The sequence below is a fragment of the Salmo salar genome, chromosome 09 (assembly GCF_965601325.2).
Source record: "Salmo salar chromosome 09, fSalSal1, whole genome shotgun sequence".
Taxonomy (NCBI): domain Eukaryota; kingdom Metazoa; phylum Chordata; class Actinopteri; order Salmoniformes; family Salmonidae; genus Salmo; species Salmo salar.
In genome coordinates, this window is record NC_138299.1 from 51,224,153 (window position 1) to 51,368,331 (window position 144,179).

The window sequence follows — 144,179 nt, forward strand, 5'->3', positions numbered from 1 at the left end:
TGATGCGTATCTGTTTATTATGGGGGAAAGCCTGTCAGTCAGTGGCTATTGGATGCTGATTTTCTTTATTATGTGGGAAGGCCTGTCAGTCAGTGGCTATTTGATGCTACTAGGTTTATTACGGGGAAAGGCCTGTCAGTCAGTGGCTATTTGATGCTGATAGGTATATTATGGGGAAGGCATGTCAGTCAGTGGCTATTTGATGCTGATAGGTTTATTATGGGGGAAGGCCTGTCAGTCAGTGGCTATTTGATGCGTATCTGTTTATTATGGGGGAAGGCCTGTCAGTCAGTGGCTATTGGATCATGTTTTTTTTATTATGTGGGAAGGCCTGTCAGTCAGTGGCTATTTGATGCTGATAGGTGTATTATGGGGGAAGTCCTTTCAGTCAGTGGCTATTTGATGCTGATAGGATTATTATGGTGGAAGGCCTGTCAGTCAGTGGCTATTTGATGCTGATAGGTTTATTATGGGGGAAGGCCTGTCAGTCAGTGGCTATTTGATGCGTATCTGTTTATTATGGGGGAAGGCCTGCCAGTCAGTGGCTATTTGATGCTGATAGGTTTATTATGGGGGAAGGCCTGTCAGTCAGTGGTTATTTGATGCGTATCTGTTTATTATGGAGGAAGGACTGTCAGTCAGTGGCTATTTGATGCTGATAGGTTTATTATGGGGGAAGGCCTGTCAGTCAGTGGCTATTTGATGCTACTAGGGTTATTATGGGGAAAGGCCTGTCAGTCAGTGGCTATTTGATGCTGATAGGTATATTATGGGGAAGGCATGTCAGTCAGTGGCTATTTGATGCTGATAGGTTTATTATGGGGGAAGGCCTGTCAGTCAGTGGCTATTTGATGCGTATCTGTTTATTATGGGGGAAGGCCTGTCAGTCACTGGCTATTGGATGATGATTTTTTTATTATATGGGAAGGCCTGTCAGTCAGTGGCTATTTGATGCTGATAGGTGTATTATGGGTGAAGTCCTTTCAGTCAGTGGCTATTTGATGCTGATAGGATTATTATGGGGGAAGGCGTGTCAGTCAGTGGCTATTTGATGCTGATAGGTTTATTATGGGGGAAGGCCTGTCAGTCAGTGTTTATTTGATGCTGACAGGTTTATTATGGGGGAAGGCCTGTCAGTCAGTGGCTATTTGATGCGTATCTGTTTATTATGGGGGAAGGCCTGCCAGTCAGTGGCTATTTGATGCTGATAGGTTTATTATGGGGGAAGGCCTGTCAGTCAGTGGTTATTTGATGCGTATCTGTTTATTATGGAGGAAGGACTGTCAGTCAGTGGCTATTTTATGCTTATCTGTTTATTATGGGGGAAGGCCTGTCAGTCAGTGGCTATTTGATGCTGCTAGGTTTATTATGGGGAAAGGCCTGTCAGTCAGTGGCTATTTGATGCTGATAGGTTTATTATGGGGAAGGCATGTCAGTCAGTGGCTATTTGATGCTGATAGGTTTATTATTGGGGAAGGCCTGTCAGTCAGTGGCTGTTGGATGCAGATTTTTTTATTATGGGGGAAGGCCTGTCAGTCAGTGGCTATTTGATGCTGATAGGTTTATTATGGGGGATGTCCTGTCAGTCAGTGGCTATTTGATGCTGATAGGTTTATTATGGCGGAAGGCCTGTTAGTCAGTGGCTATTTGATGCGTATCTGTTTATTATGGGGGAAGGCCTGTCAGTCAGTGGCTGTTTGATGCTGATATGTTTATTATGGGGGAAGGGCTGACAGTCAAGGGCTATTTGATGCTGATAGGTTTATTATGGGGGAAGGCCTGTCAGTCAGTGGCTATTGGATGCTGATTTTTTATTATGGGGGAAGGCCTGTCAGTCAGTGGCTATTTGATGCTGCTAGATTTATTATGGGGGATGTCCTGTCAGTCAGTGGCTATTTGATGCTGATAGGTTTATTATGGGGGAAGGCCTGTTAGTCAGTGGCTATTTGATGAGTATATGTTTATTATGGGGGAAGGCCTGTCAGTCAGTGGCTGTTTGATGCTGATAGGTTTATTATGGGGGAAGGCCTGTCAGTCAGTGACTATTTGATGCTGATAGGTTTATTATGGGGGAAGGCCTGTCAGTCAGTGGCTATTTGATGCTGATAGGTTTATTATGGGGGATGTCCTGTCAGTCAGTGGCTATTTGATGCTGATAGGTTTATTATGGGGGAAGGCCTGTTAGTCAGTGGCTATTTGATGCTGATAGGATTATTATTGGGAAAGGCCTGTCAGTCAGTGGCTATTTGATGCTGATAGGTATATTATGGGGAAGGCATGTCAGTCAGTGGCTATTTGATGCTGATAGGTTTATTATGGGGGAAGGCCTGTCAGTCAGTGGCTATTTGATGCGTATCCGTTTATTATGGGGGAAGGCCTGTCAGTCAGTGGCTATTGGATGATGATTTTTTTATTATGTGGGAAGGACTGTCAGTCAGTGGCTATTTGATGCTGATAGGTGTATTATGGGTGAAGTCCTTTCAGTCAGTGGCTATTTGATGCTGATAGGATTATTATGGGGGAAGGCCTGTCAGTCAGTGGCTATTTGATGCTGATAGGTTTATTATGGGGGAAGGCCTGTCAGTCAGTGTTTATTTGATGCTGATAGGTTTATTATGGGGGAAGGCCTGTCAGTCAGTGGCTATTTGATGCGTATCTGTTTATTATGGGGGAAGGCCTGCCAGTCAGTGGCTATTTGATGCTGATAGGTTTATTATGGGGGAAGGCCTGTCAGTCAGTGGTTATTTGATGCGTATCTGTTTATTATGGAGGAAGGACTGTCAGTCAGTGGCTATTTTATGCTTATCTGTTTATTATGGGGGAAGGCCTGTCAGTCAGTGGCTATTTGATGCTGCTAGGTTTATTATGGGGAAAGGCCTGTCAGTCAGTGGCTATTTGATGCTGATCGGTTTATTATGGGGAAGGCATGTCAGTCAGTGGCTATTTGATGCTGATAGGTTTATTATTGGGGAAGGCCTGTCAGTCAGTGGCTGTTGGATGAAGATTTTTTTATTATGGGGGAAGGCCTGTCAGTCAGTGGCTATTTGATGCTGATAGGTTTATTATGGGAGAAGGCCTGTCAGTCAGTGGCTATTCTGCGAGGTTGGGGGGGCCTGCAGTCAGTGGTTTTGATGGTGATGGGGGGAAGGCCGTCGTCAGTGGCAGGTGCGTGGGGGGCCGTCGTCAGGGCTTTGATGCTGATAGGTTTCTTATGGGGGAAGGCCTGTCAGTCAATGGCTATTGGTTGCTGATTTTTTATTATGGGGGAAGTCCTGTCAGTCAGTGGCTATTTGATGCTGATAGGTTTATTATGGGGGAAGGCCTGTCAATCAGTGGCTATTTGATGCTGATAGGTGTATTATGGGGGAAGTTCTTTCAGTCAGTGGCTATTTGATGCTGATAGGTTTATTATGGGAGAAGGCCTGTCAGTCAGTGGCTATTTGATGCTGATAGGTTTATTATGGGGGAAGGCCTGTCAGTCAGTGGTTTTTTGATGGTGATAGGTTTATTATGGGGAAGGCCTGTCAGTCAGTGGCTATTGGTTGCTGATTTTTTATTATGGGGGAAGGCCTGTCAGTCAGTGGCTATCTGATGCTGATAGGTTTATTATGGGGGAAGGCCTGTCAGTCAGTGGCTATTTGATGCTGATAGGTGTATTATGGGGGAAGTCCTTTCAATCAGTGGCTATTTGATGCTGATAGGTTTATTATGGGGGAAGGCCTGTCAGTCAGTGGCTATTTGATGCTGATAGGTTTATTATGGGGGAAGGTCTGTCAGTCAGTGGCTATTTGATGCTGATAGGTTTGTTATGGGTGAAGGCCTGTCAGTCAGTGGCTATTTGATGCTGATAGGTTTATTATGGGGGAAGTCCTGTCAGTCAGTGGCTATTTGATGCGTATCTGTTTATTATGGGGGAAGGCCTGTCAGTCAGTGGCTATTTAATGCAATAGGTTTATTATGGGGGAAGGCCTGTTAGTCAGTGGCTATTTGATGCGTACCTTTTTATTATGGTGGAATGCCTGTCACTCAGTGGCTATTGGATGCTGATAGGTTTATTATGGGGGAAGGCCTGTCAGTCAGTGGCTATTTGATGCTGATAGGTTTATTTTTGGGGGAAGGCCTGTCAGTCAGTGGCTATTTGATGCGTATCTGTTTATTATGGGGGAAAGCCTGTCAGTCAGTGGCTATTTGATGCTGATAGGTTTATTATGGGGGAAGGCCTGTTAGTCAGTGGCTATTTGATGCATATCTGTTTATTATGGGGGAAAGCCTGTCAGTCAGTGGCTATTTGATGCTGTTAGGTTTATTATGGGGGAAGGCCTGTCAGTCAGTGGCTATTTGATGCGTATCTGTATATTATGGGGGAAGGCCTGTCAGTCAGTGGCTATTTGATGCTGCTAGGTTTATTATGGGGAAAGGCCTGTCAGTCAGTGGCTATTTGATGCTGATAGGTTTATTATGGGGAAGGCATGTCAGTCAGTGGCTATTTGATGCTGATAGGTTTATTATTGGGGAAGGCCTGCCAGTCAGTGGCTGTTGGATGCAGATTTTTTTATTATGGGGGAAGGCCTGTCAGTCAGTGGCTATTTGATGCTGATAGGTTTATTATGGGGGAAGGCCTGTCAGTCAGTGGCTATTTGATGCTGATAGGTTTATTATGGGGGATGTCCTGTCAGTCAGTGGCTATTTGATGCTGATAGGTTTATTATGGGGGAAGGCCTGTTAGTCAGTGGCTATTTGATGCTGATAGGATTATTATTGGGAAAGGCCTGTCAGTCAGTGGCTATTTGATGCTGATAGGTATATTATGGGGAAGGCATGTCAGTCAGTGGCTATTTGATGCTGATAGGTTTATTATGGGGGAAGGCCTGTCAGTCAGTGACTATTTGATGCTGATAGGTTTATTATGGGGGAAGGTCTGTCAGTCAGTGGCTATTTGATGCGTATCTGTTTATTATGGGGGAAAGCCTGTCAGTCAGTGGCTATTGGATGCTGATTTTCTTTATTATGTGGGAAGGCCTGTCAGTCAGTGGCTATTTGATGCTACTAGGTTTATTACGGGGAAAGGCCTGTCAGTCAGTGGCTATTTGATGCTGATAGGTATATTATGGGGAAGGCATGTCAGTCAGTGGCTATTTGATGCTGATAGGTTTATTATGGGGGAAGGCCTGTCAGTCAGTGGCTATTTGATGCGTATCTGTTTATTATGGGGGAAGGCCTGTCAGTCAGTGGCTATTGGATGATGATTTTTTTATTATGTGGGAAAATCTGTCAGTCAGTGGCTATTTGATGCTGATAGGTGTATTATGGGGGAAGTCCTTTCAGTCAGTGGCTATTTGATGCTGATAGGATTATTATGGGGGAAGGCCTGTCAGTCAGTGGCTATTTGATGCTGATAGGTTTATTATGGGGGAAGGCCTGTCAGTCAGTGGTTATTTGATGCTGATAGGTTTATTATGGGGGAAGGCCTGTCAGTCAGTGGCTATTTGATGCGTATCTGTTTATTATGGGGGAAGGCCTGTCAGTCAGTGGCTATTTGATGCTGATAGGTTTACTATGGGAGAAGGCCTGTCAGTCAGTGGTTATTTGATGCGTATCTGTTTATTATGGAGGAAGGACTGTCAGTCAGTGGCTATTTGATGCTGATAAGTTTATTATGGGGGAAGGCCTGTCAGTCAGTGGCTATTTGATGCTTATCTGTTTATTATGGGGGAAGGCCTGTCAGTCAGTGGCTATTTGATGCGTTTCTGTTTATTATGGGGGAAGGCCTGTCAGTCAGTGGCTATTGGATGCAGATTTTTTATTATTGGGGGATTGCCTGTCAGTCAGTGGCTATTTGATGCTGCTAGGTTTATTATGGGGAAAGGCCTGTCAGTCAGTGGCTATTTGATGCTGATAGGTTTATTATGGGGAAGGCATGTCAGTCAGTGGCTATTTGATGCTGATAGGTTTATTATTGGGGAAGGCCTGCCAGTCAGTGGCTATTTGATGCTGATAGGTTTATTATGGGGGAAGGCCTGTCAGTCAGTGGCTATTTGATGCTGATAGGTTTATTATGGGGGAAGGCCTGTCAGTCAGTGGCTATTTGATGCTGATAGGTTTATTATGGGGGAAGGCCTGTCAGTCAGTGGCTATTTGATGCTGATAGGTGTATTATGGGGGAAGTCCTTTCAGTCAGTGGCTATTTGATTCTGATAGGTTTATTATGGGGGAAGGCCTGTCAGTCAGTGGCTATTTTATGTTGATAGGTTTATTATGGGGGAAGGCCTGTCAGTCAGTGGTTATTTGATGCGTATCTTTTTATTATGGAGGAAGGACTGTTAGTCAGTGGCTATTTGATGCTGATAGGTTTATTATGGGGGAAGGTCTGTCAGTCAGTGGCTATTTGATGCGTATCTGTTTATTATGGGGGAATGCCTGTCAGTCAGTGTCTATTTGATGCGTTTCTGTTTATTATGGGGGAAGGCCTGTCAGTCAGTTGCTATTCGATGCAGATTTTTATTATGGGGGAAAGCCTGTCAGTCAGTGGCTATTTGATGCTGATAGGTTTATTATGGGGGAAGGCCTGTTAGTCAGTGGCTATTTGATGCATATCTGTTTATTATGGGGGAAAGCCTGTCAGTCAGTGGCTATTTGATGCTGTTAGGTTTATTATGGGGGAAGGCCTGTCAGTCAGTGGCTATTTGATGCGTATCTGTATATTATGGGGGAAGGCCTGTCAGTCAGTGGCTATTTGATGCTGCTAGGTTTATTATGGGGAAAGGCCTGTCAGTCAGTGGCTATTTGATGCTGATAGGTTTATTATGGGGAAGGCATGTCAGTCAGTGGCTATTTGATGCTGATAGGTTTATTATTGGGGAAGGCCTGCCAGTCAGTGGCTGTTGGATGCAGATTTTTTTATTATGGGGGAAGGCCTGTCAGTCAGTGGCTATTTGATGCTGATAGGTTTATTATGGGGGAAGGCCTGTCAGTCAGTGGCTATTTGATGCTGATAGGTTTATTATGGGGGATGTCCTGTCAGTCAGTGGCTATTTGATGCTGATAGGTTTATTATGGGGGAAGGCCTGTTAGTCAGTGGCTATTTGATGCTGATAGGATTATTATTGGGAAAGGCCTGTCAGTCAGTGGCTATTTGATGCTGATAGGTATATTATGGGGAAGGCATGTCAGTCAGTGGCTATTTGATGCTGATAGGTTTATTATGGGGGAAGGCCTGTCAGTCAGTGACTATTTGATGCTGATAGGTTTATTATGGGGGAAGGTCTGTCAGTCAGTGGCTATTTGATGCGTATCTGTTTATTATGGGGGAAAGCCTGTCAGTCAGTGGCTATTGGATGCTGATTTTCTTTATTATGTGGGAAGGCCTGTCAGTCAGTGGCTATTTGATGCTACTAGGTTTATTACGGGGAAAGGCCTGTCAGTCAGTGGCTATTTGATGCTGATAGGTATATTATGGGGAAGGCATGTCAGTCAGTGGCTATTTGATGCTGATAGGTTTATTATGGGGGAAGGCCTGTCAGTCAGTGGCTATTTGATGCGTATCTGTTTATTATGGGGGAAGGCCTGTCAGTCAGTGGCTATTGGATGATGATTTTTTTATTATGTGGGAAAATCTGTCAGTCAGTGGCTATTTGATGCTGATAGGTGTATTATGGGGGAAGTCCTTTCAGTCAGTGGCTATTTGATGCTGATAGGATTATTATGGGGGAAGGCCTGTCAGTCAGTGGCTATTTGATGCTGATAGGTTTATTATGGGGGAAGGCCTGTCAGTCAGTGGTTATTTGATGCTGATAGGTTTATTATGGGGGAAGGCCTGTCAGTCAGTGGCTATTTGATGCGTATCTGTTTATTATGGGGGAAGGCCTGTCAGTCAGTGGCTATTTGATGCTGATAGGTTTACTATGGGAGAAGGCCTGTCAGTCAGTGGTTATTTGATGCGTATCTGTTTATTATGGAGGAAGGACTGTCAGTCAGTGGCTATTTGATGCTGATAAGTTTATTATGGGGGAAGGCCTGTCAGTCAGTGGCTATTTGATGCTTATCTGTTTATTATGGGGGAAGGCCTGTCAGTCAGTGGCTATTTGATGCGTTTCTGTTTATTATGGGGGAAGGCCTGTCAGTCAGTGGCTATTGGATGCAGATTTTTTATTATTGGGGGATTGCCTGTCAGTCAGTGGCTATTTGATGCTGCTAGGTTTATTATGGGGAAAGGCCTGTCAGTCAGTGGCTATTTGATGCTGATAGGTTTATTATGGGGAAGGCATGTCAGTCAGTGGCTATTTGATGCTGATAGGTTTATTATTGGGGAAGGCCTGCCAGTCAGTGGCTATTTGATGCTGATAGGTTTATTATGGGGGAAGGCCTGTCAGTCAGTGGCTATTTGATGCTGATAGGTTTATTATGGGGGAAGGCCTGTCAGTCAGTGGCTATTTGATGCTGATAGGTTTATTATGGGGGAAGGCCTGTCAGTCAGTGGCTATTTGATGCTGATAGGTGTATTATGGGGGAAGTCCTTTCAGTCAGTGGCTATTTGATTCTGATAGGTTTATTATGGGGGAAGGCCTGTCAGTCAGTGGCTATTTTATGTTGATAGGTTTATTATGGGGGAAGGCCTGTCAGTCAGTGGTTATTTGATGCGTATCTTTTTATTATGGAGGAAGGACTGTTAGTCAGTGGCTATTTGATGCTGATAGGTTTATTATGGGGGAAGGTCTGTCAGTCAGTGGCTATTTGATGCGTATCTGTTTATTATGGGGGAATGCCTGTCAGTCAGTGTCTATTTGATGCGTTTCTGTTTATTATGGGGGAAGGCCTGTCAGTCAGTTGCTATTCGATGCAGATTTTTATTATGGGGGAAGGCCTGTCAGTCAGTGGCTATTTGATGCTGCTAGGTTTATTATGGGGAAAGGCCTGTCAGTCAGTGGCTATTTGATGCTGATAGGTTTATTATGGGGGAAGGCCTGTCAGGCAGTGGTTATTTGATGCTGATAGGTTTATTATGGGGGAAGGCCTGTCAGTCAGTGGCTATTTGATGCGTATCTGTTTATTATGGGGGAAGGCCTGCCAGTCAGTGGCTATTTGATGCTGATAGGTTTATTATGGGGGAAGGCCTGTCAGTCAGTGGCTATTTGATGCTGCTAGGTTTATTATGGGGAAAGGCCTGTCAGTCAGTGGCTATTTGATGCTGATAGGTTTATTATGGGGGAAGGCCTGTCAGGCAGTGGTTATTTGATGCTGATAGGTTTATTATGGGGGAAGGCCTGTCAGTCAGTGGCTATTTGATGCGTATCTGTTTATTATGGGGGAAGGCCTGCCAGTCAGTGGCTATTTGATGCTGATAGGTTTATTATGGGGGAAGGCCTGTCAGTCAGTGGCTATTTGATGCTGATAGGTTTATTATGGGGGAAGGCCTGTCAGTCAGTGGCTATTTGATGCTGATAGGTTTATTATGGGGGAAGGCCTGTCAGTCAGTGGCTATTTGATGCTGATAGGTGTATTATGGGGGAAGTCCTTTCAGTCAGTGGCTATTTGATTCTGATAGGTTTATTATGGGGGAAGGCCTGTCAGTCAGTGGCTATTTTATGTTGATAGGTTTATTATGGGGGAAGGCCTGTCAGTCAGTGGTTATTTGATGCGTATCTTTTTATTATGGAGGAAGGACTGTCAGTCAGTGGCTATTTGATGCTGATAGGTTTATTATGGGGGAAGGTCTGTCAGTCAGTGGCTATTTGATGCGTATCTGTTTATTATGGGGGAATGCCTGTCAGTCAGTGTCTATTTGATGCGTTTCTGTTTATTATGGGGGAAGGCCTGTCAGTCAGTTGCTATTCGATGCAGATTTTTATTATGGGGGAAGGCCTGTCAGTCAGTGGCTATTTGATGCTGCTAGGTTTATTATGGGGAAAGGCCTGTCAGTCAGTGGCTATTTGATGCTGATAGGTTTATTATGGGGGAAGGACTTTCAGTCAGTGGCTATTTGATGCTGATAGGTGTATTATGGGTGAAGTCCTTTCAGTCAGTGGCTATTTGATGCTGATAGGATTATTATGGGGGAAGGCCTGTCAGTCAGTGGCTATTTGATGCTGATAGGTTTATTATGGGGGAAGGCCTGTCAGGCAGTGGTTATTTGATGCTGATAGGTTTATTATGGGGGAAGGCCTGTCAGTCAGTGGCTATTTGATGCGTATCTGTTTATTATGGGGGAAGGCCTGCCAGTCAGTGGCTATTTGATGCTGATAGGTTTATTATGGGGGAAGGCCTGTCAGTCAGTGGTTATTTGATGCGTATCTGTTTATTATGGAGGAAGAACTGTCAGTCAGTGGCTATTTTATGCTTATCTGTTTATTATGGGGGAAGGCCTGTCAGTCAGTGGCTATTTGATGCTGCTAGGTTTATTATGGGGAAAGGCCTGTCAGTCAGTGGCTATTTGATGCTGATCGGTTTATTATGGGGAAGGCATGTCAGTCAGTGGCTATTTGATGCTGATAGGTTTATTATTGGGGAAGGCCTGTCAGTCAGTGGCTGTTGGATGCAGATTTTTTTATTATGGGGGAAGGCCTGTCAGTCAGTGGCTATTTGATGCTGATAGGTTTATTATGGGAGAAGGTCTGTCAGTCAGTGGCTATTTCATGCTGATAGGTTTATTATGGGGGAAGGCCTGTCAGTCAGTGGTTTTTTGATGGTGATAGGTTTATTATGGGGAAGGCCTGTCAGTCAGTGGCTATTGGTTGCTGATTTTTTATTATGGGGGAAGGCCTGTCAGTCAGTGTCTATTTGATGCTGATAGGTTTCTTATGGGGGAAGGCCTGTCAGTCAATGGCTATTGGTTGCTGATTTTTTATTATGGGGGAAGGCCTGTCAGTCAGTGGCTATTTGATGCTGATAGGTTTATTATGGGGGAAGGCCTGTCAATCAGTGGCTATTTGATGCTGATAGGTGTATTATGGGGGAAGTTCTTTCAGTCAGTGGCTATTTGATGCTGATAGGTTTATTATGGGAGAAGGCCTGTCAGTCAGTGGCTATTTGATGCTGATAGGTTTATTATGGGGGAAGGCCTGTCAGTCAGTGGTTTTTTGATGGTGATAGGTTTATTATGGGGAAGGCCTGTCAGTCAGTGGCTATTGGTTGCTGATTTTTTATTATGGGGGAAGGCCTGTCAGTCAGTGGCTATCTGATGCTGATAGGTTTATTATGGGGGAAGGCCTGTCAGTCAGTGGCTATTTGATGCTGATAGGTGTATTATGGGGGAAGTCCTTTCAGTCAGTGGCTATTTGATGCTGATAGGTTTATTATGGGGGAAGGCCTGTCAGTCAGTGGCTATTTGATGCGTATCTGTTTATTATGGGGGAAGGCCTGTCAGTCAGTGGCTATTTGATGCTGATAGGTTTATTATGGGGGAAGGTCTGTCAGTCAGTGGCTATTTGATGCTGATAGGTTTGTTATGGGTGAAGGCCTGTCAGTCAGTGGCTATTTGATGCTGATAGGTTTATTATGGGGGAAGTCCTGTCAGTCAGTGGCTATTTGATGCGTATCTGTTTATTATGGGGGAAGGCCTGTCAGTCAGTGGCTATTTAATGCAATAGGTTTATTATGGGGGAAGGCCTGTTAGTCAGTGGCTATTTGATGCGTACCTGTTTATTATGGTGGAATGCCTGTCACTCAGTGGCTATTGGATGCTGATAGGTTTATTATGGGGGAAGGCCTGTCAGTCAGTGGCTATTTGATGCTGATAGGTTTATTTTTGGGGGAAGGCCTGTCAGTCAGTGGCTATTTGATGCGTATCTGTTTATTATGGGGGAAAGCCTGTCAGTCAGTGGCTATTTGATGCTGATAGGTTTATTATGGGGGAAGGCCTGTTAGTCAGTGGCTATTTGATGCATATCTGTTTATTATGGGGGAAAGGCCTGTCAGTCAGTGGCTATTTGATGCTGATAGGTTTATTATGGGGGAAGGCCTGTCAGTCAGTGGCTATTTGATGCTGCTAGGTTTATTATGGGGAAAGGCCTGTCAGTCAGTGGCTATTTGATGCTGATAGGTTTATTATGGGGGAAGGCCTGTCAGGCAGTGGTTATTTGATGCTGATAGGTTTATTATGGGGGAAGGCCTGTCAGTCAGTGGCTATTTGATGCGTATCTGTTTATTATGGGGGAAGGCCTGCCAGTCAGTGGCTATTTGATGCTGATAGGTTTATTATGGGGGAAGGCCTGTCAGTCAGTGGCTATTTGATGCTGATAGGTTTATTATGGGGGAAGGCCTGTCAGTCAGTGGCTATTTGATGCTGATAGGTTTATTATGGGGGAAGGCCTGTCAGTCAGTGGCTATTTGATGCTGATAGGTGTATTATGGGGGAAGTCCTTTCAGTCAGTGGCTATTTGATTCTGATAGGTTTATTATGGGGGAAGGCCTGTCAGTCAGTGGCTATTTTATGTTGATAGGTTTATTATGGGGGAAGGCCTGTCAGTCAGTGGTTATTTGATGCGTATCTTTTTATTATGGAGGAAGGACTGTCAGTCAGTGGCTATTTGATGCTGATAGGTTTATTATGGGGGAAGGTCTGTCAGTCAGTGGCTATTTGATGCGTATCTGTTTATTATGGGGGAATGCCTGTCAGTCAGTGTCTATTTGATGCGTTTCTGTTTATTATGGGGGAAGGCCTGTCAGTCAGTTGCTATTCGATGCAGATTTTTATTATGGGGGAAGGCCTGTCAGTCAGTGGCTATTTGATGCTGCTAGGTTTATTATGGGGAAAGGCCTGTCAGTCAGTGGCTATTTGATGCTGATAGGTTTATTATGGGGGAAGGACTTTCAGTCAGTGGCTATTTGATGCTGATAGGTGTATTATGGGTGAAGTCCTTTCAGTCAGTGGCTATTTGATGCTGATAGGATTATTATGGGGGAAGGCCTGTCAGTCAGTGGCTATTTGATGCTGATATGTTTATTATGGGGGAAGGCCTGTCAGGCAGTGGTTATTTGATGCTGATAGGTTTATTATGGGGGAAGGCCTGTCAGTCAGTGGCTATTTGATGCGTATCTGTTTATTATGGGGGAAGGCCTGCCAGTCAGTGGCTATTTGATGCTGATAGGTTTATTATGGGGGAAGGCCTGTCAGTCAGTGGTTATTTGATGCGTATCTGTTTATTATGGAGGAAGAACTGTCAGTCATTGGCTATTTTATGCTTATCTGTTTATTATGGGGGAAGGCCTGTCAGTCAGTGGCTATTTGATGCTGCTAGGTTTATTATGGGGAAAGGCCTGTCAGTCAGTGGCTATTTGATGCTGATCTGTTTATTATGGGGAAGGCATGTCAGTCAGTGGCTATTTGATGCTGATAGGTTTATTATTGGGGAAGGCCTGTCAGTCAGTGGCTGTTGGATGCAGATTTTTTTATTATGGGGGAAGGCCTGTCAGTCAGTGGCTATTTGATGCTGATAGGTTTATTATGGGAGAAGGCCTGTCAGTCAGTGGCTATTTCATGCTGATAGGTTTATTATGGGGGAAGGCCTGTCAGTCAGTGGTTTTTTGATGGTGATAGGTTTATTATGGGGAAGGCCTGTCAGTCAGTGGCTATTGGTTGCTGATTTTTTATTATGGGGGAAGGCCTGTCAGTCAGTGTCTATTTGATGCTGATAGGTTTCTTATGGGGGAAGGCCTGTCAGTCAATGGCTATTGGTTGCTGATTTTTTATTATGGGGGAAGGGCCTGTCAGTCAGTGGCTATTTGATGCTGATAGGTTTATTATGGGGGAAGGCCTGTCAATCAGTGGCTATTTGATGCTGATAGGTGTATTATTGGGGAAGTTCTTTCAGTCAGTGGCTATTTGATGCTGATAGGTTTATTATGGGAGAAGGCCTGTCAATCAGTGGCTATTTGATGCTGATAGGTTTATTATGGGGGAAGGCCTGTCAGTCAGTGGTTTTTTGATGGTGATAGGTTTATTATGGGGAAGGCCTGTCAGTCAGTGGCTATTGGTTGCTGATTTTTTATTATGGGGGAAGGCCTGTCAGTCAGTGGCTATCTGATGCTGATAGGTTTATTATGGGGGAAGGCCTGTCAGTCAGTGGCTATTTGATGCTGATAGGTGTATTATGGGGGAAGTCCTTTCAGTCAGTGGCTATTTGATGCTGATAGGTTTATTATGGGGGAAGGCCTGTCAGTCAGTGGCTATTTGATGCGTATCTGTTTATTATGGGGGAAGGCCTGTCAGTCAGTGGCTATTTGATGCTGATAGGTTTATTATGGGGGAAGGTCTGTCAGTCAGTGGCTATTTGATGCTGATAGGTTTGTTATGGGTGAAGGCCTGTCAGTCAGTGGCTATTTGATGCTGATAGGTTTATTATGGGGGAAGTCCTGTCAGTCAGTGGCTATTTGATGCGTATCTGTTTATTATGGGGGAAGGCCTGTCAGTCAGTGGCTATTTAATGCAATAGGTTTATTATGGGGGAAGGCCTGTTAGTCAGTGGCTATTTGATGCGTACCTGTTTATTATGGTGGAATGCCTGTCACTCAGTGGCTATTGGATACTGATAGGTTTATTATGGGGGAAGGCCTGTCAGTCAGTGGCTATTTGATGCTGATAGGTTTATTTTTGGGGGAAGGCCTGTCAGTCAGTGGCTATTTGATGCGTATCTGTTTATTATGGGGGAAAGCCTGTCAGTCAGTGGCTATTTGATGCTGATAGGTTTATTATGGGGGAAGGCCTGTTAGTCAGTGGCTATTTGATGCATATCTGTTTATTATGGGGGAAAGCCTGTCAGTCAGTGGCTATTTGATGCTGTTAGGTTTATTATGGGGGAAGGCCTGTCAGTCAGTGGCTATTTGATGCGTATCTGTATATTATGGGGGAAGGCCTGTCAGTCAGTGGCTATTTGATGCTGCTAGGTTTATTATGGGGAAAGGCCTGTCAGTCAGTGGCTAATTGATGCTGATAGGTTTATTATGGGGAAGGCATGTCAGTCAGTGGCTATTTGATGCTGATAGGTTTATTATTGGGGAAGGCCTGCCAGTCAGTGGCTGTTGGATGCAGATTTTTTTATTATGGGGGAAGGCCTGTCAGTCAGTGGCTATTTGATGCTGATAGGTTTATTATGGGGGAAGGCCTGTCAGTCAGTGGCTATTTGATGCTGATAGGTTTATTATGGGGGATGTCCTGTCAGTCAGTGGCTATTTGATGCTGATAGGTTTATTATGGGGGAAGGCCTGTTAGTCAGTGGCTATTTGATGCTGATAGGATTATTATTGGGAAAGGCCTGTCAGTCAGTGGCTATTTGATGCTGATAGGTATATTATGGGGAAGGCATGTCAGTCAGTGGCTATTTGATGCTGATAGGTTTATTATGGGGGAAGGCCTGTCAGTCAGAGGCTATTTGATGCGTATCCGTTTATTATGGGGGAAGGCCTGTCAGTCAGTGGCTATTGGATGATGATTTTTTTATTATGTGGGAAGGCCTGTCAGTCAGTGGCTATTTGATGCTGATAGGTGTATTATGGGTGAAGTCCTTTCAGTCAGTGGCTATTTGATGCTGATAGGATTATTATGGGGGAAGGCCTGTCAGTCAGTGGCTATTTGATGCCTATCTGTTTATTATGGGGGAAGGCCTGCCAGTCAGTGGCTATTTGATGCTGATAGGTTTATTATGGGGGAAGGCCTGTCAGTCAGTGGCTATTTGATGCTGCTAGGTTTATTATGGGGAAAGGCCTGTCAGTCAGTGGCTATTTGATGCTGATAGGTTTATTATGGGGAAGGCATGTCAGTCAGTGGCTATTTGATGCTGATAGGTTTATTATTGGGGAAGGCCTGTCAGTCAGTGGCTGTTGGATGCAGATTTTTTTATTATGGGGGAAGGCCTGTCAGTCAGTGGCTATTTGATGCTGATAGGTTTATTATGGGGGATGTCCTGTCAGTCAGTGGCTATTTGATGCTGATAGGTTTATTATGGGGGAAGGCCTGTTAGTCAGTGGCTATTTGATGTGTATCTGTTTATTATGGGGGAAGGCCTGTCAGTCAGTGGCTGTTTGATGCTGATATGTTTATTATGGGGGAAGGGCTGACAGTCAAGGGCTATTTGATGCTGATAGGTTCATTATGGGGGAAGGCCTGTCAGTCAGTGGCTATTGGATGCTGATTTTTTATTATGGGGGATGTCCTGTCAGTCAGTGGCTATTTGATGCTGCTAGATTTATTATGGGGGATGTCCTGTCAGTCAGTGGCTATTTGATGCTGATAGGTTTATTATGGGGGAAGGCCTGTTAGTCAGTGGCTATTTGATGCGTATATGTTTATTATGGGGGAAGGCCTGTCAGTCAGTGGCTGTTTGATGCTGATAGGTTTATTATGGGGGAAGGTCTGTCAGTCAGTGGCTATTTGATGCGTATCTGTTTATTATGGGGGAAAGCCTGTCAGTCAGTGGCTATTGGATGCTGATTTTCTTTATTATGTGGGAAGGCCTGTCAGTCAGTGGCTATTTGATGCTAATAGGTTTATTACGGGGAAAGGCCTGTCAGTCAGTGGCTATTTGATGCTGATAGGTATATTATGGGGAAGGCATGTCAGTCAGTGGCTATTTGATGCTGATAGGTTTATTATGGGGGAAGGCCTGTCAGTCAGTGGCTATTTGATGCGTATCTGTTTATTATGGGGGAAGGCCTGTCAGTCAGTGGCTATTGGATGATGATTTTTTTATTATGTGGGAAGATCTGTCAGTCAGTGGCTATTTGATGCTGATAGGTGTATTATGGGGGAAGTCCTTTCAGTCAGTGGCTATTTGATGCTGATAGGATTATTATGGGGGAAGGCCTGTCAGTCAGTGGCTATTTGATGCTGATAGGTTTATTATGGGGGAAGGCCTGTCAGTCAGTGGTTATTTGATGCTGATAGGTTTATTATGGGGGAAGGCCTGTCAGTCAGTGGCTATTTGATGCGTATCTGTTTATTATGGGGGAAGGCCTGTCAGTCAGTGGCTATTTGATGCTGATAGGTTTACTATGGGAGAAGGCCTGTCAGTCAGTGGTTATTTGATGCGTATCTGTTTATTATGGAGGAAGGACTGTCAGTCAGTGGCTATTTGATGCTGATAAGTTTATTATGGGGGAAGGCCTGTCAGTCAGTGGCTATTTGATGCTTATCTGTTTATTATGGGGGAAGGCCGGTCAGTCAGTGGCTATTTGATGCGTTTCTGTTTATTATGGGGGAAGGCCTGTCAGTCAGTGGCTATTGGATGCAGATTTTTTATTATTTGGGGATTGCCTGTCAGTCAGTGGCTATTTGATGCTGCTAGGTTTATTATGGGGAAAGGCCTGTCAGTCAGTGGCTATTTGATGCTGATAGGTTTATTATGGGGAAGGCATGTCAGTCAGTGGCTATTTGATGCTGATAGGTTTATTATTGGGGAAGGCCTGCCAGTCAGTGGCTATTTGATGCTGATAGGTTTATTATGGGGGAAGGCCTGTCATTCAGTGGCTATTTGATGCTGATAGGTTTATTATGGGGGAAGGCCTGTCAGTCAGTGGCTATTTGATGCTGATAGGTTTATTATGGGGGAAGGCCTGTCAGTCAGTGGCTATTTGATGCTGATAGGTGTATTATGGGGGAAGTCCTTTCAGTCAGTGGCTATTTGATTCTGATAGGTTTATTATGGGGGAAGGCCTGTCAGTCAGTGGCTATTTTATGTTGATAGGTTTATTATGGGGGAAGGCCTGTCAGTCAGTGGTTATTTGATGCGTATCTTTTTATTATGGAGGAAGGACTGTCAGTCAGTGGCTATTTGATGCTGATAGGTTTATTATGGGGGAAGGTCTGTCAGTCAGTGGCTATTTGATGCGTATCTGTTTATTATGGGGGAATGCCTGTCAGTCAGTGTCTATTTGATGCGTTTCTGTTTATTATGGGGGAAGGCCTGTCAGTCAGTTGCTATTCGATGCAGATTTTTATTATGGGGGAAGGCCTGTCAGTCAGTGGCTATTTGATGCTGCTAGGTTTATTATGGGGAAAGGCCTGTCAGTCAGTGGCTATTTGATGCTGATAGGTTTATTATGGGGGAAGGCCTTTCAGTCAGTGGCTATTTGATGCTGATAGGTGTATTATGGGTGAAGTCCTTTCAGTCAGTGGCTATTTGATGCTGATAGGATTATTATGGGGGAAGGCCTGTCAGTCAGTGGCTATTTGATGCTGATAGGTTTATTATGGGGGAAGGCCTGTCAGGCAGTGGTTATTTGATGCTGATAGGTTTATTTTGGGGCAAGGCCTGTCAGTCAGTGGCTATTTGATGCGTATCTGTTTATTATGGGAGAAGGCCTGTCAGGCAGTGGTTATTTGATGCTGATAGGTTTATTATGGGGCAAGGCCTGTCAGTCAGTGGCTATTTGATGCTGATAGGTTTATTATGGGAGAAGGCCTGTCAGTCAGTGGCTATTTCATGCTGATAGGTTTATTATGGGGAAGGCCTGTCAGTCAGTGGTTTTTTGATGGTGATAGGTTTATTATGGGGAAGGCCTGTCAGTCAGTGGCTATTGGTTGCTGATTTTTTATTATGGGGGAAGGCCTGTCAGTCAGTGGCTATTTGATGCTGATAGGTTTCTTATGGGGGAAGGCCTGTCAGTCAATGGCTATTGGTTGCTGATTTTTTATTATGGGGGAAGGCCTGTCAGTCAGTGGCTATTTGATGCTGATAGGTTTATTATGGGGGAAGGCCTGTCAATCAGTGGCTATTTGATGCTGATAGGTGTATTATGGGGGAAGTTCTTTCAGTCAGTGGCTATTTGATGCTGATAGGTTTATTATGGGAGAAGGCCTGTCAGTCAGTGGCTATTTGATGCTGATAGGTTTATTATGGGGGAAGGCCTGTCAGTCAGTGGTTTTTTGATGGTGATAGGTTTATTATGGGGAAGGCCTGTCAGTCAGTGGCTATTGGTTGCTGATTTTTTATTATGGGGGAAGGCCTGTCAGTCAGTGGCTATCTGATGCTGATAGGTTTATTATGGGGGAAGTCCTTTCAGTCAGTGGCTATTTGATGCTGATAGGATTATTATGGGGGAAGGCCTGTCAGTCAGTGGCTATTTGATGCTGATAGGTTTATTATGGGGGAAGGCCTGTCAGGCAGTGGTTATTTGATGCTGATAGGTTTATTATGGGGCAAGGCCTGTCAGTCAGTGGCTATTTGATGCGTATCTGTTTATTATGGGGGAAGGCCTGCCAGTCAGTGGCTATTTGATGCTGATAGGTTTATTATGGGGGAAGGCCTGTCAGTCAGTGGTTATTTGATGCGTATCTGTTTATTATGGAGGAAGAACTGTCAGTCAGTGGCTTTTTTATGCTTATCTGTTTATTATGGGGGAAGGCCTGTCAGTCAGTGGCTATTTGATGCTGCTAGGTTTATTATGGGGAAAGGCCTGTCAGTCAGTGGCTATTTGATGCTGATCGGTTTATTATGGGGAAGGCATGTCAGTCAGTGGCTATTTGATGCTGATAGGTTTATTATTGGGGAAGGCCTGTCAGTCAGTGGCTGTTGGATGCAGATTTTTTTATTATGGGGGAAGGCCTGTCAGTCAGTGGCTATTTGATGCTGATAGGTTTATTATGGGAGAAGGCCTGTCAGTCAGTGGCTATTTCATGCTGATAGGTTTATTATGGGGAAGGCCTGTCAGTCAGTGGTTTTTTGATGGTGATAGGTTTATTATGGGGAAGGCCTGTCAGTCAGTGGCTATTGGTTGCTGATTTTTTATTATGGGGGAAGGCCTGTCAGTCAGTGGCTATTTGATGCTGATAGGTTTCTTATGGGGGAAGGCCTGTCAGTCAATGGCTATTGGTTGCTGATTTTTTATTATGGGGGAAGGCCTGTCAGTCAGTGGCTATTTGATGCTGATAGGTTTATTATGGGGGAAGGCCTGTCAATCAGTGGCTATTTGATGCTGATAGGTGTATTATGGGGGAAGTTCTTTCAGTCAGTGGCTATTTGATGCTGATAGGTTTATTATGGGAGAAGGCCTGTCAGTCAGTGGCTATTTGATGCTGATAGGTTTATTATGGGGGAAGGCCTGTCAGTCAGTGGTTTTTTGATGGTGATAGGTTTATTATGGGGAAGGCCTGTCAGTCAGTGGCTATTGGTTGCTGATTTTTTATTATGGGGGAAGGCCTGTCAGTCAGTGGCTATCTGATGCTGATAGGTTTATTATGGGGGAAGGCCTGTCAGTCAGTGGCTATTTGATGCTGATAGGTGTATTATGGGGGAAGTCCTTTCAGTCAGTGGCTATTTGATGCTGATAGGTTTATTATGGGGGAAGGCCTGTCAGTCAGTGGCTATTTGATGCGTATCTGTTCATTATGGGGGAATTCCTGTCAGTCAGTGGCTATTTGATGCTGATAGGTTTGTTATGGGTGAAGGCCTGTCAGTCAGTGGCTATTTGATGCTGATAGGTTTATTATGGGGGAAGTCCTGTCAGTCAGTGGCTATTTGATGCGAAACTGTTTATTATGGGGGAAGGCCTGTCAGTCAGTGGCTATTTAATGCAATAGGTTTATTATGGGGGAAGGCCTGTTAGTCAGTGTCTATTTGATGCGTACCTGTTTATTATGGTGGAATGCCTGTCACTCAGTGCCTATTGGATGCTGATAGGTTTATTATGGGGGAAGGCCTGTCAGTCAGTGGCTATTTGATGCTGATAGGTTTATTTTTGGGGGAAGGCCTGTCAATCAGTGGCTATTTGATGCGTATCTGTTTATTATGGGGGAAAGCCTGTCAGTCAGTGGCTATTTGATGCTGATAGGTTTATTATGGGGGAAGGCCTGTTAGTCAGTGGCTATTTGATGCATATCTGTTTATTATGGGGGAAAGCCTGTCAGTCAGTGGCTATTTGATGCTGTTAGGTTTATTATGGGGGAAGGCCTGTCAGTCAGTGGCTATTTGATGCGTATCTGTATATTATGGGGGAAGGCCTGTCAGTCAGTGGCTATTGGATGATGATTTTTTTATTATGGGGGAAGGCCTGTCAGTCAGTGGCTATTTGATGCTGCTTGGTTTATTATGGGGAAAGGCCTGTCAGTCAGTGGCTATTTCATGCTGATAGGTTTATTATGGGGGAAGGTCTGTCAGTCAGTGGCTATTTGATGCTGATAGGTGTATTATGGGTGAAGTCCTTTCAGTCAGTGGCTATTTGATGCTGATAGGATTATTATGGGGGAAGGCCTTTCAGTCAGTGGCTATTTGATGCTGATAGGTGTATTATGGGTGAAGTCCTTTCAGTCAGTGGCTATTTGATGCTGATAGGATTATTATGGGGGAAGGCCTGTCAGTCAGTGGCTATTTGATGCTGATAGGTTTATTATGGGGGAAGGCCTGTCAGGCAGTGGTTATTTGATGCTGATAGGTTTATTATGGGGGAAGGCCTGTCAGTCAGTGGCTATTTGATGCTGATAGGTTTATTATGGGGGAAGGCCTGTCAGGCAGTGGTTATTTGATGCTGATAGGTGTATTATGGGGGAAGGCCTGTCAGTCAGTGGCTATTTGATGTTTATCTGTTTATTATGGGGGAAGGCCTGCCAGTCAGTGGCTATTTGATGCTGATAGGTTTATTATGGGGGAAGGCCTGTCAGTCAGTGGTTATTTGATGCGTATCTGTTTATTATGGAGGAAGGACTGTCAGTCAGTGGCTATTTTATGCTTATCTGTTTATTATGGGGGAAGGCCTGTCAGTCAGTGGCTATTTGATGCTGCTAGGTTTATTATGGGGAAAGGCCTGTCAGTCAGTGGCTATTTGATGCTGATCGGTTTATTATGGGGAAGGCATGTCAGTCAGTGGCTATTTGATGCTGATAGGTTTATTATTGGGGAAGGCCTGTCAGTCAGTGGCTGTTGGATGCAGATTTTTTTTTTATGGGGGAAGGCCTGTCAGTCAGTGGCTATTTGATGCTGATAGGTTTATTATGGGAGAAGGCCTGTCAGTCAGTGGCTATTTCATGCTGATAGGTTTATTATGGGGAAGGCCTGTCAGTCAGTGGCTATTGGTTGCTGATTTTTTATTATGGGGGAAGGCCTGTCAGTCAGTGGCTATTTGATGCTGATAGGTTTCTTATGGGGGAAGGCCTGTCAGTCAATGGCTATTGGTTGCTGATTTTTTATTATGGGGGAAGGCCTGTCAGTCAGTGGCTATTTGATGCTGATAGGTTTATTATGGGGGAAGGTCTGTCAGTCAGTGGCTATTTGATGCTGATAGGTTTATTATGGGGGAAGGCCTGTCAGTCAGTGGCTATTTGATGCTGATAGGTTTATTATGGGAGAAGGCCTGTCAGTCAGTGGCTATTTGATGCTGATAGGTTTATTTTGGGGGAAGGCCTGTCAGTCAGTGGCTATTTGATGCGTATCTGTTTATTATGGGGGAAGGCCTGTCAGTCAGTGGCTATTTGATGCTGATAGGTTTATTATGGGGGAAGGCCTGTTAGTCAGTGGCTATTTGATGCGTATCTCTTTATTATGGGGGAAAGCCTGTCAGTCAGTGGCTATTTGATGCTGATAGGTTTATTATGGGGGAAGGCCTGTCAGTCAGTGGCTATTTGATGCATAACTGTATATTATGGGGGAAGGCCTGACAGTCAGTGGCTATCGGATGATGATTTTTTTATTATGGGGGAAGGCCTGTCAGTCAGTGGCTATTTGATGCTGCTTGGTTTATTATGGGGAAAGGCCTGTCAGTCAGTGGCTATTTGATGCTGATAGGTTTATTATGGGGGAAGGCAAGTCAGTCAGTGGCTATTTGATGCGTATCTGTTTATTATGGGGGAAGGCCTGTCAGTCAGTGGCTATTGGATCATGTTTTTTTTATTATGTGGGAAGGCCTGTCAGTCAGTGGCTATTTGATGCTGATAGGTGTATTATGGGGGAGTCCTTTCAGTCAGTGGCTATTTGATGCTGATAGGATTATTATGGGGGAAGGCCTGTCAGTCAGTGGCTATTTGATGCTGATAGGTTTATTATGGGGGAAGGCCTGTCAGTCAGTGGTTATTTGATGCCGATAGGTTTATTATGGGGGAAGGCCTGTCAGTCAGTGGCTATTTGATGCGTATCTGTTTATTATGGGGGAAGGCCTGCCAGTCAGTGGCTATTTGATGCGTATCTGTTTATTATGGGGGAAGGCCTGCCAGTCAGTGGCTATTTGATGCTGATAGGTTTATTATGGGGGAAGGCCTGTCAGTCAGTGGTTATTTGATGCGTATCTGTTTATTATGGAGGAAGGACTGTCAGTCAGTGGCAATTTTATGCTTATCTGTTTATTATGGGGGAAGGCCTGTCAGTCAGTGGCTATTTGATGCTGCTAGGTTTATTATGGGGAAAGGCCTGTCAGTCAGTGGCTATTTGATGCTGATAGGTTTATTATTGGGGAAGGCCTGTCAGTCAGTGGCTGTTGGATGCAGATTTTTTTATTATGGGAGAAGGCCTGTCAGTCAGTGGCTATTTGATGCTGATAGGTTTATTATGGGGGATGTCCTGTCAGTCAGTGGCTATTTGATGCTGATAGGTTTATTATGGGGGAAGGCCTGTTAGTCAGTGGATATTTGATGCGTATCTGTTTATTATGGGGGAAGGCCTGTCAGTCAGTGGCTGTTTGATGCTGATATGTTTATTATGGGGGAAGGGCTGACAGTCAAGGGCTATTTGATGCTGATAGGTTTATTATGGGGGAAGGCCTGTCAGTCAGTGGCTATTTGATGCTGATAGGTTTATTATGGGGGATGTCCTGTCAGTCAGTGGCTATTTGATGCTGATAGGTTTATTATGGGGGAAGGCCTGTTAGTCAGTGGCTATTTGATGCTGATAGGATTATTATTGGGAAAGGCCTGTCAGTCAGTGGCTATTTGATGCTGATAGGTATATTATGGGGAAGGCATGTCAGTCAGTGGCTATTTGATGCTGATAGGTTTATTATGGGGGAAGGCCTGTCAGTCAGTGGCTATTTGATGCGTATCCGTTTATTATGGGGGAAGGCCTGTCAGTCAGTGGCTATTGGATGATGATTTTTTTATTATGTGGGAAGGCCTGTCAGTCAGTGGCTATTTGATGCTGATAGGTGTATTATGGGTGAAGTCCTTTCAGTCAGTGGCTATTTGATGCTGATAGGATTATTATGGGGGAAGGCCTGTCAGTCAGTGGCTATTTGATGCTGATAGGTTTATTATGGGGGAAGGCCTGTCAGTCAGTGGCTATTTGATGCTACTAGGGTTATTATGGGGAAAGGCCTGTCAGTCAGTGGCTATTTGATGCTGATAGGTATATTATGGGGAAGGCATGTCAGTCAGTGGCTATTTGATGCTGATATGTTTATTATGGGGGAAGGCCTGTCAGTCAGTGGCTATTTGATGCGTATCTGTTTATTATGGGGGAAGGCCTGTCAGTCAGTGGCTATTGGATGATGATTTTTTTATTATATGGGAAGGCCTGTCAGTCAGTGGCTATTTGATGCTGATAGGTGTATTATGGGTGAAGTCCTTTCAGTCAGTGGCTATTTGATGCTGATAGGATTATTATGGGGGAAGGCGTGTCAGTCAGTGGCTATTTGATGCTGATAGGTTTATTATGGGGGAAGGCCTGTTAGTCAGTGGATATTTGATGCGTATCTGTTTATTATGGGGGAAGGCCTGTCAGTCAGTGGCTGTTTGATGCTGATATGTTTATTATGGGGGAAGGGCTGACAGTCAAGGGCTATTTGATGCTGATAGGTTTATTATGGGGGAAGGCCTGTCAGTCAGTGGCTATTTGATGCTGATAGGTTTATTATGGGGGATGTCCTGTCAGTCAGTGGCTATTTGATGCTGATAGGTTTATTATGGGGGAAGGCCTGTTAGTCAGTGGCTATTTGATGCTGATAGGATTATTATTGGGAAAGGCCTGTCAGTCAGTGGCTATTTGATGCTGATAGGTATATTATGGGGAAGGCATGTCAGTCAGTGGCTATTTGATGCTGATAGGTTTATTATGGGGGAAGGCCTGTCAGTCAGTGGCTATTTGATGCGTATCCGTTTATTATGGGGGAAGGCCTGTCAGTCAGTGGCTATTGGATGATAATTTTTTTATTATGTGGGAAGGCCTGTCAGTCAGTGGCTATTTGATGCTGATAGGTTTATTATGGGTGAAGTCCTTTCAGTCAGTGGCTATTTGATGCTGATAGGATTATTATGGGGGAAGGCCTGTCAGTCAGTGGCTATTTGATGCTGATAGGTTTATTATGGGGGAAGGCCTGTTAGTCAGTGGCTATTTGATGCGTATATGTTTATTATGGGGGAAGGCCTGTCAGTCAGTGGCTGTTTGATGCTGATAGGTTTATTATGGGGGAAGGTCTGTCAGTCAGTGGCTATTTGATGCGTATCTGTTTATTATGGGGGAAAGCCTGTCAGTCAGTGGCTATTTGATGCTGATAGGTGTATTATGGGTGAAGTCCTTTCAGTCAGTGGCTATTTGATGCTGATAGGATTATTATGGGGGAAGGCCTGTCAGTCAGTGGCTATTTGATGCTGATAGGTTTATTATGGGGGAAGGCCTGTCAGTCAGTGTTTATTTGATGCATTTAGGATTATTATGGGGGAAGGCCTGTCAGTCAGTGGCTATTTGATGCTGATAGGTTTATTATGGGGGAAGGCCTGTCAGTCAGTGGCTATTTGATGCTGATAGGTTTATTATGGGGGAAGGCCTGTCAGTCAGTGGCTATTTGATGCGTATCTGTTTATTATGGGGGAAGGCCTGCCAGTCAGTGGCTATTTGATGCTGATAGGTTTATTATGGGGGAAGGCCTGTCAGTCAGTGGTTATTTGATGCGTATCTGTTTATTATGGAGGAAGGACTGTCAGTCAGTGGCTATTTTATGCTTATCTGTTTATTATGGGGGAAGGCCTGTCAGTCAGTGGCTATTTGATGCTGCTAGGTTTATTATGGGGAAAGGCCTGTCAGTCAGTGGCTATTTGATGCTGATAGGTTTATTATGGGGAAGGCATGTCAGTCAGTGGCTATTTGATGCTGATAGGTTTATTATTGGGGAAGGCCTGTCAGTCAGTGGCTGTTGGATGCAGATTTTTTTATTATGGGGGAAGGCCTGTCAGTCAGTGGCTATTTGATGCTGATAGGTTTATTATGGGGGATGTCCTGTCAGTCAGTGGCTATTTGATGCTGATAGGTTTATTATGGGGGAAGGCCTGTTAGTCAGTGGCTATTTGATGCGTTTCTGTTTATTATGGGGGAAGGCCTGTCAGTCAGTGGCTATTGGATGCTGATTTTTTATTATGGGGGAAGGCCTGTCAGTCAGTGGCTATTTGATGCTGCTAGATTTATTATGGGGGATGTCCTGTCAGTCAGTGGCTATTTGATGCTGATAGGTTTATTATGGGGGAAGGCCTGTTAGTCAGTGGCTATTTGATGCGTATATGTTTATTATGGGGGAAGGCCTGTCAGTCAGTGGCTATTTGATGCGTTTCTGTTTATTATGGGGGAAGGCCTGTCAGTCAGTGGCTATTGGATGCTGATTTTTTATTATGGGGGAAGGCCTGTCAGTCAGTGGCTATTTGATGCTGCTAGATTTATTATGGGGGATGTCCTGTCAGTCAGTGGCTATTTGATGCTGATAGGTTTATTATGGGGGAAGGCCTGTTAGTCAGTGGCTATTTGATGCGTATATGTTTATTATGGGGGAAGGCCTGTCAGTCAGTGGCTGTTTGATGCTGATAGGTTTATTATGGGGGAAGGCCTGTCAGTCAGTGACTATTTTATGCTGATAGGTTTATTATGGGGGAAGGTCTGTCAGTCAGTGGCTATTTGATGCGTATCTGTTTATTATGGGGGAAAGCCTGTCAGTCAGTGGCTATTGGATGCTGATTTTCTTTATTATGTGGGAAGGCCTGTCAGTCAGTGGCTATTTGATGCTACTAGGTTTATTATGGGGAAAGGCCTGTCAGTCAGTGGCTATTTGATGATGATAGGTATATTATGGGGAAGGCATGTCAGTCAGTGGCTATTTGATGCTGATAGGTTTATTATGGGGGAAGGCCTGTCAGTCAGTGGCTATTTGATGCGTATCTGTTTATTATGGGGGAAGGCCTGTCAGTCAGTGGCTATTGGATGATGATTTTTTTATTATTTGGGAAGATCTGTCAGTCAGTGGCTATTTGATGCTGATAGGTGTATTATGGGGGAAGTCCTTTCAGTCAGTGGCTATTTGATGCTGATAGGATTATTATGGGGGAAGGCCTGTCAGTCAGTGGCTATTTGATGCTGATAGGTTTATTATGGGGGAAGTTCTGTCAGTCAGTGGTTATTTGATGCTGATAGGTTTATTATGGGGGAAGGCCTGTCAGTCAGTGGCTATTTGATGCTACTAGGTTTATTATGGGGGAAGGCCTGTCAGTCAGTGGCTATTTGATGCTGATAGGTTTACTATGGGAGAAGGCCTGTCAGTCAGTGGTTATTTGATGCGTATCTGTTTATTATGGAGGAAGGACTGTCAGTCAGTGGCTATTTGATGCTGATACGTTTATTATGGGGGAAGGCCTGTCAGTCAGTGGCTATTTGATGCTTATCTGTTTATTATGGGGGAAGGCCTGTCAGTCAGTGGCTATTTGATGCGTTTCTGTTTATTATGGGGGAAGGCCTGTCAGTCAGTGGCTATTGGATGCTGATTTTTTATTATTGGGGGATTGCCTGTCAGTCAGTGGCTATTTGATGCTGCTAGGTTTATTATGGGGAAAGGCCTGTCAGTCAGTGGCTATTTGATGCTGATAGGTTTATTATGGGGAAGGCATGTCAGTCAGTGGCTATTTGATGCTGATAGGTTTATTATTGGGAAAGGCCTGTCAGTCAGTGGCTGTTGGATGCAGATTTTTTTATTATGGGGGAAGGCCTGTCAGTCAGTGGCTATTTGATGCTGATAGGTTTATTATGGGGGATGTCCTGTCAGTCAGTGGCTCTTTGATGCTGATAGGTGTATTATGGGGGAAGTCCTTTCAGTCAGTGGCTATTTGATGCTGATAGGTTTATTATGGGGGAAGGCCTGTCAGTCAGTGGCTATTTGATGCTGATAGGTTTATTATGGGGGAAGGCCTGTCAGTCAGTGGCTATTGGATGCTGATTTTTTATTATGGGGGAAGGCCTGTCAGTCAGTGGCTATTTGATGCTGCTAGGTTTATTATGGGGAAAGGCCTGTCAGTCAGTGGCTATTTGATGCTGATAGGTTTATTATGGGGAAGGCATGTCAGTCAGTGGCTATTTGATGCTGATAGGTTTCTTATGGGGGAAGGCCTGTCAGTCAGTGGCTGTTGGATGCTGATTTTTGTATTATGGGGGAAGGCCTGTCAGTCCGTGGCTATTTGATGCTGATAGGTTTATTATGGGGGATGTCCTGTCAGTCAGTGGCTATTTGATGCTGATAGGTGTATTATGGGGGAAGTCCTTTCAGTCAGTGGCTATTTGATGCTGATAGGTTTATTATGGGGGAAGGCCTGTCAGTCAGTGGCTATTTGATGCTGATAGGTTTATTATGGGGGAAGGCCTGTCAGTCAGTGGCTATTTGATGCTGATAGGTGTATTATGGGGGAAGTCCTTTCAGTCAGTGGCTATTTGATGCTGATAGGTTTATTATGGGGGAAGGCCTGTCAGTCAGTGGTTATTTGATGCTGATAGGTTTATTATGGGGGAAGGCCTGTCAGTCAGTGGCTATTTGATGCTGATAGGTTTATTATGGGGGAAGGCCTGTCAGTCAGTGGCTATTTGATGAGTTTCTGTTTATTATGGGGGAAGGCCTGTCAGTCAGTGGCTATTTGATGCTGATAGGTTTATTATGGGGGAAGGCCTGTCAGTCAGTGGCTATTTGATGAGTTTCTGTTTATTATGGGGGAAGGCCTGTCAGTCAGTGGCTATTGGATGCTGATTTTTTATTATGGGGGAAGGCCTGTCAGTCAGTGGCTATTTGATGCTGATAGGTTTATTATGGGGGAAGGCCTTTCAGTCAGTGGCTTTTGGATGCTGATTTTTTTATTATTGGGGAAGGCCTGTCAGTCAGTGGCTATTTGATGCTGATAGTTTTATTATGGGGGAAGTCCTGTCAGTCACTGGCTATTTGATGCTGATAGGTGTATTATGGGGGAAGTCCTTTCAGTCAGTGGCTATTTGATGCTGATAGGTTTATTATGGGGGAAGGCCTGTCAGTCAGTGGCTATTTGATGCTGATAGGTTTATTATGGGGGAAGGCCTGTCAGTCAGTGGTTATTTGATGCTGATAGGTTTATTATGGGGGAAGGCCTGTCAGTCAGTTGCTATTTGATGCGTATCTGTTTATTATGGGGGAAGGCCTGTCAGTCAGTGGCTATTTGATGCTGATAGGTTTATTATGGGGGAAGGCCTGTTAGTCAGTGGCTATTTGATGCGTATCTGTTTATTATGGGGGAAGGCCTGTCAATCATTGGCTATTTGATGCTGATAGGTTTATTATGGGGGAAGGCCTATCAGTCAGTGGCTATTTGATGCTGGTAGGTTTATTATGGGGGAAGGCCTGTTAGTCAGTGGCTATTTCATGCGTATCTGTTTATTATGGGGGAAGGCCTGTCAGTCAGTGGCTATTTGATGCTGATAGGTTTATTATGGGGGAAGGCCTGTCAGTCAGTGACTATTTGATGCTGATAGGTTTATTATGGGGGAAGGCCTGTCAGTCAGTGGCTATTTGATGCGTATCTGCTTATTATGGGGGAAGGCCTGTCAGTCAGTGGCTATTTGATGCATATCTTTGTATTATGGGGGAAGGCCTGTCAGTCAGTGGCTATTGGATGCTGATTTTGTTATTATGAGGGAAGGCCTGTCAGTCAGTGGCTATTTGATGCTACTAGGTTTATTATGGGGAAAGGCCTGTCAGTCAGTGGCTATTTGATGCTGATAGGTTTATTATGGGGGAAGGCCTGTCAGTCAGTGGCTATTTGATGCTGATAGGTTTATCTATGGGGGAAGGCCTGTCAGTCAGTGGCTATTGGATGCTGATTTTGTTATTATGAGGGAAGGCCTGTCAGTCACTTGCTATTTGATGCTACTAGGTTTATTATGGGGAAAGGCCTGTCAGTCAGTGGCTATTTGATGCTGATAGGTTTATTATGGGGGAAGGCCTGTCAGTCAGTGGCTATTTGATGCTGATAGGTTTATTATGGGGGAAGGCCTGTCAGTCAGTGGCTATTTGATGCGTATCTGTTTATTATGGGGGAAGGCCTGTCAGTCAGTGGCTATTTGATGCCTATCTGTTTATTATGGGGGAGGCCTGTCAGTCAGTGGCTATTTGATGCTGATAGGTTTATTATGGGGGAAGGCCTGTCAGTAAGTGGCTATTTGATGCTGATAGGTTTATTATGGGGGAAGGCCTGTCAGTCAGTGGCTATTTGATGCTGATAGGTTTATTATGGGGGAAGGCCTGTCAGTCAGTGGCAATTTGATGCTGATAGGTTTATTATGGGGGAAGGCCTGTCAGTCAGTTGCTATTTGATGCTGATAGGTTTATTATGGGGGAAGGCCTGTCAGTCAGTTGCTATTTGATGCGTATCTCTTTATTATGGGGGAAGGCCTGTCAGTCAGTGGCTATTTGATGCTGATAGGTTTATTATGGGGGAAGGCCTGTCAGTCAGTGGCTATTTGATGCTGATAGGTTTATTATGGGGGAATGCCTGTCAGTCAGTGGCTATTTGATGCGTATCTGTTTATTATGGGGGAAGGCCTGTCAGTCAGTGGCTATTTGATGCCTATCTGTTTATTATGGGGGAGGCCTGTCAGTCAGTGGCTATTTGATGCTGATAGGTTTATTATGGGGGAAGGCCTGTCAGTCAGTGGCTATTTGATGCTGATAGGTTTATTATGGGGGAAGGCCTGTCAGTCAGTGGCTATTTGATGCTGATAGGTTTATTATGGGGGAAGGCCTGTCAGTCAGTGGCGATTTGATGCTGATAGGTTTATTATGGGGGAAGGCCTGTCAGTCAGTTGCTATTTGATGCTGATAGGTTTATTATGGGGGAAGGCCTGTCAGTCAGTGGCTATTTGATGCTGATAGGTTTATTATGGGGAAGGCCTGTCAGTCAGTCTTTATTTGATGCGTATCTGTTTATTATGGGGGAAGGCCTGTCAGTCAGTGGCTATTTGATGCTGATAGGTTTATTATGGGGGAAGGCCTGTCAGTCAGTGGCTATCTGATGCTGATAGGTTTATTATGGGGGAAGGCCTGTCAGTCAGTGGCTATTTGATGCTTATCTGTTTTAATTGTGCTGCATGTGTCATTTATTTTCTCAGCAGGCCATTTCTGGAAATTTTACATTTTGAAATATTTCAAATGTCATTGATGCCTTTTAACGAATCATTCATTGTAAATGTATGCAACATGAAATTATTTTAGACAGTCGCTACTGTTTGGACGTAATATATGAGAAATAAGACCGCTAGCTCAGTTATAGGTCTATGAGAATTAGATTTTTTTATTTTTATTTAACCTTTATTTAACTGGGTAAGTCAGATCTTTAGAGGACAAGTATTTCCATTGGCTTCTGTAGTCCTCATACATGCATAATGAAATAGCTCTGCGATGACAGAACATTATCCAAGAGAGCTGGGGATATTTAAAGCAGCGTTTGTAGAACGTCCGCATGATGACAGCAGCACACGAGAGAGAGAGAGAGAACATGCAGCGTTCCCATCTCTTCTTCACCACTGAAGGACGTAGCGGCAGCTGGGCCACATCTCTTCTTCACCACTGAAGGACGTAGCGGCAGCTGGGCCACATTGCTGCCTTCTACTGTTTTCTACCTTTTGTGTTCTGGTCGGCTCTCTCTCTCACTCTTGTTTCGCACCCACCCCAGTCCCACCCCTCCTCTTAGCATCTCAAAAGAGCACTGAGAGAGAATCGATGGCGCAGAGGCCCGCCTTGCTGACAGGACAATAAAACCACAAAAGAAGAAAGGGTGAGTTTTTTTTTTCTAAGTTGAATTGCGGGAATTTTCTCTAATGGCAGAAGGAGACTGTGGACGGTGGAGTCTGTGGCTATATTTACACAGCATCCTTTGTTGTTTTCCGCTGCCCCCCCCCCCCCCCCCCCCCTTCTCTCTCTCACCTCTCGAAAGAAATAAGAATCACCAGCACCAAACCATCCATAGCAACTATCTGTACATTATTTTAGATGTGAGATCTAACTCTCACTCCCAATGTACAGCGTATAGCCTATTCAAAATATAACGACAAAAAAAAAGCACCAGTATATTATTTAAGACATATTTAGACCCACGTTTAAAATTGTGCGGGATGGTTCGAGGTCGGTCGTTTTTAATTCAATACTCGCTGCGGTAACGTTTACCGTTTACCGCAGGCTGGTGTGTGTGTGTGTGTTGAGGTTGTAAACAAAACAAAAAAAAAATATGACAGATCGGTGGAGGAGGTCGGTCTATTTTAAGGGACCTCCCCTGGAAATTGAGTGAGAGGGGTAGGAAATGGAGCAAGTAGCCTAATGTTGTTACAATGTGTTATGGGTTAATTCGCACTCGCTTCTCAAGACAGCTCGCTTAAGGGGAGGGGAGGGGGGGTAGCCATCTCCAAACAGAATACTCTGTTTTCAAATAGGATATTATTTTTCTCACCCACACTTTCAAGCCCATAACATAGGAAAATGGCATATAAACAGAATCATATGAACCATTTCCCACAACATAAAAGATGATGTTGAATGTCATTGATATGGTCTGTTATTGTGTGGTTACAGTTTCTACATGTTATTGATATGGTCTGTTACTGTGTGGTTACAGTTTCTACATGTTATTGATATGGTCTGTTATTGTGTGGTTACAGTTTCTACATGTTATTGATATGGTCTGTTATTGTGTGGTTACTGTTTCTACATGTTATTGATATGGCCTGTTATTGTGTGGTTACTGTTTCTACATGTAATTGATATGGTTTGTTATTATGTGGTTACTGTTTCTACATGTTATTGATATGATCTGTTATTATGTGGTTACTGTTTCTACATGTTATTGATATGGTCTGTTGTTATGTGGTTACTGTTTCTACATGTCATTGATATGGCCTGTTATTATGTGGTTACTGTTTCTACATGTTATTGTTTGGTTACTGTTTCTACATGTTATTGATATGGTCTGTTATTGTGTGGTTACTGTTTCTACATGTTATTGTGTGGTTACTGTTTCTACATGTTATTGATATGGCCTGTTATTATGTGGTTACTGTTTCTACATGTTATTGATATGGTCTGTTATTGTGTGGTTACAGTTTCTACAAGTTATTGATATGGTCTGTTATTGTGTGGTTACAGTTTCTACATGTTATTGATATGGTCTGTTATTGTGTGGTTACTGTTTCTACATGTTATTGATATGGCCTGTTATTGTGTGGTTACTGTTTGTACATGTAATTGATATGGTCTGTTATTATGTGGTTACTGTTTCTACATGTTATTGATATGGTCTGTTATTATGTGGTTACTGTTTCTACATGTTATTGATATGGCCTGTTATTGTGTGGTTACTGTTTCTACATGTTATTGATATGGTCTGTTATTGTGTGGTTACTGTTTCTACATGTTATTGTGTGGTTACTGTTTCTACATGTTATTGATATGGTCTGTTATTGTGTGGTTACTGTTTCTACATGTTATTGATATGGCCTGTTATTATGTGGTTACTGTTTCTACATGTTATTGTGTGGTTACTGTTTCTACATGTTATTGATATGGTCTGTTATTGTGTGGTTACTGTTTCTACATGTTATTGATATGGTCTGTTATTGTGTGGTTACTGTTTCTACATGTTATTGATATGGCCTGTTATTATGTGGTTACTGTTTCTACAGGTAATTGATATGGCCTGTTATTATGTGGTTACTGTTTCTACATGTTATTGATATGGTCTGTTATTATGTGGTTACTGTTTCTACATGTCATTGATATGGTCTGTTATTATGTGGTTACTGTTTCTACATGTTATTGATATGGCCTGTTATTGTGTGGTTACTGTTTCTACATGTTATTGATATGGCCTGTTATTGTGTGGTTACTGTTTGTACATGTTATTGATATGGCCTGTTATTATGTGGTTACTGTTTCTACATGTTATTGATATGGTCTGTTATTATGTGGTTACTGTTTCTACATGTTATTGATATGGCCTGTTATTATGTGTTTACTGTTTCTACATGTCATTGATATTATTGATATTATTGTCATTGATATCATTGATGTTATTGATATGGCCTAATGGACACCAATTCATGTCTGCAATCACCCTACACATCTGTTGTACTGGGCTGTAATGTATCACACATACACACAGCAATGTGTTGGTGCTCCCGAGTCTAAGGCACTGCATCTCAGTGCTCGATGCATCACTACAGACCCTGGTTCGATTCCAGGCTGTATCACAACCGGCCGTAATTGGGCGGCACACAATTGGCCCTGAGTCGTCCGGGTTTGGCCAGGGTAGGTCGTCATTGTAAATAAGAATTTGTTCTTAACTCACTTGCCTAGTTAAATAAAGGTTAAATATTTTTTTTAAAACACCAATGTTTTGGATGCAAATGAGAATCCAAGCTACACACATAATATATTTGGTTGCTGTCATTTCTATAGAATACAGTAACCAAATTAAAGATTCATTACGAGAGAAGTCAGGAGAGGACTAAGCCCGGACTGTTGTGGGTAACAGACATAGGTCTAAAGCAGAAGACTGGTGCTGTAAGACTTTAGTAGTAACTTTAAATGACCTCTCAACGTGGCCATGTTGTGCCCTTAGGACCTGCACTGCCTTAGTCCGCTCCGTTGTGAGATCCAGTGATGCCCCGTCAGACCGAGGACCTGCCCCACAGTCCTGCCTCCTCAACTGGACACCGTTTTGCTGCCAGCCCCTAATCCCCTGGAGCCTCTGGAGCTTCTGAATCCTCAAACCCAAGGCAGAGGTTCCCATGAGGCCCCCCAGGAGAACTCAGCGTGACACCTCTGTATGGGGCCTCCAGCATATAAAGTAGGTCTGAATCCATCCGTGCCCTTCACACCAGAAATATAGTATGTCTCACACTCTGTTAACCTTTTAGGGACAGACGTTCCGCTAGCAGAACGCCGCACCAATATCCAATGGTAGAGCGTGGCGCGAAATACAAATACCTTAAAAATGCTAGAACTTCAATTTCTCAAACATATGACTATTTTACACCATTTTAAAGACAAGACTCTTGTTAATCTAACCACATTGTCCAATTTCAAAAAGGCGCTACAGCGAAAGCAAAACATTAGATTATGTCAGGAGAGTAAAATGCCAAAAATAATCACACAGCCATTTTCAAAGCAAGCATATATGTCACAAAAACCAAAACCACAGCTAAATGCAGCACTAACCTTTGATGATCTTCATCAGATGACACTCCTAGGACATTATGTTATACAATACATGCATGTTTTGTTCAATCAAGTTCATATTTATATCAAAAACCAGCTTTTTACATTAGTATGTAATGTTCAGAACTAGCATACTTCCGGTGAATTTACTAAATTACTCACGATAAACGTTGACAAAAAAACATATTTTAAGAATTATAGATACAGAACTCCTTTATGCAATCGCGGTGTCCGATTTTAAAATAGCTTTTCGGTGTAAGCACATTTTGCAATATTCTGAGTAGATAGCTCGGCCATCACAGGCTAGCTAATTTGACACCCACCAAGTTTGGTGCTCACTAAACTCAGAATTACTATAAGAAAAATTGGATTACCTTTGCTGTTCTTCATCAGAATGCACTCCCAGGACTTCTACTTCAACAACAAATGTTGTTTTGGTTCCAAATAATCCATAGTTATATTGAAATAGCTCCGTTTTGTTCGTGCGTTGAGGTCACTATGCGAAGGGTGACGCGCGAGCGCATTTCGTGACAAAACATTTCAAAATATTCCATTACCGTAATTCGAAAGCATGTCAAACGCTGTTTAATTAAAATCACTTTGTATGTCATTTTTCTTGTAAAATAGCGATAATATTCCAACCGGGCGACGTTGTATTCATTCAAAGGCTGAAAGTAGTCTCGTGAATGCGCATCTCCAGTGTCATTGTTCCCAGGCTGACCAGTAACAAATACTCCTGCTGTTCTTAGCCCAGAGACTGCAGACACCCCATTAGACTTTCTGGCGCCTTCTGAGAGCCAATGGAAGCCTTAGAAAATGTCACGTTACAGCACAGATGCTGTATTTTTGATAGAGATGCTACAGAAGGACAATAAATTGTCAGACAGGCCACTTCCTGTATGGAATCTTCTCAGGTTTTGGCCTGCCATATGAGTTCTGTTATGCTCACAGACACCATTCAAACAGTTTTAGAAACTTTAGAGTGTTTTCTATCCAAATCTACTAATTATATGCATATTCTCGTTTCTGGGCAAGAGTAGTAACCAGTTTAAATCGGGTACATTTTTTATCCGGCCGTGAAAATACTGCCCCCTATCCCAAACAGGTTAAACCACTGAAGGAGGAAGGATATGGGGTGCCCTTCACACCAGAAATATAGTCTCACACTGTCACGGTTGTCGTAGAATGAAGGGACCAAACTGCAGCGTGATTATCGTTCCACATATTTTATTATTAACCTGTGAAACTATGCAATACATACAAAATAACTAAAGAACAAAAACAACACACCGTGACGCAGAGGTGAAGCATACACTAACTCAAAAACAATCTCTCACAAACCCAGGTGGGAAAAACACCTACTTAATTATGATCTCCAATTAGAGACAACGATGACCAGCTGCCTCTAATTGGAGATCATCCCAAACAAAACCCAACATAGAAATACAAAAACTAGAACATAACAACATAGAAAATCTAAACTAGAAAAAAAAACTGTCACGCCCTGACCTATTCTACCATAGAAAATAACAGCTTTCTATGGTCAGGACGTGACACACACTCTGTTAAACCACTGAAGGAGGAAGGATATGGGGTGCCCTTCACACCAGAGATATACAGTACCAGTCAAAAGTTTGGACACACCTACTCATTCCAGGGTTTTTCTTTATTTTATACTATTTTCTACATTGTAGAATAATAGTGAAGACTTCAAAACTATGAAATAACACATATGGGATCATGTAGTAACCAAAAAAGTGTTAAACAAATCAAAATATATTTTATATTTGAGATTCTTCAAATAGCCACCCTTTGCCTTGATAACAGCTTTGCACACTCTTGGCATTCTCTCAACAAGCTTCATGAGGTAGTCACCTGGAATGCATTTCAATTAACAGGTGTGTCTTGTTTAAAGTTAATTTGTGGAATTTCTTTCCTCTTAATGCATTTGAGCCAAACAGTTGTGTTGTGATAAGGTGGGGGGGGGGGGAACTGACAGGCCTGCCAGTCCATCATTACTTTAAGACATGAAGGTCAGTCAATACGAAACATTTCAAGAACTTTGAAAGATTCTTCAAGTGCAGTCGCCAAAACCATCAAGCGCTATGATGAAACTGGCTCTCAAGAGGACCGCCACAGGAAAGGAAGACCCAGAGTTACCTCTGCTGCAGAGGATAAGTTCATTAGAGTTACCAGCCTCAGAAATTTCAGCCCAAATAAATGCTTCACAGAGTTCAAGTAACAGACACATCTCAACATCAACTGTTCAGAGGAGACTGTGTGAATCAGGCCTTCATTGTCGAATTGCTGCAAAGAAACCACTACTAAAGGACACCAATAAGAAGAAGAGTTTTGCTTGGGCCAAGAAACACGAGCAATGGACATTAGACCGGTGAACATTTGTCCTTTGGTCTGGAGTCCAAATTGGAGATTTTTGGTTCCAACCGCTGTGTCTTTGTGAGACGCCGTGTGGGTGAACGGATAATCTCTGCATGTGTATTTCCCACCGTACAGCATGGAGGAGGAGAAGGTGTGATGGTGTTAGGGTGCTTTGCTGGTGACACTGTCTGTGATTTATTTAGAAATCAAGGCACACTTAACTAGCATGGCTACCACAGCATTCTTGAGCATTACGCCATCCCATCTGGTTTGGGCTTAGTGGGACTATCATTTGTTTTTCAACATGACAATGACCCAACACAGCTCCAGGCTGTGTAAGGGCTATTTGACCAAGAAGGAGAGCGATGGAGTGCTGCATCAGATGACCTGGCTTCCACATTCCCCCGACCTCAACCAAATTGAGATGTTTTGGGATGAGTCGGACAGCAGAGTGAAGGAAAAGCAGTCAACAAGTGCTCAGCATATGTGGGAACTCCTTCAAGACTGTTGGAAAAGCATTCCAGGTGAAGCTGGTTGAGAGAATGCCAAGAGCGTGCAAAGCTGTCATCAAGGCAAAGGGTGGCTATTTGAAGGATCTCAAATATAAAATATATTTTGATTTGTTTAACACTTTTTTGGTTGCTACATGATTCCATATGTGTTATTTCATAGTGGTGATGCCTTAACTATTATTCTACAATGTATAAAATAGTACAAATAAAGACAAACCCTTGAATGAGTAGGTGTTCTATAACTTTTGACCGGGAGTATAGATATCCCTAATATGACGACTGCTGTACACAACATAGAAGCTTATCAGGTCCTGATCATCCTACTATGCTTCTTCACCCGAGGTTGACACCCAATTGCTGATCAATCAGTTCTTTATTCTCCAGGCTCTGCTTTGTCATCAAAATGGACAACCTTGCAATGAGTGACATGTATCCATCGTGATTTTCCCTGGACTTTTACTGCTGACCTCGTTATGAGCAAAACTTGATAAGGACCTTCCCATTTTGGCCCTAATGTCTCTGTTACATATTTTTGTTATACTATCACCCACTGTCCTGGTACTACGTCATGTCCCCCACCCCCCCCCCCCCCACCCCCCCCCCCTCGGGAGTTATTACCCACGGCCTCTGTTACTTGTCTGTCTATGATTTCTCCTACTGCATTAGAAAGTTATATTCAATAGTTAAGTATTGTGTCACTCATAAAATGTATGTCTGCTTTTCTCAAATCTAACGTGCCTGGTAGTGACACGGGTCGACCTGTGACGACCTCAAACAGACTCAACCCTGGGGTTTTGTTATGTGTTGCCCGTATACTACATAATACTGTAGGCAATGCATCCGGCCATGCTATCCCTTCTTGATGCATCTTTGAAAGTTTCTCTTTCAAAACTCTATTTGTGCGTTCTACCTGTCCACTCAATTGAGGATGGTAAAGGGCAGTGTAGTTGCCAGTCTATGTTCAGAAGACGAACTACCTCCTGACACACTTTTCCTGTGTAATGCGTGCCTTGTTCGGGAATCTAATTGTTCCGGAAATACCCATCTGGGAATTATTTCTGGAATCAGAATTTTAGCTGTGTGTTGTGCAGTTCCTTTCTTTAGTAGTGTAGGCTTTAACCCATCGTGAGAAACGATCAACAAACGACCAGCACATTTTCATGTCTTTTACATTTGGGCAGCGTGATGTAATCAAGCTGTAAATGTCTGATGGGTCCTGGTGGGGCAGGCGGTACGTCATGTCTGTATTTTCAACCATCCCTTGGTGTTGTTTTCCATACAAATGTTGCAATTCGCCATGACAGTCTCAGCCTCTTTCCGCACACCAGGATTCCACCATTTGCCCACAAAATGATAAACTATCTTGTCCAAACCAATGTGTCTCAAATAGGGGATCTGTTTCACCAAGTAGGGTAGGAGTGCATTTGGCACTACACATCTCCGGTTGTATTTTTACACACCTTCTTGATGGAGTTTGCACCCTGCAGTCATCCATTCCAAACACTTCATATTTTGGTCCACTGTTTATGTCATGCCCTGATCTGTTTCAACTGTCCTTGTGATTGTCTCCACCCCCCTCCAGGTGTCGCTTATTTTCCCCAGTGTATTTATCCCAGTGTTTCCTGTCTCTCTGAGCCAGTTCGTCTTGTATGTTTCCAAGTCAACCAGCGGTTTTCCCCGCTCTCCTGCTTTTTTTGCATTCTCCTTTTTCTAGTCCTCCTGGTTTTGACCCTTGCCTGTTTCTGGACTTTGTACCCGCCTGCCTGACCATTCTGTCTGCCTTGACCACGAGCCTGTCTGCCATTCTGTACCTCCTGGACTCTGATCTGGTTTTAACCTTTTTGCTTGTCCACGATCATTCTCTTGCCTACTCCTTTTGGACTAGTAAACATTGAAAGACTCCAACCATCTGCCTCCTGTGTCTGCATTTGGGTCTCGCCCTGTGCCTTGATAGCTTTACATGTCTATAATGTGTTGTAATGTATCCAAGGTGTATCTCCTAACCAGTTTAGGTGACAAAGGTGTTCTCTTGGCAGCCGCCTTGGCAGCTCTGTCAGCCAGGTCATTACCTTTACTCTCATCTGTAAAGATTTTCCCATGTGCTTTCATTTTCAAAATTGCAACTTGTCCAGGTAACTGGAGAGCATTCAGTAGAGCTCTCACCTCTGGTCCATTCTTCACAGAAGCTCCCAGTGATGTCATGAATCCTCTGTTTTTCCATATTTATTCAAAATCATAGGTAACGCCGAAAGCATACATCGAGTCTGTGTAGATTTGAGCTATTTTTCCTTCAGCCTGTTTACGTGCTTCTGTCAAAGGCACCAGGTCCGCCACCTGTGCGGATGTTCCTGCAGGTAACGTGCCTGTCACTATCACGTTGTCCATTGTAGTAACTACCCAGCCTGCACCCCCCCCCCCCCACCTCCATAATGTACAATGAAATCTATCTTTTGATATTGAATAATGTTTTCTCAGCAACCACTTTCTAAGTATGATTTTCCTACCGAATAATGAGGTGTGCTGCGATGCTGTAGCTACTTCAAAACATCTCAATGTCACCAGGTGCTGAAGATGCATCTAGAACGAGAGAGAGAACTATGTGATGTGACCTTCTCATCCTCCTCCTCCTCCTCCTCTCCTTCAGTTGACATGGAGAATGAAGACGGGACGTGTCTACTTGATGTTTTGTGGTGAGTGCTGCTGACAAGATCTTTCTGCAAAAAAAAAAAAAAAGGTTGCTGATAGAAATGAAATATGATATTAGTTTGATACTCAGAGATAATATGTTTAATCAGCCAGTCCTCTTCGAAGAGCTATATTTAACCCTGTTCTATTTTCCATTCAGTGATCCCCAAGCCTTAAATAACTTCCTTCATGGAACCAATGAGGTAATACTTTCTCTTATTATCCAGGGTTAATTAGAACTGTATCTCAGAGAGACAATGCCAAATGTATTATTGATTTTATAAATAGCTGTAGGTGTTGTTCATGGTACAAAAACGTTGAAAATACAACTATTGTTGTCACAGAGACCCAGAGAAAATAGCAATCAGAATACTAGTTTAGTAGGATCTCTATGGTCATACCTGTCTGTCATCTCACATTTACATTTACATTTTTAGTCATTTAGCAGACGCTCTTATCCAGAGCGACTTACAGCAGTGAAAGCATACATTTCAATTAAATTCATAACATTTCTTTTTTTATTACATTTTTTTCCCATACTGGCCCCCATCTCTATTGTCATAACTGTCTGTCTGTCATCTCTACGGTCATAACTGTCTGTCATCTCTATGGTCATAACTGTCTAACTGTCTGTCATCTCTACAGTCATAACTGTCTGTCATCTCTATGGTCATAACTGTCTAACTGTCTGTCATCTCTATAGTCATAACTGTCTAACTGTCTGTCATCTCTATGGTCATAACTGTCTAACTGTCTGTCATCTCTATGGTCATAACTGTCTGTCATCTCTATGGTCATAACTGTCTATCATCTCTATGGTCATAACTGTCTGTCATCTCTATGGTCATAACTGTCTAACATCTCTATGGTCATAACTGTCTGTCATCTCTATGGTCATAACTGTCTGTCATCTCTATGGTCATAACTGTCTAACTGTCTGTCATCTCTATGGTCATAACTATCTAACTGTCTGTCATCTCTATGGTCATAACTGTCTGTCATCTCTACGGTCATAACTGTCTAACTGTCTGTCATCTCTATGGTCATAACTGTCTAACTGTCTGTCATCTCTATAGTCATAACTGTCTAACTGTCTGTCATCTCTATGGTCATAACTGTCTAACTGTCTGTCATCTCTATGGTCATAACTGTCTGTCATCTCTATGGTCATAACTGTCTAACTGTCTGTCATCTCTATGGTCATAACTGTCTGTCATCTCTATGGTCATAACTGTCTAACTGTCTGTCATCTCTATAGTCATAACTGTCTAACTGTCTGTCATCTCTATGGTCATAACTGTCTAACTGTCTGTCATCTCTATGGTCATAACTGTCTGTCATCTCTATGGTCATAACTGTCTATCATCTCTATGGTCATAACTGGCCCCCATCTCTATTGTCATAACTGTCTGTCTGTCATCTCTACGGTCATAACTGTCTGTCATCTCTATGGTCATAACTGTCTAACTGTCTGTCATCTCTACAGTCATAACTGTCTGTCATCTCTATGGTCATAACTGTCTAACTGTCGGTCATCTCTATAGTCATAACTGTCTAACTGTCTGTCATCTCTATGGTCATAACTGTCTAACTGTCTGTCATCTCTATGGTCATAACTGTCTGTCATCTCTATGGTCATAACTGTCTATCATCTCTATGGTCATAACTGTCTGTCATCTCTATGGTCATAACTGTCTAACATCTCTATGGTCATAACTGTCTGTCATCTCTATGGTCATAACTGTCTAACTGTCCGTCATCTCTATGGTCATAACTGTCTAACTGTCTGTCATCTCTATGGTCATAACTATCTAACTGTCTGTCATCTCTATGGTCATAACTGTCTGTCATCTCTACGGTCATAACTGTCTAACTGTCTGTCATCTCTATGGTCATAACTGTCTAACTGTCTGTCATCTCTATAGTCATAACTGTCTAACTGTCTGTCATCTCTATGGTCATAACTGTCTAACTGTCTGTCATCTCTATGGTCATAACTGTCTGTCATCTCTATGGTCATAACTGTCTAACTGTCTGTCATCTCTATGGTCATAACTGTCTGTCATCTCTACGGTCGTAACTGTCTGTCATCTCTATGGTCATAACTGTCTAACTGTCTGTAATCTCTATGGTCATAACTGTCTAGCTGTCTGTCATCTCTATGGTCATAACTGTTTAACTGTCTGTCATCACTATGGTCATAACTGTCTGTCATCTCTATGGTCATAACTGTCTAACTGTCTGTCATCTCTACAGTCATAACTGTCTGTCATCTCTATGGTCATAACTGTCTAACTGTCTGTCATCTCTATACTCATAACTGTCTAACTGTCTGTCATCTCTATGGTCATAACTGTCTAACTGTCTGTCATCTCCATGGTCATAACTGTCTGTCATCTCTATGGTCATAACTGTCTATCATCTCTATGGTCATACCTGTCTGTCATCTCTATGGTCATAACTGTCTAACTGTCTGTCATCTCTATGGTCATAACTGTCTAACTGTCTGTCATCTCTATGGTCATAACTGTCTAACTGTCTGTCATCTCTATGGTCATAACTGTCTGTCATCTCTATGGTCATAACTGTCTAACTGTCTGTCATCTCTATGGTCATAACTGTCTGTCATCTCTACGGTCGTAACTGTCTGTCATCTCTATGGTCATAACTGTCTAACTGTCTGTAATCTCTATGGTCATAACTGTCTAGCTGTCTGTCATCTCTATGGTCATAACTGTCTAGCTGTCTGTCATCTCTATGGTCATAACTGTTTAACTGTCTGTCATCACTATGGTCATAACTGTCTGTCATCTCTATGGTCATAACTGTCTAACTGTCTGTCATCTCTATTGTTGTCACAGAGAACCAGAGAAAATAGCAATCAGAATACTAGTTTAGTAGGATCTCTATGGTCATACCTGTCTGTCATCTCACATTTACATTTACATTTTTAGTCATTTAGCAGACGCTCTTATCCAGAGCGACTTACAGCAGTGAAAGCATACATTTCAATTAAATTCATAACATTTTTTTTTTTTTATTACATTTTTTTCCCATACTGGCCCCCATCTCTATTGTCATAACTGTCTGTCTGTCATCTCTACGGTCATAACTGTCTGTCATCTCTATGGTCATAACTGTCTAACTGTCTGTCATCTCTACAGTCATAACTGTCTGTCATCTCTATGGTCATAACTGTCTAACTGTCTGTCATCTCTATAGTCATAACTGTCTAACTGTCTGTCATCTCTATGGTCATAACTGTCTAACTGTCTGTCATCTCTATGGTCATAACTGTCTAACTGTCTGTCATCTCTATGGTCATAACTGTCTAACTGTCTGTCATCTCTATGGTCATAACTGTCTAACTGTCTGTCATCTCTATGGTCATAACTGTCTGTCATCTCTATGGTCATAACTGTCTAACTGTCTGTCATCTCTATGGTCATAACTGTCTAACTGTCTGTCATCTCTATAGTCATAACTGTCTAACTGTCTGTCATCTCTATGGTCATAACTGTCTAACTGTCTGTCATCTCTATGGTCATAACTGTCTGTCATCTCTATGGTCATAACTGTCTGTCATCTCTACGGTCGTAACTGTCTGTCATCTCTATGGTCATAACTGTCTAACTGTCTGTAATCTCTATGGTCATAACTGTCTAGCTGTCTGTCATCTCTATGGTCATAACTGTTTAACTGTCTGTCATCACTATGGTCATAACTGTCTGTCATCTCTATGGTCATAACTGTCTGTCTGTCATCTCTACAGTCATAACTGTCTGTCATCTCTATGGTCATAACTGTCTAACTGTCTGTCATCTCTATAGTCATAACTGTCTAACTGTCTGTCATCTCTATGGTCATAACTGTCTAACTGTCTGTCATCTCCATGGTCATAACTGTCTGTCATCTCTATGGTCATAACTGTCTATCATCTCTATGGTCATACCTGTCTGTCATCTCTATGGTCATAACTGTCTAACTGTCTGTCATCTCTATGGTCATAACTGCCTAACTGTCTGTCATCTCTATGGTCATAACTGTCTAACTGTCTGTCATCTCTATGGTCATAACTGTCTGTCATGTCAATGGTCATAACTGTCTAACTGTCTGTCATCTCTACGGTCGTAACTGTCTGTCATCTCTATGGTCATAACTGTCTAACTGTCTGTCATCTCTATGGTCATAACTGTCTAACTGTCTGTCATCAATATAATAGTATTGTAAACCTTGTGAATATTATATTGATTTTATATATCATATTGTGAACTTCTCTCTGTTTCACCGGTATGATCATGGTATTGTCTCTCTGTTTCACCAGTATGATCATGGTATTGTCTCTCTGTTTCACCAGTATGATCATGGTATTGTCTCTCTGTTTCACCGGTATGATCATGGTATTGTCTCTCTGTTTCACCAGTATGATCATGGTATTGTCTCTCTGTTTCACCAGTATGATCATGGTATTGTCTCTCTGTTTCACCGGTAGGATCATGTCTCTCTGTTTCACCAGTATGATCATGGTATTGTCTCTCTGTTTCACCAGTATGATCATGGTATTGTCTCTCTGTTTCACCGGTATGATCATGGTATTGTCTCTCTGTTTCACCAGTATGATCATGGTATTGTCTCTCTGTTTCACCAGTATGATCATGGTATTGTCTCTCTGTTTCACCGGTATGATCATGGTATTGTCTCCTTGTTTCACCAATATGATCATGGTATTGTCTCTCTGTTTCACCAGTATGATCATGGTATTGTCTCTCTGTTTCACCGGTAGGATCATGTCTCTCTGTTTCACCAGTATGATCATGGTATTGTCTCTCTGTTTCACCAGTATGATCATGGTATTGTCTCTCTGTTTCACCGGTATGATCATGGTATTGTCTCTCTGTTTCACCAGTATGATCATGGTATTGTCTCTCTGTTTCACCGGTATGATCATGGTATTGTCTCCTTGTTTCACCAGTATGATCATGGTATTGTCTCTCTGTTTCACCAGTATGATCATGGTATTGTCTCTCTGTTTCACCGGTATGATCATGGTATTGTCTCTCTGTTTCACCGGTATGATCATGTCTCTCTGTTTCACCAGTATGATCATGGTATTGCCTCTCTGTTTCACCGGTATGATCATGGTATTGTCTCTCTGTTTCACCAGCTGCAGAATGATGACCTGCTCATTACCTGTTCCTCTGGAGAGCCTTCCTCCCTCTTCACTGACACCCCGGTGAGTCTCCTTCCCTCTCTCTCCATCTCTCTCTCTCTCTCTCTCCATCTCTCTCTCTCTCCATCTCTCTCTCCCTCCATCTCTCTCTCTCTCTCCCTCCATCTCTCTCTCTCTCTCTCTCTCTCTCTCTCTCTCTCTCCATCTCTCTCTCTCTCCATCTCTCTCTCTCTCTCCATCTCTCTCTCTCTCTCTCCATCTCTCTCTCTCTCTCTCTCTCTTCACTGAGCCCATGGTGAGTCTCCATCCCTCTCTCCCTCCCTTTCTCCATCGCTCTCTCCCTCCCCTTTTCCATCCCTCTCCCCCATCTCTCCCTCCTTCCTCACTGACCCCCTGGTGAGTCTCCCTCCCCCCCTCTTCACTGAACCCCTGGTGAGTCTGCCTCCCTCTCTCCCTCCATCCCTTCCTGTCTCCCTCGCGCTTCACTGACATCCTGCTGAGTCAGCCTCTGTATGCACAGACAAACCCACACCTACAAAAAAATATGCTATCTAGAACATAAAAGGGTCCTTTGGCTGTCCCCATAGGAGAACCCTTTGAAGAAACCTTTTTGGTTCCAACAAGAACCCTTTCGGGCGGCAAGTTGCCTAGTGTTTACCTTACATTTACGTCATTTAGCAGACGCTCTTATCCAGAGCGACTTACAAATTTGTGCATTCACCTTATGATATCCGTTTAAGAGCATTGGCCAGTAAACGAAAGGTAGCGGGTTCGAATCCTCAAGCCGTAGGTGAAAAATCTGTCTGCTAAATGAAATAAACTACTAAAATGTTAACTGTAAATGTTCCAGGTAGAACCCTTTCCACAGAGGGTTCTACATGGAGCCCAAAAGGGTTCTACCTGGAACCCGTTTTTTCGAAGAGTTCAAATCCCATTATTTATCCCTCACACTGTAACTCTAGGATCATTCTGATGTTCTCCTACTCTAGGATCATTCTGATGTTCTCCTACTCTAGGATCATTCTGATGTTCTCCTACTCTAGGATCATTCTGATGTCCTCCTACTCTAGGATCATTCTGATGTTCTCCTACTCTAGGATCATTCTGATGTTCTCCTACTCTAGGAACATTCTGTTCTCCTACTCTAGGATCATTCTGTTCTCCTACTCTAGGACCATTCTGATGTTCTCCTACTCTAGGATCATTCTGATGTTGGCCTACTCTAGGATCATTCAGATGTCCTCCTACTCTAGGATCGTTCTGATGTTCTCCTACTCTAGGATCGTTATGATGTTCTCCTACTCTAGGATCGTTTTGATGTTCTCCTACTCTAGGATTGTTCTGATGTTCTCCTACTTAGGATCGTTCTGTTTTTTTCCTACTCTAGGATCGTTCTGATGTTCTCCTACTCTAGGATCATTCTGATGTTCTCCTACTCTAGGATCATTCTGATGTTCTCCTACTCTAGGATCGTTCTGATGTTCTCCTACTCTAGGATCATTCTGATGTTCTCCTACTCTAGGATCATTCTGATGTTCTCCTACTCTAGGATCATTCTGATTAACTCCTACTCTTTTATCTCCATCCCTTAGAGCCCAATTTCTCTGTTGGCAGATGACATTACCACCTCGCAGGACACACCCCCTGCAGAATGCGTTGACCTGTCCTTCCTGGAAGAGGCTCTACTGGGGGGGTCCCCCGAGGGAGAGGGGGAGAGAAGAGGGGAGGGAGAGGAAGAGCAGGAAGAAGAGGAAGTACCACCCTGTGACATTCTGCAGCAGAGTCTTCAGGAGGCTGACATCACAGAGCACACTATGGCTCAGGAGGCGGGGCTCGTCCAACCAGGGCCTGGGGATGGCCACACCCTGTCTCTCTACACACCTGGCCCCCCACTCCTCCTCCCTCCTGCTGCCGTGCCGTTCCTCTCCAAAACCCTAGCCTTCCCTCACCCCCACCCTGGCCCCCCCAACCTGCAACACAGGGACACCCAGGCTGCGGTGGAGCCTCCCCAACCATCCCTGCTGGCCGTGGGACCAGGCTGCCCCTCCCTGAAGCCTGCTGCTCCCCAGCTGATGGGCCTCCTCCCTGGGAATATCTTCCCCGCACCCCCCCCAGAGACTTCCTTCTCCCTGACCCATGCACAGGCCTCCAACACCTCATTTTCCCTCACCCAGAAGGCAGTTCCTAGCCTGACAGGGCGCCCCCTACTGGCCCCAACCCTTAGAGCGGCTGCAGCTCCCGGGATCTTTCTCCAGAGAGGGCCCCTGCCCATCCAGCCCAAGCTGCCTATCAACATCCAACCCCGACTTATTCAGATAAGCCCTAAGCCTCCTGGCCCTGGTTGTCCTGGTCAGAAACCCTCCCCAGGTCTCACCTTCCTCCCTGGGACGCCCTCGTCAAACATCCTCCTGTCCCCCCCTCCTCCCCAGCCCAAGCCTGCCCAACACCTCACTAAGCCCCATCCCCAGCCTGCCCAACACCTCACTGCCCCCCATCTCACCAAGCCCCAGCCTGTCAGCCTGCAGCTGGTCAACCAGGGAGGAGGCTCCTTCCTGATCCAGCCTCAAGGTCTCTTCCATGGCCAGAATCAGTTCCTCCTGCCCGCCCAATCCCCTGTCACCCTGTCCCAGCTCCCTGGCCAATCCCCTGTCACCCTGTCCCAGCTCCCTGGCCAATCCCCTATCAACCTGTCCCAGCTTCCTGGCCAATCCCCTGTCACCCTGTCCCAGCTCCCTGGCCAATCCCCTGTTAACCTGTCCCAGCTTCCTGGCCAGTCCCCTGTTACCCTGTCCCAGCCTGGCGGTTCCGCGCAGCCCCTGTTCACCTCTGGCCACCAGGGAGCAACAGTCCAGTCTGTCCAGGGTATGACACCCTCCATGGGCCACCACCTGGTAGATGGGTCCCAGATCCTAACGGCCGTGCCCCACCACAGACAGCTCAACTTCAGCCCCCACACAGTCTTCAGCACCACCTCAACAGGCCAGCTCTCCCTCCGCCAGGGAACCCTGCTCTCCGGGCCCCTGCAGCTGCAGTCAGGGTCCCCTACTGTCTTCCAGATGCCAGCCCAGTTGACGGGTGCCTACAATCCCCAGGGGCCCCAGGGACAGGGGGGTCCAGGCCAGCATGCCACCCTGCTCCACAGCCCTGCTCTAGGGAGCCACATCACCCTGATGCAGTGAGTGTGATATAGAGACTATATGAGTATATGAGTGTGATATAGAGAGTCCCAATTGGCTCCCTATTCCACACAGGGCCTAGTGAATGTTTTCACACCCCTTGCACAGTTGGCACATTTTGCTGCCTTAAAATATAATCTAAAAAGGGATTTTTTTTTTTTTTTACTTCTCTAGGGCCAGTGGGACGATTTCGTCGCACCTACGTAACAGCCAGTGGAATCCCGTGGCGCGTTATTCAAATACCTTAGAAATGCTATTACTTCAATTTCTCAAACATATGACTATTTTACACCATTTTAAAGACAAGACTCTCGTTAATCTAACCACACTGTCCGATTTCAAAAAGGCTTTACAACGAAAGCAAAACATTAGATTATGTCAGCAGAGTACCCAGCCAGAAATAATCAGACACCCATTTTTCAAGCTAGCATATAATGTCACATAAACCCAAACCACAGCTAAATGCAGCACTAACCTTTGATGATCTTCATCAGATGACAATCTTAGGACATTATGTTATACAATACATGCATGTTTTGTTCAATCAAGTTCATATTTATATCAAAAACCAGCTTTTTACATTAGCATGTGACGTTCAGAACTAGCATACCCCCCGCAAACTTCCGGTGAATTTACTAAATTACTCACGATAAACGTTCACAAAAAACATAACAATTATTTTAAGAATTATAGATACAGAACTCCTCTATGCACTCGCTATGTCCGATTTTAAAATAGCTTTTCGGTGTAAGCACATTTTGCAATATTCTAAGTAGATAGCCCGGCATCACAGGGCTAGCTATTTAGACACCCACCAAGTTTAGCCCTCACCAAAGTCAGATTTACTATAAGAAAAATGTTATTACCTTTGCTGTTCTTCATCAGAATGCACTCCCAGGACTTCTACTTCAATAACAAATGTTGGTTTGGTTCAAAATAATCCATAGTTATATCCAAATAGCGGCGTTTTGTTCGTGCGTTCAAGACACTATCCGAAAGGGTAAAGAAGGGTGACGCGCCCGACGCGTTTCGTGACAAAAAAATTCTAAATATTCCATTACCGTACTTCGAAGCATGTCAAACGCTGTTTAAAATCAATTTTTGTGCCATTTTTCTCGTAAAAAAAGCGATAATATTCCGACCGGGAATCTGTGTTTTAGTACAAAGAGAGAGAAAATAAAAACATGGGGTCGCCTCGTGCATGCGCCTCAGTCTCATTGTCCTCTGATAGACCACTTACCAAAGGCGCTAATGTTTTTCAGCCAGGGGCTGGAATTACATCATTCAGCTTTTTCCCGGGTTCTGAGAGCCTATGGGAGCCGTAGGAAGTGTCACGTTACAGCAAAGATCCTCAGTTTTCAATAAAGAGAGTCAAGAAGAACAAGAACTTGTCAGACAGGCCACTTCCTGTAAGGAATCTTCTCAGGTTTCTGCCTGCCATATGAGTTCTGTTATACTCACAGACACCATTCAAACAGTTTTAGAAACTTTAGGGTGTTTTCTATCCAAAGCCAATAATTATATGCATATTCTAGGTTCTGGGCAGTAGTAATAACCAGATTAAATTGGGTACGTTTTTTATCCGGCCGTGTAAATACTGCCCCCTAGCCCTAAGAGGTTAAATCCTACTGATCTACACAACTGGTTCCACATTTTTCAAAGTAAAAGAAAAAGTATAGAAATAAATGAATAGAAAATAAAAGATTAAGATATCTTGATTGTGTATGTCTTCACCCCCCCAGAGTTCATACTTGGTGGAAGCACCTTTGGCAGCCATTACAGCTGTGGATCATTTTGAATAGGATTCTACCAACTCTGCACAACTCTTAGGGCAACATATATATTGTTTTTGTCATAATTGCTCAAGCACAGTAAATTCGGTTGGGAATCATTGATGGACAGCAATATTTGAACCTTGTCTCTGTTAAAAAAAAAATCTATTTAAAATCATCCACTATGTTTACAACAAGGCCCTTAAGTAATAATGCAAAACATCATGGCAAAGACATTTTTTTGTCTTAAATGAAAAACCTCCCTTCCCTTTCAGTTAGTCAATTTCGGTACAGCATACTATGGGGATCGTACTCTCGTGACTTCAGTTAAAGGATCTACAATCATGCCTGACAAGGCCAATTAAATCTGTACCTGGCTGGAACCCCCTTTCCTTCCGCAGGCGATAAGAGTCTCGGATTCATTCCTTCAATTTTTCCACTCTTCATCTCGGTGTGAAACAGGAACGATTCACGCTATTAAAATAAACAATTGTAATGCGAGACTGTCTTAATTGCGCCAACTAAACTGTCCCTTAGTGGTAGAGCGTGCTCGCCCCCTAAAATGTTTATTTATTTAACTAGGCAAGTCCCCTACTGGGGAACAGTGGGTAAACTGCCTTGTTCAGGGGCAAAACGACAGATTTTTACCTTGTCAGCTCGGGGATTCAATCTAGCAACCTTTCAGTTACTAGCCCAACGCTCTAACCACTAGGCTACCTGCCTCCCCCCTCTAATCACTAGGCTACATGAGTATCTTTTTATGCATTGGGATATGGTCGCGAACCCGAACCTGGCTTGTTAGCCTTCGTGGTTTCGATTGCGTTAGCCATCTTACTTATTGCTTGTTAATGATTTATTATGTACAGTTGAAGTCGGAAGTTTACATACACCTTAGCCAAATGCATTTTAACTCAATTTTTCACAATTCCTGACATTTAATCCTAGTAAAAATCCCCTGTTTTAGGTCAGTTAGGATCACCGCTTTATTTTAAGACCGTGAAATGTCAGAATAATAGTAGAAAGAATGATTTATTTCAGCTTTTATTTCTTTCATCACATTCCCAGTGGGTCAGAAGTTTACATACACTCAATTAGTATTTGGTAGCATTGCCTTTAAATTGTTTAACTTGGGTCAAACATTTCAGGTAGCCTTCCACAAGCTTCCCACAACAAGTTGGGTTCATTTTGGCCCATTCCTCCTGGCAGAGCTGGTGTAACTGAGTCAGGTTTGTAGGCCTCCTTGCTTGCACAAGCTTTTTCAGTTCTGCCCACAAATGTTCTATAGGATTGAGGTCAGGTTTTGTGATGGCCACTCCAATACCTTGACTTTGTTGTCCTTAAGCCATTTTGCCACAACTTTGGAAGTATGCTTGGGGTCATTGTCCATTTGGAAGACCCATTTGTGACCAAGCTTTAACTTCCTGACTGATGTCTTGAGATGTTGCTTCAATATATCCACATAATTTTCCATCCACATAATTTTCCATCCTCATGATGCCATCTATTTTGTGAGGTGCACCAGTCCCTCCTGCAGCAAAGCACCCCCACAACATGATGCTGAAACCCCCGTGCTTCACTGTTGGGATGGTGTTCTTCGGTTTGCAAGCCTCCCCCTTTTTCCTCCAAACATAACGATGGTCATTATGGTCAAACAGTTCTATTTTTGTTTCATCAGACCAGAGGACATTTCTCCAAAAGGTACAATCTTTGTCCCCATGTGCAGTTGCAAACCGTAGTCTGGCTTTTTTATGGCTGTTTTGGAGCAGTGGCTTCTTCCTTGCTGAGCGGCCTTTCAGCTTATGTCGATATAGGACTCGTTTTACTATGGATATAGATACTTTTGTACCTGTTTCCTCCAGCATCTTTCCAAGGTCTTTTGCTGTTGTTCTGGGATTGATTTGCACTTTTCGCACCAAAATACATTCATCTCTAGGAGACAGAACACATCTCCTTCCTGAGAGGTATGATGGCTGCGTGGTCCCATGGTGTTTATACTTGCGTACTATTGTTTGCACAGATGAACATGTTATGTTTAGGCATTTGGAAATTTCTCCCAAGGATGAACCAGACTTGTGGAGGTCTACAAATGTTTTTCTGAGGTCTTGGCTGATTTATTTTGATTTTTCCATGATGTCAAGCAAAGAGGCACTGAGTTTGAAGGTAGACCTTGAAATACATCCACAGGTACACCTCCAATTGACATCAATTAGCCTATCAGAAGCTTACATTTACATTTTTGTAATTTAGCAGACACTCTTATCCAGAGCGACTTACAGTAGTGAATGCATACATTTCATAAATGTTTTTTCCCGTACTGGTCCCCTGTGGGATTCGAACCCACAACCCTGGCGTTGCAAACACCATGCGCTACCAACTGAGCCACACGGGACCTTTAAACAGCTGGAATTTTCCAAGCTGTTTAAAGGCACAGTCAACTTTGTGTATGTAAACTTCTGACCCACTGGAATTGTGATACAGTGAATTATAAGTGAAATAATCTGTCTGTAAATAATTGTTGGAAAAATTACTTGTGTCATGCACAAAGTAGATGTCCTAACCGACTTGCCAAAACTATAGTTTGTTAACAATACATTTGTAGAGTGGTTGAAAAACAAGTTTTAATGATGCCAACCTAAGTGTAAGTAAACTTCAGACTTCAACTGTATGTGACAATTGATACCATGAAAAAGGGGTTAAAAAAAAAAAGAACCGAGGCAAGTCAGTTAAGAAATAATTTTACTGACAATGGCGGCCTACTCCAGCCAAACCCTAACCCGAACGACGCTGGGTCAATTGTGCGCCGCCCTATGGGACTCCCAATCACGGCCGGTTGTGATACAGCCTTGAATCGAACTGTGGGTCTGTTGTGATGCCTCTAGCACTGAGACGCAGTGCCTTAGACCGCTGCGCCACTCTGGAGCCCAAACCCAAACTCCTAACCTTTAGCTCGCTCCCTTATGCTGGGGAGCGATGCGTTCATGCTCTCTGTTTGGGGCGACGCATGTCCCCGGTTGTCTGAACTTGAATGCAGATCTTTTATCCAGTTGGGACCCTCTCTCTCAGGAGAGTTGGGACCCTCTCTCTCAAGAGAGTTGAGACCCTCTCTCTCAGAAGAGTTGAGACCCTCTCTCTCAGGAGAGTTGAGACCCTCTCTCTCAGGAGAGTTGGGACCCTCTCTCTCAGGAGAGTTGGGACCCTCTCTACCCTCTCTCTCAGGAGAGTTGAGACCCTCTCTCTCAGGAGAGTTGAGACCCTCTCTCTCAGGAGAGTTGAGACCCTCTCTCTCAGGAGAGTTGAGACCCTCTCTCTCAGGAGAGTTGGGACCCTCTCTCTCAGGAGTGGAGGTGGTCTCCCAGGTATTGGACATTTTTGGCCAACGTAGATCTTTACGCGTCGCAAGAAAATGCAAAAACAAATTCTCGATGAGGGACCCGAGTGACCTGTTGGGTAACGGATACTCTGGCGCAACAGTGGCCTTGGACCGTCTTTTACGCATTTCTGCCAGTGGTTCAGATTCAGCCCACATTGGAGAGGGTCCACCGGGAGGGAGAAACATTGATTCTTGTGGCTCCCCGTTGGCCCAGGCAGCCATGATTGTTGTGGCTCCCCGTTGGCCCAGGCAGCCATGATTGTTGTGGCTCCCCGTTGGCCCAGGCAGCCATGATTGTTGTGGCTCCCCGTTGGCCCAGGCAGCCTTGATTCTTGTGGCTCCCCGTTGGCCCAGGCAGCCTTGATTCTTGTGGCTCCCCGTTGGCCCAGGCAGCCTTGATTCTTGTGGTTCCCCGTTGGCCCAGGCAGCCTTGCTTCTTGTGGCTCCCCGTTGGCCCAGGCAGCCTTGGTTCTTGTGGCTTCCCGTTGGCCCATGCAGCCTTGGTTCTTGTGGCTCCCCGTTGGCCCAGGCAGCCTTGGTTCTTGTGGCTCCCCGTTGGCCCAGTCAGCCTTGATTCTTGTAGCTCCCCGTTGGCCCAGGCAGCCTTGGTTCTTGTGGCTTCCCGTTGGCCCAGGCAGCCTTGGTTCTTGTGGCTCCCCGTTGGCCCAGTCAGCCTTGATTCTTGTAGCTCCCCGTTGGCCCTGGCAGCCTTGGTTCTTGTGGCTTCCCGTTGGCCCAGGCAGCCTTGGTTGGCAGAGATCACTCGCCTTCTAGGTGGGGACCCATGGAAACTCCTGTTTGCGAAGGGACCTGTTTGTCTGAGGCGCACGGGCAGGCTTGGCAAGCGAGGCGTAGTAGTAGTTGCTTCATATGGGCCTGGCCCCTGAGAGGGCCAATTTGATGCCTAGAGGTTTATCTTCCGAATGTTATTGCTACCGTTCAGTCTGCAAGGGTGGCCTCCACGAGAGGGCTGTATGCGTATGTGGCATGTGTTTTAAGTTCTGGTGCCAAGATAAAGGACATCCTTATATTCCTACAGGAGTTTTTGGAGCATGGGGTGGGCATTCTCTACGTTAAAAGTGTACATGGCTGCCATCAGTTTGTCATGTGGGAATTGATGGATCCTCACCGGGGACCTAACCCCTGGTTGTGCAGTTCCTGAAAGGTCTCGGACAGGTCTCTAAACTAAGGTTTAGATGGGACTTGGCGCTGGTTTTGGAGGCACTGTGGGTGGCTCCCTTTGAGCCTTTAAAGAGCTAAACTTCCTCATCTTCATTTTATATTCAATTACAAAATGTTCTATACTTTTTCTTTGACTTTGAAAATCTGGAGCCGGTTGTGTAGATCAGTGGGGAAAAAAAGTCAATTTAATTCCTTTTTAGATTTAATTCTAAGGCAGCAAAATGTGACAACTGTACAAGCGATGTGTTGACATTCAATAGAAACCGATGGGCCCTGGTCAAAAGTAGTTCACTACTTAACAGAATCCTATGGGTTCTGGTCAAAAGTAGTGCACTTGATATGGCGCCATTTGGTATGCACACAGACAATTTATACAAAATCATCATACAACAAATATAACAACACTACAATTACACCCTTTAACAACACTACTATTACACCCTTTAACAACACTACTACTACACCCTTTAACAACACTACTACTACTACACCCTTTAACAACACTACTATTACACCCTTTAACAACACTAATACTACACCCTTTAATAACACTACTACTACACCCTTTAACAACACTACTACTACACCCTTTAACAACACTACTACTACTACTACACCCTTTAACAACACTACTACTACTACTACTACACCCTTTAACACTACTACTACTACACCCTTTAACAACACTACTACTACTACTACTACACCCTTTAACAACACTACTACTACTACACCCTTTCACTCTGTCTTCCTCAACAGCTCTGGGATGCAGCTCACCTCAACCCACCCAGACAGTCACATGACCTCCATTTCCATCCTCAACACCACCCCTCCTGCTGTAGTACAGGGCCTGCCCTTCACCCCCCAGACCTCTAGACCCCTAGGGGGCGTTACAGAGGGTCAGATTAGTGTTCAGCAGGCGTCTGTAGTGTTGCTGCCTGACAGAGCTGGCCATGAGGAGAGGAGGGAGGAAGCAACGTCCCCACACCTGCCTCAGGTGAGAAGTTAACACTTGATTGGTTGATTGATTAATTGTTTGGTTGGCTGGTTGGCTTACTTGATTTGTTAATTGATTGGTGCTCAGTTAATTGATTGGTTACTTGATATATCCTCCTAAGTCAAATGCTAGGTGGGTCTAGTAAACTAGCAAAACAAATGTACACCAGAACATTCTCTAATCAGTTTGTTGTTCCCCTCAGTCGACAAGGCACCTTTTCCAGCAGCATGCCTCTCTCCAACCCTCCACCGCCAGTCTCCAGTCCACTTCTCCTCCTGTAATGGCCCTCCTACAGACCTCGCTGGAGGCCCCACAGGCCCTGGACCTACCTGGTATGCTACCCAAATACCTGTTAGACCAAGTTGGGACGTTACACAAACACCTGCTGGACCCAGTTGGGACGTTACCCAAACACCTGCTGGACCCAGTTGGGACGTTGCACAGACACCTGCTGGACCCAGTTGGGACGTTACCCAAACACCTGCTGGACCAAGTTGGGACGTTACCCAAACACCTGCTGGACCAAGTTGGGACGTTACCCAAACACCTGCTGGACCCAGTTGGGACGTTACCCAAACACTTGCTGGACCCAGTTGGGACGTTACCCAAACACCTGCTGGACCCAGTTGGGTCGTTGCCTAAACACTTGCGGGACCAGACGGAGACAGGGACAGAACCAGGGGTGGAGAAGGTTCACAGCCCCACCCAGGCCTTCATCCATCATCTACAACAGGTCAACCAGCTTTTATGCTCTCTATTGTGACTATTTATTGACTTATAGGGGCAATCTGCAGTTGCTGCATCCATTTTTTGATGTATAAATTAATGATACAGTGGCAAGAAAAAGTATGTGAACTTTTTGGAATTACCTGGATTTTTTGCATAAATTGGTCATCAAATTTGATCTGATCTTCATCTAAGTCACAACAATAGACAAACATAGTGTGCTTAAACTAATAACACACAAATTATTGTATTTTTCTTGTCTATATTGAATACATCATTTAAACATTCACAGTGTAGGTTGGAAAAAGTATGTGAACCCCTAGGCTAATGACTTCTCCAAATGCTAATTGGAGTCAGGAGTCAGCTAACCTGGAGTCCAATCAATGAGACGAGATTGGAGATGTTGGTTAGGGCTGCCTTGCCCTATAAAAAACACTCACAAAATTTGAGTTTGTTATTCACCAGAAGCATTGCCTGATGTGAACCATGCTTCGAACAAAAGAGATCTCAGAAGACCTAAGATTAAGAATTGTTGACTTGCATAAAGCTGGAAAGGGTTACAAAAGTATCTCTAAAAGCCTTGATGTTCATCAGTCCACGGTAAGACAAATTGTCTATAAATGGAGAAAGTTCAGCACTGTTGCTACTCTCCCTAGGAGTGGCCGTCCTGCAAAGATGACTGCAAGAGCACAGCGCAGAATGCTCAATGAGGTTAAGAAGAATCCTAGAGTGTCAGCTAAAGACTTACAGAAATCTCTGGAACATGCTAACATCTCTGTTGACGAGTCTACGATACGTAAAACACTAAACAAGAATGGTGTTCATGGGAGGACACGACGGAAGAAGCCACTGCTGTCCTAAAAAAACATTGCTGCACGTCTGAAGTTTGCAAAAGTGTACCTGGATGTTCCACAGCGCTACTGGCAAAATATTCTGTGGACAGATTAAACTACAGTTGAGTTGTTTTGGAAGGAACACACACTGTGTGGAGAAAAAAGTCACAACACACCAACATCAAAACCTCATCCCAACTGTAAAGTATGGTGGAGGGAGCATCATGGTTTGGGGCTGCTTAGCTGCCTCAGGGCTTGGACAGCTTGCTATCATCGACAGAAAAATGAATTCCCAAGTTTATCAAAACATTTTGCAGGAGAATGTAAGGCTATATGTCCGCCAATTGAAGCTCAACAGAAGTTGGGTGATGCAACAGGACAACGACCCAAATGGCTTCAACAACAGAATGGCTTCAACAAAAGAAAATACACCTTTTGGAGTGGCCCAGTCTGAGTCCTGACCTCAACCCGAATTGAGATGCTGTGGCATGACCTCAAGAGAGCAGTTCACACCAGACATCCCAAGAATATTGCTGAACTGAAACAGTTTTGTAAAGAGGAATGGTCCAAAATTCCTCCTGACCATTGTACAGGTCTGATCTGCAACTACAGAAAATGTTTGGTTGAGTTTATTGCTGCCAAAGGAGGGTCAACCAGTTATTAAATCCAAGGGTTCACATACTTTTCCCACCCTGCACTGTGAATGTTTACACAGTGTGTTCAATAAAGACATGGAAACGTATACTTGTTTGTGTGTTATTCGTTTAAGCAGACTGTGTTTGTCTATTGTTGTGACCTAGATGAAGTTCAGATCAAATTTAAAGACCAATTTATGCAGAAATCCAGGTATTTCCAAAGGGTTCACATACTTTTTCTTGCCACTGTATGTACCCATTGATTCTTGAAGAATTGAACGTATAAATGCCTCATGAGCTTAGTTCAACTGTCATACCCCACGAGAAGCTTAAAATATAAGCTTGTTTTACTGTTTGTAAATAATGTACACTACCGTTCAAAAGTTTGGGGTCACTTAGAAATGTCCTTCTTTTTGAAAGATAAGCAAAAAATGTTTTTGTCCATTAAAATAACAACATCAAATTGATCAGAAATACAGTGTAGACATTGTTAATGTTGTAAATGACTATTGTAGCTGGAAACGGCAGATTTTTTTCAAAATGGAATATCTACATAGGCGTATCAGCACCCATCACTCCTGTGTTCCAATGGCACATTGTGTAAGCTAATCCAAGTTAGTCATTTTAAAAGGCTAATTGATCATTAGAAAACCCTTTTGCAATTATGTTAGCACAGCTGAAAATTGTTGTTCTGATTAAAGAAGCAATGAAACTAGCCTTCTTTAGATTAGTTTAGTATCTGGAGCATCAGCATTTGTGGGTTTGATTACAGGCTCAAAATGGCCAGAAACAAAGTACTTTCTTCTGAAACTCGTTAGTCTATTCTTGTTCTGAGAAATGAAGGCTATTCCATTTGAGAAATTGCCAAGAAACTGAAGATCTTGTACTACTGGCAGCTTCATTAAATAGTACCCACAATACACCAGTCTCAATGTCGACAGTGAAGAGGCGACTCCGGGATGCTGGCCTTCTAGGCAGAGTTGCAAAGAAAAGCCATATCTCAGACTGGCCAATAAAAATAAAAGATTAAGATGGGCAATGGAACACAGGCACTGGACAGAGGAACTCTGCCGAGAAGGCCAGCATCCCGGAGTCGTCTCTTCACTGTCGACGTTGAGACTGTTGTTTTGCAGGTACTATTTAATGAAGCTGCCAGTTAAGGACTTGTGAGGTGTCTGTTTCTCAAACTAGACACACTAATGTACTTGTTCTCTTGCTCAGTTGTGCACCGGGGCCTCCCACTCCTCTTTCTTTTCTGGTTAGAGCCAGTTTGCACTGTTCTGTGAAGGGAGTAGTACACAGCGTTGTACGAGATCTTCAGTTTCTTGGCAATTTCTCACATGGAATAGCCTTCATTTCTCAGAACAAGAAGAGACAAATGAGTTTCAGAAGAAAGGTCTTTGTTTCTGGCCATTTTGAGCCTGTAATCGAACCCACAAATGCTGATGCTCCAGATACTCAACTAGTCTTAAAGAAGGCCAGTTTTATTGCTTCTTTAATCAGGACAACAGTTTTCAGCTGTGCTAACATAATTGCAAAAGGGTTTTCTAATGATCAATTAGCCTTTTAAAATAATAAACTTGGATTAGCAAACACAACGTGCCATTGGAACACAGGAGTGATGGTTTCTGATAATGGGCCTATGTAGATATTCCATTAAAAATCTGCAGTTTCCACCTACAATGTTCGTTTACAACATTAACAATGTCTACACTGTATTTCTGATCTAAATTGATGTTATTTTAAATGGACACATTTTTTTTGCTTTTTCTTTCAAAAAGAAGGACATTTCTAAGTGACCCCAAACTTTTGAACGGTAGTGTACATGTCAACAAACAATGTATAGCCTCAAAACATGGGTAAAACTATAATGTTGATATCATGGATGATCAGTCGTTGCATCCGTATCTCTATGAATTTGAGCGGTAACATTTCTCCAGCCCCATCCCTCAGCTTTTTTACTGAAAACAGGGTAGGTTTTAAACTGCTGATTGTCCCTTTAAAGGTTTATTGATTAAATGTTGAACATATTGTCTTGATTTACATAGCATAACCTTATTGTTTTCCTTCATCGCACCACAATTTCTATCATAGCAAGCACTTACCCCTCCCAATCCCTCCCCATCACCTGAGGTCCTGGCTGGGACTGTGTCAGTGGAGGATCACATTGTCTCCGCTGTGGCCAGTGAGATGGAGGAGGCCCCTCCACCCACCCAGCCAGCAGTTCTAGGACAGGCAGGAGCCCAGTCTGCGATGCCCCTCAGCCCCTGTGTGTTGGTGGCCTATCCAGCTTCACTACACCCAGCGACAGAGACTACCCTGCCAGGCCACTCTCCTACCCTGCTATGCCAATCTCCACCTGAGCAGGGTTTAGGGACCACACCGCCGGCTGGGCAGGGCTTATGGACCACACCGCCAAATGGGCAGGGCTTAGTGAGAACACTCCCAAATGGGCAGGGCTTAGTGAGCACACCCTTTACTAGGCAGGGCTTAGGGTCCACACCCCAACAAGACAGTTTATCTTCCCCACCAAGTGGGGCCACCTCCCTGGGACTGGCTGGGTCTGGGTCTGGGTCTGGAAGTGCCGTCCCTCAAACCCAGACTTCAGTTTTCAGAAGCCCCTCCCCTCTGCCTGTCAGCGCCTCCCCCCAGCTTCAGACTGCAGTGTTCAGAAGCCCCTCCCCTCTGCCTGTCAGCACCTCCCCCCAGCTCCAGGCCGCAGTGTTCAGAAGCCCCTCCCCTCTGCCTGTCAGCACCTCCCCCCAGCTTCAGACCGCAGTGTTCAGAAGCCCCTCCCCTCTGCCTATCAGCGCCTCCTCCCAGCTTCAGACTACAGTGTTCAGAAGCCCCTCCCCTCTGCCTGTCAGCACCTCCCCCCAGCTCCAGACTGCAGTGTTCAGCAACCCCAGCCCCTCTCCTCTACCTGTCTGTGTGCCTCAGCAGCAGCCTGACCCCCTCCTAGTGCAGCCTGACCCCCTCCTAGTGCAGCCTGACCCCCTCCTAGTGCAGCCTGACCCTTTCCTAGTGCAGCCTGACCCTTTCCTAGTGCAGCCTGACCCTTTCCTAGTGCAGCCTGACCCCCTCCTAGTGCAGCCTGACCCCCTCCTTGTGACTCCCAGCTCCTATGGAGAACAGGATAACCAGCACCATGCTGTCCAACAGCACACAAAGCAAAGCAGTGAGTCTGACCACACAGAGATTGCAACCCAAATGGCACCCTATTCCCTATATAGTGCACTACTTTTGACCAGAGTCCTATGGGAATAAGGTGCCATTTAGGGATGCAAACAGAGTATTAATACAAATCATCATGCAACAATTCTAACAATGCTACTCCCTTTCACAGTCTTCCTAACCCACTCCTTTCACTCTGTCTCCCTGCCTCACACTCATCATCACCACCACCACCATCATCATCACCATCTTCATCATCATCACCCCCATCTCCACCATCACCACCCCCATCATCACCATCATTACCCTTATCTCCACCATCATCACCCCCATCTCCACCATCATCACCCCCATCTCCACACCATCACCCCCATCTCCACCATCATCACCACCCCCATCTCCACCATCACCACCATCATCACCACCCCCATATCTACCATCACCCCCATCTCCACCATTACCTCCATCTCCACCATCATCACCCCGATCTCCACCATCACCACCCCATCTCCACCATTACCCCCATCTCCACCATCATCACCCCATCTCCATCATCACCACCATCACCACCCCCCATCTCCACCCCCATCTCCACCATCACCATCTCCACCCCCATCTCCACCATCATCACCCCCATCTCCACCCCCATCTCCACCATCACCACCTCCATCACCACCATCATCTCCACCCCCATCTCCACCATCACCACCATCATCACCACCATCACCACCATCACCACTCCCATCTCCACCATCATCACCCCCATCTCCACCCCCATCTCCACCATCTCCACCATCATCACCACCCCCATCTCCACCATCACCCCCATCTACACCATCATCAACCCCATCTCCACCATCATCACCCCCATCACCATCCCCATCATCATCACAACCATCATCATCTTCTGTATTATAATGCTCAGAACCACCAGCTGCCTTGGCCATGGATGTGGAGGGTAAAGCCTTTACTCTTGATGTCCATCCACCTTCTCCCAGACCCCAGGGCCACCAGTGGCCACCAGGCCCCCACACAGTCCAGGGGCCCAACACAGTTCGGTGGCTCCACACTGTCCAGGAGCCCCAGTACGACCAGGGGCCGCAAGCCCACAGAGAGCAGGACCAGTGGCTCAGAGCAGTTCAGACAGCCCAACAGTCAAAGACAAAGGTGAGAAACAAGCAAGTTTGCATTTGAAATGGACCCCTATTCCCTGTATAGTGCACTACTTTTGAACAGGGCACTATGGAACCCTATTCCCTATATAGTGCACTACTTTAGATCAGAGCCCTATGGCACCCTATTCCCTATATAGTGCACTACTTTTAACCAGAGCTTTATGGGCCCTGCTTTTGGCCCTCGAGGCCCTCTTCAAAAATGAAGGGAATATGGTGCCATTTCAGATATATCCATTCTCAGATTCTAGGCCTTTCATCCAGCATATTGGTCTGAAACCACAACACTCTTCATTCTACTCAGATTCTGAAACCACTATACCCCTCAGATTTTGAAACCACTATACTACTCAGATTCTGAAACCACAATACTACTCAGATTCTGAAACCACAATACTACTCAGATTCTGAAACCACTATAACTACTCAGATTCTGAAACCACTATACTACTCAGATTCTGAAACCACAATACTACTCAGATTCTGAAACAACAATACTACTCAGATTCTGAAACCACAATACTACTCAGATTCTGAAACCACTATACTACTCAGATTCTGAAACCACAATACTACTCAGATTCTGAAACCACAATACTACTCAGATTCTGAAACCACAATACTACTCAGATTCTGAAACCACTATACTACTCAGATTCTGAAACCACTATACTACTCAGATTCTGAAACCACAATACTCTTCATTCTACTCAGATTCTGAAACCACTATACCCCTCAGATTTTGAAACCACTACACTACTCAGATTCTGAAACCACAATACTACTCAGATTCTGAAACACAAAGCTCTTCATTCTACTCAGATTCTGAAACCACTATACTTCTCAGATTCTGAAACCACTATACTACTCAGATTCTGAAACCACAATACTACTCAGATTCTGAAACCACAATACTACTCAGATTCTGAAACCACAATTCTACTCAGATTCTGAAACCACAATTCTACTCAGATTCTGAAACCACTATACTACTCAGATTCTGAAACCACTATACTACTCAGATTCTGAAACCACAATACTACACAGATTCTGAAACCACTATACTTCTCAGATTCTGAAACCACAATACTACTCAGATTCTGAAACCACAATACTACTCAGATTCTGAAACCACAACTCAGATTCTGAAACCACAATGCTCTAGCATTCTACTCAGATTCTGAAACCACTATACTACTCAGATTCTGAAACCACTATACTACTCAGATTCTGAAACCACTATACCCCTCAGATTTTGAAACCACTATACTACTCAGATTCTGAAACCACAATACTACTCAGATTCTGAAACCACAATACTACTCAGATTCTGAAACCACAATACTACTCAGATTCTGAAACCACAATACTCTTCATTCTACTCAGATTCTGAAACCACTATACTACTCAGATTCTGAAACCACTATACTACTCAGATTCTGAAACCACAATACTTCTTAGATTCTGAAACCACTGTACTACTCAGATTCTGAAACCACAATACTACTCAGATTCTGAAATCACAATACTACTCAGATTCTGAAACCACAATACTACTCAGATTCTGAAACCACAATACTTCTCAGATTCTGAAACCACTATACTACTCAGATTCTGAAACCACAATACTCTTCATTCTACTCAGATTCTTCAATCTCCAGTAAACCTAAGGTCATATCTCATCCATACCAGGTGGCCGGTCCTGTGGCGAAGGAGAGGGAGCAGAGACTGACTGAAGCAATGTGCAGGTAAGAAGCAGGACACGCCAGGTAGTCACTGTCTGATATTGACGACGTCTGTATTGCATGATGATGAAGTGCAGTACCAAAAAGTGTCTGAGGTGTGAAAGAAGGATAGATACCCTGCAGTTTTATTGTGCAACGGTTCAACCTTAAAGGGATAGTTCAGGATATTTGGCAATGGAGTAATCTTCTCATTAAACTACCTCTAACTTCCTTCATATTGTATGCAGAGACATACAAATGGTATCCATGAGTTCATCTGACTGTGGGGAAGTAGATAAAATGGCTTTTAAAAACTGCAGGAGCATTCACCAGAGTATTGATCGATCCTCTGGTCACTTTACGTTCTTGAACCCTAAACTAGTGTCTGTGATGTCATCCTCAGGCTCCAGCAGCAGCTGTGTCTGGACCAGGGACCGGTCCAGAGCCCTTACATCTGTCCCCCCTTCTCCTCATTGGGGGAGGCTGTGACACACCTGTTACCATACCACACCTGTGCCGGACACCTGCCTAGTCAGGACGACTTCAACTTAGGTCAGAACACCGCTTTTAATTCACTCTGTAGAGACTGGCAGTACACTCTTAGATAAAAAAGGGTTCCAAAAGGAACCCTTTGCGGAAAGGGTTCTACATGGAATGTTTTTAACTGGAACCCAAAAGGGTTCTACAAAAAGGGTTCTACATGGAACCCAAAAATGTTTTAACTGGAACCCTTCTACATGGAACCCTAAAGGGTTTTAACCTGTCTGGGCTAGGGGGCAGTATTTTCACGGCTGGATGAAAAACGTACCCAATTTAAACAGGTTACTACTCTGGCCCAGAAATTAGAATATGCATATTATTAGTAGATTTGGATAGAAAACACTCTGAAGTTTCTAAAACTGTTTGAATGGTGTCTGTGAGTATAACAGAACTCATATGGCAGGCAAAAACCTGAGAAAAAGTCAACCAGGAAGTGGAGGATCTGAGAATTGTAGTTCTTCTTTCTAGTCCCTTTCGAAACTACAGTATCTGTGGGGTTACGTTGCACTTCCTAAGGCTTCCATTGGCTGTCAAAAGCCTTCAGAAAGTTGTTTCAGCCTTCTCCTTCTTTTCTTGTGGAAGTAGCAGTCCTGGGAGTGCATTCTGACAAAGATCAGCAAAGGTAAGAGAATATTTCTAATACTAATTCTGAGTTTAGCTTGCGCCGAACTTGGCGGGTGTCTGTATAGCTCTCTGTGATGGCTGAGCTATGTACTCAGAATATTGAAAAATGTGCTTTCTCCGTAAAGCTATTTTAAAATCTGACAAAGCGGTTGCATCCAGGAGTAGTCTATCTATAATTCTTTAAATAATTGTTATATATTTTGTCAACGTTTATGATGAGTATTTTTGTAAATTGATGTGCACATTCACCGGAAGTTTTGGTGAGAATACATTTTCTGAACATCACGCGCCAATGTAAAATGCTGTTTTTGGATATAAATATGAACTTTATCGAACAAAACATACATGTATTGTATTGTGTAACATAATGTCCTAGGAGTGTCATCTGATGAAGATCGTCAAAGGTTAGTGCTTCATTTAGCTGTGTTTTGGGTTTTATTGACACATGTCCTTGCTTGGAAAATGGCTGTGTGATTATTTTTGTCTATGTACTCTCCTAACATAATCTAATGTTTTGCTTTCGCTGTAAAGCCTTTTTGAAATTGGACAATGTGGTTACATCAAGGAGAAGTGCATCTTTAAAATGGTGTAAAATAGTTGTATGTTTGAGAAAGTTGAATTATGACATTTTGTTGTTTTTGAATTTGCCGCCCTGATATTTCACTGGCTGTGTCCCGCAGGTGGGCGTCCCACGTAGCCCATAGAAGTTAACTGGAACCCAAAAGGGTTCTACAAAAAGGGTTCTACATGGAATCCAAAAAGGTTTTAACTGGAACCCAAAAGGGTTCTACATGGAACCCAAAAGGGTTTTAACTGGAACCCAAAAGGGTTCTACATGGAACCCAAAAGGGTTCTACATGGAACCCAAAAGGGTTTTAACTGGAACCCAAAATGGTTCCTCAAAAAGTTATCCCATGGGGACAGCTGAGCCTACCCTATTATGTTGTAGATATAACCTTGTTTTTCTAAGAATGTAGTAAAAGCTGGGTCTTGATGCCATAATCAGTCTCTGTATCTATATGTGTGATTATTGACGTGTCCCCCTCTCTCTCCAGTGGACAAGCAGTTTGACACTGTGTCAGGGTTCCTACTGAAACGCACCAAGGACATGCTCAACAAATACAGACAGCTACTGCTCGGGGAAGCACTGGTATGACTCTCATACATCTATATTTCCCTTTTGTTTCCTCTTAAATCATATCGCAACTGTCTTTGCTAAAGTTATCATTTGTTTTCTTCTGTATTTTGCTTTTATGGATGGAAATTCCTCTGACAATTCTAAGTTTTGAGTTTTGGAGTTCCTCAAGGGTCAGTTCTGTTTTTAATTTTACTGTTGAAGTCTGAAGTTTAAATACACTTAGGTTGGAGTCATTAAAACTCATTTTTCAACCACTCTACAAATTTCTTGTTAACAAACTATAGTTTTGGCAAGTTGTTTAGGACATCTACTTTGTGTATGACACAAGTAATTTTTCCAACAATTGTTTACAGATTATTTCACTTACAACTCCCTGTATCACAATTCCAGTGGGTCAGAAGTTTACATACACTAAGTTGACTGTGCCTTTAAACAGCTTGGAAAATTCCAGAAAATGATGCCATGTCTTTAGAAGCTTCTGATAGGGTAATTGACATAATTTGAGTCAATTGGCGGTATACCTGTGGATGTATTTCAAGGCCTACCTTCAAACTCAGTGCCTCTTTGCTTAACATCATGGGAAAATCAAAAGAAATCAGCCAAGACCTCAGAAAAAAAATGTGGACCTCCACAAGTCTAGTTCATCCTTGGGAGCAATTTCCAAATGCATGAAGGAACCACGTTCATCTGTACAAACAATAGTACGCAAGTATAAACACCATGGGACCACGCAGCCGTCATACCGCTCAGGAAGGAGACGCGTTCTGTGTCCTAGAGATGAACGTACTTTGGTGCGAAAAGTGCAAATCAATATCCCAGAACAACAGCAAAAGACCTTGGAAAGATGCTGGAGCAAACAGGTACAAAAGTATCTATATCCACAGTAAAACGAGTCCTATATCGACATAACCTGAAAGGCTCCTCAGCAAGGAAGAAGCCACTGCTCCAAAACCGCCATAAAAAAAGCCAGACTACGGTTTGCAATTGCACATGGGGACAAAGATCGTACTTTTTGGAGAAATGTCCTCTGGTCTGACAAAAATAGAATTGTTTGGCCATAATGACCATCGTTATGTTTGGAGTAAAAAGGGGGAAGCTTGCAAGCCGAAGAACACCATCCCAACCGTGAAGCACGGCGGTGGCAGCATCATGTTGTGGGGGTGCTGTGGGGGTGCTTTGCTGCAGGAGGGACTGGTGCACTTCACAAAATAGATGGCATCATGAGGATGGAAAATTATGTGGATATATTGAAGAAACATCTCAAGATATCAGTTAGGAAGTTAAAGCTTGGTCGCAAATGTGTCTTCCAAATGGACAATGGACCCCAAGCATACTTCCATAGTTGTGGCAAAATGGCTTAAGGACAACAAGGTCAAGGTATTGGAGTGGCCATCACAAAGCCCTGACCTCAATCATATAGAAAATTTGTGGGCAGAACTGAAAAAGCGTGTGTGAGCAAGGAGGCCAACAAACCTGACTCAGTTACACCAGCTCTGTCAGGAGGAACGGGCCAACATTCACCCAACTTATTGTGGGAAGCTTGTGGAACAACAACAACAATTTAAAAGGCAATGCTACCAAATACTAATTGAGTGTATGTAAACTCCTGACCCACTGGGAATGTGATGAAAGAAATAAAAGCTGAAATAAATAATTCTCTCAACTATTATTCTGACTTTTCACATTCTTAAAACAAAGTGGTGATCCTAACTGACCTAAAACAGGGAATTTCTTTACTAGGATTAAATATCAGGAATTGTGAAAAACTGAGTTTAAATGCATTTGGCTTAGGTGTATGTAAACTTCCGTCTTCAACAGTATATGCTACTGCTTGGCGATGCCATTCGGAAACACAGTGTCAATTTTCACTGATACACGGACAATACAAAGCTGCTGATGCAGGCGTTATAATTACATGTGATTTGGTTGTGTTACAGATTATTTTGTGCCCAATATAAATGAAATTAATGGTAAATAATATATTGTGTCATTTTGGAGTCACTTTTATTGTAGATAAGAATAGCACTTCTACATTAATGTAGATGCTACCATGATTACGGATAAGCCTGAATGAATCGTGAATAATGGCTAGTGAGAAAGTTACAGACGCACAAATATCATACCCCTAATACTAACCTCTCACCATTACAATAACAAGGAACGTTAGGAATTGGGGGGTGGGTATGATATTTGTGCGTCCGTAACTTTCTCACTCACCATTATTCACGATTCATTCAGGATGTTCTGTAATCATGGTAGCATCTACATTAATGTAGAAGTGTTTAGAAACTTTATATTCTTATTCATAATAAAAGTGACTCCAGAATGACACAATACATTATTTACCATTCGTTTCAATTGGGCACAAAATAATCTGAAACACAATCAAAACAAATAGAAAATATATCCAATATGTTTTTTTGTAGAGTCAAAAGCTTGATATAATCATTGCATGCTGTGAATATGGGACAAAATACTTAACTTTTGACTACTTTAATACAGTGACTTTGGCCCAATACTTTTGGTCCCAAAAAATGTACAAAAAGTGCTATAATTTCTAAACTGTTCACCTGATATGGATGAAAATACCTTCACATTAAATCTGACAGTCTGCACTTTAACTTTATAGTCATTGATTCATTTCAAATACAAAAGTTTGGAGTTTTATATCCCAAAAAAGAAATCACACTTCAATAATTACAGAAGGCACTGTATCACACACACACTGTATGCCCCCCATTTATCAATATCAACAGCAGGTGATGCCGTCGGCAGAGATGGTGATGCTGGATCGTCTGTTCCTCCAATCAGAGAGGTTTTCCCTGGGGGAGGACCGACACAGGGCCCGTAGAGACCCAGGTTAGTGCCGTGGGGGAGTGGATATGCACTATATATATACAGCAGTAAACAGCAGTATGTGGACACCCCTTCAAATTAGTGGATTTGGCTATTTCAGCTACACCTGCTGCTGTGTATAAAATCGAGCAGACAGCCATGCAATCTCCATAGACAAACATTGAGAGTAGAATGGCCCTTACTGAAGAGCTCAGTAACTTTCAACGTGGCACCGTCATACGATGCCACCTTTCCAACAAGTCAGTTCTTCAAATTTCTGCCCTGATAGAGCTGCCCCGGTCAACTGAAGTGGAAACGTCTAGGAGCAACAACGGCTCAGCCGCGAAGTGGTAGACCACACAAGCTCACAGAACGGGGTTTAGTGGATGCCAGGAAAACACTACCTGCCCCAATGCATATTGGCAACTGTAAAGTTTGGTGGAGGAGGAATAATGGTCTGGGGCTGTTTTTCATGGTTCGGGCTAGGCCCCTTAGTTCCGTGTAGTGTACCTACTGGTGTACGGGTACAGGTGTAGTGTACCTACTGGTGTACGGGTACAGGTGTAGTGTACCTACAGGTGTACGGGTACAGGTGTAGTGTACCTACAGGTGTACATGTACAGGTGTAGTGTACCTACTGGTGTACGGGTACAGGTGTAGTGTACCTACAGGTGTGCAGGTGTAGTGTACCTACTGGTGTACGGGTACAGGTGTAGTGTACCTACTGGTGTACGGGTACAGGTGTAGTGTACCTACAGGTGTACAGGTACAGGTGTAGTGTACCTACAGGTGTACAGGTACAGGTGTAGTGCACCTACAGGTGTACAGGTGAACTATCTACTGGGATAAAAGTGAAGCACTGTGACGTTTAACCAGAAACGTCCTTTTTAATGTTGGTGCAGTCTGTCTTTGAAGTTAAATGAGCTCTTCTGTGAACATAGTCAGTCAGTGTTATGTAATGCACCGATGTGTAGCGTTCTCTCCCCTTGTACCTTTATGCTTGGATCTTCCACAGAGTCCTTCCTGATGGCCCTGCATGCATCTGAGTCCTCCAGCTCCGGGTCATCCCGTGTGGGGCTGGATCGGCCTAGCAGTTCCCCCTCCCCCCCTGCTTGGACCAGACTCTCCGACCGACCCCCGGGACTCAGGACCTACCACTCCACCAGCCGCGGAGGCCTCAGGCTCACCATCAAACACAAGGCTGGATCCAGGATGGTGGTTCACAACTCAGCCTGTGACACCGTGCACACTACTGCCCCCTCGTGTCACAAGCGGTACTACACCGGCCAACTGCTCAATGGGAGTGGTGATCTGGCTGAGCAGGGCTCCTCCTATAGGACCTCCTGCCATCCAATCGATGAGGAGATGTCGAACGGAGCCCTGCCCTCCAAAGCAGTAGAGGACATCCCCCATGGTCACCATAGTGACAGCAGGGAATCTGTAGCACAGATTCAGACAGCAGCACTGGGTTCACAATATACAAGATCCCCAAACTCCCTTACTATGCCGAGCTTAGACCCACAGACTGCCTGTCTAGAGCCTCCCCCTCCAGACCCTGGAGAGATGAGTACCCCCAAACTGAAACGCTTCAGGCCCACGCTTCCGGACCTCCCATCCCAGGCGGACAGGCACAGCTACAGGCCCCAGCCTTTCCCACAGACCAGCTACAGGCCCCAGCCTTTTCCACAGACCGGCTACAGGCCCCAGTCTCTTCCCCAGACCAGCTACAGGCCCCAGCCTTTTCCCCAGACCAGCTACAGGCCCCAGCCTTTTCCCCAGACTGGCTACAGGCCCCAGTCTCTTACCCAGACCAGCGACAGACCCCAGCCTTTTCCCCAGACCGGCTACAGACCTCAGCCTCTTACGCAGACCAGCGACAGGCCCCAGCCTTTTCCCCAGACCGGCTACAGGCCCCAGTCTCTTACCCAGACCAGCGACAGACCCCAGTCTCTTCCCCAGACCAGCGACAGGCCCCAGTCTCTTACCCAGACCAGCGACAGGCCCCAGCTTCTTCCCCAGACCAGCGACAGACCCCAGCCTCTTTCCCAAACTAGCTACAGGCCCCAGTCTCTTACCCAGACCAGCGACAGGCCCCAGTCTCTTACCCAGACCAGCAACAGACCCCAGCCTCTTACCCAGACCAGCGACAGGCCCCAGCCTCTTACCCAAACTAGCTACAGGCCCCAGTCTCTTTCCCAGACCAGCTACAGGCCCGAGGCTAGTCCTAGCCCCCAACCCCCCCTGCCAGAGGACAACACCCTCAGTGAACACCTGCAGAGTGCCATCAACAGCATCCTGGAGCTGCAGCGCCTGCAGGGTCCCACGGCTGCAGCTCAGCCCCGGATCCAGGGGGCGTGCCCGGCTGTAGGCCCCGCCTCCCTACTGGACCAGGCCATCACTAGCATCCTACAAGGAAACCTCTAGAGACTCCTGAGAGGAGGGACACCTGGAGGGAGTGGAGGGGGAAGAACTCAGCCTGGTTTAACCAAGCTAGGAGGAGGAGGGGTAAAGACTAGGCACAAAAACAGGAAATGCAGAGAAATTTACACCAAGCATTATTTTCTAGATGGCCTTCTAGATACTTAATTTGATGTACATGTGAGATTAAATCTAGTATAGTAGGAGATATAGCGTATCAGCAGTAGTTTGAGGATCACGACGCCAGGTGTAACCAAACCGTCATCATATTTATAAATACCATTGAGAAACAGAGACAGGAGAGCATTAGACAAAAGAGATTATTCATTTTATACTTTGTTTTTTAAAAGATGTTGTTCAAATGTGAATTATTATTATTTTTGCTTTATATTACTAAGAAAATCCTATACGGTGTACTATTTCAATAATCTGTGCCAACTGTGTAAAATGTGATTATTGGGTTGATTAAGAGCAGGAAGGTTGTCTTTATGTGAATCTCTGTGCCTGGGTGTAGGGGGGGGGGGGGTAGATGGTGAGTTTGAGTGAGTCAGTATTTTTAGGAACATTGTGAATGACCTAATGATTCTTTCTTCAACATAACGGTTTAACCCCAACCTGACAGACTGTTGAACCCCAAAGAAACTTACGTTCATCTGGGATGCATTCACTACGAACAAGCGGAAGCGAAACGGGGGCGAAACAGGGAAGCGCCTACCTGACTTTTGTCCAATAGAATCTCTTGTTTCGGGGTTGCAAAATGTTTTCTGTTGCAAAAAAAAACGTTTTGCTGTGGTGTGCTCTAATGAATACACCCCTGAATACACCAGCAAAATGGCAACATTGCATCTCTGAATGTATCCCATACATTCACAGGAGCCTGTTAAGAGTCACAGCGGAAAGAGAAAATATCTGACGCAGGGTGTGAAAGATACAGTCCTGCTTTTTGAAGAAAATTGACGTTTTTTTATTCACGCTGGATTCTAACTGTGATTTGAATGTCTTTTCTTTTCTTTTCTTTTTTTGGTATAAAAGATGAGAACAGATCCCAAACTTCTTAACAAGCAAGCAATACGAGGAGAGGTTTTCTGTGTGAGGGTTCTGTAGTGTAGTGAGAGGTCTACAGGTCTACAAGTACGTCCCAAATGACACCCTTATTCCCTATCAAAACTAGTGTACTAAATAAGGAATAGCATGCCATTTGGCACACACTGTATACCTGGCCTCCTAACACACCACATTACCCGCCTGGCACCAGAGCCTGACTGGAGCTCACCTGCATCTTCTACCAGCCTTGGACCAAAAACTAGGAGAATTATCAGCTTTATACAGTTGAAGTCAGAAGTTTACGTACACCAGAGTCAAATACATTTAAACTCAGTTTTTCACAATTCCTGACATTTTAATCCTAGTAAAAATTCCCTGTTTTAGGTCAGTTAGGATTACCACTTTATTTTAAGAATGTGAAATGTCAGAATAATAGTAGAGAGAATGATTTATTTCAGCTTTTATTTCTTTCATCACATTCCCAGTGGGTCAGAAGTTTACATACACTCAATTAGTATTTGGTAGCATTGCCTTTAAATTGCTTAACTTGGGTCAAACATTTCGGGTAGCCTTCCATAAGCTTCCCACAATAAGTTGGGTGAATATTGGCCCATTCCTCCTGACAGAGCTGGTGTAACTGAGTCATGTTTGTAGGCCTCCTTGCTCATACACGCTTTTTCAGTTCTGCCCACAAATTTTCTATAGGATTGAGGTCAGGGCTTTGTGATGGCCACTCCAATACCTTGACTTTGTTGTCCTTAAGACATTTTGCCACAACTTTGGAAGTATGCTTGGGGTCATTGTCCATTTGGAAGACCCATTTGCGACCAAGCTTTCACTTCCTGACTGATGTCTTGAGATGTTGCTTCAATATATCCACTTAATTTTCCATCCTCATGATGCCATCTAGTTTGTGAAGTGCACCAGTCCCTCCTGCAGCAAAGCACCCCCACAACATGATGCTGCCACCTCCGTGCTTCACGGTTGGGATGGTGTTCTTCAGCTTGCAAGCATCCCCCTTTTTCCTTCAAACATAACGATGGTCATTGTGGCCAAACAGTTCTATTTTTGTTTCATCAGACCGGAGGACATTTCTCCAAAAAGTACAATATTTGTCCCCATGTGCAGTTGCAAACTGTAGTCTGGCTTTTTTCTGGTAGTTTTGGAGCAGTGGTTTCTTCCTTGCTGAGCGGCCTTTCGGGTTATGTCGATATAGGACTCGTTTTACTGTGGATATAGATACTTTTGTACATGTTTCCTCCAGCATCTTCACAAGGTCCTTTGCTGTTGTTCTGGAATTGATTTACACTTTTCGCACCAAAGTACGTTCATCTTTAGGAGACAGAACATGTCTCCTTCCTGAGCGGTATGACGGCTGCGTGGTCCAATGGTGTCTATACTTGTGCACTATTGTTTGTCCAGATGAACGTGGTACCTTTAGGCGTTTGGAAATTGCTCCCAAGGATGAACCAGACTTGTGGAGGTCTACACATTTATTTCTGAGGTCTTGGCTGATTTCTTTTGATTATCCCATGATGTCAAGCAAAGAGGCACTGAGTTTGAAGGTAGGCTTTGAAATACATCCACAGGTACACCACCAATTGACTCAAATGATGTCAATTAGCCTATCAGTTGCTTCTAAAGCTATGACATCATTTTCGGTAATATAGCAAACTTTTAAAGGCACAGTCAACATTAGTGTATGTAAACTTCTGACCCACTGGAATTGTGATACAGTGAATTATAAGTGAAATAATCTGTAAACAATTGTTGGAAAAATTCCTTGTGTCATGCACAAAGTAGATGTCCTAACCGACTTGCCAAAACTATAGTTTAACAATAAATTTGTAGAGTGCTTGAAAAATATGTTTTAATGACTCCAACCTAAGTGTATGTAAACTTCTGACTTCAACTGTATATTACCCTGAATTAGGCTGTTAGGCTGTTTATGTTTATCCTGTATGTTCAAGGCTGAATAATGACTTCTTAAGGGAAGACACAAATGTGAAGAAAAAAAACAAAACGTAAAAGCAGTCTCTGTTTGGCTTGTACACTTGACAATCTATCATTCATGTAAAAAGGCTAATTAATGTGGGGTAGCGTTACACATTTTCTTTTTAATTGAGATGTTTGTCTTTATAAGATGTCTACCAATACTCTTAAATGACCTCTAAACTGAGAGCCCTGAATATGTGAAAGTAAAAGCAGTGCATTTCTGTGTTTAAACTCTTACTCTGGAAACCATTTAAGAGAATTGGGAGAGTCACCTTTTTGGTAGTTCAGGGTTTTTAAAATCATACACACAGTTCCAATGTATTGAACAAAATGTGAATTATGGTATGCAGTAATAGTGTTTATAGTGCAGTGCTGCTAGGCAACGCGATAATTCAGTAGTTCATAGTGATACCAGCAGGGGGAATTGATTGAACCAATGCTTGTTATACCAACAGGGGGAATTTATTGATCCAAGGCTTGTTATATCAACAGGGGAAATTGATTGATCCAAGGGTTGTTCAGCAAATGTCCTCTATAGAGCTGACGTGATTCTACATGTCAGCTGCAAGTTCTATACCGACCCCAAAAAATATCCAATGCAACATGTCAAAGGGTTGGTCTCATGTTTCATGAGCTGAAATAAAAGATCCCAGAAATGTTCCGTATGCCGGAGTATTTCTGTCTGAAATTTTAGCTCTTTTGTGGGAGAAAAACCTCATTCGGATTGGATGGGCCTAGCTCCCCATGTGGATGGGCCTATGCCCTCCCAGACCCCCATGGCTGAGCCCCTGCCCAGTCATGTGAAATCCATAGATTAGGGTCTAATGAATTTATTTCAATTGACCGATTTCCATATATAAATTAAGTAAAAAAATCATTTCACATTGTTGCATTTATATTTTTGTTTAGAATACATAGCATATCTCCATCTGAACGTAACAAAACATTTGCAACCTGCTGAACGTGCCTCACGGTCGTGTCCTCAAGAAATTCCACTGTTACATCTGTTGAGCAGCACTGAACCAAACAAAAACAAAATTGTGTTTGAATTGAAGAACATTTGGGGCGAATGAGGGAATTTCTGCTTGTTGAGCCATTTTTGTAACGTATTTTGTTTGTTGTTTTGACTGAACTGCGAAACTAGAAGGTGTGTTTGGACAGCCCATAAGGCCCTGGTCAAAAGTAGAGCACTGTACAGGGAAAAAGGGGTGTAATTTGAGACAGCCCATGTTATATGCCGATTCAAAAAAAAAAAAAGACAAACCATTTGACTAACAGATTGTTTTTAATGGCAATATCAAGAGGCCTTAACACCAAAACACTGGATTGTAGAAACTTCATTAATACGGACAACATCCAACTGAAGACTCCTGGGAGCTGGACATGAGAAGCGATTCGTTCATTTACAAAAATGTAAAAGGACAACGCTTTTGTACAACCTTTTTTTACAGACTATTAAAAATGATTTTGTATTGAAAACAAGTGTTCATTTTGTGTTTCTCTTGTTCAACTGAACTGATGGTGGTTTCCCCCCACATCTCATTCTTGATATAAGACATGTAGACAGAGCAAGAGGTGATAAAGATTAGCCAAAGATGCAATGTATTTAACTGAACACTATGGTAGAAAAATTACAAGATTATGTTATAATACTGTTATTGCATCAAATAAGGTTTCTCATTACTCTCATCTGTGTGAGTGAGTTGGGCCTCTGGGGGCTTGGCACGAGCAATTGATTTGTGACAGCTTGGTGATTAACCCTACAGCCTGCTTTCCATAGAATGGAGTTGGCGTTTGGGACCCAAGCTAGAGATAGCCTGGAGGAGTAAAAACAAACCCCCTTGTTGTTTCTAATCATCTTGGCGTCTGAGAAACAATACGAAACTCACAAGATGAACCCAAGATAGCTTGTGATGCCCCGAGCTGCAGGGGAGGGGTGGAATCAGCCATGACTAAGCATTTTTAGTGTCAGCTATATAAAAAAGACCCATGAATCCTTCTGTAAGGTTGGGTTATCAAAGCGATCAACGATGGGTGGTCGCTGATCAGCTTCATTATTGCAATTCTTATAAGAATCAATAAAGATGAATTGTTTGAAGAAATAAAAGTCTCTCACTTAAAGAATTTCCCACAACGCTACAATCCATCCACGCTGAATAATCAAAACCAGCCTCACAATTAGACAAATCTGATCTTTTATTTTACAATATTAGGGAAACAGAACAGCTTCTATGGGGGGGTTACATCTGGACAAATGTAAATAAAAGAAAAAGCTGCCAGTTTCTTTAAGTTAAACACTTCTAAATTGAAACAAAACGCAATTGTTGTCATGCTCAAGAACATGAAAATCTCTGCTTTGCAAACAGGTTAGTTGCTCTGTATGCGTTAACAAGTTAGCTGCTCTGTACATGAAGGCCATCATTCTTTACTAACCAATGAAGCTAGTCACTCTTAGGCTACCAATACATACAAGCTGGTCTCAGGCTACCTATACATACAAGCTGCTCCTTATCTCAATGTGAAATGATTAGGAGGCGGAAAAGGAGGTTGGAATGGTTGTAGAGGAATGAAGACGTGTCTTGATTTTAGTCTCTTCTAATGAGGGGAAGAGTCACACTAAAACATGTGACATGAGGTGTCCTGATTAGAGAGAGAGAGGAAACACATCCATGACCAACATAGGGAATAGGGTGCCATTTGGGATGTATTCCATGTAGTTCATTACCCTACGGGCTCTGATGTAAAGTAGTGCGCCATGTAGAGAATAGGGTGCAATTTGGGATGCATCCAGACAGTACAGGAGGAAGTGACGTGACGTCGCCAAGCCAATCGTTCTACGCTCGACATTGTCCTACTGAACCTGAGAATGGCTGTGACTGAAATGAAACCTTAAATCACTATATAAAAAAAACGCACTGCCTTATGGGTCCTTTTTCAAAAGTAGTGTAATTTGTTTCGCATCCAATGGCTGGTGGTCATATCATGTCTGATCTGTTGAAGATAAACAACAAAATGGGGACCTCAAATCGTGTTGTCGAATTAAAGTTACCTTTGCAAAGCAAACCGTTGACTTCTGCACATACACAAATGCATAGGAATTATCATTAGGGCTGAAAACCTGCAAGGGGAAAATGACAATTTATATTTAATGAGAATTAAGAGCAGGTTTCAGCGTAGTCTAAAAAGACAGGATTTTCTGAAATTGGGCAAAAACCACATTTCTATATATTGATATACATTAGGGTTGGTTTCCTGGCCCCAGATTAAATTTAGTCCTGGAGAGAATCTCCATTTAAAATGGATGTTTAAGACCAGGACAAGTCAATCTGTCTGGGAAACCAAACCACAGTTGTTGGTTAAAAAGTGTCCATATGCAATATTATTTCATCATGAATCCCGCAGCATTGGACCAGGATGGTGTTCTTGATACGGACTTCTTTTACCCGTCAGAACCAAGGCGGTCTGTCCATCCCTTCTCAGGCGCCAGCTAGGCCGTATCCGAAATGGCTCTAGACAGTACATGATGCACCCCCTGTGGGTCCTGGTCTAAAGTACTGCCCTTTATAAAGAAGAGGGGTAACATTTTAGGCAATAGTCTCTGCTAGTGTCTGGCTCCAGTTCATTGGATGGCCTGTAGGGGGACGTTTTGAGTTCAAGCGAGGTCCATAAGGGCCCGCTCGATCCATTAGTCAGGGTGACAGACTGCCTCGTCACAGCCGGAGGTGAGACTACAGCCAGACACCGTAGTCGGTCAGTCAGCCCTCTGGGCACCAGTGTGGATAATGTAGCTTCTGTTTTAACTACTAAAAACGGTGATCCAGAGAAGCTGATGAATAAATAGAGCAAGAGAGAGAGCCTGGGTACCAATCCATTTCATTAGACTCCTTTGTCATGCCAAACTGCCTTGCCTTTCAGGTTAAAACGCAGACCGTAGTTCAGTTGAGCTGGATGAGGAGATCCTCGCCGTATTTGCGTAAGAACTTGCTATGGTTGTGGTTGACGGACCAGAGAGGAGGGAGGTAGCGCGGCGTCATGGTAGACAGGAAGTGCTGCCTCCAGTGGCGTTCCAGGCCCATTAACCCCTTCAGACCCTGCTTGGCATGCGCCTGCACCACCTTCAGCCCGTGGGGAACGTAGCTCTCATTGAAGATCCTGGGAGGGGGGGGGGGGGGGGGGGGAGACAAGGGTGAAGAAAGGACTACAGTGTTTATTTTATAAACAATCATAAAAATTAATATATGTGCCACAGACTGTTACCCAACATGACAGTACATTTAGAGTATGTGTACGTGATCCCTGTTGGAATTGAACCCATAACCTTGGCATTGATAGCTCCTCAACAACCTCTCTCACCGTGTCTCCAGTCCAGCAGCACTCTGCAGGGTGTCTGTCGTCAGCTCCCCGTCGGGGTCGTTGAAGAAGCTCCTGATGACTTCCTGCAGCTCATCTCTCCGGGGCCCAGGGAGCCCCTCCCCCGCAGTCAGGAGGGCACGGGCTGCAGAACGAACCCTCCTGCGGTCAGAGTCCTCCAGTAGCCGCACACCCTCCTCACAACCCTGGGGGGGGGGGGTAGAAATTAATCCATACATTTGAGTAGTGCAATATTATTTTTTAACTTCTAGGGCCAGTGGGACGATTTCGTCCCACCTACGTAACAGCCAGTGGAATCCCGTGGCGCGTTATTCAAATACCTTAGAAATGCTATTACTTCAATTATTCAAACATATGACTATTTTACACCATTTTAAAGACAAGACTCTCGTTAATCTAACCACACTGTCCGATTTCAAAAAGGCTTTACAACGAAAGCAAAACATTAGATTAAGTCAGCAGAGTACCCAGCCAGAAATAATCAGACACCCATTTTTCAAGCTAGCATATAATGTCACAAACCCAAACCACAGCTAAATGCAGCACTAACCTTTGATGATCATCAGATGACAATCTTAGGACATTATGTTATACAATACATTCATGTTTTGTTCAATCAAGTTCATATTTATATCAAAAACCAGCTTTTTACATTAGCATGTGACGTTCAGAACTAGCATACCCCCCGCAAAATTCCGGTGAATTTACTAAATTACTCACGATAAACGTTCACAAAAAACATAAATTATTTTAAGAATTATAGATACAGAACTCCTCTATGCACTCGCTATGTCCGATTTTAAAATAGCTTTTCGGTGTAAGCACATTTTGCAATATTCTAAGTAGATAGCCTGGCATCACAGGGCTAGCTATTTAGACACCCACCAAGTTTAGCCCTCACCAAAGTCAGATTTACTATAAGAAAAATGTTATTACCTTTGCTGTTCTTCGTCAGAATGCACTCCCAGGAATTCTACTTCAATAACAAAATGTTGGTTTGGTTCAAAATAATCCATAGTTATATCCAAATAGCGGCGTTTTGTTCGTGCGTTCAAGACACTATCCGAAAGGGTGAAGGGTGACGCGCCCGACGCGTTTCGTGACAAAAACAAAATCGAAATATTCCATTACCGTACTTCGAAGCATGTCAACCGCTGTTTAAAAATCAATTTTTATGCCATTTTTCTCGTAAAAAAGCGATAATATTCCGACCGGGAATCTGTGTTTTAGTACAAAGAGAGAGAAAATAAAAACATGGGGTTGCCTCGTGCACGCGCCTCAGTGTCACTGTCCTCTGATAGACCACTTACCAAAGGCGCTAATGTTTTTCAGCCAGGGGCTGGAATTACATCATTCAGCTTTTTCCCGGGTTCTGAGAGCCTATGGGAGCCGTAGGAAGTGTCACGTTACAGCAAAGATCCTAAGTTTTCAATAAAAAGAGTCAAGAAGCCCAAGGAATGGTCAGACAGGGCACTTCCTGTACAGAATCTTCTCAGGTTTTTGCTTGCCATATGAGTTCTGTTATACTCACAGACACCATTCAAACAGTTTTAGAAACTTTAGGGTGTTTTCTATCCAAAGCCAATAATTATATGCATATTCTAGTTTCTGGGCAGTAGTAATAACCAGATTAAATCTGGTACGTTTTTATCCGGCCGTGTAAATACTGCCCCCTAGCCCTAACAGGTTAACGTTTAAAAATGGTAAGCCAACATGTTGTTTTCAGCACTTTCATTTCATGACTGATCAAAACTCATGACTCCCTTGTCCCTAGGCATCAGACATATGGTGAGCAATGTTTAAGACCTGCCTCTACCCCCCAAACCCCCTCAGGACCCCCCACCCCTCCCCAAACCCCCTCCCGGACCCCCACCCTCCCAAACCCCCTCAGGATCCCCCTCCCCTCCCCAAACCCCCTCCCGGACCCCCACCCTCCCAAACCCCCTCCCGGACCCCCACCCTCCCAAACCCCCTCCCGGACCCCCACCCTCCCAAACCCCCTCCCGGACCCCTACCTGGGGGGCAGCGTGTTCATCAGCCAGCTGCTGCTTCAGGAAGCCATCGTGGACATTGGAGGCAGCGTGACAGGAAGTACACAGCAACAAGATGTCATGGGAGTTGTGGTCTTTCATCTCCGTGGGGAAGTGACGTCTGTACTCATGAGGAACGATGTTCTTCCTGTCGGGGTAAGAAGAGGGGGGGATATGATGACTAACAGGGGGAGTATTCATTAGTGCCAAGTGTTTGGCAATGGAAAACGTTTTGCAATAAAAACAAAATGTTAATAAAAACAAAAAGGTTCTCCTCACCTAATATAGGAGTCGTTCTTGCCACACACCACACACAGGTTCTCCTTGGCAGTCAGGTAATAGTCCTGCTGGGAGTCTGGACGTCCCGACGGTTCAAACAGCAGACGCACGATGAACGGATCCTCACTCTGCAGCACTGGATGCGGAGAGGAGAGAGAGAGAGAGTAGAGATGGGGGAGAGAGAAAGGAATTTAGTGTCAACTGTAAACTTGGCGGGTTTTGGGGCCTGGCAGCGCCGCACACTTGGTGGGTTTTGGGGCCTGGCAGCGCTGCACACTTGGCGGGTTTTGGGGCCTGGCAGTGCTGCACACTTGGCGGGTTTTGGGGCCTGGCAGTGCTGTATGTTGTACCTCCGATTCCTTTATCCAGGTACCACTTGGCCTTCTTCTTGTCACAGGTACAGAGGGGTTGTCCATCCGGGGCATGGAGGAAGCAGTTGTCATAGAGAGGGGATTTCCTGTAAACAGTGATGGGGAATCCTGGTCAGTCACTACACCGGATACGACTGGGTCTCGATTCTACACCTAGTAGGGAACAGGTGTAGGGTGTTTACTTCAGACCACCTTTAGCATGATACCCATAGAAAATAGCAATGTACATTTTCCAAAATGAGGAGAGTCACCTGTTCATATCTCACAACCACCGCAGGCTTTCGGAGTTGCCTATGAGCGAGTCAATAGCAAAATAACACACTTAAATTTACGCTATACTGTAAACTGGGTGGTTCGAGCCCTGAATGCGGATTGGCTGACAGCCGTGGTATATCAAACCGTATACCACAGGTATACACAAACCATTTATTTTTTATTAAGTTGGTAATCAGTTTATAATAGCAATAATAAGGCACCTCAGGGGTTTGTGGCATATGGCCAAAATACCTGGGCAAGGGGCTGTATATCCAGGCACTCCGCGTTGCTTCGTGCTTAAGAACAGCCCTTAGCCGTGGTATATTGGCCATATACCACACGCCCTCGTGCCTTAATTATAGCATGCAAAATGTTTCTGGTCAGTAATAGATCAGCGCGGAGATAAAATATAGCCTACACAGGAAGATTTTGTTACATAATCTTCAACTCCTCCATTTAGCTAACATTTCGCCGCTTAAATTGTTACCAAATATCCAAAACTGATTCAGTTAAAACAAAATCTGACATTGATTGATTCATCAAGACCTCAGGGTGGGTACCAAAGCAGCACGATGGCACCGTGTCCCAATCAAAACGGTGCTGAAATTATAGTTGAGCACACGTGGCTATCGCTTCAATAGCATTAGCCTACTTTATTCCAATATTTTTTTTTTGTTGCCATTCGGTGATATTGATTGCCACAGTAATTCTGTATTGATTCATCCACTTGTGGTTAGCATCGATCACACCGATAGCGATATTACCCAAATCTGTACGCAGTATCATCTGGATATGTACGCAACAACAGTTCAACATTCACCTTCTGCTACCATTTCTGTCAAGCCGTACGTTTAATACATCCAATGTACGCACCACCGAACGCACTGCCTCTCCAACGCTGCAAGGTAAAGGCAGCGTTCCATTGGAAATTAATGTACTTCAATGAATGCAATGACAATGTCTGCGATCGAGGCGTTAAGAAAACGTGAACTCATAGTTGTCGGCTTTGCAAAATGACTTGCGTTGTAAACATTAGAACTAGGGTTGCCAGGTCTAGTTAAAATCCCTAGCCCAATGACTACTGAAAACCCGCCAAAAAGCATGAAACTAGCCCAATTTGTTTTCCTGCAGCAAGAGAGTCGCCGCCACATTAGGCTAATAAACCCTTTTTCCCCATAACGTTATCGAGCGTATTAACGAGAAATATCGACGTAACTTGTAACGATGTAAGAAGCAAAATGTGGTTTTCCATCAAAATAAAGTATTGCGAGCTAACATGACTAATAAAAGAAATTTGACAATCAAGAGAAAAGATAAATTCGCCCTTATTTAAATATGTAAAATATATATTTAAATATGTAATATATATTACATATTAAATATGTATAATAATAATAAAATAGGAATTTAATAAAAGCAATAATATATATATTTTTTATAACAAAAATAATAACGAAAAAAAAAAAAAAAAAAACAAATTAAATGAAATAAAAAAAAATTTGGCAGATCGTTTTCCATCAACGGATGTTGATTTAATTTGTTTGACTGCTGTGTGAATAAATATCTTCCCTTATGCGCATGATGTCATTAAGACTCATTTTTCAACCACTCCCAAATTTCTTGTTAAACTATAGTTTTAGCAAGTCGGTTAGGACATCTACTTTGTGCATGACACAAGTCATTTTTCCAACAATTGTTTATAGACAGATTATTTCACTTATAAATCACTGTATCACAATTCCAGTGGGTCAGAAGTTTACATACACTAAGTTGACGGTGCCTTTAAACAGCTTGGAAAATTCCAGAAAATGGTGTCATGGCTTTAGAAGCTTCTGATAGGCTAATTGACATCATTTGAGTCAATTGGAGGTGTACCTGTGGATGTATTTCAAGGCCTACCTTCAAACTCAGTGCTTGACATCATGGGAAAATCTAAAGAAATCAGTCAAGGCCTCAAAAAAGAATGTAGACCTCCACAAGTCTGGTTCATCCTTGGGCGCAATTTCCAATCGCCTGAAGGTACCACGTTCATCTGTACAAACAATAGTACGCAAGTATAAACACCATGGGACCACGCAGCCGTCATACTGCTCAGGAAGGAGACGTGTTCTGTCTCCTAGAGATGAACGTACTTTGGTGCGAAAAGTGCAAATCAATCCCAGAACAGCAGCAAAGGACCTTGTGAAGATGCTGGAGGAAACAAAAGTATCTATATCCACAGTAAAACGAGTCCTATATCGACATAACCTGAAAGGCCGCTCAACAAGGAAGAAGCCACTGCTCCAAAACCGCCATAAAAAAAAAGCCAGACTACGGTTTGCAACTGCACATGGGGGAAAATTTCATATTTTGAGAAATGTCCTCCGGTCTGATGAAACAAAAATAGAACTGTTTAGCCATTATGACCATCGTCATGTTGAGGAAAAAGGGCAAGCCGAAGAATACCATCCCAACCGTGAAGCACGGGGGTGGCAGCATCATGTTGTGGGGGTGCTTTGCTGCAGGAGGGACTGGTGCACTTCACAAAATAGATGGCTTCATGAGAAAGGAAAAGTATGTGGATATATTGAAGCAACATCTCAAGACATCAGTCAGGAAGTGAAAGCTTGGTCACAAATGGGTCTTCCAAATGAACAATGGCCCCAAGCATATTTCGATAGTTGTGGCAAAATGGCTTAAAGACAACAAAGTCAAGGTATCGGAGTGGCCATCAAAGCCCTGACCTCAATCCTATATATAGACAATATTGTGTGCATAACTGAAAAATCGTGTGCGAGCAATTAGGCCTACAAACCTGACTCAGTTACACCAGCTCTGTCAGGAGGAATGGGCCAGAATTCACCCAACTTATTGTGGGAAGCTTGTGGAAGGCTACCTGAAACATTTGACCCAAGTTAAACAATTTAAAGGCAATGCTACCAAATACTAATTGAGTGCATGTAAACTTCTGACCCACTGGGAATGTGATGAAAGAAATAAAAGCTGAAATAAATCATTCTCTCTACTATTATTCTGACATTTCACATTCTTAAAATAAAGCGGTGATCCTAACTGACCTAAAACAGGGAATTTTTACTAGGATTAAAATGTCAGGAATTGTGAAAAACAGAGTTTAAATTTGGCTAAGGTCTATGTAAACTTCCGACTTCAACTGTAGATCAATCTACCAGGATAGTTTGAGGGATGAAAGTTGGACAAAAGGATCAAGAAATATTTGGATAACATTCAAAAGAACTTTAGGCTATTCAGGCAATTGTGCAGTTATTATGTGGCCGACTACAAAACCCTTATAAAATGGCCTATTTGCGAGATTGACTTGTCATTTCAATAGGCATAGGCTAGGCGTTCTAAAATCTGGGTTTATGATTATAATTCAATTTTGCCATGGTTTGGTTAGCTAGATGCAGGTAGTCTATAGGCCCCTGATAGTCTACAGTAGCCTAGGCACGATGTAAAATAAACAATTTAGCAGTTTGCTTCCCTGTGGCTCAGTTGGTAGAGCATGGTGTGTGCAGCGCCAGGGTTGTGGGTTCGATTCCCACGGGGGGCCAGTACAGCCCCTGGCTAAATAAATAAATGAAAGCATTCACTACTGTAAATCGCTCTGGATAAGAGCGTCTGCTAAATGACTAAAATGTAAATTGACAGACTAATTTATCTAATACGAACAGCGAGGTGATTGAGGTAAGAAGTGCTTCTGTTGCCCAATAGCCTGCTGGAAAAGGCTACTGCGGATGAGGTCGTAATTTAATTCACTAAATCATATATTTAATTATATAGACAGGGGCGCAATTTTACTGGGGACGAGACAACGACATGCCTCTTCCCCCCCCATTCTGAAATTGCATTTTTTGTCCCCCCACCCCTCCAGATTTGTCATTGGAAGTTGATACAAAACAAGGCAATGGTGTGCTTTAGGACCACGTGGACACCGCCGAATGGTCAGGTAGGCTGTTTGGAGTGTTTATCCGTCTGGATAAATTTTTAATTTTTTTTTATAAAATTTTTTTTTAAACCCCCCCACTTCTAAAACCAATGTTGCGCCCCTGTATATGGATATCAACTTTAGTCCTATTCCTGTCAACAACAGCCAGTGTTTTTTTAAATCGTTTTTTTTACCTGTAGCCTAATCTGACTGTTACCTTCAATCTAAAGCATTTTAACAGCTGATCCACAATTCCAAAAGAACTGTGACCATGACACCAAATTTAATTATTTATTTATGGCCATGTTTAGTTAACTAGACAAGTCAGTTAAGAACAAATTCTTATTTACAATGACAGCCTACCAGGGGAACAGTGGGTTAACTGCTTTGTTCAGGGGCAGAACAACAGATTTTTTTACCTTGTCAGCTCGGGGATTCGATCTAGCAACCTTTCGGTTACCAGCCCAACGAGCTAACCACTAGGCTAATGGCATAATAACACAGGGCTACAACAACAACAAACTAAAGTTATAGACTATTTAATCAGTTAGCCAGCTCCAGGTAAGCTACACAAGTGGTATCATTTAATACATGTTGAAATAACGATATCACTAGAGTCATTGAAAATCAATTTGTGCCACTTGTGTAGTCTACCTGGAGCTGACAAAAGGTTTGAATAAATAGCCTATAACGTCAGTTTATTGTTGTCGTAGCCTGCATATAAATGAATAGGTTACTTAAAAATGGCAGGCAGATGTATCCCCCCCCCCCCATATCAGAAGCAGGTGAGGGAATTCCACAACTTCCATTTAAAAATGTCTACTGACTGGCGCAGCATTTCAGACCCAAGAACTGAGCATGCGTAAAAACCCTTCGCTTGATATACAGTTTAGACCACCTCCGAGCGAATGCTCTCTAGAGCGCCTAAAGCGGTTTTCCTGTGCATCGTGGCCTTATTTCTTGCTGAGCGTCAGTTCTAACGCGTTACTATGTTCAATGGAAAGAGGGTTTGGAATAACAGAGACATATTCCCATCTAAAAACAACCTTTTACCTACAACTGGTAAAGGGTTGTCATGACATGTGAGCCTGTTCGCCGCCTCCTCTCATTCACATCACTCAGCTGCAGTGCTCAGCCTCAACATTACACCTGGTCCCTCCCCACCATACAACTCACTCAGCCTCAACATTACACCCCCCCTCCCCCCACCTGTACAGAGAAGCCCCCCCCCCACCTGTAGACTAGCCCACCCCCCCTACCCACCTGTACAGACTAGCCCCCCCCCCCACCTGTACAGACGAGCCACCCCCCCCCACCTGTACAGACGAGCCACCCCCCCCCACCTGTACAGACGAGCCACCCCCCCCCACCTGTACAGACTAGGCCCCCCCCCCCCCCTCACCTGGCAAAGTAGCCCTACCCACCTGGCAGAGTAGCCCCCCCCCCCCCACCCACCTGGCAAAGTAGCCCTACCCACCTGGCAGAGTAGCCCCCCCCCCCCCCCCCCCCACCCACCTGGCAGAGTAGCCCACCCCCAGCGGTTTTCTCTTGTTGTTTCTCCTGGGGTCTGGAACTTGCTGGTCCCCAGACTCTGGGCTTTCAAAAACAGACTGCTGGAGCTTCCTACTCCTCCTCTCTCCATCCACACTTTTCCCTCCATCCTCGCACTCTTCTCCACCACGCCCCCTGAAGGGTGTGTCCACCACACCCTGGCAGCAATTGGCCAGCTGGGAGTAGCCACTCCCAGTGTCAGGTGAGGGCGTGTTGTCTGTGTGGAGGCCGAGCAGGCGAAAGAAGAGGGCGATGGATACCTGTGCGTCCCGGGCTGCGTAGGTCATCTGAAGGTCAGGGGCGGGAGCGTTAATGAGAAGAAGATAATCTCTGCATGTTTGAGGAAGCAGAGGTAAAGCACAGAAGGGCTAATATTGATCACATCAATGAGAAGTTATTTGGGATGCAGGTTGATTTGTAGATCAGTTCGTCTGTTCAGTCCAACTGCAAAAGGTGATCTTCAACATGCACAGTAACGACGTGTCACATCCTGTATAAACTAACACCAGTAGTGTAGACGTTCTAACGACGTGTCACATCTTGTATATAAACTAACACCAGTAGTGTAGACATTCTAACGACGTGTCACATCCTGTATATAAACTAACACCAGTAGTGTACACGTTCTAACAACGTGTCACATCCTGTATAAACTAACACCAGTAGTGTACATGTTCTAACGACGTGTCACATCCTGTATAAACACCAGTAGTGTACATGTTCTAATGACGTGTCACATCCTGTATATAAACTAACACCAGTAGTGTACCTGTTGTAGGGTCAGCGGGTCAGCCTCCCAGTCACTACAGCGCAGCTTCAAGGATTTCTCCAGAGAGACGTCGAGCAGGTCAGCTGCCAGAGACTTCAGACTCAGACCGTTATTCAACACTACCTTCCTGCACAGAAACACATACAGACTAGGAACACACACACGACTCCAACACCATGAAGTTTGCTGACGACACGGTGGTAAGCCTGATCACCGGCGACGACGAGACAGCGTATAGGGAGGTCAGAGACCTGGCAGTGTGTTGCCAGGACAACAACCCCTCTCTATCTCAACATCAGTAAGACCAAGGAGCTGATCGTGGACTACAGGAAACAGGGGGGTGAGCACACCACCATCCACATCGACAGGGTTCAGTGAAGCAGGTCGAGAACATCAAGTCTCTCAGTGTCAAAATCACTAAAGACTTAAAATGTTCCAAACACACGTGCACAGTCGTGAAGACACGATAGTGCCTCTTCTCGCCCCCCCCCCACCCCCCCAAATACACCACCCTCGATCGCATGACACGACAGAGGGTGGTGCGGACAGCCCAGTACATCACTGAGTTCAGTCTGATTTCCACCAGACACTGGGAGATGAATTCACCTTTCAGCAGGACAATAATCTAAAACACAAGGACAAATCTACACTGGAGTTGCTTACTAAGAAGACGGGAATGTTCCTGAGTGGCCGAGTTAGAGTTTGACTTAAATCTACTTGAAAACCATTTAAGTCTTGACATTGCTAGATAATCTATGATCAACAACCAACTTGACAGAGCTTGAAGAATTTAGAAAATAATAACCCAGAAAGACTCACAGCTGTAATCACTGCCAAAGGTGATTCTAACATGTACTGACTCAAAGGTGTGAATACTTATGTAAATTAGATATTTCTGCTTTACAATTTCAATAAATTTGGAGAAAGAAAAAAAATTGGCCTCCCGAGTGGCGCAGCGGTCTAAGGCACTGCATCACTCCGGCGTCGACCGGGTAATGGGAGTGTTTGGCCGGCTGGGTTGTCCGATTTCAGTCACCAGTTGGACGGTGTTTCCTCCGACACATTTGTGCGGCTGGCATTCGGGTTAAGCGAGCAGTTTGTCACGAAGCAGTGTGGCTTAGCAGGGTCATGTTTTGGAGGACGCATGGCTCTCGACCTTCGCCTCTCCCAAGTCCGTACGGGAGTTGCAGCGATGGGACAAGACTAACTACCAATTGGATACCACGAAATTGGGGTGAGGGAAAAAAAATAATTTAAAAAAAATTTGAAAAAAATTGGAAAAAGTTTAAACATGTTTCACTTTGTCATTACGGGGTAATGTATGTAGATGGGTGAGAAAATATATTTAATCCATTTTGAATTCAGGCTGAAACAAAAAAATGGGCAAGAGGTATGAATACTTTCTGAAGGAGGGGGGGGTACTGTATTCAGACCCCTTGAATTTTTCCACATTTTGTTACGTTACAGTCTTATTCTAAAATGTATTAAATTAACTGTTTTCCCTCAATCTGCACACAATACCCCATAATGACAAAGTGAAAACATGTTAAGAATTCTTTGCAAAATGTATTTTTTAATTCAACAGAAATACCTTATTTACATAAGTATTCAGACTCTTTGCTGTGAGACTCTAAATTGAGCTTAGGTGCATCCTGTTTCCATTGATCATCCTTGAGATGTTTCTACAACTTGATTGGAGTCCACCTGTGGTAAATTCAATTGTTTGGACATGATTTGGAAAGGCACACACCTGTCTATATAAGGTCCCACAGTTGACAGTGCACGTCAGAGCAAAAACCAAGTCATGAGGTCAAAGGTATTGTCCGTAGAGCTCCGAGACAGGATTGTGTCGAGGCACAGATGTAGGGAGAGAAGGGCCTAGGTCAGGGAGGTGACCAAGAACCCGAAGGTCACTGACAGAGCTCCAGAGTTCCTCAGTGGAGATGGGAGAACCTTCCAGAAGGACAACAATCTCTGCAGCACTCCACCAATCAGGCCTTTATGGTAGAGTGGGCAGATGGAAGCCACTCCTCAGTAAAAAGGCACATGAAAGCCCGCTTAGAGTTTGCCAAAAGGCACCTAAAGGACTCTCATACCATGAGAAACAATATTCTGTGATCTGATGAAACCAAGATTGAACTCTTTGGCCTGAACGCCAAGCATCACATCTGGAGGAAACCTGGCACCATCCCTACGGTGAAGCATGGTGGTGGAGGCAGCATCATGCAGTGGGGATGTTTTTCAGCAGCAGGGACTGGGAGACTAGTCAGGATCGAGGCAAAGACGAACAGAACAATGTACAGAGAGATCCTGCATGAAAACGTGCTCCAAAGTGCTCAGGACCTCAGACTGGGGGCAAAGGTTCACCTTCCAACAGGACAACGACCCTACACACACAACCAAGACAACACAGGAGTGGCTTTGGGTCAAGTCTCTGAATGTCCTTCAGTGGCCCAGCCAGAGCCCGGACTTGAACCCGATCAAACATCTCTGGAGAGACCTGAAAATAGCTGTGCAGCAACGCTCCCCATCCAACCTGACAGAGCTTGAGAGGATCTGCAGAGAAGAATGGGAGAAACTCCCCAAATACAGGTGTGTTAAGCAAGAAGACTCGATGCTGTAATCGCTGCCAAAGGTGCTTCAACAAAGTACTCAGTAAAGGGTCTGAATACTTATGTAAATGTGATATTTCAGTTTAATACATTTGCAAAAACCTGTTTTTGCTTTGTCATTATAGGGTATTGTGTGTAGATTGAGGGGGAAAAAACTATTTAATACATTTTAGAATAAGGCTGTAACGTAACAAAATGTGGAAAAAGTCAAGGAGTCAGAATACTTTCCGAATGCACAGTACGCTGCTGCTACTCTGTTTATCATATATCAAGACACCTAGTCCCCTTACCTCTATGTATAAATACCTCCATCACTCCAGTACCCCTGCACATTTTAAATACGGCATTGGAACAGACCCCGTATATATAGCTTCTTACTTTCTATTTCCTGTGTGTTTTTGGTTCTCCCTTATGTTACTTTTAGTGCTACATTGATATTGATTACTGCGTTGTTGGGTTTAGAGTTAGCAAGAAAGGCATTTCACTGTACTTGTGCAAGTGACATTAAAACTTGAAGACAACCACTGACAAACAAGTCTTGACAGTAATTATGCGAGAGGAAATGATTAAGTATAAAACTGAGCATTACGTTTTGTATGTGCCAGTCAATTCTGAGAGGAAATGATTGAAAAAATAGAGAGAGAACAACTAGTATGGTACCTTTGTCGTAGTGCAAGGTATCTCAAGTCCACAGTACAGCCCAACACCAGGCCGTAGTCTCGCGTTAGACGCTTCCCGTCCTCATAGCAGCCCACACCCACCTTTAGGATGTGAGGGTCGCTGAGGACCTATGTAAAAAAAAAACATGACAAATACAATACATGCCATCAAAAGCCACTTACAACAGTGAGTAGGGAAGGGCGAAGTCTATACAGGTATATACACACACTACATGGCCAAAAGTATGTGGACACCTGCTCGTCAAACGTTGCATTCCAAGATCATGGGCATTAATATGGAGTAGGTCTCCCCCTTTGCTGCTATAACAGCCTCCAGTCTTTTGGGAAAGGCTTTCCACTAGATGTTGGAACATTGCTGCGGGGACTTTCTTCCATTCAGCCATAAGAGCATTAGTGAGGTCAGGTACTGATGTTGGGAGATTAGGCCTGGCTGGCAGTCGGCGTTCCAATTCATCCCAAAGGTGTTCGATGGGGTTAAGGTCAGGACTCTGTGCAGGCCACTCAAGTTCATCCACACCGATCTCGACAAACCATTTCTGTATTGACCTCGCTTTGTACAAGGGGGCATTGTCATGCTGAAACTGTTGCCAAAAAGTTGGAAGCACAGAATTGTCTAGAATGTCATTGTATGCTGTAGCGTTAAGATTTCCCTTCACTGGAACTAACGGGCCTACCCTGAACCATGAAAAACAGCCCCAGACAATTATTCCCCCTCCACCAAACTTTACAGTTGGCAGTATGCAGTCGGGCAGATAACGTTCTCCTGGCATCCGCCAATCGCCCAGATTAGACTGCCAGATGAAGCTTGATTCATCACTTCAGACAACGCTTTTCCACTGCTCCAGAGTCCAATGGCGGCGAGCTTTACACCACTTCAGCCGACGCTTGGCATTGTGCATCTTATGCTTGTGTGCGGCTGCTCGGCCATGGAAACCCATTTCATGAAGTTCCCGATGAACAGTTATTGTGCTGACGTTGCTTCCAGGGGCAGTTTGGAACTCTGTAGTGAGTGTTGCAACCAAGGACATGGCTTTGTGCTCCATTTTATACACCTGTCAGCAACAGGTGTGGCTGAAACTAGCCAAATCCACAAATTTGAAGGCCATGTAGTGTGTGTATGTATGTATGCATGTATTTATATTTTGATGTAAAAACGCTATAATACCGCTATTTCATTTTTGCGTTAGTTGGCTGTACCAAAACGGCAATGTTTTTCCTTAATAGCTTGTTCTCCATCTTCTTTTTAAAATAGCCAATTTATTTTCAGCACTTTTATTTCCATGAGGGATCAAAACTGGTTTTCTCATGGTTCTCTCTCGTCCCTCTGCAGCAGACATATGGTGAGCAATACGTTTGGACCGTCGAATCATAATAAAATCCCAGTATTCAATCACAATACATCTAGAATCGTGAGAAACGCAATATCGCACCGAGAGGTCCCTCAGCGGGACCGCCACATGGCGTCGAGAGGTCCCTCAGCGGGACCACCACATGGCGTCGAGAGGTCCCTCAGTGTGGTGATAATATTGTATAGTGAGGTCCCCTGGCAATTCACAGCCCTAGTAGTGAGTGCATTCATTTTCATATTGGTGGCCCCAGCGGGAATCTAACCTACTATACTGCCATTTTAAAAACACCATTCTGAGCCATAGAGGACCACATATAAGCCTACCTCTTTCAGGGTAAGTGGCAGGTGCTGCTGGCCACCACGGAACAGCTGCAGCCTCACCAACACACACAGACCAGAGTAGGATGCCATCTGGAGTAAAGAGACCGTTGAAGTCTTACCCTTCACTGACACCTGGGGTCATAGGGAAGAGCAGAGAGGAGGGAAGAGCAGAGAGGAGGGAAGAGCAGAGAGGAGGGAAGAGCAGAGAGGAGGGGAGAGGGGCAGGGATGGCAAGGGGGAGGGAGAGAAGGAGGGAGAGAGATGACTTCAGAGATAAGATAAAACAAAAAACTGAGTACAAATGGGATGATATGTTTAAAAACATGCAGAACAAACTCACACCCAGGGCCTTAGTTTGACTCTTCACCCATTCACAGTCCAGGCCGAGGACGGGGTAGACTGACAGATCCTTCTGCAGCATGGGCCACAGCTGCTCCCACTCCTCCTCAGAGCTTACCATCACCGGCTGCACCGCCAGGACCTGGTCAACAGGGGGTAGCACAGCAGGCAGGGGGAGGACCAGACTCTGACCCGGGGATAGCTGGGTCTGCTTAAACTGGATTTGGGACTCTACTGGCTTCTTACACTCCAGAACCACAGGCTCTGGTTCCACAGGTAAGGGACAAGAGCTGACCCTTACCTGACCCTTCAGACCCTGAGCAGGAAGCTGTTGCTTCTTAGTCCTTAGGGCTCTCTGTCGCCATAGCAACAGGCCACCCAAGGTGGCTCCCAACAGGGTAACCACAGCAGCTGTTAGGGCACTTTGTCTAATAGCCATCTTGGGTTTCAGAGGTGCAGAGTTTATTTGGTTAGGGCTGGTTGGTTGAGAAGTGTGTAAATGAGTTTAGGTAGGTAGACCTAAACCCAAGTTGCAGTCCGATTTGAAGTTTGGTCATAGAGACTTTTGGGGGATATAGTGTCAGCATTGGGTCACATCCTTTGTTTGTTGATGTCTTTATCCGTGTGAAGAGGCTATTGGTTAGTAGGCTCTGGGCAGACACCTTATCCCCTAGGAGACAATCAGCAATAACTGTTACATTACATTTCCATCTGAACCTACACAAACTGTCAACACATTATCCATAGGACGAATCAAGAATGGGAAAGCAGTAGACTCATAACTTGACTTGTCCAACAATTATATATATATATATATATATTTACAGCACGTTTGACTGTCACAGCAGAGCATATGATAACTAAGACAGCATTGCGCAATTTCACTGCCACTGTTTACAAGCGCAGCTAACTAGCTGGTGCTAAGGAGGTTGTTTAACATGTACTACTGATTAACGTTACAAATTGATATCAGGATGATTGCGAGTACTTGACGACTTACACCGCTAGAAAGATAAATGTTCTGACAATGAGACGAGAGAGAGAGAGAGAGAGAGAGAGAGAGAGAGAAGTCAATATTGTTAACTAGGTACTATAGTTAGCATGCAAACACCGGGCTAACTAGCCAACAGCTAATGCAGTTTTACGTCGAGGCCGAGGAGCTACCTAGCAACAACTAGCCTAGCCACTTAGCCCGTTAGGTACATTCATTTAACGCGGTAACGAGACCGAAAGTAACGAGCACAATCTAAAATGTAAATAACAATTTCGTTTGTTGTTGATGTTGCATGAGATTGTTTTCAGCGCACACCTTCCTCAGTTAGGTTTAGCTTAATACAATAGCTAGCTTGCACAGCCACCGTTAGATTGACTAGCTACCTAACGTTAGCCTACGTCAGTAACGTTAAACAACGTGAGTTACATTTGTAATTTATTTCCCCGAATTATTATTATTATTTTTTTGCGTGCTATGCTTATTTCAAGCCCTTTTACCTACCTTGGCATTTCACGTCCACACCATAATATCCCTATGCTGTCTGCACATGTCCACTTGGTTGATTTCTAGGTGTTGACGTTGTTGCTTCCGGCTATATTTATTATGATGGATGGATGGATGTTGTGCGCATTGTCAGGGAGGTGAGAATTAATACGTCAATTAATTAACCAATTAATTATGATTTATTATCCAATCGAACACAATTACTTACGTTGGATAAGATTGACTTGGAAGTCAAAATAATATGACAGCCTTGCAAATTTCTCCCATTGATTTAGTTACCTTATTTGTGATGTGTTGCATGCACATATTTAATCATTAATTCTGTCTTCTGGGGGAGAAAAAAAAGCTTCCTTCTGATAAGAATATCTGTTCAATCTCATGGCGTCTTTACTCCAATATTGCAGTGTAGATGTTGAATTTTTACCTGGTAAAGTTGCTGTCTCAACATATGAAAATCACTAGCGGAGTCAGATATAAGGTGCTGCAGTGGAGAGTAGCCATCTCCTGATCAATTCTGCAATTTTTTTAATGTTTTCATACGCCAAACTTTTTTTTTGTACATAATGTCTCCACCATCATTTCCTATGACCGAAAACAGCTTCTGGACATCAGAACAGGGAACACTAACCTCAATTTGTATGAACATTTCTACTTCAACGAGTCAGCAATTCTGGACGTTCTGCTTACCCCGGATCAGGTCCTAATCACCGGGACTCAAAAAATAAAGCGGCGGTATCCTGACGAGACTCCGTCGGTGAGCAAATAGAACAGAGGGCATTGGCGGTCTATTGGCGTAAGTGCAGTCACTGGAGAACAACCTGGATGAGCTCCGTTCGAGACTATCCTATCAACGGGACCTGAAAAACTAATATTCTATGTATCTCAGAGTCGTGGCTGAACAAGGACATGGATAATAAACATCTGGCTGGTCTTTCTCATTGTCAAGCCCGGAAGGCAGACTCTGGTAAGACATAGGGAGGATGGGTGTGTCTCTTTGTAAACAACAGCTGGTGTGCGATCTCTAACGTTATGGAAGTCTTAAGTTTTTGCTCGCCTGAGGTAGTCTATCTCATGATAAGCTGTAGACCATACTAAGATAGTTTTCAGCTATATTTTTCGTAGCTGTCAATTTACCACCACAAATGCTGGCACTAAGACCGCCCTCAACGAGCTGTATAGGGTCATAAGCAAACAAGAAAATGCACATCCAGAGGCAGCGTTTCTCGTGGCCGATGATTTTAATGCAGGGATACTGGAATCAATTTGACCATATCACTTTTACTTCACACACAGAAACGCCTATACAAGGATCTCACTCGCCCTCCCTTTTGGCAAATCAAACCATAACTCTATCCTCCTGCTTCCTGCTTACAAGGAAAAACTCAAAGAAAATATCAGTGATGCTGTCACGCTCTGACCTTAGAGATCCTTATTATTTCTCTATGTTTGGTTAGGTCAGGGTGCGACTCGGGTGGGAAAGTCTGTTTTCTATTTCTTTGTTTTTGACCGAGTGTGGTTCCCAATCAGAGGCAGCTGTCTATCGTTGTCTCTGATTGGGGATCATATATAAGTTGTCATTTTCCTTTTGGGTTTTGTGGGATCTTGTTTTCTGTTTAGTATCTGTGCCTGACAGAACTGTGCGCTTTCGTTTTCGCCTTTTGGTATTTTGTTTAAGTGTTTTGTGAATAAAAGAATCATGAACACTTTCCACGCTGCGCCTTGGTCTACTTCTACCACCAACGAGAGCCGTTACAGAAGATCCCACCAAAACCGGACCAAGCAGCGTGGCCAGGATGAGTGGACATGGGAGGAGATCATGAATGGAGAAGGGCCCTGGACGCGGATTGGAGAGTATCACCGTTCAAGGGAGGAGATGGAGGCAGCAAGAGAGGAACGGCGACGATACGAGGAATTAGAACAACAACGGAAGCCCGAGAGGCAGCTCCAAAACATTTTTTTTGGGGGGGGGGCACACGGGGAGATTGGCGAAGTCAGGATTTAGACCTGAGCCAACTCCCCGTGCTTACCGTGGGGAGCGTGTGACCGGTCAGGCACTGTATCTCGTTGCCGGCTCCCTGCATTTGCCGGGCTAGAGTGGGCATTCAGCCAGGACGGGTTGTGCCGGCTCAGCGCTCCTGGTCTCCAGTACGCCTCCTCGGTCCAGGATATCCTGCTCCGGCTCTACGCACTGTGTCGCCAGTGCGCCTTCACAGCCCAGTTCGTCCTGTGCCAGCGCCCCGCACTTGCCGGGCTAAAGTGAGCATCCAGCCAGGAAGGGTTGTGCCAGCCCTACACCCCAGACCTCCAGGGCGCCTCCACGGTCCAGTATATCCTGTGCCAGCTCCGCGCACCCGGTCTCCAGTGCGTCTCCCCAGCCCGGTACGTCCTGTGCCTGCTCCACGCACTCGGCTTCCAGTGTGTCTCTCCAGCCTGGTACGCCCTGTGCCTGCTCCATGCACCAAGTCTCCAGTGTGTCTCTCCAGCCAGTGCGCCTTCCCAGTCCAGAGCATCCGGCGACAGTACCCAGTCCAGAGCTTCCGGCGACAGTACCCAGTCCAGAGCTTCCGGCGACAGTACCCAGTCCAGAGCTTCCGGCGACAGTACCCAGCCCAGAGCTCCCGGCGACAGTTCCCAGTCCAGAGCTTCCGCCGACAGTTCCCAGTCCAGAGCTTCTGGCGACATTTCACGGTCCGGAACCTCCTGAGACAGCTTACGGTCCGGAACCTCCCGAGACGGCTCACGGTCCGGAACCTCCCGAGACAGCTCACGGTCCGGAACCTCCCGAGACAGCTCACGGTCCGGAACCTCCCGAGACGGCTCACGGTCCGGAACCTCCCGAGACGGCTCACGGTCCGGAACCTCCCGAGACGGCTTACGGTTCCGGAACCTCCCGAGACGGCTTACGGCCCGAAGCCTGCAGTGAAGATCCATGGCCCGAAGCCTGCAGTGACGATCCATGGCCCGAAGCCTCCAGTGACGATCCATGGCCAGAAGCCTCGAGAGACGGTCCGCAGGCCAGAGCCTCCAGCGACGGTCCCCAGTCCGGAGCCTCCAGCGACGGTCCCCAGTCCGGAGCCTCCAGCGACGGTCCCCAGTCCGGAGCCTCCAGCGACGGTCCCCAGTCCGGAGCCTGCAGCAAGGGTCTCCAGTCCGGAGCTTACAGGGGGGGTTCCTAGCCTGGAGTCCACAAAGATGATTTATGGTCCGGAGGTCCCAGCGATGATCCCTGCACCAGAGGCGCCACCGAAGTGGGGGGAGCCTCAAGCGGAGCGGGATCTGCGTCCCGCACTGGAGCCTCCACCGAGAGTAGATGCCCACCCGGACCCTCCCCTATAGGTTCAGGTTTGCGGCCGGAGTCCGCACCTTTTGGGGGGTACTGTCACACCCTGACCTTAGAGATTTTTTGAAAGTGTTTTGTGAATTAAAGAATCATGAACACTTTCCACGCTGTGCCTTGGTCTACTTCTAGCACCAACGAGAGCCGTTACAGATGCGCTCAATACGGAAGTGGTCAGATGAAGCTAATATACATTTAAGTCATTTAGCAGATGCTCTTATCCAGAGCAACTTATACCCTTACTACACCACTCGCATCGCGTGCGCGAGCGTTGCAAAATAAATTTAGGAATCTGTTATTCAATTATTGCACCCACACTGCTCGCGTGTCAACAAGCGTCTGCATTGCCAAGGGCTAAAATAGAAGTCATTCCTATTTCTGACGCAGATCGCGCTGCAAGTCCTGCCTCTCCCATCTCCTCATTGGTTTATAGAAGCAGGTACACACGTGCCATCTCCTCATTGGTTATATCCACGTGGGTGATTGAAAGGCGAACTGTGTTGCCGGTTGTCGTGGTAATACTATGAAAGATTAGATGCCAATCACCATATAAGTTCAAAGATGAAAAAGCCTGGAAGGAGGAGAGATGACTAGAAACGATTCGGTTGACTGTTTTTATGTGTGGATTAATTGTCGGAGTAGAGGACCTTGTGCATTTCAGGTAAAATAACAACCTAATGTTTATATACCAGGACAAATTAGCTAGCAACAGCAAGCTAGCTAAATAGGACAAATTAACTAGCAAGTGCAAGCTAACTAGCTAAATTGCCACAAATGTTTAATGCTTTTCGACCTGTCCCCAAATTAATATCACTGGTTCAGAATTTGTTTTGATATTTTAACCTGCGTGTCGTGATCGTGTTTGGTGTAGGGGGACAAAATAAATGTATGCATGATGGCACACGCGGTTTGGGTTCCGTGTTACAGTAGTGAATGCATACATTTTCATATGTTATTTTTTTACTGGTCCAACGTGGGAATTGAACCCACAACCCTGGCGTTTCAAGCGCCATGTTCTACCAACTGAGCCACATGGGACCACTACAGGACTGCAGTTTGATAGCACAGACTGGAATATGTTCCAGGATTCATCCGATAACATTGAGGAGTTTACCACATCAGTCACCAGCTTCATTAATAAGTGTATCGATGACGTCGTCCCCACAGTAACCATACGTAAGAACCAGAAGCCATGGATTTACAGGCAACATCCGTACTGAGCTAAAGGCTAGAGCTGCTGCTGTAAAGCAGTGAGACGCTTATAAGAAATCCCCCTACGACGAGCTATCAAACAGGAAAAGCATCAATACAGGACTAAGAACGAATCCTACTACGCCGGCTATGACGCTTGACGGATGTGGCAGGACTTGCAAACTATCATGGATTACAAAGGGAAACCCAGTCACAAGCTGCTCAGCGACGCCAGCCTACCAGACAAGCTAAATACCTTCAATGCATGCTTCGAGGCAAGCAACACTGAGCCATGCATTAGAGCACCAACTGTTCCGGATCTCCCTCTTCGTAGCCGATGTAGACCTTTAAACAGGTCAACATTCGCAAGGACACAGGGCCAGACGGAATACCAGGACGCATACTCAGAGCATGCTCTGATAAGTGTCTTCACTGACATTTTCATCCTATCCCTGATCTGGTCTGTAATACCAACATGTTTCAAGCAGACCACCATAGTCCCTGTGCCCAGGAACGCCAAGGTAACCTGCCAAAATGACTATCGCCCATAGCACTCACATCTATAGCCATAAAGTGCTTTAAATGGCTGGTCATGGCTCACATCAACACCATCATCCCAGACACCCTGGACCCTCCCATCCACATCGATGGGGCTATAGTGGAGTTAGTTGAGAGCTTCAAGTTCCTCAGTGTCCACATCACTAATGATCTATCATCATACACACACCAACACAGTTGTGAAGAGGGCAGGACAACACCTCTTCTTCCTCAGGAGACTGAAAAGTTTTGGCATGGGTCCCCAGATCCTCAAAATGTTCTACAGCTGCACCATCGAGAGCATCCTGACTGGTTGCATCACTGCCTGGTATGGGAACTGCTCGGCATCTGACCGAAAGGCATTACAGACGGTAGTGCGAACGGCCCAGTACATCACTGGGGCCAAGCTTCCTGCCATCCAGGACCTATATACTAGGCGCTGTCAGAGGAAGGCCCAAAAAATTGTCAAAGACTCCAGCCACCCTAGTCATAGACTGTTCTCTCTACTACTGCATGGCAAGCTGTACCAAAGCACCAAGTGTAGGTCCTAAAGGCTCCTTAACAGCTTCTACCCCCAAGCCATAAGACTGCTGAACAATTACTCAAACGGCCACCTGGACTATTTACATCTACTGAAATTGCATCCCAAATAAAAGCAACAGACTGTGTGAATCAGGCCAACATGGTCAAATTGCTGCAAAGAAACCACTACTAAAGGACACCAATAAGAAGATGAGACTTGCTTGGGTCAAAAAACACGAGCAATGGACATCACACCGGTGGAAAGTTGTCCTTTGGTCTGGAGTCCAAATTGGAGATTTTTGGTTCCAACCGTCGTGTCTTTGTGAGACGCAGTGTGGGTGAATGGATGATCTCCGCATGTGTATTTCCCACCGTAAAGCATTGTCGTGATTTGACTTTCATTAATCTGAATATTTAATCCACTAACTGTGTTTAATTGTTACCCAATTAAATTAATAATGTAACAATTAAGTCAACAATTAATTAATCATAAAGCAATTAACTCACTAGGAATTTGGGGCACCACGGAAGAAGTTGTTTAACCTCTTACATCTAGACGTTCCGCTAGCGGAACACCTGCTCCAATATCCAATGATAGGCGTGGCGCGAATTACAAATTCCTCAAAAATACAAAAACTTCAATTTTTCAAACATATGACTATTTCACAGCATTTTAAAGACAAGACTCTCCTTTATCTAACCACACTGTCCGATTTCAAAAAGGCTTTACAGCGAAAGCAAAACATTAGATTATGTCAGCAGAGTACCCAGCCAGAAATAATCAGACACCCATTTTTCAAGCTAGCATATAATGTCACAAAAACCCAGAAGACAGCTAAATGCAGCACTAACCTTTGATAATCTTCATCAGATGACACACCTAGGACATTATGTTATACAATACATGCATGTTTTGTTCAATCAAGTTCCTATTTATATCAAAAAACAGCTTTTTACATTAGCATGTGACGTTCAGAACTAGCATACCCCCGCAAACTTCCGGTGAATTTACTAAATTACTCACGATAAACGTTCACAAAAAGCATAACAATTATTTTAAGACTTATAGATACAGAACTCCTCTATGCACTCGATATGTCCGATTTTAAAATAGCTTTTTGGTGAAAGCACATTTTGCAATATTCTAAGTACATAGCCCAGCCATCACGGGCTAGCTATTTAGACACCCGGCAAGTTTAGCCTTCACCAAAATCAGATTTACTATAACAAACATGTTATTACCTTTGTTGTCTTCGTCAGAATGCACTCCCAGGACTGCTACTTCAATAACAAATGTTGGTTTGGTCCCAAATAATCCATCGTTATATCCGAATAGCGGCGTTTTGTTCGTGCGTTCCAGAAACTATCCGAAATGGTAAATCAGGGTCGCGCGCATGGCGCAATTCGTGACAAAAAAATTCTAAATATTCCATTACCGTACTTCGAAGCATGTCAACCGCTGTTTAAAATCAATTTTTATGCAATTTATCTCGTAAAAAAGCGATAATATTCCGACCGGGAATCTCCTTTTCGGCAAACAGAGGAAAAATCACAAAGACGGGGGCGGCCAGGGCACGCGCCTAAGCCCACAGTCCCTTGATCGGCCACTTGAGAAAGGCGATAATGTGTTTCAGCCTGGGGCTGGGATGACGACATTCAGGTTTTTCCCGGGCTCTGAGCGCCCATGGAAGACGTAGGAAGTGTCACGTTAGAGCAGAGATCCTTTGTAAAAGATAGAGATGGCAAAGAAGTTCAAGAAATGGTCAGACAGGCCACTTCCTGTAAAGGAATCTCTCAGGTTTTGACCTGCCATTTGAGTTGTGTTATACTCACAGACACCATTCAAACAGTTTTAGAAACTTTGGAGTGTTTTCTATCCAAAGCCAATAATTATATGCATATTCTAGTTACTGGGCAGGAGTAGTAACCAGATTAAATCGGGTACGTTTTTTATCCAGCCGTGAAAATACTGCCCCCTAGCCATAACAGGTTAACGAGTTACCATCTCCCGAATTAAACTCTAATGATATATGTTATATATGGATAACAGTCACTTATTAATCATTACCTCATATCAGTCTCATTCTGAACAGTCGTAACCCTCTTGGATCTGCAAGAACCCCAACCTTTGCTCATCTTTCAGTACTACAGAAATTTATTTATTTATTTACTAACTAACTAAATAATAACACAGAATACACATACACACTTACATGAGACAAAAGTCCCTAGTGGACTGACATGATATGACGGCTTGTTACATAGAGATGGAGAAGGGGGTGGGGAAAATAGAGAGATGGAGAACAAGGGACATTTATTGTGGATACATTCTAGGACTGCCTTCACATTAATCATATACCTTGCACACAAACCGTCGTCCTTTTGGGTAAGAAATAATGAATGTATTTACGTGTTGAATGTCTTCCTTAGTCGTGTATCTCCATTGGACCCAGGCCTCCGTGAAAAGGGTTCCGTTGGGCCTTCTCCCAAATGAAGTGTAAGGCTCTGATTGTCCACCAGAGGTTACAATGTCCTTTTTAGTTGTAGGTGGCTTCAATGCCTTGTCCTGTAGCCTTTAACACCATCCTGTTAATTCTGCTTTACTTTCACCCGTTCTGGAAGAGTGGTCCTCTGAAGACAGCTAATCAGCCGTGTCGATGATCCCCAGTGGGGTGACGAGAGCAGTGTAGTCGACGATGGTTTGATGAGAGTAACAGGATAGTCCTACCTAAATTCACTTTCTTAGATGCAATATTTAGAGCAGCTACTCAGCCGTATCTTTGATTGTTAGAGAGGCTACTTTGTCTTCTTCACCTCGTGTTGATTTTCAGGGTTGTAACCAATGGAGACGTAAGCTGCAGCTTGTCCTTCTGGTCTGGTAGGTGAGGTTATCATCTTCAGCATGTGTTGAGATTCAAAGTTTCATTTCAGACATGTAGCTCTCGCCTCACATTTCCTGGTCTGATATGTTAATTCTTACCTAGTCCTTTTAAGCACTCTGGTCGAAAAAGGGCAGTTCCATCATGCTGACAAGCTCTCTGACCTCACTCGGGGCATGGCTACTTAATGTGCAAAGTATTCTCAAAACAATGAATCGTATTAGAAAACTAAAATCGCATTCCTATCTTAAAAATACATTCATCGTTTTTCATATTATCTACACCAAGTATTGGATGAAAACTTGACATATTCAGTGTGTACACTTTCCAAATAACAGTATTTTCGTTATACCATTTTTAATGACATCACAAAATAGACAGTTTTCCACATGTTTGAGATATTTGTTCGAAAGTTCACTCTTTAGATGTTTAGAGTTTTTGGCAGGCAAAAGTCGCTCTCTAAACAAAGACATTCCAATCCCTATACTGAAGGGTAGAGAAAGTTTCCCCCTCTAGAGATTTACAGCAGGGTGTGTGGGAGAGAGAGAGACTTGGTTACTGTTACCCCACCCCCCATCAGTCTGATCTGCCCATTCTGATCCTCACAGGACAGTCATGACAGCATGGAGGAGGAGGTGTTATGGTGTGCGGGTGCTTTGCTGGTGACACTGTGATTTATTTAGAATTCAAGACACTTAACCAGCATGCCAACAAAGGAAAAGCAACGAACAAGTGCTCAGCATATGTGGGAATTCCTTCAAGACTGTTAAACGAATTCCAGGTGAAGCTGGTTGAGAGAATGCCAAGATTGTGCAAAGCTGTCATCAAGGCTAAGTGTGGCTACTTTGAAGAATCTCAAATATAAAATCTATTTTGATCCTGCAGCAAAGCACCCCCACAACATGATGCTGCCACCCCCGTGCTTCACGGTTGGGATGGTGTTCTTCGGCTTGCCCTTTTTCCTCCAAACATAACGATGGTCATTATGGCCAAGCAGTTCTTTTTTATCAGACCAGAGGACATTTCTCCAAAAAGAACAATCTTTGTCCCCATGTGCAGTTGCGAACCGTAGTCTGGCTTTTTTTAATGGCAGTTTTGGAGCAGTGGCTTCTTCCTTGCTGAGTGGCCTTTCAGGTTATGTTGATATAGGACTCGTTTTACTGTGAGTATAGATACCTTTGTACCTGTTTCCTCCAGCATCTTCACAAGGTCCTTTGCTGTTGTTCTGGGATTGATTTGCACTTTTCGCCCCAAAGTACGTTCATCTCTAGGAGACAGAACGCGTCTCCTTCCTGAGTGGTTTGACGGCTGCGTGGTCCCATGGTGTTTATACTTGTGTACAGATGAACATGGTACCTTCAGGCGTTTGGAAATTGCTCCCAAGGATGAACCAGACTTGTGGAGGACTACATTTTTCTTCTGAGGTCTTGGCTGATTTCTTTTGATTTTCCCATCATGTCAAGCAAAGAGGCACTGAGTTTGAAGTTAGGCCTGGAAATACATCCACAGGTACACCTCCAATTGACTCATTATGTCAATTAGCCTATCAGAAGCTTCTAAACTCATGACATCGTTTTCTGGAATTTTCCAAGCTGTTTAAAGGCACAGTCAACTTAGGGTATATAAACTTCTGACCCACTGGAACTGTGAATTATAAGTGAAATAATCTGTAAACAATTGTTGGAAAAATTAATTACTTGTGTCATGCACAAAGTAGATGTTCTAACCGACTTGCCAAAACCATAGTTAACAAGAAATGTGTGCTGGTTGAAAAATGAGTTTAATGACTTCAACCTAAGTGTGTGTAAACTTCCGACTTCAACTGTGTGTATATCTATCTATCTATCTATCTATCTATCTATCTATCTATCTATCTATCTATCTATCTATCTATCTATCTATCTATCTATCTATCTATCTATCTATCTATCTATCTATCCATCCATGTATCTATCTTTGGGAAAGGACCCGTAAGTAAGCATTTCACTGTTAAAGGCACTACATTGTCAAGCCATCATCTGCATTGGCCTTTCAGCATTTACAGCGATATGGCCTCTGCATTCATACTTCTGGTGCTTCACGGCACAGCACAGCGCAGAGCTGTTGTCAAGGAAGGGAGTTTGTGTTTATACAAATATATATATATAATTTGGCCTCTGCATTCCCCTGGAGGCTCCGCAATCGCGACACACCCGCCATACAGAGCCTCCCATCACATGTTCAGGTCAAGCATAAATTGGATTTTAGTCTACACTCGTTGTTTAGAAAACATGTGACAAATAACATTTAATTTGAAAGGCCTCAAGAATACAACCAGAAGCTTGTTTGTTTCCACCACCATCAATTTATTCAAATCTTTTTAGCTTAAATTGTTCTGGAAAGAATTGGAATAAAACAATGAAATAATTACAAAATGGAAAATAAAAACTTGATCAGATAACAGATCATATTCACAGGCTTGATAAAAATAAAATAAAAAAATAAAGTGTGGCAGATGAAAGTGAGAGACATTGTATTCCCTATACAGTGCACTGCTTTTAACCAGAGCCCTGGTAGTACAGCTACAGTATAGATAGAATAGGGATTTCCATTTGTGACACACAAACAGATCAATCTCTCGGTCTCGTTCTACTGCAAACCGTTGGATTCAGAACTACAGTTCCATTAAAAAGTTCAGGACAACCCTGTCCTATCCTTTTGTCACAGATAAGGCTGGAAGGAGGATTCCTGGACTTCCTGTTTATTACCTTTACAAATTCCAAGAGTTTTCCAACCAGGATTTCTGGAAACTGGGAGATTTAGGGAAAATTACTGGAATTTTACAACGCCATGACCTGTGGTCCATCATTCATCACTGTGGTCAAATGATCAACTACTACAATGTTTGTGCAAATAAAATAAAATAAATGGGAGATCTGTCAATCAATCATTTTCATTGAAAAATATAATTTAAGGAGAAAAATTAGGAGATGACACTGTCCAAAGTGTTAAAATATAAAATAACAAATATTACCAGAAAAATAAAACAAATGACAATGAAGAAGTAAGACAAGAGGAAGTCAAATGTAGTTAAGTACTCACGAGTACTATCGAGAACTAACAAGGGCTATCGAGTACTAACAAGTACCATTGAGTACTCATAAGTACTATTGAGTACTAACAAGTACTCACGAGTACTAACAAGGACCATTGAGTACTAACAAGTACTATTGAGTCCTATCGAGTACTAGACAAGTACTATTGTAGTAAGGAGACTTGAGAGAGCAGAGCTGTAGTACGCAGAGGTAACCTGGGGTGTATTTATTTAGTGGAACATCGTACCAAACGTTTGCTTCAAAACGAGAAAAAAAAATAAGGTTTTGCAAATCGAAAAATGAGTTTCTATTGGACAAATTCAGGTAGGTCCCACCCAGTTTCCATTCCGTTTGGTTCCTAGTAAATACACCTTTGGATACTCTACGATCACCACCACTACTTCTGCCCACTGGCTCCACATTAATTGTTGCTGCAATGAAGATTGATTATTTACAGTGAGATGTACATCCAAGCCAGTCAACGACAATAAGACAGAATTCTTAAAAAAATAAAATAAAACAGCTGTCCATTCAAACACACATTTTTTTCCTCTTTACATCGTCATAGAAATCAGACAACTGCCGTGAGCTATGTTGCTGTGTATACTGTTATGTATAATATAATTGCTTGTATACACGTTACACAATCCCACTCATTCTCATTGTAGCTAGCTAGCCTCTGGCAAAGATTACATACAACTCTTCTGTTAGATTTCCATAGCTATTTAAAATATACCTTAATGCATAAAAATAAAGATTTTGGCATTCTCTTCACTTTTGATTTTGAAGTTTTATATGAGAACCTCTCGTCTGGAAGCTCAGTACTCTTTCAGTGCTGCAGTCCCTTCTGCCTGCCAGGTGGCCGGGAGAGCAAATCGTACTCCCGCCACCTGGGGGCGCTGTGAGCTGGACCAGGAGAGGGAGGAAGGGGGGGTAGGGGAAGGAGCCGTAACCCCTAGTACAGTCATTATGGTCTCTCCAGAGCTGGGAGGGCTAGTTGGGTCTGAGGTGGCGCCGGCTGGTTGAGGCTGACTAGGTTGAGCTGGGTGGTTGGTTGAGGCTGAGGTGGTTGGTTTGGGCAAACTGGGTGGCTGGTTGGGGCTGACTGGGGGGCTGGTTGGGGCTGACTGGGGGGCTGACTGGGGGGCTGGTTGGGGCTGACTGGGGGGGGCTGACTGGGTGGCTGGTTGGGGCTGACTGGGGGGCTGGCTGGGGCTGACTGGGGGGCTGGCTGGGGCTGACTGGGGGGCTGACTGGGAGGCTGGTTGGGGCTGACTGGGGGGCTGGCTGGTTGGGGCTGACTGGGGGGCTGACTGGGAGGCTGACTGGGGGGCTGGTTGGAGGGCTGGTTGGGGGGATGACTGGGAGGCTAGTTGGGGGGCTGGTAGGGGGGCTGACCGGGAGGCTGGTTGGGGGGCTGGTAGGGGGGCTGACTGGGAGGCTGGTTGGGGGGCTGACTGGGAGGCTGGTTGGGGGGCTGACTGGGAGGCTGGTTGGGGGCTGACTGGGAGGCTGGTTGGGGGCTGACTGAGGGGCTGGTTGGGGGGCTGGTTGGGGCTGACTGGGTGGTTGGGGGGCTGACTGGGTGGTTGGGGGGCTGACTGGGTGGTTGGTTGGGGCTGACTGGGTGGTTGGTTGGGGCTGACTGGGGGGCTGGTCATAGCTCCAGTTTATAGATGCACCCATCCATCTCCCTCCTCCTCCCTCCTCTTCACTCAGGTCCCCCCACTAAGCCAGACCAGACGGCTGGAGAGGCTATATCTCCTCCTCTCTCCCCAACCGGCACAATCAACAGCCTCCTTCCTCTCCCCCCCAGTCCTCCTCCCCCCCAGTCCTCCTCCTCCCCAGTCCTCCCCAGTCCTCCTCCTCCCCAGTCCTCCCCCTCCCATCCTCCTCCTCCCCAGTCCTCCCCCTCCCCAGTCCTCCCCCTCCCCCCAGTCCTCCTCCTCCCCCCAGTCCTCCTCCTCCCCACTCCTCCTCCTCCCCAGTCCTCCTCATCCCCAGTCCTCCCCAGTCCTCCTCCTCCCCAGTCCTCCCCAGTCCTCCTTATCCCCAGTCCTCCCCCTCCCCAGTCCTCCCCCTCCCCAGTCCTCCCCCTCCCCAGTCCTCCTCCTCCCCAGTCCTCCTCCTCCTCAGTCTCTAGAGCTGGATCTCAAAGGTTGTGTGGAGCTCGGAGGAGAAAGGGTTAGTGGGCGACGGCGTGGTGTGCTGGCGGGACCGACTCTCCAGGGAGGCCCACTTGGCCTCGAAGGGGTCGGCCGCGGGCTGGAGAGGGGCCGGGGAGGACTGAGGGGGCAGGAAGGGAGGGGCCCAGTTGTCGGCTCTGCCCCCATTGAATGCTACACTCCCATTGGGTGGCTGGAGGGGGACAGGCAGGGGTATAGAGGGCTGCTGGTGGGGGTTGTTGTAAGGATCATACTGAGGGGTGGGGTATGCCTGGGGCTGAGGGGTTGAACCAAACAAATAGGCTACCATCTGAGAGGAGGTGATGCCCACCATGGGCACACTGGGGTGAGCATAGGGCAGCCCGTTGGACATCGGGTATGCAGGCTGGCGAGGGGCAGAGAAGGGCTGGCCAGTGGGTAGTGTGGTTGAGAATGCCTGGGTTGGGGTGCTGGACAAGGCTGGGGGGTTAGGGGTGAGGAACTGTTGAAAGGAGGGTGTAGACGCGGGCTGCAGAGCGCAGATAGACTTGGTGACCTCCTCGAGCCAGCGTTCAGCCTCTGACGGCGTGCGGCGGTGGGATAGGTGCGATGGGGACGCCGTGGTGGAGGGTGGAGCTACAATCACTGGGGTTGTCCAATCACTTCCTGTCAGAGGAAACACCAGAGAAGGTTTGGGAGTGACTAATGATCACGGAGTTGTAGATATAATTGTGAAATAACACTGTGACAACAGCTATAAAGAGCATTATTATCAATAGATTTGATCGACGACAACAATCATGACGTCGCTAACTTGAAAAAAACACTCTTCCCATGTCAGACCTGCTGTGGAGTCCGTCAGGCGTTTTAGTGGAATTCAGGCTGGTTAGTGTTTTGCTATCCTGCTTTTTCTAAAACATGCAGAACAACCAGCCTGTCTTTGTTCTGGTCCGGTGTCTCAGTCCATAGAAACAGAACCAGCCTGTCTGTGTTCTGGTCTGGTGTCTCAGTCCATAGAAACAGAACCAGCCTGTCAGTGTTCTGGTCTGGTGTCTCAGTCCATAGAAACAGAACCAGCCTGTCAGTGTTCTGGTCTGGTGTCTCAGTCCATAGAAACAGAACCAGCCTGTGTTCTGGTGTCTCAGTCCATAGAAACAGAACCAGCCCGTCTGTGTTCTGGTCCGGTGTCTCAGTCCATAGAAACAGAACCAGCCTGTCTGTGTTCTGGTCCGGTGTCTCAGTCCATAGAAACAGAACCAGCCTGTCTGTGTTCTGGTCTGGTGTCTCAGTCCATAGAAACAGAACCAGCCTGTCTGTGTTCTGGTCTGGTGTCTCAGTCCATAGAAACAGAACCAGCCTGTCTGTGTTCTGGTCTGGTGTCTAAGTCCATAGAAACAGAACCAGCCTGTCTGTGTTCTGGTCTGGTGTCTCAGTCCATAGAAACACAACCAGCCTGTCTGTGTTCTGGTCTGGTGTCTCAGTCCATAGAAACAGAACAACCACAGTAGTAGCGAAACACCAAGGAGCCCAAGGCGTCTAAATCTATTTCTATGCTCCGGTCCTTACCTGGGTGTGCAGAGGAAGAGGCGGCTGAGGTATGTTGCCCTGCTTGGCAGTGGGGGCTTGGGGTCTTGGCCCAGGGGTTAGTGTCTCGAGCAGGTAGTGGCGGGGGCAGTGCTGGAGAGTTATCAGCAACAACAACAGGAGGGAAGGCAGGACCGGTACCGTTCCCTACGGCAGAGTGAATAGCAAACAGGACAGCCATGTTGTATGTAGCCGTGGTAGTATTAGATGGACAGGTACAGACATGTTGTATGTAGACGTGGTAGTATTAGATGGACAGGTACAGACATGTTATATGTAGACGTGGTAGTATTAGATGGACAGGTACAGACATGTTGTATGTAGCCATGGTAGTATTAGGTGGACAGGTACAGACATGTTGTATGTAGACGTGGTAGTATTAGATGGACAGGTACAGACATGTTGTATGTAGACGTGGTAGTATTAGATGGACAGGTACACAGATATGTTGTATGTAGACGTGGTAGTATTAGGTGGACAGGTACACAGACATGTTGTATGTAGACGTGGTAGTATTAGGTGGACAGGTACACAGACATGTTGTATGTAGACGTGGTAGTATTAGATGGACAGGTACACAGAGATGTTGTATGTAGACGTGGTAGTATTAGGTGGACAGGTACACAGACATGTTGTATGTAGACGTGGTAGTATTAGGTAGCAGGTACAGACATGTTGTATGTAGACGTGGTAGTATTAGATGGACAGGTACACATATATGTTGTATGTAGACGTGGTAGTATTAGGTGGACAGGTACACAGACATGTATGTAGACGTGGTAGTATTAGGTAGCAGGTACAGACATGTTGTATGTAGACGTGGTAGTATTAGGTAGACAGGTACAGACATGTTGTATGTAGACGTGGTAGTATTAGATGGACAGGTACAGACATGTTGTATGTAGACGTGGTAGTATTAGATGGACAGGTAAAGACATGTTGTATGTAGACGTGGTAGTATTAGATGGACAGGTACAGACATGTTGTATGTAGACGTGGTAGTATTAGATGGACAGGTACAGACATGTTGTATGTAGACGTGGTAGTATTAGATGGACAGGTACAGACATGTTGTATGTAGACGTGGTAGTATTAGGTGGACAGGTACAGACATGTTGTATGTAGACGTGGTAGTATTAGGTAGCAGGTACAGACATGTTGTATGTAGACGTGGTAGTATTAAATGGACAGGTACAGACATGTTGTATGTAGACGTGGTAGTATTAGGTGGACAGGTACACAGACATGTTGTATGTAGACATGGTAGTATTAGATGGACAGGTACACAGACATGTTGTATGTAGACGTGGTAGTATTAGGTAGCAGGTACAGACATGTTGTATGTAGACGTGGTAGTATTAAATGGACAGGTACAGACATGTTGTATGTAGACATGGTAGTATTAGGTGGACAGGTACAGACATGTTGTATGTAGACGTGGTAGTATTAGATGGACAGGTACAGACATGTTGTATGTAGACGTGGTAGTATTAGATGGACAAGTACAGACATGTTGTATGTAGACGTGGTAGTATTAGATGGACAGGTACAGACATGTTGCATGTAGACGAGGTAGTATTAGGTAGCAGGTACAGACGTTGTATGTAGACGTGGTAGTATTAAATGGACAGGTACAGACATGTTGTATGTAGACGTGGTAGTATTAGGTGGACAGGTACACAGACATGTTGTATGTAGACATGGTAGTATTAGATGGACAGGTACACAGACATGTTGTATGTAGACGTGGTAGTATTAGGTAGCAGGTACAGACATGTTGTATGTAGACGTGGTAGTATTAAATGGACAGGTACAGACATGTTGTATGTAGACATGGTAGTATTAGGTGGACAGGTACAGACATGTTGTATGTAGACGTGGTAGTATTAGATGGACAGGTACAGACATGTTGTATGTAGACGTGGTAGTATTAGATGGACAAGTACAGACATGTTGTATGTAGACGTGGTAGTATTAGATGGACAGGTACAGACATGTTGCATGTAGACGAGGTAGTATTAGGTAGCAGGTACAGACGTTGTATGTAGACGTGGTAGTATTAGATGGACAGGTACAGACATGTATGTAGACGTGGTAGTATTAGATGGACAGGTAGAGACATGTTGCATGTAGACGTGGTAGTATTAGGTAGCAGGTACAGACGTTGTATGTAGACGTGGTAGTATTAGATGGACAGGTAAAGACATGTTGTATGTAGACGTGGTAGTATTAGATGGTCAGGTACAGACATGTTGTATGTAGACGTGGTAGTATTAGATGGACAAGTACAGACATGTTGTATGTAGACGTGGTAGTATTAGATGGACAGGTACAGACATGTTGTATGTAGACGTGGTAGTATTAGATGGACAGGTACACAGACATGTTGTATGTAGAAGTGGTAGTATAAGATGGACAGGTACAGACATGTTGTATGTAGACGTGGTAGTATTAGGTGGACAGGTACAGACATGTTGTATGTAGACGTGGTAGTATTAAATGGACAGGTACAGACAAGTTGTATGTAGACGTGGTAGTATTAGGTGGACAGGTACACAGACATGTTGTATGTAGAAGTGGTAGTATTAGGTGGACAGGTACACAGACATGTTGTATGTAGACGTGGTAGTATTAGATGGACAGGTACACAGACATGTTGTATGTAGACGTGGTAGTATTAGGTGGACAGGTACACAGACATGTATGTAGACGTGGTAGTATTAGATGGCCAGGTACAGACATGTTGTATGTAGACGTGGTAGTATTAGATGGACAGTTACAGACATGTATGTAGACGTGGTAGTATTAGATGGACGGGTACAGACATGTTATATGTAGACGTGGTAGTATTAGGTAGCAGGTACAGACATGTTGTATGTAGACGTGGTAGTATTAGATGGTCAGGTACAGACATGTTGTATGTAGACGTGGTAGTATTAGATGGACAGGTACAGACATGTTGTATGTAGACGTGGTAGTATTAGATGGACAGGTACAGACATGTTGTATGTAGACGTGGTAGTATTAGATGGACAGGTACAGACATGTTGTATGTAGACGTGGTAGTATTAGATGGACAGGTACAGACATGTTGTATGTAGACGTGGTAGTATTAGGTAGCAGGTACAGACGTTGTATGTAGACGTGGTAGTATTAGATGGACAGGTAAAGACATGTTGTATGTAGACGTGGTAGTATTAGATGGTCAGGTACAGACATGTTGTATGTAGACGTGGTAGTATTAGATGGACAAGTACAGACATGTTGAATGTAGACGTGGTAGTATTAGATGGACAGGTACAGATATGTTGTATGTAGACGTGGTAGTATTAGATGGACAGGTACACAGACATGTTGTATGTAGAAGTGGTAGTATAAGATGGACAGGTACAGACATGTTGTATGTAGACGTGGTAGTATTAGGTGGACAGGTACAGACATGTTGTATGTAGACGTGGTAGTATTAAATGGACAGGTACAGACAAGTTGTATGTAGACGTGGTAGTATTAGGCGGACAGGTACACAGACATGTTGTATGTAGAAGTGGTAGTATTAGGTGGACAGGTACACAGACATGTTGTATGTAGACGTGGTAGTATTAGATGGACAGGTACACAGACATGTTGTATGTAGACGTGGTAGTATTAGATGGACAGGTACAGACATGTTGTATGTAGACGTGGTAGTATTTAGATGGACAGGTACAGACATGTTGTATGTAGACGTGGTAGTATTAGATGGACAGGTACAGACATGTATGTAGACGTGGTAGTATTAGATGGACAGGTACAGACATGTTGTATGTAGACGTGGTAGTATTAGGTAGCAGGTACAGACATGTTGTATGTAGACGTGGTAGTATTAGATGGACAGGTACAGACATGTTGTATGTAGACGTGGTAGTATTAGATGGACAGGTACAGACATGTTGTATGTAGACGTGGTAGTATTAGATGGACAGGTACAGACATGTTGTATGTAGACGTGGTAGTATTAGATGGACAGGTACAGACATGTTGTATGTAGACGTGGTAGTATTAGATGGACAGGTACAGACATGTTGTATGTAGACGTGGTAGTATTAGATGGACAGGTACAGACATGTTGTATGTAGACGTGGTAGTATGTAGACGTGGTAGTATTAGAGGGACAGGTACAGACATGTTGTATGGAGCCATGGTAGTATTAGGTAGACAGGTAAAGACAGGTTGTATGTAGACGTGGTAGTATTAGATGGACAGGTACACAGATATGTTGTATGTAGACGTGGTAGTATTAGGTGGACAGGTACACAGACATGTTGTATGTAGACGTGGTAGTATTAGGTGGACAGGTACACAGACATGTTGTATGTAGACGTGGTTGTATTAGATGGACAGGTACACAGACATGTTGTATGTAGACGTGGTAGTATTAGGTGGACAGGTACACAGACATGTTGTATGTAGACGTGGTAGTATTAGGTAGCAGGTACAGACATGTTGTATGTAGACGTGGTAGTATTAGATGGACAGGTACACATATATGTTGTATGTAGACGTGGTAGTATTAGATGGACAGGTACAGACATGTTGTATGTAGACGTGGTAGTATTAGGTGGTCAGGTACACAGACATGTTGTATGTAGACGTGGTAGTATTAGGTAGCAGGTACAGACATGTTGTATGTAGACGTGGTAGTATTAGGTAGACAGGTACAGACATGTTGTATGTAGACGTGGTAGTATTAGATGGACAGGTACAGACATGTTGTATGTAGACGTGGTAGTATTAGATGGACAGGTACAGACATGTTGTATGTAGACGTGGTAGTATTAGATGGACAGGTACAGACATGTTGTATGTAGACGTGGTAGTATTAGATGGACAGGTACAGACATGTTGTATGTAGACATGTTATATGTAGACGTGGTAGTATTAGATGGACAGGTACAGACATGTTGTATGTAGACGTGGTAGTATGTAGACGTGGTAGTATTAGATGGACAGGTACAGACATGTTGTATGTAGACGTGGTAGTATTAGGTGGACAGGTACAGACATGTTGTATGTAGACGTGGTAGTATTAGGTAGCAGGTACAGACATGTTGTATGTAGACGTGGTAGTATTAGGTGGACAGGTACACAGACATGTTGTATGTAGACATGGTAGTATTAGATGGACAGGTACAAAGACATGTATGTAGACGTGGTAGTATTAGGTAGCAGGTACAGACATGTTGTATGTAGACGTGGTAGTATTAAATGGACAGGTACAGACATGTTGTATGTAGACATGGTAGTATTAGGTGGACAGGTACAGACATGTTGTATGTAGACGTGGTAGTATTAGATGGACAGGTACAGACATGTTGTATGTAGACGTGGTAGTATTAGATGGACAAGTACAGACATGTTGTATGTAGACATGGTAGTATTAGATGGACAGGTACAGACATGTTGCATGTAGACGTGGTAGTATTAGGTAGCAGGTACAGACGTTGTATGTAGACGTGGTAGTATTAGATGGACAGGTACCGACATGTATGTAGACGTGGTAGTATTAGATGGACAGGTACAGACATGTTGTATGTAGACGTGGTAGTATTAGATGGACAGGTACAGACATGTTGTATGTAGACGTGGTAGTATTAGATGGACAGGTACAGACATGTTGTATGTAGACGTGGTAGTATTAGATGGACAGGTACAGACATGTTGTATGTAGACGTGGTAGTATTAGATGGTCAGGTACAGACATGTTGTATGTAGACGTGGTAGTATAAGATGGACAAGTACAGACATGTTGTATGTAGACGTGGTAGTATTAGATGGACAGGTACAGACATGTTGTATGTAGACGTGGTAGTATTAGATGGACAGGTACACAGACATGTTGTATGTAGAAGTGGTAGTATAAGATGGACAGGTACAGACATGTTGTATGTAGACGTGGTAGTATTAGGTGGACAGGTACAGACATGTTGTATGTAGACGTGGTAGTATTAAATGGACAGGTACAGACAAGTTGTATGTAGACGTGGTAGTATTAGGTGGACAGGTAGAAAGACATGTTGTATGTAGCAGTGGTAGTATTAGGTGAACAGGTACACAGACATGTGGTATGTAGACGTGGTAGTATTAGATGGACAGGTACAGACATGTATGTTGACGTGGTAGTATTAGATGGACAGGTACAGACATGTTGTATGTAGACGTGGTAGTATTAGATGGACAGGTACACAGACATGTTGTATGTAGAAGTGGTAGTATAAGATGGACAGGTACAGACATGTTGTATGTAGACGTGGTAGTATTAGGTGGACAGGTACAGACATGTTGTATGTAGACGTGGTAGTATTAGATGGACAGGTACAGACATGTTGTATGTAGACGTGGTAGTATTAGGTAGCAGGTACAGACGTTGTATGTAGACGTGGTAGTATTAGATGGACAGGTACAGACGTTGTATGTAGACGTGGTAGTATTAGATGGACAGGTACAGACATGTATGTAGACGTGGTAGTATTAGATGGACAGGTACAGACATGTATGTAGACGTGGTAGTATTAGATGGACAGGTAGAGACATGTTGCATGTAGACGTGGTAGTATTAGGTAGCAGGTACAGACGTTGTATGTAGACGTGGTAGTATTAGATGGACAGGTAAAGACATGTTGTATGTAGACGTGGTAGTATTAGATGGTCAGGTACAGACATGTTGTATGTAGACGTGGTAGTATTAGATGGACAAGTACAGACATGTTGTATGTAGACGTGGTAGTATTAGATGGACAGGTACAGACATGTTGTATGTAGACGTGGTAGTATTAGATGGACAGGTACACAGACATGTTGTATGTAGAAGTGGTAGTATAAGATGGACAGGTACAGACATGTTGTATGTAGACGTGGTAGTATTAGGTGGACAGGTACAGACATGTTGTATGTAGACGTGGTAGTATTAAATGCACAGGTACAGACAAGTTGTATGTAGACGTGGTAGTATTAGGTGGACAGGTACACAGACATGTTGTATGTAGAAGTGGTAGTATTAGGTGGACAGGTACACAGACATGTTGTATGTAGACGTGGTAGTATTAGATGGACAGGTACACAGACATGTTGTATGTAGACGTGGTAGTATTAGGTGGACAGGTACACAGACATGTATGTAGACGTGGTAGTATTAGATGGCCAGGTACAGACATGTTGTATGTAGACGTGGTAGTATTAGATGGACAGTTACAGACATGTATGTAGACGTGGTAGTATTAGATGGACGGGTACAGACATGTTATATGTAGACGTGGTAGTATTAGGTAGCAGGTACAGACATGTTGTATGTAGACGTGGTAGTATTAGATGGTCAGGTACAGACATGTTGTATGTAGACGTGGTAGTATTAGATGGACAGGTACAGACATGTTGTATGTAGACGTGGTAGTATTAGATGGACAGGTACAGACATGTTGTATGTAGACGTGGTAGTATTAGATGGACAGGTACAGACATGTTGTATGTAGACGTGGTAGTATTAGATGGACAGGTACAGACATGTTGTATGTAGACGTGGTAGTATTAGGTAGCAGGTACAGACGTTGTATGTAGACGTGGTAGTATTAGATGGACAGGTAAAGACATGTTGTATGTAGACGTGGTAGTATTAGATGGTCAGGTACAGACATGTTGTATGTAGACGTGGTAGTATTAGATGGACAAGTACAGACATGTTGAATGTAGACGTGGTAGTATTAGATGGACAGGTACAGATATGTTGTATGTAGACGTGGTAGTATTAGATGGACAGGTACACAGACATGTTGTATGTAGAAGTGGTAGTATAAGATGGACAGGTACAGACATGTTGTATGTAGACGTGGTAGTATTAGGTGGACAGGTACAGACATGTTGTATGTAGACGTGGTAGTATTAAATGGACAGGTACAGACAAGTTGTATGTAGACGTGGTAGTATTAGGTGGACAGGTACACAGACATGTTGTATGTAGAAGTGGTAGTATTAGGTGGACAGGTACACAGACATGTTGTATGTAGACGTGGTAGTATTAGATGGACAGGTACACAGACATGTTGTATGTAGACGTGGTAGTATTAGATGGACAGGTACAGACATGTTGTATGTAGACGTGGTAGTATTTAGATGGACAGGTACAGACATGTTGTATGTAGACGTGGTAGTATTAGATGGACAGGTACAGACATGTATGTAGACGTGGTAGTATTAGATGGACAGGTACAGACATGTTGTATGTAGACGTGGTAGTATTAGATGGACAGGTACAGACATGTTGTATGTAGACGTGGTAGTATTAGATGGACAGGTACAGACATGTTGTATGTAGACGTGGTAGTATTAGATGGACAGGTACAGACATGTTGTATGTAGACGTGGTAGTATTAGATGGACAGGTACAGACATGTTGTATGTAGACGTGGTAGTATGTAGACGTGGTAGTATTAGAGGGACAGGTACAGACATGTTGTATGGAGCCATGGTAGTATTAGGTAGACAGGTAAAGACAGGTTGTATGTAGACGTGGTAGTAATAGATGGACAGGTACACAGATATGTTGTATGTAGACGTGGTAGTATTAGGTGGACAGGTACACAGACATGTTGTATGTAGACGTGGTAGTATTAGGTGGACAGGTACACAGACATGTTGTATGTAGACGTGGTTGTATTAGATGGACAGGTACACAGACATGTTGTATGTAGACGTGGTAGTATTAGGTGGACAGGTACACAGACATGTTGTATGTAGACGTGGTAGTATTAGGTAGCAGGTACAGACATGTTGTATGTAGACGTGGTAGTATTAGATGGACAGGTACACATATATGTTGTATGTAGACGTGGTAGTATTAGATGGACAGGTACAGACATGTTGTATGTTGACGTGGTAGTATTAGGTGGTCAGGTACACAGACATGTTGTATGTAGACGTGGTAGTATTAGGTAGCAGGTACAGACATGTTGTATGTAGACGTGGTAGTATTAGATGGACAGGTACAGACATGTTGTATGTAGACGTGGTAGTATTAGATGGACAGGTACAGACATGTTGTATGTAGACGTGGTAGTATTAGATGGACAGGTACAGACATGTTGTATGTAGACATGTTATATGTAGACGTGGTAGTATTAGATGGACAGGTACAGACATGTTGTATGTAGACGTGGTAGTATGTAGACGTGGTAGTATTAGATGGACAGGTACAGACATGTTGTATGTAGACGTGGTAGTATTAGGTGGACAGGTACAGACATGTTGTATGTAGACGTGGTAGTATTAGGTAGCAGGTACAGACATGTTGTATGTAGACGTGGTAGTATTAGGTGGACAGGTACACAGACATGTTGTATGTAGACATGGTAGTATTAGATGGACAGGTACAAAGACATGTTGTATGTAGACGTGGTAGTATTAGGTAGCAGGTACAGACATGTTGTATGTAGACGTGGTAGTATTAAATGGACAGGTACAGACATGTTGTATGTAGACATGGTAGTATTAGGTGGACAGGTACAGACATGTTGTATGTAGACGTGGTAGTATTAGATGGACAGGTACAGACATGTTGTATGTAGACGTGGTAGTATTAGATGGACAAGTACAGACATGTTGTATGTAGACATGGTAGTATTAGATGGACAGGTACAGACATGTTGCATGTAGACGTGGTAGTATTAGGTAGCAGGTACAGACGTTGTATGTAGACGTGGTAGTATTAGATGGACAGGTACCGACATGTATGTAGACGTGGTAGTATTAGATGGACAGGTACAGACATGTTGTATGTAGACGTGGTAGTATTAGATGGACAGGTACAGACATGTTGTATGTAGACGTGGTAGTATTAGATGGACAGGTACAGACATGTTGTATGTAGACGTGGTAGTATTAGATGGACAGGTACAGACATGTTGTATGTAGACGTGGTAGTATTAGATGGTCAGGTACAGACATGTTGTATGTAGACGTGGTAGTATAAGATGGACAAGTACAGACATGTTGTATGTAGACGTGGTAGTATTAGATGGACAGGTACAGACATGTTGTATGTAGACGTGGTAGTATTAGATGGACAGGTACACAGACATGTTGTATGTAGAAGTGGTAGTATAAGATGGACAGGTACAGACATGTTGTATGTAGACGTGGTAGTATTAGGTGGACAGGTACAGACATGTTGTATGTAGACGTGGTAGTATTAGATGGACAGGTACAGACATGTTGTATGTAGACGTGGTAGTATTAGGTGGACAGGTAGAAAGACATGTTGTATGTAGCAGTGGTAGTATTAGGTGAACAGGTACACAGACATGTGGTATGTTGACGTGGTAGTATTAGATGGACAGGTACAGACATGTTGTATGTAGACGTGGTAGTATTAGATGGACAGGTACACAGACATGTTGTATGTAGAAGTGGTAGTATAAGATGGACAGGTACAGACATGTTGTATGTAGACGTGGTAGTATTAGGTGGACAGGTACAGACATGTTGTATGTAGACGTGGTAGTATTAGATGGACAGGTACAGACATGTTGTATGTAGACGTGGTAGTATTAGGTAGCAGGTACAGACGTTGTATGTAGACGTGGTAGTATTAGATGGACAGGTAAAGACATGTTGTATGTAGACGTGGTAGTATTAGATGGTCAGGTACAGACATGTTGTATGTAGACGTGGTAGTATTAGATGGACAAGTACAGACATGTTGAATGTAGACGTGGTAGTATTAGATGGACAGGTACAGATATGTTGTATGTAGACGTGGTAGTATTAGATGGACAGGTACACAGACATGTTGTATGTAGAAGTGGTAGTATAAGATGGACAGGTACAGACATGTTGTATGTAGACGTGGTAGAATTAGGTGGACAGGTACAGACAAGTTGTATGTAGACGTGGTAGTATTAGGTGGACAGGTACACAGACATGTTGTATGTAGAAGTGGTAGTATTAGGTGGACAGGTACACAGACATGTTGTATGTAGACGTGGTAGTATTAGATGGACAGGTACACAGACATGTTGTATGTAGACGTGGTAGTATTAGATGGACAGGTACAGACATGTTGTATGTAGACGTGGTAGTATTTAGATGGACAGGTACAGACATGTTGTATGTAGACGTGGTAGTATTAGATGGACAGGTACAGACATGTTGTATGTAGACGTGGTAGTATTAGGTAGCAGGTACAGACATGTTGTATGTAGATGTGGTAGTATTAGATGGACAGGTACAGACATGTTGTATGTAGACGTGGTAGTATTAGATGGACAGGTACAGACATGTTGTATGTAGACGTGGTAGTATTAGATGGACAGGTACAGACATGTTGTATGTAGACGTGGTAGTATTAGATGGACAGGTACAGACATGTTGTATGTAGACGTGGTAGTATTAGATGGACAGGTACAGACATGTTGTATGTAGACGTGGTAGTATTAGATGGACAGGTACAGACATGTTGTATGTAGACGTGGTAGTATTAGATGGACAGGTACAGACATGTTGTATGTAGACGTGGTAGTATGTAGACGTGGTAGTATTAGAGGGACAGGTACAGACATGTTGTATGGAGCCATGGTAGTATTAGGTAGACAGGTAAAGACAGGTTGTATGTAGACGTGGTAGTATTAGATGGACAGGTACACAGATATGTTGTATGTAGACGTGGTAGTATTAGGTGGACAGGTACACAGACATGTTGTATGTAGACGTGGTAGTATTAGGTAGCAGGTACAGACATGTTGTATGTAGACGTGGTAGTATTAGATGGACAGGTACACATATATGTTGTATGTAGACGTGGTAGTATTAGATGGACAGGTACAGACATGTTGTATGTAGACGTGGTAGTATTAGGTGGTCAGGTACACAGACATGTTGTATGTAGACGTGGTAGTATTAGGTAGCAGGTACAGACATGTTGTATGTAGACGTGGTAGTATTAGGTAGACAGGTACAGACATATTGTATGTAGACGTGGTAGTATTAGATGGACAGGTACAGACATGTTGTATGTAGACGTGGTAGTATTAGATGGACAGGTACACATATATGTTGTATGTAGACGTGGTAGTATTAGATGGACAGGTACAGACATGTTGTATGTAGACGTGGTAGTATTAGATGGACAGGTACAGACATGTTGTATGTAGACGTGGTAGTATTAGGTGGACAGGTACAGACATGTTGTATGTAGACGTGGTAGTATTAGGTAGCAGGTACAGACATGTTGTATGTAGACGTGGTAGTATTAGGTGGACAGGTACACAGACATGTTGTATGTAGACATGGTAGTATTAGATGGACAGGTACAAAGACATGTTGTATGTAGACGTGGTAGTATTAGGTAGCAGGTACAGAAATGTTGTATGTAGACGTGGTAGTATTAAATGGACAGGTACAGACATGTTGTATGTAGACGTGGTAGTATTAGGTGGACAGGTACAGACATGTTGTATGTAGACGTGGTAGTATTAGATGGACAGGTACAGACATGTTGTATGTAGACGTGGTAGTATTAGGTAGCAGGTACAGACATGTTGTATGTAGACGTGGTAGTATTAGATGGTCAGGTACAGACATGTTGTATGTAGACGTGGTAGTATTAGATGGACAGGTACAGACATGTTGTATGTAGACGTGGTAGTATTAGATGGACAGGTACAGACATGTTGTATGTAGACGTGGTAGTATTAGATGGTCAGGTACAGACATGTTGTATGTAGACGTGGTAGTATTAGATGGACAGGTACAGACATGTTGTATGTAGACGTGGTAGTATTAGATGGACAGGTACAGACATGTTGTATGTAGACGTGGTAGTATTAGATGGACAGGTACAGACATGTTGTATGTAGACGTGGTAGTATTAGATGGACAGGTACAGACATGTTGTATGTAGACGTGGTAGTATTAGGTAGCAGGTACAGACGTTGTATGTAGACGTGGTAGTATTAGATGGACAGGTAAAGACATGTTGTATGTAGACGTGGTAGTATTAGATGGTCAGGTACAGACATGTTGTATGTAGACGTGGTAGTATTAGATGGACAAGTACAGACATGTTGAATGTAGACGTGGTAGTATTAGATGGACAGGTACAGATATGTTGTATGTAGACGTGGTAGTATTAGATGGACAGGTACACAGACATGTTGTATGTAGAAGTGGTAGTATAAGATGGACAGGTACAGACATGTTGTATGTAGACGTGGTAGAATTAGGTGGACAGGTACAGACAAGTTGTATGTAGACGTGGTAGTATTAGGTGGACAGGTACACAGACATGTTGTATGTAGAAGTGGTAGTATTAGGTGGACAGGTACACAGACATGTTGTATGTAGACGTGGTAGTATTAGATGGACAGGTACACAGACATGTTGTATGTAGACGTGGTAGTATTAGATGGACAGGTACAGACATGTTGTATGTAGACGTGGTAGTATTTAGATGGACAGGTACAGACATGTTGTATGTAGACGTGGTAGTATTAGATGGACAGGTACAGACATGTTGTATGTAGACGTGGTAGTATTAGGTAGCAGGTACAGACATGTTGTATGTAGATGTGGTAGTATTAGATGGACAGGTACAGACATGTTGTATGTAGACGTGGTAGTATTAGATGGACAGGTACAGACATGTTGTATGTAGACGTGGTAGTATTAGATGGACAGGTACAGACATGTTGTATGTAGACGTGGTAGTATTAGATGGACAGGTACAGACATGTTGTATGTAGACGTGGTAGTATTAGATGGACAGGTACAGACATGTTGTATGTAGACGTGGTAGTATTAGATGGACAGGTACAGACATGTTGTATGTAGACGTGGTAGTATTAGATGGACAGGTACAGACATGTTGTATGTAGACGTGGTAGTATGTAGACGTGGTAGTATTAGAGGGACAGGTACAGACATGTTGTATGGAGCCATGGTAGTATTAGGTAGACAGGTAAAGACAGGTTGTATGTAGACGTGGTAGTATTAGATGGACAGGTACACAGATATGTTGTATGTAGACGTGGTAGTATTAGGTGGACAGGTACACAGACATGTTGTATGTAGACGTGGTAGTATTAGGTAGCAGGTACAGACATGTTGTATGTAGACGTGGTAGTATTAGATGGACAGGTACACATATATGTTGTATGTAGACGTGGTAGTATTAGATGGACAGGTACAGACATGTTGTATGTAGACGTGGTAGTATTAGGTGGTCAGGTACACAGACATGTTGTATGTAGACGTGGTAGTATTAGGTAGCAGGTACAGACATGTTGTATGTAGACGTGGTAGTATTAGGTAGACAGGTACAGACATATTGTATGTAGACGTGGTAGTATTAGATGGACAGGTACAGACATGTTGTATGTAGACGTGGTAGTATTAGATGGACAGGTACAGACATGTTGTATGTAGACGTGGTAGTATTAGATGGACAGGTACAGACATGTTGTATGTAGACATGTTATATGTAGACGTGGTAGTATTAGATGGACAGGTACAGACATGTTGTATGTAGACGTGGTAGTATGTAGACGTGGTAGTATTAGATGGACAGGTACAGACATGTTGTATGTAGACGTGGTAGTATTAGGTGGACAGGTACAGACATGTTGTATGTAGACGTGGTAGTATTAGGTAGCAGGTACAGACATGTTGTATGTAGACGTGGTAGTATTAGGTGGACAGGTACACAGACATGTTGTATGTAGACATGGTAGTATTAGATGGACAGGTACAAAGACATGTTGTATGTAGACGTGGTAGTATTAGGTAGCAGGTACAGAAATGTTGTATGTAGACGTGGTAGTATTAAATGGACAGGTACAGACATGTTGTATGTAGACGTGGTAGTATGTAGACGTGGTAGTATTAGAGGGACAGGTACAGACATGTTGTATGGAGCCATGGTAGTATTAGGTAGACAGGTAAAGACAGGTTGTATGTAGACGTGGTAGTATTAGATGGACAGGTACACAGATATGTTGTATGTAGACGTGGTAGTATTAGGTGGACAGGTACACAGACATGTTGTATGTAGACGTGGTAGTATTAGGTAGCAGGTACAGACATGTTGTATGTAGACGTGGTAGTATTAGATGGACAGGTACACATATATGTTGTATGTAGACGTGGTAGTATTAGATGGACAGGTACAGACATGTTGTATGTAGACGTGGTAGTATTAGGTGGTCAGGTACACAGACATGTTGTATGTAGACGTGGTAGTATTAGGTAGCAGGTACAGACATGTTGTATGTAGACGTGGTAGTATTAGGTAGACAGGTACAGACATATTGTATGTAGACGTGGTAGTATTAGATGGACAGGTACAGACATGTTGTATGTAGACGTGGTAGTATTAGATGGACAGGTACACATATATGTTGTATGTAGACGTGGTAGTATTAGATGGACAGGTACAGACATGTTGTATGTAGACGTGGTAGTATTAGATGGACAGGTACAGACATGTTGTATGTAGACGTGGTAGTATTAGGTGGACAGGTACAGACATGTTGTATGTAGACGTGGTAGTATTAGGTAGCAGGTACAGACATGTTGTATGTAGACGTGGTAGTATTAGGTGGACAGGTACACAGACATGTTGTATGTAGACATGGTAGTATTAGATGGACAGGTACAAAGACATGTTGTATGTAGACGTGGTAGTATTAGGTAGCAGGTACAGAAATGTTGTATGTAGACGTGGTAGTATTAAATGGACAGGTACAGACATGTTGTATGTAGACGTGGTAGTATTAGGTGGACAGGTACAGACATGTTGTATGTAGACGTGGTAGTATTAGATGGACAGGTACAGACATGTTGTATGTAGACGTGGTAGTATTAGGTAGCAGGTACAGACATGTTGTATGTAGACGTGGTAGTATTAGATGGTCAGGTACAGACATGTTGTATGTAGACGTGGTAGTATTAGATGGACAGGTACAGACATGTTGTATGTAGACGTGGTAGTATTAGATGGACAGGTACAGACATGTTGTATGTAGACGTGGTAGTATTAGATGGTCAGGTACAGACATGTTGTATGTAGACGTGGTAGTATTAGATGGACAGGTACAGACATGTTGTATGTAGACGTGGTAGTATTAGATGGACAGGTACAGACATGTTGTATGTAGACGTGGTAGTATTAGATGGACAGGTACAGACATGTTGTATGTAGACGTGGTAGTATTAGATGGACAGGTACAGACATGTTGTATGTAGACGTGGTAGTATTAGGTAGCAGGTACAGACGTTGTATGTAGACGTGGTAGTATTAGATGGACAGGTAAAGACATGTTGTATGTAGACGTGGTAGTATTAGATGGTCAGGTACAGACATGTTGTATGTAGACGTGGTAGTATTAGATGGACAAGTACAGACATGTTGAATGTAGACGTGGTAGTATTAGATGGACAGGTACAGATATGTTGTATGTAGACGTGGTAGTATTAGATGGACAGGTACACAGACATGTTGTATGTAGAAGTGGTAGTATAAGATGGACAGGTACAGACATGTTGTATGTAGACGTGGTAGAATTAGGTGGACAGGTACAGACAAGTTGTATGTAGACGTGGTAGTATTAGGTGGACAGGTACACAGACATGTTGTATGTAGAAGTGGTAGTATTAGGTGGACAGGTACACAGACATGTTGTATGTAGACGTGGTAGTATTAGATGGACAGGTACACAGACATGTTGTATGTAGACGTGGTAGTATTAGATGGACAGGTACAGACATGTTGTATGTAGACGTGGTAGTATTTAGATGGACAGGTACAGACATGTTGTATGTAGACGTGGTAGTATTAGATGGACAGGTACAGACATGTTGTATGTAGACGTGGTAGTATTAGGTAGCAGGTACAGACATGTTGTATGTAGATGTGGTAGTATTAGATGGACAGGTACAGACATGTTGTATGTAGACGTGGTAGTATTAGATGGACAGGTACAGACATGTTGTATGTAGACGTGGTAGTATTAGATGGACAGGTACAGACATGTTGTATGTAGACGTGGTAGTATTAGATGGACAGGTACAGACATGTTGTATGTAGACGTGGTAGTATTAGATGGACAGGTACAGACATGTTGTATGTAGACGTGGTAGTATTAGATGGACAGGTACAGACATGTTGTATGTAGACGTGGTAGTATTAGATGGACAGGTACAGACATGTTGTATGTAGACGTGGTAGTATGTAGACGTGGTAGTATTAGAGGGACAGGTACAGACATGTTGTATGGAGCCATGGTAGTATTAGGTAGACAGGTAAAGACAGGTTGTATGTAGACGTGGTAGTATTAGATGGACAGGTACACAGATATGTTGTATGTAGACGTGGTAGTATTAGGTGGACAGGTACACAGACATGTTGTATGTAGACGTGGTAGTATTAGGTAGCAGGTACAGACATGTTGTATGTAGACGTGGTAGTATTAGATGGACAGGTACACATATATGTTGTATGTAGACGTGGTAGTATTAGATGGACAGGTACAGACATGTTGTATGTAGACGTGGTAGTATTAGGTGGTCAGGTACACAGACATGTTGTATGTAGACGTGGTAGTATTAGGTAGCAGGTACAGACATGTTGTATGTAGACGTGGTAGTATTAGGTAGACAGGTACAGACATATTGTATGTAGACGTGGTAGTATTAGATGGACAGGTACAGACATGTTGTATGTAGACGTGGTAGTATTAGATGGACAGGTACAGACATGTTGTATGTAGACGTGGTAGTATTAGATGGACAGGTACAGACATGTTGTATGTAGACATGTTATATGTAGACGTGGTAGTATTAGATGGACAGGTACAGACATGTTGTATGTAGACGTGGTAGTATGTAGACGTGGTAGTATTAGATGGACAGGTACAGACATGTTGTATGTAGACGTGGTAGTATTAGGTGGACAGGTACAGACATGTTGTATGTAGACGTGGTAGTATTAGGTAGCAGGTACAGACATGTTGTATGTAGACGTGGTAGTATTAGGTGGACAGGTACACAGACATGTTGTATGTAGACATGGTAGTATTAGATGGACAGGTACAAAGACATGTTGTATGTAGACGTGGTAGTATTAGGTAGCAGGTACAGAAATGTTGTATGTAGACGTGGTAGTATTAAATGGACAGGTACAGACATGTTGTATGTAGACGTGGTAGTATGTAGACGTGGTAGTATTAGAGGGACAGGTACAGACATGTTGTATGGAGCCATGGTAGTATTAGGTAGACAGGTAAAGACAGGTTGTATGTAGACGTGGTAGTATTAGATGGACAGGTACACAGATATGTTGTATGTAGACGTGGTAGTATTAGGTGGACAGGTACACAGACATGTTGTATGTAGACGTGGTAGTATTAGGTAGCAGGTACAGACATGTTGTATGTAGACGTGGTAGTATTAGATGGACAGGTACACATATATGTTGTATGTAGACGTGGTAGTATTAGATGGACAGGTACAGACATGTTGTATGTAGACGTGGTAGTATTAGGTGGTCAGGTACACAGACATGTTGTATGTAGACGTGGTAGTATTAGGTAGCAGGTACAGACATGTTGTATGTAGACGTGGTAGTATTAGGTAGACAGGTACAGACATATTGTATGTAGACGTGGTAGTATTAGATGGACAGGTACAGACATGTTGTATGTAGACGTGGTAGTATTAGATGGACAGGTACACATATATGTTGTATGTAGACGTGGTAGTATTAGATGGACAGGTACAGACATGTTGTATGTAGACGTGGTAGTATTAGATGGACAGGTACAGACATGTTGTATGTAGACGTGGTAGTATTAGGTGGACAGGTACAGACATGTTGTATGTAGACGTGGTAGTATTAGGTAGCAGGTACAGACATGTTGTATGTAGACGTGGTAGTATTAGGTGGACAGGTACACAGACATGTTGTATGTAGACATGGTAGTATTAGATGGACAGGTACAAAGACATGTTGTATGTAGACGTGGTAGTATTAGGTAGCAGGTACAGAAATGTTGTATGTAGACGTGGTAGTATTAAATGGACAGGTACAGACATGTTGTATGTAGACGTGGTAGTATTAGGTGGACAGGTACAGACATGTTGTATGTAGACGTGGTAGTATTAGATGGACAGGTACAGACATGTTGTATGTAGACGTGGTAGTATTAGGTAGCAGGTACAGACATGTTGTATGTAGACGTGGTAGTATTAGATGGTCAGGTACAGACATGTTGTATGTAGACGTGGTAGTATTAGATGGACAGGTACAGACATGTTGTATGTAGACGTGGTAGTATTAGATGGACAGGTACAGACATGTTGTATGTAGACGTGGTAGTATTAGATGGTCAGGTACAGACATGTTGTATGTAGACGTGGTAGTATTAGATGGACAGGTACAGACATGTTGTATGTAGACGTGGTAGTATTAGATGGACAGGTACAGACATGTTGTATGTAGACGTGGTAGTATTAGATGGACAGGTACAGACATGTTGTATGTAGACGTGGTAGTATTAGATGGACAGGTACAGACATGTTGTATGTAGACGTGGTAGTATTAGGTAGCAGGTACAGACGTTGTATGTAGACGTGGTAGTATTAGATGGACAGGTAAAGACATGTTGTATGTAGACGTGGTAGTATTAGATGGTCAGGTACAGACATGTTGTATGTAGACGTGGTAGTATTAGATGGACAAGTACAGACATGTTGAATGTAGACGTGGTAGTATTAGATGGACAGGTACAGATATGTTGTATGTAGACGTGGTAGTATTAGATGGACAGGTACACAGACATGTTGTATGTAGAAGTGGTAGTATAAGATGGACAGGTACAGACATGTTGTATGTAGACGTGGTAGAATTAGGTGGACAGGTACAGACAAGTTGTATGTAGACGTGGTAGTATTAGGTGGACAGGTACACAGACATGTTGTATGTAGAAGTGGTAGTATTAGGTGGACAGGTACACAGACATGTTGTATGTAGACGTGGTAGTATTAGATGGACAGGTACACAGACATGTTGTATGTAGACGTGGTAGTATTAGATGGACAGGTACAGACATGTTGTATGTAGACGTGGTAGTATTTAGATGGACAGGTACAGACATGTTGTATGTAGACGTGGTAGTATTAGATGGACAGGTACAGACATGTTGTATGTAGACGTGGTAGTATTAGGTAGCAGGTACAGACATGTTGTATGTAGATGTGGTAGTATTAGATGGACAGGTACAGACATGTTGTATGTAGACGTGGTAGTATTAGATGGACAGGTACAGACATGTTGTATGTAGACGTGGTAGTATTAGATGGACAGGTACAGACATGTTGTATGTAGACGTGGTAGTATTAGATGGACAGGTACAGACATGTTGTATGTAGACGTGGTAGTATTAGATGGACAGGTACAGACATGTTGTATGTAGACGTGGTAGTATTAGATGGACAGGTACAGACATGTTGTATGTAGACGTGGTAGTATTAGATGGACAGGTACAGACATGTTGTATGTAGACGTGGTAGTATGTAGACGTGGTAGTATTAGAGGGACAGGTACAGACATGTTGTATGGAGCCATGGTAGTATTAGGTAGACAGGTAAAGACAGGTTGTATGTAGACGTGGTAGTATTAGATGGACAGGTACACAGATATGTTGTATGTAGACGTGGTAGTATTAGGTGGACAGGTACACAGACATGTTGTATGTAGACGTGGTAGTATTAGGTAGCAGGTACAGACATGTTGTATGTAGACGTGGTAGTATTAGATGGACAGGTACACATATATGTTGTATGTAGACGTGGTAGTATTAGATGGACAGGTACAGACATGTTGTATGTAGACGTGGTAGTATTAGGTGGTCAGGTACACAGACATGTTGTATGTAGACGTGGTAGTATTAGGTAGCAGGTACAGACATGTTGTATGTAGACGTGGTAGTATTAGGTAGACAGGTACAGACATATTGTATGTAGACGTGGTAGTATTAGATGGACAGGTACAGACATGTTGTATGTAGACGTGGTAGTATTAGATGGACAGGTACAGACATGTTGTATGTAGACGTGGTAGTATTAGATGGACAGGTACAGACATGTTGTATGTAGACATGTTATATGTAGACGTGGTAGTATTAGATGGACAGGTACAGACATGTTGTATGTAGACGTGGTAGTATGTAGACGTGGTAGTATTAGATGGACAGGTACAGACATGTTGTATGTAGACGTGGTAGTATTAGGTGGACAGGTACAGACATGTTGTATGTAGACGTGGTAGTATTAGGTAGCAGGTACAGACATGTTGTATGTAGACGTGGTAGTATTAGGTGGACAGGTACACAGACATGTTGTATGTAGACATGGTAGTATTAGATGGACAGGTACAAAGACATGTTGTATGTAGACGTGGTAGTATTAGGTAGCAGGTACAGAAATGTTGTATGTAGACGTGGTAGTATTAAATGGACAGGTACAGACATGTTGTATGTAGACGTGGTAGTATTAGGTGGACAGGTACAGACATGTTGTATGTAGACGTGGTAGTATTAGATGGACAGGTACAGACATGTTGTATGTAGACGTGGTAGTATTAGGTAGCAGGTACAGACATGTTGTATGTAGACGTGGTAGTATTAGATGGTCAGGTACAGACATGTTGTATGTAGACGTGGTAGTATTAGATGGACAGGTACAGACATGTTGTATGTAGACGTGGTAGTATTAGATGGACAGGTACAGACATGTTGTATGTAGACGTGGTAGTATTAGATGGTCAGGTACAGACATGTTGTATGTAGACGTGGTAGTATTAGATGGACAGGTACAGACATGTTGTATGTAGACGTGGTAGTATTAGATGGACAGGTACAGACATGTTGTATGTAGACGTGGTAGTATTAGATGGACAGGTACAGACATGTTGTATGTAGACGTGGTAGTATTAGATGGACAGGTACAGACATGTTGTATGTAGACGTGGTAGTATTAGGTAGCAGGTACAGACGTTGTATGTAGACGTGGTAGTATTAGATGGACAGGTAAAGACATGTTGTATGTAGACGTGGTAGTATTAGATGGTCAGGTACAGACATGTTGTATGTAGACGTGGTAGTATTAGATGGACAAGTACAGACATGTTGAATGTAGACGTGGTAGTATTAGATGGACAGGTACAGATATGTTGTATGTAGACGTGGTAGTATTAGATGGACAGGTACACAGACATGTTGTATGTAGAAGTGGTAGTATAAGATGGACAGGTACAGACATGTTGTATGTAGACGTGGTAGTATTAGGTGGACAGGTACAGACATGTTGTATGTAGACGTGGTAGTATTAAATGGACAGGTACAGACAAGTTGTATGTAGACGTGGTAGTATTAGGTGGACAGGTACACAGACATGTTGTATGTAGAAGTGGTAGTATTAGGTGGACAGGTACACAGACATGTTGTATGTAGACGTGGTAGTATTAGATGGACAGGTACACAGACATGTTGTATGTAGACGTGGTAGTATTAGATGGACAGGTACAGACATGTTGTATGTAGACGTGGTAGTATTTAGATGGACAGGTACAGACATGTTGTATGTAGACGTGGTAGTATTAGATGGACAGGTACAGACATGTATGTAGACGTGGTAGTATTAGATGGACAGGTACAGACATGTTGTATGTAGACGTGGTAGTATTAGGTAGCAGGTACAGACATGTTGTATGTAGACGTGGTAGTATTAGATGGACAGGTACAGACATGTTGTATGTAGACGTGGTAGTATTAGATGGACAGGTACAGACATGTTGTATGTAGACGTGGTAGTATTAGATGGACAGGTACAGACATGTTGTATGTAGACGTGGTAGTATTAGATGGACAGGTACAGACATGTTGTATGTAGACGTGGTAGTATTAGATGGACAGGTACAGACATGTTGTATGTAGACGTGGTAGTATTAGATGGACAGGTACAGACATGTTGTATGTAGACGTGGTAGTATTAGATGGACAGGTACAGACATGTTGTATGTAGACGTGGTAGTATGTAGACGTGGTAGTATTAGAGGGACAGGTACAGACATGTTGTATGGAGCCATGGTAGTATTAGGTAGACAGGTAAAGACAGGTTGTATGTAGACGTGGTAGTATTAGATGGACAGGTACACAGATATGTTGTATGTAGACGTGGTAGTATTAGGTGGACAGGTACACAGACATGTTGTATGTAGACGTGGTAGTATTAGGTGGACAGGTACACAGACATGTTGTATGTAGACGTGGTTGTATTAGATGGACAGGTACACAGACATGTTGTATGTAGACGTGGTAGTATTAGGTGGACAGGTACACAGACATGTTGTATGTAGACGTGGTAGTATTAGGTAGCAGGTACAGACATGTTGTATGTAGACGTGGTAGTATTAGATGGACAGGTACACATATATGTTGTATGTAGACGTGGTAGTATTAGATGGACAGGTACAGACATGTTGTATGTTGACGTGGTAGTATTAGGTGGTCAGGTACACAGACATGTTGTATGTAGACGTGGTAGTATTAGGTAGCAGGTACAGACATGTTGTATGTAGACGTGGTAGTATTAGATGGACAGGTACAGACATGTTGTATGTAGACGTGGTAGTATTAGATGGACAGGTACAGACATGTTGTATGTAGACGTGGTAGTATTAGATGGATAGGTACAGACATGTTGTATGTAGACATGTTATATGTAGACGTGGTAGTATTAGATGGACAGGTACAGACATGTTGTATGTAGACGTGGTAGTATGTAGACGTGGTAGTATTAGATGGACAGGTACAGACATGTTGTATGTAGACGTGGTAGTATTAGGTGGACAGGTACAGACATGTTGTATGTAGACGTGGTAGTATTAGGTAGCAGGTACAGACATGTTGTATGTAGACGTGGTAGTATTAGGTGGACAGGTACACAGACATGTTGTATGTAGACATGGTAGTATTAGATGGACAGGTACAAAGACATGTTGTATGTAGACGTGGTAGTATTAGGTAGCAGGTACAGACATGTTGTATGTAGACGTGGTAGTATTAAATGGACAGGTACAGACATGTTGTATGTAGACATGGTAGTATTAGGTGGACAGGTACAGACATGTTGTATGTAGACGTGGTAGTATTAGATGGACAGGTACAGACATGTTGTATGTAGACGTGGTAGTATTAGATGGACAAGTACAGACATGTTGTATGTAGACATGGTAGTATTAGATGGACAGGTACAGACATGTTGCATGTAGACGTGGTAGTATTAGGTAGCAGGTACAGACGTTGTATGTAGACGTGGTAGTATTAGATGGACAGGTACCGACATGTATGTAGACGTGGTAGTATTAGATGGACAGGTACAGACATGTTGTATGTAGACGTGGTAGTATTAGATGGACAGGTACAGACATGTTGTATGTAGACGTGGTAGTATTAGATGGACAGGTACAGACATGTTGTATGTAGACGTGGTAGTATTAGATGGACAGGTACAGACATGTTGTATGTAGACGTGGTAGTATTAGATGGTCAGGTACAGACATGTTGTATGTAGACGTGGTAGTATAAGATGGACAAGTACAGACATGTTGTATGTAGACGTGGTAGTATTAGATGGACAGGTACAGACATGTTGTATGTAGACGTGGTAGTATTAGATGGACAGGTACACAGACATGTTGTATGTAGAAGTGGTAGTATAAGATGGACAGGTACAGACATGTTGTATGTAGACGTGGTAGTATTAGGTGGACAGGTACAGACATGTTGTATGTAGACGTGGTAGTATTAGATGGACAGGTACAGACATGTTGTATGTAGACGTGGTAGTATTAGGTGGACAGGTAGAAAGACATGTTGTATGTAGCAGTGGTAGTATTAGGTGAACAGGTACACAGACATGTGGTATGTTGACGTGGTAGTATTAGATGGACAGGTACAGACATGTTGTATGTAGACGTGGTAGTATTAGATGGACAGGTACACAGACATGTTGTATGTAGAAGTGGTAGTATAAGATGGACAGGTACAGACATGTTGTATGTAGACGTGGTAGTATTAGGTGGACAGGTACAGACATGTTGTATGTAGACGTGGTAGTATTAGATGGACAGGTACAGACATGTTGTATGTAGACGTGGTAGTATTAGGTAGCAGGTACAGACGTTGTATGTAGACGTGGTAGTATTAGATGGACAGGTAAAGACATGTTGTATGTAGACGTGGTAGTATTAGATGGTCAGGTACAGACATGTTGTATGTAGACGTGGTAGTATTAGATGGACAAGTACAGACATGTTGAATGTAGACGTGGTAGTATTAGATGGACAGGTACAGATATGTTGTATGTAGACGTGGTAGTATTAGATGGACAGGTACACAGACATGTTGTATGTAGAAGTGGTAGTATAAGATGGACAGGTACAGACATGTTGTATGTAGACGTGGTAGAATTAGGTGGACAGGTACAGACAAGTTGTATGTAGACGTGGTAGTATTAGGTGGACAGGTACACAGACATGTTGTATGTAGAAGTGGTAGTATTAGGTGGACAGGTACACAGACATGTTGTATGTAGACGTGGTAGTATTAGATGGACAGGTACACAGACATGTTGTATGTAGACGTGGTAGTATTAGATGGACAGGTACAGACATGTTGTATGTAGACGTGGTAGTATTTAGATGGACAGGTACAGACATGTTGTATGTAGACGTGGTAGTATTAGATGGACAGGTACAGACATGTTGTATGTAGACGTGGTAGTATTAGGTAGCAGGTACAGACATGTTGTATGTAGATGTGGTAGTATTAGATGGACAGGTACAGACATGTTGTATGTAGACGTGGTAGTATTAGATGGACAGGTACAGACATGTTGTATGTAGACGTGGTAGTATTAGATGGACAGGTACAGACATGTTGTATGTAGACGTGGTAGTATTAGATGGACAGGTACAGACATGTTGTATGTAGACGTGGTAGTATTAGATGGACAGGTACAGACATGTTGTATGTAGACGTGGTAGTATTAGATGGACAGGTACAGACATGTTGTATGTAGACGTGGTAGTATGTAGACGTGGTAGTATTAGAGGGACAGGTACAGACATGTTGTATGGAGCCATGGTAGTATTAGGTAGACAGGTAAAGACAGGTTGTATGTAGACGTGGTAGTATTAGATGGACAGGTACACAGATATGTTGTATGTAGACGTGGTAGTATTAGGTGGACAGGTACACAGACATGTTGTATGTAGACGTGGTAGTATTAGGTAGCAGGTACAGACATGTTGTATGTAGACGTGGTAGTATTAGATGGACAGGTACACATATATGTTGTATGTAGACGTGGTAGTATTAGATGGACAGGTACAGACATGTTGTATGTAGACGTGGTAGTATTAGGTGGTCAGGTACACAGACATGTTGTATGTAGACGTGGTAGTATTAGGTAGCAGGTACAGACATGTTGTATGTAGACGTGGTAGTATTAGGTAGACAGGTACAGACATATTGTATGTAGACGTGGTAGTATTAGATGGACAGGTACAGACATGTTGTATGTAGACGTGGTAGTATTAGATGGACAGGTACAGACATGTTGTATGTAGACGTGGTAGTATTAGATGGACAGGTACAGACATGTTGTATGTAGACATGTTATATGTAGACGTGGTAGTATTAGATGGACAGGTACAGACATGTTGTATGTAGACGTGGTAGTATGTAGACGTGGTAGTATTAGATGGACAGGTACAGACATGTTGTATGTAGACGTGGTAGTATTAGGTGGACAGGTACAGACATGTTGTATGTAGACGTGGTAGTATTAGGTAGCAGGTACAGACATGTTGTATGTAGACGTGGTAGTATTAGGTGGACAGGTACACAGACATGTTGTATGTAGACATGGTAGTATTAGATGGACAGGTACAAAGACATGTTGTATGTAGACGTGGTAGTATTAGGTAGCAGGTACAGAAATGTTGTATGTAGACGTGGTAGTATTAAATGGACAGGTACAGACATGTTGTATGTAGACGTGGTAGTATTAGGTGGACAGGTACAGACATGTATGTAGACGTGGTAGTATTAGATGGACAGGTACAGACATGTTGTATGTAGACGTGGTAGTATTAGATGGACAAGTACAGACATGTATGTAGACATGGTAGTATTAGATGGACAGGTACAGACATGTTGCATGTAGACGTGGTAGTATTAGGTAGCAGGTACAGACGTTGTATGTAGACGTGGTAGTATTAGATGGACAGGTACCGACATGTATGTAGACGTGGTAGTATTAGATGGACAGGTACAGACATGTTGTATGTAGACGTGGTAGTATTAGATGGACAGGTACAGACATGTTGTATGTAGACGTGGTAGTATTAGATGGACAGGTACAGACATGTTGTATGTAGACGTGGTAGTATTAGATGGACAGGTACAGACATGTTGTATGTAGACGTGGTAGTATTAGATGGTCAGGTACAGACATGTTGTATGTAGACGTGGTAGTATAAGATGGACAAGTACAGACATGTTGTATGTAGACGTGGTAGTATTAGATGGACAGGTACAGACATGTTGTATGTAGACGTGGTAGTATTAGATGGACAGGTACACAGACATGTTGTATGTAGAAGTGGTAGTATAAGATGGACAGGTACAGACATGTTGTATGTAGACGTGGTAGTATTAGGTGGACAGGTACAGACATGTTGTATGTAGACGTGGTAGTATTAAATGGACAGGTACAGACAAGTTGTATGTAGACGTGGTAGTATTAGGTGGACAGGTAGAAAGACATGTTGTATGTAGAAGTGGTAGTATTAGGTGGACAGGTACACAGACATGTGGTATGTAGACGTGGTAGTATTAGATGGACAGGTACAGACATGTATGTTGACGTGGTAGTATTAGATGGACAGGTACAGACATGTTGTATGTAGACGTGGTAGTATTAGATGGACAGGTACACAGACATGTTGTATGTAGAAGTGGTAGTATAAGATGGACAGGTACAGACATGTTGTATGTAGACGTGGTAGTATTAGGTGGACAGGTACAGACATGTTGTATGTAGACGTGGTAGTATTAGATGGACAGGTACCGACATGTATGTAGACGTGGTAGTATTAGATGGACAGGTACAGACATGTTGTATGTAGACGTGGTAGTATTAGATGGACAGGTACAGACATGTTGTATGTAGACGTGGTAGTATTAGATGGACAGGTACAGACATGTTGTATGTAGACGTGGTAGTATTAGATGGACAGGTACAGACATGTTGTATGTAGACGTGGTAGTATTAGATGGACAGGTACCGACATGTATGTAGACGTGGTAGTATTAGATGGACAGTTACAGACATGTTGTATGTAGACGTGGTAGTATTAGATGGACAGGTACAGACATGTTGTATGTAGACGTGGTAGTATTAGATGGACAGGTACAGACATGTTGTATGTAGACGTGGTAGTATTAGATGGACAGGTACAGACATGTTGTATGTAGACGTGGTAGTATTAGATGGTCAGGTACAGACATGTTGTATGTAGACGTGGTAGTATAAGATGGACAAGTACAGACATGTTGTATGTAGACGTGGTAGTATTAGATGGACAGGTACAGACATGTTGTATGTAGACGTGGTAGTATTAGATGGACAGGTACACAGACATGTTGTATGTAGAAGTGGTAGTATAAGATGGACAGGTACAGACATGTTGTATGTAGACGTGGTAGTATTAGGTGGACAGGTACAGACATGTTGTATGTAGACGTGGTAGTATTAAATGGACAGGTACAGACAAGTTGTATGTAGACGTGGTAGTATTAGGTGGACAGGTAGAAAGACATGTTGTATGTAGAAGTGGTAGTATTAGGTGGACAGGTACACAGACATGTGGTATGTAGACGTGGTAGTATTAGATGGACAGGTACAGACATGTATGTTGACGTGGTAGTATTAGATGGACAGGTACAGACATGTTGTATGTAGACGTGGTAGTATTAGATGGACAGGTACACAGACATGTTGTATGTAGAAGTGGTAGTATAAGATGGACAGGTACAGACATGTTGTATGTAGACGTGGTAGTATTAGGTGGACAGGTACAGACATGTTGTATGTAGACGTGGTAGTATTAAATGCACAGGTACAGACAAGTTGTATGTAGACGTGGTAGTATTAGGTGGACAGGTACACAGACATGTTGTATGTAGAAGTGGTAGTATTAGGTGGACAGGTACACAGACATGTTGTATGTAGACGTGGTAGTATTAGATGGACAGGTACACAGACATGTTGTATGTAGACGTGGTAGTATTAGATGGACAGGTACACAGACATGTTGTATGTAGACGTGTTAGTATTAGGTGGACAGGTACACAGACATGTATGTCGACGTGGTAGTATTAGATGGCCAGGTACAGACATGTTGTATGTAGACGTGGTAGTATTAGATGGACAGGTACAGACATGTATGTAGACGTGGTAGTATTAGATGGACAGGTACAGACATGTTATATGTAGACGTGGTAGTATTAGGTAGCAGGTACAGAGATGTTGTATGTAGACGTGGTAGTATTAGATGGACAGGTACAGACATGTTGTATGTAGACGTGGTAGTATTAGATGGACAGGTACAGACATGTTGTATGTAGACGTGGTAGTATTTAGATGGACAGGTACAGACATGTTGTATGTAGACGTGGTAGTATTAGATGGACAGGTACAGACATGTATGTAGACGTGGTAGTATTAGATGGACAGGAACAGACATGTTGTATGTAGACGTGGTAGTATTAGATGGACAGGTACAGACATGTTGTATGTAGACGTGGTAGTATTAGATGGACAGGTACAGACATGTTGTATGTAGACGTGGTAGTATTAGGTGGACAGGTACAGACATGTTGTATGTAGACGTGGTAGTATTAGGTAGCAGGTACAGACATGTTGTATGTAGACGTGGTAGTATTAGGTGGACAGGTACACAGACATGTTGTATGTAGACATGGTAGTATTAGATGGACAGGTACAAAGACATGTTGTATGTAGACGTGGTAGTATTAGGTAGCAGGTACAGAAATGTTGTATGTAGACGTGGTAGTATTAAATGGACAGGTACAGACATGTTGTATGTAGACGTGGTAGTATTAGGTGGACAGGTACAGACATGTATGTAGACGTGGTAGTATTAGATGGACAGGTACAGACATGTTGTATGTAGACGTGGTAGTATTAGATGGACAAGTACAGACATGTATGTAGACATGGTAGTATTAGATGGACAGGTACAGACATGTTGCATGTAGACGTGGTAGTATTAGGTAGCAGGTACAGACGTTGTATGTAGACGTGGTAGTATTAGATGGACAGGTACCGACATGTATGTAGACGTGGTAGTATTAGATGGACAGGTACAGACATGTTGTATGTAGACGTGGTAGTATTAGATGGACAGGTACAGACATGTTGTATGTAGACGTGGTAGTATTAGATGGACAGGTACAGACATGTTGTATGTAGACGTGGTAGTATTAGATGGACAGGTACAGACATGTTGTATGTAGACGTGGTAGTATTAGATGGTCAGGTACAGACATGTTGTATGTAGACGTGGTAGTATAAGATGGACAAGTACAGACATGTTGTATGTAGACGTGGTAGTATTAGATGGACAGGTACAGACATGTTGTATGTAGACGTGGTAGTATTAGATGGACAGGTACACAGACATGTTGTATGTAGAAGTGGTAGTATAAGATGGACAGGTACAGACATGTTGTATGTAGACGTGGTAGTATTAGGTGGACAGGTACAGACATGTTGTATGTAGACGTGGTAGTATTAAATGGACAGGTACAGACAAGTTGTATGTAGACGTGGTAGTATTAGGTGGACAGGTAGAAAGACATGTTGTATGTAGAAGTGGTAGTATTAGGTGGACAGGTACACAGACATGTGGTATGTAGACGTGGTAGTATTAGATGGACAGGTACAGACATGTATGTTGACGTGGTAGTATTAGATGGACAGGTACAGACATGTTGTATGTAGACGTGGTAGTATTAGATGGACAGGTACACAGACATGTTGTATGTAGAAGTGGTAGTATAAGATGGACAGGTACAGACATGTTGTATGTAGACGTGGTAGTATTAGGTGGACAGGTACAGACATGTTGTATGTAGACGTGGTAGTATTAGATGGACAGGTACCGACATGTATGTAGACGTGGTAGTATTAGATGGACAGGTACAGACATGTTGTATGTAGACGTGGTAGTATTAGATGGACAGGTACAGACATGTTGTATGTAGACGTGGTAGTATTAGATGGACAGGTACAGACATGTTGTATGTAGACGTGGTAGTATTAGATGGACAGGTACAGACATGTTGTATGTAGACGTGGTAGTATTAGATGGACAGGTACCGACATGTATGTAGACGTGGTAGTATTAGATGGACAGTTACAGACATGTTGTATGTAGACGTGGTAGTATTAGATGGACAGGTACAGACATGTTGTATGTAGACGTGGTAGTATTAGATGGACAGGTACAGACATGTTGTATGTAGACGTGGTAGTATTAGATGGACAGGTACAGACATGTTGTATGTAGACGTGGTAGTATTAGATGGTCAGGTACAGACATGTTGTATGTAGACGTGGTAGTATAAGATGGACAAGTACAGACATGTTGTATGTAGACGTGGTAGTATTAGATGGACAGGTACAGACATGTTGTATGTAGACGTGGTAGTATTAGATGGACAGGTACACAGACATGTTGTATGTAGAAGTGGTAGTATAAGATGGACAGGTACAGACATGTTGTATGTAGACGTGGTAGTATTAGGTGGACAGGTACAGACATGTTGTATGTAGACGTGGTAGTATTAAATGGACAGGTACAGACAAGTTGTATGTAGACGTGGTAGTATTAGGTGGACAGGTAGAAAGACATGTTGTATGTAGAAGTGGTAGTATTAGGTGGACAGGTACACAGACATGTGGTATGTAGACGTGGTAGTATTAGATGGACAGGTACAGACATGTATGTTGACGTGGTAGTATTAGATGGACAGGTACAGACATGTTGTATGTAGACGTGGTAGTATTAGATGGACAGGTACACAGACATGTTGTATGTAGAAGTGGTAGTATAAGATGGACAGGTACAGACATGTTGTATGTAGACGTGGTAGTATTAGGTGGACAGGTACAGACATGTTGTATGTAGACGTGGTAGTATTAAATGCACAGGTACAGACAAGTTGTATGTAGACGTGGTAGTATTAGGTGGACAGGTACACAGACATGTTGTATGTAGAAGTGGTAGTATTAGGTGGACAGGTACACAGACATGTTGTATGTAGACGTGGTAGTATTAGATGGACAGGTACACAGACATGTTGTATGTAGACGTGGTAGTATTAGATGGACAGGTACACAGACATGTTGTATGTAGACGTGTTAGTATTAGGTGGACAGGTACACAGACATGTATGTCGACGTGGTAGTATTAGATGGCCAGGTACAGACATGTTGTATGTAGACGTGGTAGTATTAGATGGACAGGTACAGACATGTATGTAGACGTGGTAGTATTAGATGGACAGGTACAGACATGTTATATGTAGACGTGGTAGTATTAGGTAGCAGGTACAGAGATGTTGTATGTAGACGTGGTAGTATTAGATGGACAGGTACAGACATGTTGTATGTAGACGTGGTAGTATTAGATGGACAGGTACAGACATGTTGTATGTAGACGTGGTAGTATTTAGATGGACAGGTACAGACATGTTGTATGTAGACGTGGTAGTATTAGATGGACAGGTACAGACATGTATGTAGACGTGGTAGTATTAGATGGACAGGAACAGACATGTTGTATGTAGACGTGGTAGTATTAGATGGACAGGTACAGACATGTTGTATGTAGACGTGGTAGTATTAGATG

General features: G+C 43.6%; 3 protein-coding genes and 1 non-coding gene across 6 annotated transcripts in view; 1 reads left to right on the forward strand and 3 right to left on the reverse strand.

The window, feature by feature from the left end:
• The first annotated feature begins 31,604 nt into the window (after positions 1 to 31,604).
• On the forward strand, positions 31,605 to 76,188 carry si:ch211-168d23.3 (uncharacterized). Of its 2 annotated transcripts, none has more exons than XM_014211625.3 (15): positions 31,605 to 31,942; positions 34,778 to 35,005; positions 40,830 to 40,957; positions 41,113 to 41,155; positions 46,117 to 46,185; positions 47,715 to 49,297; positions 56,382 to 56,619; positions 56,822 to 57,352; positions 60,908 to 61,991; positions 62,913 to 63,154; positions 64,852 to 64,907; positions 65,287 to 65,435; positions 67,103 to 67,197; positions 69,942 to 70,044; positions 71,036 to 76,188. In XM_014211625.3, exons 2-15 carry the CDS (start codon positions 34,985 to 34,987, stop codon positions 72,442 to 72,444), a joined length of 5,751 nt encoding a protein of 1,916 aa, XP_014067100.3. In that variant the 5' UTR covers positions 31,605 to 31,942; positions 34,778 to 34,984; the 3' UTR covers positions 72,445 to 76,188. The 2 variants fall into 2 exon arrangements, with proteins under 2 accessions (XP_014067100.3, XP_014067101.3); XM_014211626.3 differs by having other exon boundaries at positions 40,912 to 40,957.
• Positions 76,189 to 77,655: 1,467 nt separating this feature from the next.
• On the reverse strand, positions 77,656 to 95,938 carry LOC106591874 (exonuclease 3'-5' domain-containing protein 2). Its single transcript, XM_045723762.1, has 11 exons — positions 95,824 to 95,938; positions 94,330 to 94,998; positions 93,993 to 94,121; positions 92,301 to 92,428; positions 89,029 to 89,155; positions 88,224 to 88,546; positions 82,508 to 82,614; positions 82,158 to 82,293; positions 81,864 to 82,026; positions 79,831 to 80,033; positions 77,656 to 79,629 (listed from the first exon to the last, which is right to left on the reverse strand). Exons 2-11 carry the CDS (start codon positions 94,765 to 94,767, stop codon positions 79,413 to 79,415), a joined length of 1,971 nt encoding a protein of 656 aa, XP_045579718.1. The 5' UTR covers positions 94,768 to 94,998; positions 95,824 to 95,938; the 3' UTR covers positions 77,656 to 79,412.
• A 4,190-nt stretch (positions 95,939 to 100,128) lies between these two features.
• On the reverse strand, positions 100,129 to 100,202 carry trnas-uga (transfer RNA serine (anticodon UGA)). Its single transcript has one exon. It is a non-coding gene; the product is annotated as a tRNA-Ser (tRNA).
• Positions 100,203 to 109,337: 9,135 nt separating this feature from the next.
• numb (NUMB endocytic adaptor protein) overlaps positions 109,338 to 144,179 on the reverse strand; it is a 249,907-nt gene continuing 215,065 nt past the window's right edge. The window contains exons 10-11 of one of the 2 annotated variants that reach the window (XM_045723763.2): positions 111,077 to 111,241; positions 109,338 to 110,176 (exon numbers count right to left, since the gene is read on the reverse strand). In XM_045723763.2, coding sequence (XP_045579719.1) covers positions 109,506 to 110,176; positions 111,077 to 111,241 — 836 coding nt within the window. In that variant the 3' untranslated portion in view covers positions 109,338 to 109,505. The remainder of the gene's footprint in view (positions 110,177 to 111,076; positions 111,242 to 144,179) is intronic. The other variant, XM_045723764.2, reaches the window with a different exon arrangement.

Bases quoted from the DNA above. Each gene is read 5' to 3' on its own strand.
- si:ch211-168d23.3 (XM_014211625.3), top strand. From the start codon at position 34,985: ATGGGGCCTCCAGCATATAAA. The intron at 63,155-64,851 runs GTGAGAAACAAG...CATCCATACCAG, and splicing joins CCCAACAGTCAAAGACAAAG to GTGGCCGGTCCTGTGGCGAA. The intron at 65,436-67,102 runs GTCAGAACACCG...CTCTCTCTCCAG, and splicing joins TCAGGACGACTTCAACTTAG to TGGACAAGCAGTTTGACACT.
- LOC106591874 (XM_045723762.1), bottom strand. From the start codon at position 94,767: ATGGCTATTAGACAAAGTGCCCTAACAGCTGCTGTGGTTACCCTGTTG. The intron at 92,429-93,992 runs GTAGGCTTATAT...TTTTTTACATAG, and splicing joins TGCCACTTACCCTGAAAGAG to GTCCTCAGCGACCCTCACAT. The intron at 82,615-88,223 runs GTGGGTGGGGGG...CACTGTTTACAG, and splicing joins GGGGTGGGCTACTCTGCCAG to GAAATCCCCTCTCTATGACA.